Raw genomic sequence first — 144,179 nt, 5'->3', positions numbered from 1 at the left:
ATGTCTGCTCATCTATCGTACCACAAACTGACCATTTCCCTACTGGTTTTGGATGTTCACATTACTTCCAATTTTAATTAATAAAAAATATTAATTTATTAAATTAAATACAATTGTAAATAAATACTCTTTCATATTTTGGATTGTTTCTGTAGGAGTGTGTACCAAGTAGAATTATTGGGTTGGAAGCAGTGTTACATAAACTAAGTTCCCCAGAAATCCCTGGATTTGGCAAAAATTTTAAACCTTTTGCATTATCATTTTTATGACAGTCTAGAAGATAATTTCTGTAAGCATATTTTGGATCATCTGAATGACCACTTTATAACTAAGTACTACCACTGACTACACTGCTGAATTCTGGTGAAGATTTTTTGATCAATCACATTCATACCAAGTAAAGACTAAATTATATTGGAGTGTACAGAATGAACCAAAAAAGCATTGGAGACTAGCACACAGACATTTAGGTATGCCCAACTAAAAAATAATTGCATTAGAGCATTTACATTGCATGGATTCCCAAGTTTATATGTAATAACTTGCAATAGTCCATTAGGAGTAAGCATAATAGTAAAATTAAATGAACACTTTTTCTATTCCCAATTCCATCAAAAATTTTGATTAGATATTCATTTAATACATATTTCACTATTACTGCATGATAATCTTCAAGTGTACAAAAACAGCTTTATAGAGTAACAAAATTCACTGAAATTAGCATTTGAGGGTTAACATCACAAGGAAGTCTTGTGATGATAAAGTTGCAAATCTTGATTGTGGTAGTTACACAAGGCTACACATGTGACAAAACTGCACAGACCTAAACACACACACATGCACAAATGGGTGCACATATCAATGGTGAAATCTGAATAAGCTCTCTGGATTATGCCAATGTCAGTCTCCTAGTTTTAACACTGCACTGTGGTATGAGATACTGGCAGGGGGTGGTTGGGAAAGGAATGCTCAGGACTCGCCTCTTACGTTTGTTTCTCTGTGGCCTCCTGTGAGGCTACTAAACACCTTTTTTCAACAGGTTAATTATGCAGTTTATTTTTTGCTGGCTTATGCTGTATACAACTTTCCTTAGCCTTTATTAATTAGCTTTTATTAATTCAGATATGCCTCTTGGTTAGGCTGCTGAAGGGCTTCACTGGAGACACTATACAAAGATGTTCGAGATTTAAGAGCATGAGCTTTGGAACCACGCAGATTTGGGTCAAAATCTCTGTGCCCTTTGCTATCTACCTTAGAGGAGCTGTGAGGATCAAATGAGCTGTTTCATGTAAAGGGCCCTGTGTTTGAATCATAATGTTCAATATGTAATTAAAAATAACTATCAAATTTAAGTAAAATCCATCAAAATTCTGCTTTTTCCTCTATGATGAACACTGAGACGCTCTTACTCAGAAACATAAAAATCTATTAAAAACAAAAATGCTGGTACTCCTGCTTTATTATCGGGCAATTTGAGACTACTACTGAGTAGTCTGCCTAATGCATAACCCAATACTGGCAACTATTATTACTACTATTTCTCTCAATCCTGCAAACTAAGTAAGGACTTTAGTATCACCATTAAAACCTAGTATGGCATATCTTAAAATATATAGAGTTTTTTGAAAAAGAAACTATAGTTTTCATTCTTACCTTGCGTTAGGGGTAAGGCTTCGTAAGACATGAGTTAGGGAACTAAGTGGTAGTGATCCAGATTGTTTAACCAGAAGAGAATTCTCATAGGAGGTTTCTTCAGTATAATGACTATATGTAGTAGTTTCATACCAGAGCCAGTTATAAAGACTCTGCTTTGCATGATCCCACACTAGAGTACATGATCAAAGAAAACAAGAATTACTAATTATTTTCATATTGTCTTGTTACTAGATTCCGCTCTAGGAAAGAACAAGAAAGCATTAAATAAAAAGTGAATCCTGAAAATTTTCATTTTTGCTATTTCCCCATCCAAATCAGTACCTCATAATCTAATTTCACTGTCAATCAACATCTGAATCTTTATTTGTATATTAAATACAAGTTAAAATATATTAGCACTACCAAGGCATTCTTTTAAAAATTTTAATAATTTAACATTTTGTTTTATAGGATTATCACAAAGTCTGAATTAAATACATAAAATAAATGTTGCAATTCCACAAAGAAGAGTAGAAAGAAACCAAAATAATAGTTGGGTCTCCTCTCCTTCATGAAACTTTAGCTGTAAAACACACCCTTTACTATCTAAATTTTTATTTCCAAGAATTATGTTCTAAATCAGATTGAGGACACCTATATTTTCGGCAACTATGTCTTTAAACACGCAACAAAGGAAAAGCATACTTAAAAACAATAAAAATGCTGTGACAACATTAAGAAAATTAATTTTCAAAGACTGATATCTCAAGAAGGAAAAATAGTAATATTTAACTTACTGAGAGGAGCGTTGAGGTGATCAATAGATGCTATAAGGTATATATTATGTAAAGATGACAACTGTCCAATAATCTGCTGGCTTTTGTCTCCTCTCAACATTTGGCTATCCAAATTGTGGATAAGAAGAAAGAGTTCTAAAGAAGACTCTAAAAGGAAAGAGAATGCAATTATTATTTTCAGTGAGTACTTGTGAAGCCCCCTACCACATGCAAGGACTGTATTAAAGAATATATCAAAGTAGCACAGGACAAAAGAACTATTGCTTAGGGGTATGCAATTTATTTGAGAAGCCATGTCAGTCACTCATAAAACAGGCAAGACATTATTATAGTCTTAAAAAAAAAAAAAAGAAATTCATTGGAAATCAGTAGACACTGGAGCAGTTAGAGACTTAACTGGAATGGTTAACACTTGAATCAGACCATGAAGAAACCAGTTTTAATACGGCATAGGAAATAAGGCAAGATACATATTGGATTGGAGGTGAATCTGTGCATGTTGAATTGCAAGGTGGGATAAAGGAGGGAGTGGTCCCCTCCTCCAAAAAAAAGAGTTCTCATTAAGCATTAAGAGAGAATATAGAAAACTCTGGTTATCACAAAAGCCAAGAGACAAAAGAAGAGAAGGGGAGAGGCTTAGGATATTGCCCAAAGCATGAGGAAGGTCAGAGAAGTAAAATATCATAAAAGCCAGTGAAGGAAGAATTTGGATGATGGAGATGTCAACACCATCAAATACTGGAGAGATCAAGATAAACAAAGGGTGAGGCAAGGTCAGTGTTTTTAGTATGAAAAAAATTACAGGTGATCTTTAAGCATACAATTCAGGTAGCACAGAGGCAAGAAATTAAGAAGGAAACAAGTAAAAAGTAGAAGGCAGGACATGTCTTCAAAAACTCTCAAATCATATTGAAATAGGGAAATAAAATAGAGTGAAAGGGCAGTAGAATCAGGTAAATATTTTTCTTAAGATGGAAGAAGTTCTATACATGTTTAAAAGCCATTGCTAAGTCCCTCAGGAGCTGGTAAGAAATGGGACATTGGCATTTATGACAAAAGATGAGCCTTTTAAAGAGAATAAGTACATTTCTCTTCCACTGGGGATACAGGGACAAGAGAGACAATATAGTGACAAAGATTCTGAGATGACACATTTTTGAAAGTCCAAGGTTCCTTAAATTCTAGAAGTCACCAAAGTCAGTATTTAAATTATATGTAAACAAACATATAATTATTATATTACATATGTAATATACAATTATAATTTATGTAATTCATAATTATAAAACATTTATATTATATCTATGTAAAAACATTTATATGATTTATATAATTATAAATTATTTAATATAAATATAAATTATATTTAGGTAATACAGATTATATAATATATAAATATTTATTATAATATGGATTATATATAAAATAGAGTAACTACATATAAATATATATAAAAAAATGACTCAGGCACCTATTTTAGTGAGTGTACAAACAATATCAAACTCATCCATTAAATCATTAAGCATAACCAATTACTCCATTTAATTGTTAAGCAATGACTAAATGACAATTGTTAGACCCTAAATAATTTTATTTTTAATTTTCTGAAATGCTCATATAACAAAAACATTCACACCAAAAGAATAACAAACATATGTTTTTTTCCCCATTTCTCAGATTTTAGTATATGAAATTATTCAAATGCATTGATATTTACTCAGGATAAAGATAAGAATGCTTTATAAACATATTAAACAATATAAAACTATCGGACATAGAGGTACCAATTAAGTGGAAACACTTTACACTGGCCAAACAAAACTTGAAAATTATCCTGAAATAAAAGGTTTTGGGGGGAAAAAAAAGAGGCTTTGGCTATATAAATTCAAGGTAGCAGGAGTAATTCTTTCCTGTTAGGTAAGTGAAGTTCACAGAAAAAGTTCACAGAAAAAGACAGGACAAATTATTTTAAAGAAATCAAAATCTAAATCAGCATTGAGAGAAGTGTGTGTCATTATTAAAACAATCCTCAATTTTATGTGTACTAGTACACAAATAAGTGTACGCTTAGCTTCACCCTAAAACTACAGAGCATCTCCTTCACGTTACCTTCTTTAAATTTGTTTATTATCCAGTCTAGCTGATCCACCACACTGCGGAAAGTACCCATATGATTAAGGACTTCTTCTGTTATAGAATTCAGGATCTATGTCATAAAAGTGCAAGAAGTACATCAGTTATAACTTATTCTGTCATGTAGGATAAATACAACTAGCAAACCAATCCTTTTTTTTTATAAATTAAAAATAAATTTGGATTTCCCACTAAGTCTGAAAAATCACTTCAAAAATTCTACTGGTACTTAAGTACATCTAATTCATTTCTTTGCATAAGTTATCGCTAAAAGGAAACAGGAAAGAATAGCAAAGGTGTAAAGATAACATAAGCAGGTAGTAAAAACAAAACAAAACAAAAAACTAACAATATGAGAAATATTAGAAAACTATAGATTTATCAAATGAAAGAGGACCCAAACATTAAGGACACTTCTAAAAAGGAATATTACATTGGTTAATATCCAGAACTCAAAAGGTTTAAATTAATTTCCAAATGATGAAGAGATAGGAGCATCTGGAGTAAAAATGATCAAAGAACTATAAACCATTCTTATATTTTTATTATTTTTAGAGCACTAAAGTGACATAAAAGCATAATAAAATTGAAGTCCCCCATAATCCTATCCTTGAGAGAAGTACTGTTGGTATTCAAGGCAGTAAACAAAGCTAACATTTCCCTAAGATTTAATACATCATCAGTTACCAAATAGGAAATTCAAGGATGGGGATTCAAAGCTAGAACCCTCTGAGTCCAAACACATGATCTTACGCACTGTGCAATCTTACTAGTGTGAAAACTATTGCAGTAAAAACAAAAACTGAATGCTCCAGAATATGAAATAGCATCCTCATTAACATGGGGATATGGATTGGCAGGGGATATGATGTTGTTCCTTTTAACATTTTTAAAACTTACTGATTTCACACTGATTCCAGGAAAGAAGCCATTGATGACAACATGAATGCAATCTTGCAGCATGGTGGTTCGAAATCTTTCCAGTAAATCTCTCTTAGAACCCAAACCATAAAGCACAATGTTGAACCCCAGGCTGTAATAAAAACAGCACTCATGAAATTAAAGTTCAGTACTTCTTACTGCCAATTTTATAATCAACCAGTTTCCTTAATTTAAGCTTATAAAGAATACAGGAAGAAATGGCATGGCTAAATAACTATATTGATTCCCAACTTATATAAAGCAAAAGCACAGTTTTATTATCTGTACACCAAGCTTGCAGTTCCAACTTTCTCTCAAGCTCCTACTACCTTTCAAGTAATAAGAGGCAAGGGAGAACATGGCACTAGGTACAAGACACTAAAAAGTCTTATAGGCTGAAGCAGAGTTTTAACTGATAGATTAAACTGGAAAAGTAATCAGGGGCCAGGTCACAAAGGTGTTAAATCAACTAAGACATGAATTGGATTTTATTCCAAGGAACATGAGCATTTAAAAGTAAATAGTCAGGTGTTAAGTGAAAGGTTCTAATAGGAAAGTTAACATGATCTTTTTAGAAGATTACATTGACTGAGTGGGGGAATGGATAGGAAGGAGGGTAAAACCACCAAAGACTATGGACTTGAATTAGGTGTCATGGAGACAAATGTGTCAAGAGCTTTATACGTCAAATCGGTTGGATTTGGAGAGTGATTAGACACGGAAGGTTAAGTGAAAGGGACTACTAAGAATAGCTCAGTTTTTTGGCATAGACTACATGAATGGGGTGCATCCACTATGCGGGGTAGCTGGGGCAGGTGGGATTGAGGGATTTAAGATAAGTTAAATTTTATGTATATTGAATTATTTACAGGACATCCACCTGGACACTTCCAATATACATTCACATCTGCTGCTGAGGAGTGAGATCTGGCTGGGCTGGAGATACAGTTACGGCAGTTATTCACATACAAAAAGCAACTGAAGCCAAGGGAGTAAATGAGACAACCCAGAACACCAAGCACTAGGGGTCAGGCTAAAATTCAACTCCATGATTTTTTAACGGAGGTCAATCAGAAACAGTATTTATGTGATGCTCTGTAGCAACGCAGGATAGCCTGGAAATAGAAAAGAAAAGAGATAACCCCCGAAGGCAGAGATTAGCAAGATAGAAGCAGCAGAAAAAAAGAAGCAAGGGAGTTCAGAGAGCTAGCAATTCTACTAAAGTAGCGGACTATGAGGTCTAGGCTGGGAAGCAAAGCAAATCAAGTTACCAAAGTTGACATATGGGAAGAAAGAAGAATTGGTGGACTGGGGGATGGGATCAGAGTGAAGATCTGCCTTATAAATTCAAAATGAACAGATCCATAAATAGTTATTGAGAGAAGGTGAGGTCCTAACAGGGAAGATAATTATTTTCTTACTAGCATACTCCTTTGATTTATTATTGGCAAAGAAAACCAGGATTAATTGGGGAAAATTGTGGCAATTTTTATGTTCTTACTGCACCATTCACATTTTAGCATAAAATGTGAAGCACTTCTTTATACTAAGCTCCTTCTAAAGCACTTTAAGCACTTCTTTATACTAAGGTCCTCTTAAATACGAATATAAAAGTAATTATAGAAAAAAATTACTATGTTTTAATCTTTATCATTCTTCTAGGTGTTTTAATGGAAATTTAAATTTAACCTGAGGTATTTGAAAAATGATAAAATTAAAAAAATATTCTAAGAAAATTTTAAAATGGTAAAATAATGTTTAGAGAACAGATCTCATGAAATTCTGAAGGTCTACAGTGCATGTAAACAGAATGAGATTGAAAGAAAAATATATATTCTTTCATTTTAGAAACTCTGAATTAAAAAAACTGAATTAAAATCTAACTGATATATTTATCAATCTTGACAAATTATATTTTCAAATATTTTTATAAGTAATAATTCATAATTCTAAGAAAGGCTATTTTACACAATAGCTTTCAAGTCTGATTAAACTTAGAAAAGACAAATTTCTTGAAAATTGTAATTTCTGAGAAGAGTCATATAATAATATGACATTTCTACATCTGGGTCACAAAATTGGGAAAACACCTGTTTTTTCAAATTTTCACATATGAATAAAAATACATATCAAGTTCATTGCAAAAAGAAAATTAAATGTCAAACTGCTTTGATTTTAACATAGATACGTAAATATATATTATTCTTTATTTTACAAAGGTTTACAATGACAATAGTACTTACTGTAACTGCAACATCCATTTATGAAATAACTGTTCATATTGTTGATTTAGTTGTTTAAGTTCATCAGAAAAGGAAGGAGAAACCTTGCTCAATAAGTTATGCAAAGTTTGCTTTAAAAAAAAAAAGGAAGAGGGAGGGAAGAAAATCACTCTCAATCCACATACATCACATCAATCCACACTAAAAATATTTCCTTAGAGGTAGAGGTTAGAAGAGGCCATCAGTGGAAATATTACTTTAATCAGGTTTGGCAATGAGTGCATCTACTGAGAATACACATAATATTTCAATATTTCTTTCTTAAAATGTTTTATACATTCTTTAAGTACAAATATGTAAAACAGTAAAGAATTTGCTACATTTTCTCTAGAACCATTTACATGACTATAAATTCCAAATATCAATATAAGTCTTTAATTTCTAAAAAAATTGTTACCATAAGGAGACGATTAAACCTGCCTCCCAGCTTTGACAACAAATCCAGACTCTTTTAAAAACCTATGGATTTGAAAAAATGTAAAAGCTTAAGGTAACAGTTCAATATTAATTCTCAGAAAACAGTCAAGTTTCTTAATAATTTACCATTATCATTAGTAAAATTCACTGCTCCTCTTTAAAAGCTGTTTCTGACAAATCCTTTATCTTTCGTAAGTATGGCAAAGTTTTTTAAACAATAATGTAAAAATAAACTGAGGAAGATCCATTGCTCTGCACCCAAAACTTGGAAATTCATGCTAGTGACTCAAACACAGCTCACTTCTTGAAATGAAAACTCTAGTAAAAAGCTGTATATGCATTTTTACCCTGGCACTACTGTGTTTTCATGATTCTATCCTTTAAGTAAAATATTTTTTTAATACTGAAGACTAAAGCAGCAACCAAGATTCCAGGCACTCTAGCCTATACAGTTTTTATTCATCCATATACTTAAAGAGAAACAGGACAAATTCTAAGTAAAACTGTAAAGTAGTAGCTTTACAAAATTTCTCTCTCCATCTGATGTTTTTTTTCCTAACGTCTAGGGCCCTGAAAAGCAGATAAAGCACTAGTGTCATTTTCAGTAGTTATTTATACTGGATTATCAGAGCATACTCACACTTAGTGTGAACTCTGAAATGTTATGTCACCTATTCACCTTCATTTCAAACTTTAGTATCTGTGCAGAATTACATTATTAGCCCCAATACTTGCCCCTTCTCCTATCCGCACCCTTTGTCATGTGACTTTGCAATCCCTCCCACTAAACGGGTGGAGTCTAGTCCCGTGTTCTGTGACTTTGTTTTCAGCCACGTGACTTACTGTGGCCACTAGAATGAGGCAGAAGTGACACTGAGAAAGTTTGAGCCCAGGCTTTAGGAGGTCTTTTGTTTTTCTACTTCTTCTGTCTCTGACATTGTTATGAGAAGAACATGCCTCTGCCAGCTTTCCAAGGAGGTCCAACAGGGAAGACAGACATGTGGAGCAAATCCTAGATCAGCCAACTCCCAGGTGACCCGCAGACATGAGAAATAAATGCTTATTGACACATGTTACTATGACTGTATCTGTCAGCTATGTCAATTAATGAAAGATCTCCCTTTCTTCACTATCAGTAACAGGTGTTTCTTTCATCCTCCAACATGTCTTTTTGTCTCTAGGTCCTATGAAGTCCTACTTTGACCCTAGATCCACTTCTCCTTCCCCCATGTTGCTTATATAAAAATACATGCACTAAGGAAGAAGCAAGAGGAACTACAATCCTGCAGCCTGTGGAACAAAAAACACATTCGCAGAAAGATAGACAAGATGAAAAGGCAGAGGGCTATGTACCAGATGAAGGAACAAGATAAAACCCCAGAAAAACAACTAAATGAAGAGGAGATAGGCAATCTTCCAGAAAAAGAATTCAGAATAATGATAGTGAAGATGATCCAGGACCTCGGAAAAAGAATGGAGGCAAAGATCGAGAAGATGCAAGAAATGTTTAACAAAGATCTAGAAGAATTAAAGAACAAACAGAGATGAACAATACAGTAACTGAAATGAAAAATACACCAGAAGGAATTAATAGCAGAATAACTGAGGCAGAAGAACAGACAAGTGACCTGGAAGACAGAACGGTGGAATTCACTGCTGCGGAACAGAATAAAGAAAAAAGAATGAAAAGAAATGAAGACAGCCTAAGAGACCTCTGGGTAAAACGCAACAACATTCGCATTATAGGGGTCCCAGAAGGAGAAGAGAAAGAGAGAAAGGATCCGAGAAAATATTTGAAGAGATTATAGTCGAAAACTTCCCTAACATGGGAAAGGAAATAGCCACCCAAGTCCAGGAAGCGCAGAGAGTCCTATAGAGGATAAACCCAAGGAGAAACACGCTGAGACACACAGTAATCAAACTGGCAAAAATTAAAGACAAAGAAAAATTATTGAAAGCAGCAAGGTAAAAACGACAAATAACATACAAGGGAACTCCCGTAAGGTTAACAGCTGATTTCTCAGCAGAAACTCTACAAGCCAGAAGGGAGTGGCATGATATACTTAAAGTGATGAAAGGGAAGAACCTACAACCAAGATTACTCTACCCGGCAAGGATCTCATTCAGATTCAACGGAGAAATCGAAAGCTTTACAGACAAGCAAAAGCTAAGAGAATTCAGCACCACCAAACCAGCTCTACAACAAATGCTAAAGGAACTTCTCTAAGTGGGAGACACAAGAGAAGAAAAGGACCTAACAAATAAGAAAATGGTAATAGGAACATACATATAATTACCTTAAACGTGAATGGATTAAATGCTCCAACCAAAAGATACAGGCTTGCTGAATGGATACAAAAACAAGACCCATATATATGCTGTCTACAAGAGACCCACTTCAGACCTAGGGACACATTCAGACTGAAAGTGAGGGGATGGAAAAAGATATTCCATGCAAATGGAAATCAAAAGAAAGCTGGAGTAGCAATACTCGTATCTGATAAAATAGACTTTAAAATAAAGACTGTTACAAGAGATAAGGAAGGACACTACCTAATGATCAAAGGATCAATCCAAAAAGAAGATGTGACAATTATAAATGTTTATGCACCCAACATAGGAGCACCTCAATACATAAGGCAAATGCTAACAACCATGAAAGGAGAAATCAACAGTAACACAATAATAGTCGGGGACTTTAACACCCCACTTACACCAATGGACAGATCATCCAAACAGAAAATAAATAAGGAAACACAAGCTTTAAATGACACAATAGACCAGGTAAATTTAATTGATATTTACAGACCATTCCACCTAAAAGTAGCAGAATACACTTTCTTCTCAAGTGCACACGGAACATTCTCCAGGATAGATCACATCTTGGGTCACAAATCAAGCCTCAGTAAATGTAAGAAAACTGAAATCATAGCAAGCATCTTTTCTGACCACAACATTATGAGATTAGAAATCAATTAAGGGGAAAAAAAACATAAAAAACACAAACACATGGAGGCTAAACAATACATTACTAAATAACCAAGAGATCACTGAAGAAACCAAAGAGGAAATCAAAAAGCACCTAGAGACAGGGCTTCCCTGGTGGCACAGTGGTTGAGAATCTGCCTGCCTATGCAGGGGACACGGGTTCGAGCCCTGGTCGGGGAAGATCCCACATGCCGCGGAGCAACTAAGCCCGTGAGCCACAACTACTGAAGCCTACATGCCTGGAGTCCGTGCTCTGCAACAAGAGAAGCCACCGCAATGAGAAGCCAGCACACCACAACGAAGAGTAGCCCCCGCTCGCCACAACCAGAGAAAGCCCGCGCGCAGCAACGAAGATCCAACGCGGCCAAAAATAAATAAATAAAATAAGTAAATTTATTAAAAAAAAAAAAAAAAGAGTACCTAGAGACAAATGGCAAGGAAAACACAAAGATCCAAAACCTATGGGATGCAGCAAAAGCAGTTCTAAGAGGGAAGTTTATAGCTATAGAAGCCTACCTAAAGAAACAAGAAAAATCTCAAATAAACAATCTAACCTTACACCTAAAGGAACTAGAGAAAGAAGAACAAACAAAACCCAAAGTTAGCAGAAGGAAAGAAATCATAAACAGAGTAGAAATAAATGAAATAGAAACAAAGAAAGCTATAGCAAACATCAATAAAACTAAAAGCTGGTTCTTTGAGAAAATAAACAAAATTGATAAACCATTAGCCATACTCATCAAGAAAAACAGGGACTGGACTCAAATCAATAAAATTAGAAACGAAAAAGGAGAAGTTACAACAGACACCGCAGAAATACAAAGCATCCTAAGAGACTACTACCAGCAGCTCTATGCCAATAAAATGGACAACCTGGAAGAAATGGACAAATCCTTAGAAAGGTATAAGCTTCCAAGACTGAACCAGGAAGAAACAGAAAATATGAACAGACCGATCACAAGTAATGAAATTGAAACTGTGATTAAAAATCTTCCAACAAACAAAAGTCCAGGACCAGATGGCTTCACAGGTGAATTCTATCAAACATTTAGAGAAGAGCTAACACCCATCCTTCTCAAACTCCTCCAAAAAATTGCAGAGGAAGGAACACTCCCAAACTCATTCTACCAGGCCACCGTCACCCTGATACCAAAACCAGACAAAGATACTAGAAAAAAAAGAAAATTACAGACCAATATCACTGATGAATATAGACGCAAAAATCCTGAACAAAATACTAGCAAACAGACTCCAACAACACATTAAAAGGATCATACACCATGATCAAGTGGGATTTATCCCAGGGAGGCAAGGATTCTTCAGTATATACAAATCGATCAATGTGATACACCATATTAACAAATTGAAGAATAAAAACCATATGATCATCTCAATAGATGCAGAAAAAGTTTTGACAAAATTCAACACCCATTTATGATAAAAACTCTCCAGAAAGTGGGCAGAGAGGGAACCTACCTCAACATAATAAAGGCCATATGTGACAAACCCACAGCAAACATCATTCTCAACGGTGAAAAACTTAAAGTATTCCTAAGATCAGGAACAAGACAAGGATGTCCACTCTCACCACTATTACTCAACATAGTTTTGGAAGTCTGAGCCATGGCAATCAGAGAAGAAAAAAGAAATAAAAGGAATACAAATTGGAAAAGAAGAAGTAAAACTGTCACTGTTTGCAGATGACACTATACACAGAGAATCCTAAAGATGCCACCAGAAAACTACTAGAGCTGATCAATGAGTTTGGTAAAGTTGCAGGATACTAAATTAATGCACAGAAATCTCGTGCATTCCTATACACTAATGATGAAAAATCTGAAAGAGAAATTAAGGAAACACTCCCATTTACCATTGCAACAAAAAGACTAAAATACCTAGGAATAAACCTACTGAGGGAGACAAGAGACCTGTATGCAGAAAAGTATAAGACACTATTGAAAGAAATTAAAGATGATACCAACAGATGGAGAGATATACCATGTTCTTGGATTGGAAGAATCAATATTGTGAAAATGATTATACTACCCAAAGCAATCTACAGATTCAATGCAATCCCTATCAAATTACCAATGGCATTTTTTACAGAACTAGAGCAAAAAATCTTAAAATTTGTATGGAGACACAAAGGACCCCGAAGAGCCAAAGCAGTCTTGAGGGAAAAAAATGGAGCTGGAGGAATCAGACTCCCTGACTTCAGACTATACTACAAAGCTACAGTAATCAAGACAATACGGTACTGGCACAAAAACAGAAATATAGATCAATGGAACAGGATAGAAAGCCCAGAGATAAACCCACGCACCTATGGTCAACTAATCTATGACAAAGGAGGCAAGGATATACAATGGAGAAAAGACAGTCTCTTCAATAAGTGGTGCTGGGAAAACTGGACAGCTATGTGTAAAAGAATGAAATTAGAACACTCCCTAACACCATACACAAAAGTAAACTCAAAATGGATTAAAGACCTAAAAGTAAGACCGGACACTCTAAAACTCTTAGAGGAAAACATAGGAAGAACCCTCTGACATAAATCACAGCAAGATCTTTTTTGATCCACCTCCTAGAATAATGGAAATAAAAACAAAAATAAACAAATGGGACCTAATGAAACTTAAAAGCTTTTTCAAAGCAAAGGAAACTACAAACAAGACGAAGAGACAACCCTCAGAATGGGAGAAAATATTTGCAAATGAATCAACGGACAAAGGATTAATCTCCAAAATATATAAACAGCTCATGCAGCTCAATATTTAAAAACAAACAACCCAATCCAAAAATGGGCAGAAGACCTAAACAGACATTTCTCCAAAGAGGACATACAGATGGCCAAGAAGCACATGAAAAGATGCTCAACATCACTAATTATTAGAGAAATGTAAATCAAAACTACAATGAGGTATCACCTCACACCAGTTAGAATGGGCATCATCAGAAAATCTACACACAACAAATGCTGGAGAGGGTGTGGAGAAAAGGGAACCCTCTTGCACTGTTGGTGGGAATGTAAATTAATACAACCACTATGGAGAACAGTATGGAGGTTCCTTAAAAAACTAAAAATAGAATTACCATATGATCCAGCAATCCCACTGCTGGGCATATACCCAGAGAAAACCATAATTCAAAAAGACACAAGCACCCCAATATTCACTGCAGCACTATTTACAATAGCCAGGTCATGGAAGCAACCTGAATGCCCATCAACAGACAAATGGATAAAGAAGATGTGGTACATATATACAATGGAATATTACTCAGCCATAAAAAGGAACCAAATTGGGTCATTTGTAGAGACGTGGATGAATCTAGAGACTGTTATACAGAGTGAAGTAAGTCAGAAAGAGAAAAACAAATATCATATATTAACACATATATGTGGAACCTAGAAAAATGGTACAGATGAACCGGCTTGCAGTGCAGAAATAGAGACACAGATGTAGAGAACAAACGTATGGACACTAAGGGGGGAAGCGGTGGCGGGTGGGTGTGGGTGTGCGTGTGGGTGTGGTGGGATGAACTGGGAGATTGGGATTGACATGTATACACTGATGTGTATAAAACTGATGACTAATAAGAACCTGCTGTATATAAAAAAAAAAAATACATGCACTACGCAGATGTTAGTTCCATCTCTTCCTTGAACAGCTTGGTTTCTTGACACATGTTTTCAGCTAGTCTCTGATCTGAGTTGCAATACCTATGAGACAGGTGGAAACAAACAAACAAAACAGAAAAAAACAAAAACCCCCAACCACACAGCACCATGTCATCCAAGCCATAGAGGTTTACCCTATGGTAAACCTCTCTTCTCTCTTTTCTATAGCTAGAAAACTCTGTCAAAAGCCCTGTATACCTTAGGAAATTGCACTGAATTCCTATTTCAGATAAAATCTTGATTCTCTCTGAGTCAATAACAATCTCTTCGTGACTTAAATTATCAAGCCAGTTTCTCTCTTTTCTTTTTTTTTTTGGCTGCATGGCTTGTGGGATCTTAGTTCCCTGACCAGGGATTGAACCCATGCCCCCTGAAGTGGAAGCACGGAGTCCTAACCAAGGATCGCCAGGGAAGTCCCTCAAGCCCAGTTTCTAATGAAAGATTTTCTTATTCAGATGGTTCTTTGTCCTCTCTTAGTGAGGTATCTGTCAAAGCCCTGAGTCTAACTGTATGGTATTTTTTTAATAAAACGAGACACTGGAACCATAGTATACAGCAACCTTGTTACCTTACTGCAATGGGCAGGCTTTCCATAATAGCAAGAAGCAGAATATCCTCTGCTTTTTGCAAGGTTTTTAACTGAGAGTCAGGTCAGTCTTTGTTTTATGACCAGTGTGAGGTTCAATGAATATGTGGGTTAAACTGATAACAGAGATTAATGGTACATGGATATCAAAGAAACTATGACAGTGCACAGGGAACTATATTCAAAATCCTGTGATACATATATATACAATGGAATATTACTCAGCCATAAAAAGGAACGAAACTGAGTCATCTGTAGTGAGGTGGATGGACCTAGAGTCTGTCATACAGAGTGAAGTAAGTCAGAAAGAGAAAAACAAATACCGTATGCTAACACATATACATGGAATCTAAAAAAAAAAAAAAAAAAAGAAGAAGAAAAGAAAATGGTCAGAAGAACGTAGGGGCAAGACGGGAATAAAGATGCAGACCTACTAGAGAATGGACTTGAGGATACGGGGAGGGGGAAGGGTAAGCTGGGACAAAGTGAGAGAGTGGCATGGACATATATACACTACCAAACGTAAAATAGCTAGCTAGTGGAAAGCAGCCGCATAGCACAGGCAGATCAGCTGGGTACTTTGTGACCACCTAGAGGGGTGGGATAGGGAGGGTGGGAGGGAGGGATATGCAAGAGGGAAGAGATATGGGGACATATGTATATGTATAACTGATTCACTTTGTTATAAAACAGAAACTGACACACCATTGTAAAGCAATTATACTCTAATAAAGATGTTAAAAAAAATCCTGTGATAAACCATAATGGAAAAGAATATGAAAAAATATATATACAGGTATAACTGAATCACTTTCCTGTACAGTAGAAATTAATACAACATTGTAAATCAACTATACTTCAATAAATTAAAAAAAAGAAACTATGACCCTGATGATTATTATAGATCCTGAAGAAACAATAAATAAGAGAAAAATATGTAATTATATATGTATAATTAGAGTATGTCAAACAATTCTAATCCAGTGAACCAGTTACCATTTACATAATAAAATATGCAATAGTGATGTCACACCAATTTGTGTTTCATTTGATCAGGATAGTATTCTGCTATGTACACTTACTCTTCAGATTTGCTGCTTATGTACTATATTTTTCAGCTCACAATAAGAACAATTTACAAATAACACTCCTTGCAACATACCTGATCCAGTTTAGCCCTCTTTAGTTTCTGCAGTGTTCTATCAGAGGTTAAAACTTTTGAACTGCTGTGGGCTTCAAAATATTCTTCTACTAAGTCAGTCTGAAAGTGGACAAAGCAAAGTGAGTTCTTAGTTTCAGATATTTGTTTTATATGAGGACTAGACAGTAATATTAGCATAAACAGGATATGTGAAATTCTTTACTTGGCAGTCAGTATTTTCTTTTTGAAGCAACAACACAGACTAAGGACCAAGCAAATTTAATTCCAGTAGTAAAACTGAGTAACTCTTAGGATCATAAAAGTTGAAGAAAATCACTAGATTGAAGTAGTCTGCCCAAAAACGATTCCTAAATTCCAACATATAATTCCCATTTAGACTGGGGAAAAAAAAGGGTTTTACACATCAGGACCTTTGTTTTGCCTCACACACTCCTAGCAAATCGTTTAATTAGTACAGTTGAAGGACTGTGGAAATGAGAAAGACATCAACAGCAAGGTAAAAAAAGACTTGCCTACTATTCCAGTAAAATGACTCACCACGTGTTCTACTGATTTGGGGCAGGACTGAGCTGCGTGGTGGTAAGGAAGGAATGGAAAGTCATTCAAGCAGGAGGCTTCCTAGACTGCTCTGAGTCTTTACAGAGCACGCTGGGATAATTAGCCTTTTCTCAGGCCATAATAGGTGCAGTGTTCTCCAAACGACGCAACATGGGTCCATAGTCACATCATTTATTACTTACACTGACTTTACATCAGCAACGTTACAAAAATGAAACTATATAAAAAGGTATATACTGAGAAGTCTTGCCTCCAATTATCCAATCAATATTTATTTAAAAGCTCTTTTTATTCAACTGAATTGTCACCTTTAGCGTATACTATGGTACTGATACATGAATATGGATACAGAGAGGCCAGGATACGAAGTCCAGAAATAGACACAAATATATGCGGGAATTTATGTGAAAGGCTGAGAAAATGTAGAAAAGTGAAGAAAAAAAATTATGTTCATCCTCCCATTTGGATCTCTTAGGTAGCTTATCTTTGAGATATTACTGATTTTTCTTTAAAGTCTCTCTCTTCACTTACTGTTTTATCTCTTTTCATTTTCTTAGAAGGCGTTTCTTTGCAAACAGGAGCCGAAACTACTCTATTCTGAGCTTGAATCTGTTCACTCAATATGACTTCATTAGTGTCCTCTTCATATTCCTGTGCAACCCCTTCATCGTCCTCCGAGTTGGAAGCAGAATATTCACTTTCACTGTCAGAATGAGACCTTGGAACTGTGTGGGGAGGAAGCAATTGGGAAAATTGGACAGTTTGACAAGAGAGGCATTGTGGGGTATTAAGAAGAGTGTGGGCTTTGAGGTAAGATATTGTGACTTCTGGTTTTGTCATTACTTGCTGATGATTTCACCAGAGCTAGTTATGTAAGTTTTCTGACTTATCAAACGAGGCTACCAGTGTCTAATTTAATAAAGTATTGTGAAGATTACATTGAAATGCATGTAAAGCAACAAACAATGCCTAACACGTAGGAAATGTGGCAGAAATTATCAGTCATACCTAATACCATTCTCTTTCCTTCTTCCTTGCTAATAGAATTCATTGTAAAATGTGGCAATGTGCTCCACCCTAAGGGATAAATAATCACAGTAATTTAATTGTCTTTTCCTTTGCCAGATACGTACTCTCTCAGCCTCCTCTGCAACTAGAGTTGGCTATGTAAACCTTTAACCAATGAAACTCGAGGGGAAATTTGCTGGAAGCTTCTGGGAAAGATTTTCCTCACTTATGGAAGGAAAGCCCCTTACTTATACCCATAGCTTAAAGCTATGGAAGCCATTTTGCAATATAAAATATCAAAACTAAAGACGAAAAATGCCAGCGGCAAAGTGAAAAGATAGGAAGAACCTGTATCCCTCATGACACTGTTGAGTCACTACATCAACCGTGAACTGTGTATCCCTAGACTTATGATGTGAGATACTTCAGTGTCCATGGCTTAAGCCATTGTTATAGAATTTTCCATTGCTGCCTACTGAAAATGCCACCCTAACTGATAGAGCACTCAATAAATGACAGCTACTACTTTAAGTACTACTAATACATACGCACAATCCATCCCATAGTAGATATAAGAATTATATTTTTAAACAAACCATAGCCACCCCCACCACTCTCCAGAAATAATAAAGCTAGTTTTATAATCATAAAGTAAGGATAAAACTTACACTCAACAAAATAAGTATAAAACTATCATAAAAGGTTAACTTCCAAAATATGAATGAAATAATTTTAAGCAAATCACTCTTTATTTTGAAGAGCATATTTCAGAATATCCAGAGTCAGCATATAACAAATATAGATACTGAAAAAGAAAAAAAAAAAAAAAAAAAGGCTTGACTTTGTGGGCATACATAGCTTAGCAGATTCAGATTTGCACTGATTGCTGCCCATGGTAGATGCAAGGGTCAGAAGTGGTAGGAGGTACCAGACAATGTCTTTACCCTATTTACATGAATACATCACACATGTTGATATATTTGTTTGGTGGTGATTGAGAAGGAGAAGGAAGTTCACCTTCTCTCTAAAAAGGATTCTTCTGTGGGGTAAGGAGGAAACTTAAGATGTGGGATGTATTTGACATAAAATAATAATAATCAATTGCATATATCATCTTTTATTGCTTCAGATATACAATAATTTAGTGTTACAATTTTTATGTTGATTAAAAATGTATTATCAACTCTATACCTTGAAAAAAAAAAGGGCTACAGGGCATAGATTTAACAATGTTAGCTAACATTATTGTCAAGGGGTCAACCCCAAGAAAGGAGTTGACGTCTTTCAGAAATATAAAGGTCAAAAAGTCATTTGCCCCAAAGTTAAATATTTAAACCCCAAACCACTGTTCCCTGGCAGTCCAGTGTTTAGGACTCAGCGCTTTCGCTGCCGTGGCCCGGGTTCAACCCCGGGCTGGGGAACTAAGATCCCGCAAGCCACGTGGTGTGGCCAAAAAAACCCCCCCAAAACATAAAAAAACCCAAAACCATTTATAATTTTCCCAAAGGCGGGAACCATGTCTGTTTACTTGGCTTTGTATAGTATTCAGTACAACTGTAAATATTTAAAATTGTTTCAATATATTGATAAAACTTCTAAATAAATCAACAGAACCATTTCTAAAACTGTCTCAGGCAAATAAACTAAAAGGCATGTTATTTTATTGAAGAATTTTAACTAACCTCAATATCCATTGACTATAATGTAAAGACATAGTGCTAAGTGTTATGAGTTAAAATATAAGATATAGTCCTTGCCCTTAAGGAATCTACAGCTTAATTGAAGACATGAACATATCCTTTCTTTCATGAAAAGAAATAGCAATAAGTAGTTATAATAATAAAAGGTAATAATAGCCAACACCTGTTAAGCACATACCAAGGTCAAGCACTACACTAAGCACTTTGACATCCTTTATTTCAATTAATCTCAAAATAACTCTGAGGCTGGTACCATTATTATCCCTATTTCGCAAATGAAAAAAATTGAGGCATAGAGAGGTCCCTGTAAGTGGCAGCCCAAAGATAAAAAGTAAGCATTCTAAGACTAGAACCTGTATATTTAACCATTATTGCCTCTTGTTTAGATGCTTCTTTTTATAAAAACTCAGTGTAAAAAGAAATACACACCTATTAGTCTTTTCCTCAGCCCACGAGGTGCTGTTGACAGAAATTCACTTTTATCATTGTTCTGTTTAAAAATAAAAAAGCAATATAGTTTAAATAGTCAAATAATAATGATGACATGAAAATTAATGATGTCTCTGAGTCAAAGAAAGGCTAGAAAGGAAGAAAAACAGTTTGTTTTCAATAGACATTAGAACCAGATGAGCTCCTTCCTAGACCTGGAAGACAACAATATATGAATTTGTTGCGGGGGGAGAGTATGACAACAAAAATGATACAACGAATTCCGAAGAATTCCTAGAGTGGTTCTAGAAGTTGTATTCCAGACACCTGCGAAGGATGCACTTCTATTATTATGTAAAGAAAAAGCTTATCAGCCTTTGAATCATTCTTCACCCATCAGATTAGAATATTTTTTTCTAAAACAAGGTAATACTGTCCAGGGATGATGAGTAAGCAAGGAAATGGGACTCCTATACTTACTGCAGTGGGCCTTTCCATGTACGAGAAATTTACTGGTGTTAAAGTAGTCTGTGAGAAGGAGAGAAAAAAAGATTTCTACTTTTTACTTCTGTATTTTTAATTTTTTAAACATTTTACAGAGTATAATGCACGTTTTTCTTTTCCTTACAGAATACAACACTTTAACACCATTCAATTTCTAGCACAATAAAATGCCTACTGGTGTGTACATGATAACTTAACAGTACTGATAAAAAGATAAAGTACCCTGTGTTTTTTTGGCAACATGAAAATATGACAAAAAATTTAAGTCTGTTATCTTGTGATAAGTTGTGGGTGCTAGTTACAAATATTATAACTAAATTTTGATTTGGGATATTAAGAATACTATTATAATAGGTGATCTGATCACCTACTGGGTTTATAAAGTATATCACAGTATATTTCAAACTTCTTTGGTCCAGATCCTTACAGGTTTTTTTTACGTTTTGCCACCTTGATCCAGTACACATGTGCATATATAACTTAACCAAATTATAATTAAATAATACTTATAAAATAGAAATTTTCTAATTTATTCTATTTCATTTTTTTAAACTGTAGATCATGCCCTACTAAACTGATTTCAACACTGAGAGTTGAGGCAACCTATATCCATATAGCTTAATTATCAGGTCTGAGAATATTTGTGTCAAAATAACCATTTCAGAAAATTCTTGCTCAAAAAGATAAGGCTATAAACTATTAAATAACTTCACTGTTTGCTACAGAAATTTCTGCAAACTAATTTATCTTGACAGTTTGCTCATTTGGGCAACCTATTTTCCCATCAGGACAACAGACTACTTACCAGGGCAAACAGCTACCTTATCAAACATTGGTTTACTTATCAAAACTCAATTCAAGACCCTCTCCTCACTGTGTCCACTACTCCTAAAATACTATGCCATGAATTCTGTCTATTATACAGATCAGTTCCCCATCTTGATAGATGTGCCTTAAACCCCTCGAGTCCAGATCCCCAAGCCCTATACATATTCTCTCCTGAACTCCCCCTTCTAAGACAGTGCACTAAGACTCGCAGACTGATGTTCTCTTTTATTGTGGTATGTAAATATAATACCACCGACTAACAGGTTTTCTGATCGTCTCTTAGGGAATAAACAAGATCCACTAATGTGCTGTGATCCACAACTTGAAAAAGAATTCCAGAAGACCCAACACAGCCAAAAATAAATAAATTAAATTAAATTAAAAACAAACAAACAAACAAAAAAAACACCCAGGGATAGTTCTGACATAGAAAAGGCACAACAGGTGGGTCCAGAAGACCTAGCTTCATTTTCCAGCTTTTCTCCTTCCTAGTTTGGTGAACTTAGACAAGCCACTTCACCTCTCTGAGCCTCAGATTCTTTATCTGTAAGTTAGGTATTTAATTGGCAAATACCTATAAATGATAAAAGTATTATCTAAATTAAGAGATGAGATGGATATTTTTCATCATGTCTTAACTTTGTAACACTAAGGGTTTTCCTTGTTTTTACTCAATTGCTTACCTTCAACTGAACTTTGTCTGAAGCAGAATGCCCTAAAGAATGAAACAAAAAGCCATTACTTACTACAAATACTTCACTTTCCATAATAGCCTAGTTTCATTAAAAGCAAAGGTGCAGGTTCTACCCAGAAGCCACTACATATTATTGAATTCTCAATTAACTGCATCTCCACTAGAGGCTGAACTGTCACTATTAATTTTATGATTTCTCCCATTAATGACATTTCTGTAGCACTCATGTAACAAGAAAAAATGGAGTCCTTTTCATTGTTCATTATTTTAAAAGTACACTATTTAATCTAGTTAGAATGGGTCATTCAAAAACAACTGCTCCACAATTCTCCAAACTATAAGACTTCCAAATCCCCAGAACCTTATTTCCAAAAGTATTTGCCAAAGCAAATCTTCCACAAACATTTGGCTAACTCAAGCAAATGACAACAGGATTTAAGACTGTTTCTAGTTGGCCCTGTCAATCTGTACAACTTCAACCCACACAGATCTTTTCCCCTTTTACTGATAGCTAAATATGGGTATGCTAAAGCACACAGGTTGGGGTACTAACTGCATTTACTGAATGAATTTTCAGAACAGAAAAGAAGAAAATATATAAAAATGCACTTAGACAAGAATAAAAAGTAACATACTATAACTTTGAAGCAACTATGAAAACTCTCTTTAAAGAAGTGAAGTAAAATCTTACCCTTGCTACACTGAGGAATGTCTATGGTAATTTCAGGATCACTCTTCAAATTGGATGAAACACTTTTTCTTGGTGTTTTTGCTAGTTCTGAAGCTGTAAACAGACAAAAGAAATATATAAAAAAAACTTTTAATGGACAACAGTAGATTAAGAGGGGAAATAGCCTTATTTCACTTACATAAATTTAAAAAAATAAGAAACCTGCTGCTTCTAATATCAGAAAGATAAATAAACCTAGCCATATTAAGAGTACTACTGCTTTCACCTTTACTCACTGTGTTCCAAGCATCTTCCAAGTCTTCCTTCAGTTATCCACAGGTCTCGCAAAAAAATACAAATAAAGAGCTAACTTTAACCTCGCTGGTTTCTCCAATTATCACACACTCTCCCTCTCTCTTCTCCATTGACAGGTTTATACTCCTTCCATTTCTTTACCATATATATTTGAGGCACATCTTTGCTAACAGTTAAGAAAGAATGGCTAGAAAGTGGGATTTAAAATCAACTGAAGGGCTTCCCTGGTGGTGCAGTGGTTGAGAATCCGCCTGTCAATGCAGGGGACACGGGTTCGAGCCCTGGTCTGGGAAGATCCCACATGCCGCGGAGCAACTGGGCCCGTGAGCCACAACTACTGAGCCTGCGTGTCTGGAGCCTGTGCTCCGCAACAAGAGAGGCTGCGATAGTGAGAGGCCCGCGCACAGCGATGAAGAGTGGCCCCCGCTCGCCGCAACTAGAGAAAGCCCTCGCACAGAAACGAAGACCCAACATAGCCAAAAATAAATAAATTAATTAATTAATTAAAATCAACTGAAAACTGTGTATATTTAAAATTATACTTTTAAAGCTCTTGAGTCTCCCATAAAATGTGGTTTATTTTATTACTTGTGCCTAAAACCCTAACACATATTAATAATGTATAAAATATGATATAGCACTGAACAGATAACATTTCATTTTCATTAATATTTATTTATTTATTCATTTATTTGGCTGTGCCGGGTCTCAGTTGTGGCACGGGGGATCTTTAGCTGCGGCATGCAAACTCTTAGTTGCAGCATGCACATGGGATCTAGTTCCCTGACCAGGAATCGAACCCAGGCCCCCTGCACTGGGAGTACGGAGTCTTAGCCACTGGACCACCAGGGAAGTCCCAGACGGCATTTCCTCAACTGAGCATCAGATGAAATAATTGGCTTCTGAATAGAAGGGGCCAGCACTTCCCTGGTGGCGCAGTGGTTAAGAATCTTCCTGCCAGTGCAGGGGACGTGGGTTTGAGCCCTGGTACGGGAAGATCCCACATGCCACAGAGCAACTAAGCCCATGCGCCACAACTGCTGAGCCTGTGCCCTAGAGCCCGTGAGCCACAACTATTGAGGCTGCATGCCATAACTACTGAAGCCCGCGCACCTAGAGCCCGTGCTCAAGAGAAGCACTGCAATGAGAAACCCACGAACTGCAACGAAGAGTAGCCCCCGCTCGCCGCAACTAAAGAAAGCCTGCGCGCAGCAACAAAGACCCAACACAGTCAAAAATAAATAAATAAATAAATTTACTTTTAAAAAAGGGGGCCGTTTAAAATGAAAAATACAATGTTTATCTTTAAAGATGCTCACATTCTCACACTGTGATAGGCCTATGGGAATTGAGTCTAACTGAAGGAAGAGATTTACATTTCCCCAATTAACATACACTAAGAACACTGTTCACTGAGAACACTATTTAAGTTCTCTTCCATCTTTTCTTTTTTTTTTTAAAGACAAAGTATAGTTGAATTTGTGTAAATTAAGCCACTTTACTGACTCAAACTCTTTTTAACCTATTTCACACAGCTTTATCCAATCTTGGAACTGACCCAAGATATTCATGACAGTCCCTACAAATGCACTGGTTTCTTTTTTCTTAACCTCCTTGATCTTCTGTATCATTCATTACAGTTTTTTATATCTTTCTTTGAAATTGTTCCTCCATCTGGGTTCCACGGTATTAGCCTGGTCCCTGGCTACTGTTGGTACTTATTCCATCTCTACTTCACTGCCCTCATCCTCCCAAGCATTCTAACCTGCAGGTACCTAAAGCTCAGGCGCTGGCCTTCTCTTTATACCAGAAAAATATGCCATGTTTGGATTAAAGGCTGTTGATCCACAGGATAGGAAAAAAACCTTCACATCAACAAAAAGCCACAAAAGTACAAAGTAACTTAGCTGACATCATTTTGGTTTTATATTGAAACAAACATTCTCTGCTTTTAAATAACTTTAAACTACAAAAGGAGAAAGGAAGAAAAAGGAAGAATTGAAGAGGAAAGGAAACAAGAGACAGTCATCCATGTATGGATATTAATTTCAATAATAAAAAATTGGGGCAAATATTTTATTTAGTTTTCTAATTCATTGGTATTATGTTTCACACAACAACTGGTCTGCAACATATTAGAAATTTTAAAATAAAACTCCTCTTTGCCTAATAATAACTTCTCATCAGGTTATTATCTGATCCTATCTATCCAATCTAGTTTCAATTTCCTTAAATTCATCTCTTTCTCGAAGCTGGTCAAGCTCCTTACTGTCCTTGCCCTTTCTATGTGGTAATTCTACCTTTGCTCTTTCCTTGCATTTACTTACTCATCCTGGACGTGTTCTCTGTGTTTTACAAAGCCTTCCAATCTAACTCTTGCTCTATTTCTAGCCCTATATCTTGGTTAGTCCGATTATATTTAATCATCTTTTATACTCAGAGTAATATATGATTTTCTGACAGATCATAACTTATTTTAAAATATTAAGGCATTCTATTTTACTGATATATTTAGATGTAAACACAATTAGCAAAAGTACTTAATAAGTCAAAGGGCAACATAACTAAACACAGGTCCTAACTAAACACAGATTTTGGACAGTATGATCGGTCTTAAACTATCCAGAAAACTATCTTTTCATGACTATATTTCTTTCAGATCTGATGACAGAAATGCCCATCATAACAATACTGAAGTTCCTCACAGCACAGATAGATATGAGACATGTATCACTGCAGTTATGTGCATGTTGACTATCCACTCAGGGAACTTCTATTTGATTACTCCAGTGAGGTTCCATTTTTCTTTTCACTATTAGTTCTCCTTCTCCAATGCTTCTCTGTCCTTAGGGTTTCACTTTGGCCTTGGTGTCTATCTGATCTTTCCTCTAGTAATTATATTAGCATTTTCCTCTGGTGTCCCAGAGATCCTATACAGAATTCAGTCATTTTTACAGATCAAAAATTTTTTAATTTTTTTAAAAATTTATTTATTTTTCATAGAAGTATAGTTGATTTAAGGTGTTGTGTTAGTTCCAGGTGTACAGCAAAGTGATTCCATTCTTTTCAGATTCTTTTCCCATATAGGTTATCACAAAATATCAAGTATAGTTCCCTGTGCTATACAGTTAAGTAGATCCTTGCTGTTTATCTATATTCTATATAGTAGTGTGTATCTGTTAATCCCAGACTCCTAATTTAAACCTCCCCCCACTTTTCCCTTTGGTAACCATAAGTGTGTCTTCTAGGTCTGTGAGTCTATTTCTGTTTTGTAAATAAGTTCATTTGTATCAAAAACTTTTTAAATTTCTTTATGTAGATAATAAACTCTAAGAAACACATCAATTAGTGTAAATTATTGTACGTACCATGTTAGGTTCAAAATTAATGATGCATATAATATTATACCTTTCAGAAAAACTGAATTTTGCAAATGCTTAAATTGTATTATGTTCAGAAACACAGGTCTTAGAATTACTTCTTTTATGTCCCTCATCAGTGTCAACACTCAACAAGTGTGACATTCATTTGACTTTGAATGTTTAAAGATCACTGGCTACAATGACTGCATAAAAATACACCACTTAAGACACATATATAGATGTTCTATAATTATAGATTATAAGTCCTCTTGTACAACGACTACATTTTGCCAGGTAGTTAATTATTATTCCCTTGCTCTTAACTTTTTGGTATTCCCAAACTTCCATATACTTATGGACGTCCTTAATTTTAAAGTGCTTTCACATGTTATTTCCTTTCCTCAAAGCTTTCAAAACTGATGACCCCTCATGCCACAGGATCCAAGAATAGTGCCACCTGAATTTTTAAAAAGAATTAAATTGCCAGTTTAATTTTAATGTTATATATAATTTATTTAAGTTTAGTTCTCTGAAAATCAGTAATTCATGTGTAATTAGTATAAGTGGTAACCTGGGTAAGAAAAATTTTAGAACAGCCCATTCCTAACAATTTTACATAAATAATTTTCTATAATACGAACAACTCTTTTCTTCTACATACAGTGTAAAACTCTTATTCAATAAATTCAGAATATCTCTGTGTGACTTAAGTCACTCGTTTACGTAACAAAAATTTGTTAAGAGCCTATGCTAGATGTTGTGGGAAGGAATCTAAGACAGGGTCTCTACTATAACCTTAGAACCTAGCTAAGAACAGAAGATATCTGAGCATGAAAAAAACTAATAACTTTAAGTATGCTTGAAAATAAAATAACATCTCTCATTCATTCTTTTAGTGAATGCAGTGGGGTGATAACAGTGGGAAATGTGGTTAAATACACCTTCTTAGAAAAGGTGAATAGTGATTACAGAAGTCAGAAAAGCAACATACCTAATTTAGCCATCTTTTCAGGGTGTTTTCTATTCTGAAAAGAATAAACTTTATTCCCACCATCTGTAGCAGAGCCATTTTTCAAGGATTCTGAAAGAAAAATGCAACATACATTTAGGAAAAATGGGTGAGGTTAATTAATAGGAAAAAAAAGACAGAATTTTAACAAAAACTTAGGATTTGTACCCCTCACTGTCTTGCATAAATGTTTAACAATACATATTTATAAATAAGATATTTAAAATACACAGTAGACTATGATACTGTTTATATAAATTTTAAAACACAGAAAACATGTTATTCACAGATACACAAAAATATATAAACAAACACAACAACAATAAAAAGCCCACTAAAAACCACTCCAGATTAGAGGGATATGCATTCAATTCATGATAGAAGTTGCCCCTGAGGAGGGAGAACAAAAGGAACTTTATTAGTTATGCTTCTTTCTTTTTTTTTATAAATTTATTTATTTCATTTATTTTATTTTTGGCTGCGTTGGGTCTTCATTGCTGCATGCGGGCTTTCTCTAGTTGTGGCGAGCGGGGGCTACTCTTCGTTGTGGTGCATGGGCTTCTCATTGCAGTGGCTTCTCTTGTTGCAGAACATGCGCTCTAGGAGCGCGGGCTCAGTAGTTGTGGCTCGTGGGCTCCAGTCCACAGGTTCAGTAGTTGTGGCGCATGGACTTAGTTGCTCAGCGGCATGTGGGATCTTCCTGGACTAGGGCTCGAACCCATGTCCCCTGCATTGGCAGGCAGATTCTTAACCACTGCACAACCAGGGAAGCCCTGAGGTTGACATTTAAACAGTTGTTATATGATAGAAGTTCTCTTACTCTCAACTAAGACCCTGACTTAATTTCATTCTTTAATCCTCCCTTTAAATTACAACTGCTACCTACAACATACTGGACACTCATGGCTAGTAGTCTACTTGCTATCACAGTGATTCTCAAAATGTAGTCTGGGGCTTCCCTGGTGGTGCAGTGGTTGAGAATCTGCCTGCCAGTGCAGGGGACACGGGTTCGAGCCCTGGTCTGGGAGGATCCCACATGCCGCGGAGCAACTGGGCCCGTGAGCCACAATTACTGAGCCTGCGTGTCTGGAGCTGGTGCTCCGCAACAGGAGAGGCCATGATAGTGAAAGGCCCACGCACCGCGATGAAGAGTGGCCCCCGCTTGCCGCAACTAGAGAAAGCCCTCGCACAGAAACAAAGACCCAACACAGCCAAAAATAAAATAAATAAATAAAATTAAAAAAAAAAAATGTAGTCTGTTGCAGGGTGGCGGGTAGGGCGTCTCTTGAGGTCCCTGAGGCTGAAACTGTTTCATAGTAACACTAAGACAAGATCTGACTTTCAGACCCTCAATCATGAGTGTATGTTGAGGTAATCCAGAAACTACATGATGTGTGGTGACATCACCATCCTGTCAGCTAACAGAATGCGTGAGCAGATATGAAAATCCAGCTGTTGTCTATTAGGTCAGACATTAAAGAGATTTGCAAAAATGTAAAACTATGCCCTCTTCAATAATTTTTTGAAATAGATGTTTTTCATCAAAATACATGTAATTTATGTTAACATGTAATGGGTTTATTATTGTGCCAAACTTTCTTAAAATTTTTTTGTCTGCGTTGGGTCTTCATTGCTGCCAGTGGGCTTTCTCTACTTGTGGTGAGCGGGTGCTACTCTTTGTGGCGGTGTGCAGTTTTCTCACTGTGGTGGCTTCTCTTTGTTGCAGAGCATGGGCTCTAGGCATGTGGGCTTCAGCAGTTGCAGCACGTGGGCTCAGTAGTTGTGGCACACAGGCCCTAGAGCGTGTGGGCTTCAGTAGTTGTGGCACACAGGCTCAGTAGTTGCGGCCCGTGGGCTCTAGAGCACAGGCTCAGTAGTTGTGACGCACGGGCTTAGTTGACCCGTGGCATGTGGGATCTTCCCGGACGAGGGATTGAACCTGCATCCCCTGCACTGGCAGGCAGATTCTTAACCACTGTGATGCCAGGGAAGTCCCCAAACTTTTAATGAGTTTATTAAAGTGCCAAACTTTTCCAAAGTCAGTGTTTGCTCCCTTTACTGCTTAAGAGTTCCCATTGGTGTGTATATGCACGAACACTTGGTATTATCTAAACTCCTTAATCTTTGCCAATCTAGTGGGTACAAAATGAATTTCACGGGCAAAAGCATTTTAATTTCCTTTCCCTAGTCACTAATGAAGCTTAACACCTTTTTACGGGTTTCTTATTTCCAGAAGAAGAAATATCTTCTCTATCCTGTGTCTTGTCTTTTCACTTCTTGATAATGTCATTTGATGAAGCGAAGTACTGAATTTTTAAAAAACAGACTTAATTTTTTAGAGCAGTTTTAGGTTCACAACCAACTCAAGTGGAAGGTACAGAGATTTCCCATGTATCTCCTGCCCTACATATCCACAGCCTCCCCCCATTATCAATATCTCACACCAGAATGGTACATTTGTAAAACAACAAACAAAATGAATAAATGATTAAAATTAAAACAAACAAACAAAAAACAGAGTGGTACATTTGTTAGAATCGATGAACCTATGTTGACACTTCATTATCATCCAGAGTCCATAGTTTACATTATGGTTTACTCGTGCTGTTGTACATTCTATAGGTTTTGACAAAAGTATGATGACATGTATCCATCATTATAGTATCATACAGAATGGATTCACTGCCTTAAAAATCCTCTGTACTCCGTCTATTCATCCCTTCCTTACCCCTGACCCTTGGCAACCAATGTCTTTTTTTACTGTCTGTATAGTTTTGCCTTTTCCAGAATGTCATAGAGTTGGAATCATACAGTTATGTAGCCTTTTCAGATTGACTTCTTTCATTTAGCAATATGCATTTAAGGCTCCTCCATGTCTTTTCATAGATTGATAACTTATTATTTTTTTTTAGCATTGAATAATATCCCACTGCATGGATGTATCAGTTTATTTATCCTTGGTTGACTTCTTGGTTGCTTCTAAGCCTTGGCAATTATGAACAAAGCTGCTACAAACATCTGTGTGTGCAGGTTTTTGGGTGGACAAAAGATTTCAACTCATTTGAGTAAATACGAAGGAACACAACTGCTAAGTCACATGGTAAGAATATGTTTAGTTTGTAATAAACTGCCAAACTGTCTTCCAAGGAGCTGTACCATTTTGCATTCCCACTAGTAGTAAATGGGTTCCTGTTACTCCACATCTCTGTCAGCATTTGGTGTTCTCAATATTTTGGATTTTGGCCATTCTTTTTTTTTTTTTTTAAGTTTTTTTTTGATGTGGACCATTTTTTTTAGTCTTTATTGTATTTGCTACAATATTGCTTCTGTTTTCTGTTTTGGTTTTCTGGCTGTGAGCCATGTGGGATCTTAGCTCCCCGACCGGGGATCGAACCCGTACCCCCCACATTGGAAGGTGAAGTCTTAACCACTAGACCGCCAGGGAAGTCCTGGATTTTGGCCATTCTAATAGATGTGTAGTGGTATCCCACTGTTGTCTGAATTTGCAATTCCTTAATGACATATAATGTTGAACATCTTTTCATATGCTTATCTGCCATCTGTGTATCTTCTTTGGTGAGATGTCCAGGTCCTTTGCCCATTTTTTAATCAGGTTGTTCGTTTTCTTACTGTTGAGTTTTAAGAGCTCTTTGTATATTTTGGGTAACAGTTCTTTAATAGATATGTCTTTTGCTATATTTTCTCCTAGCTGTGGTTTGTCTTCTTGAGAAGTTCTGAATTTTAATTAGTTTGTCAGTCTTTTCTTTTGATTACACATTTTTAAAGAAATGCTTCTATAATTAAGACCAAAGCCATATTCTCCTATATTTTCTTGTAAAAGCATTTATAATTTGCTTTTCATGTGTAAATCTTTAATTAAGGTAATTAAGTTGTTTATGATGGCAGTTAGGAATCCAATTTCTTTTTTTCATAAGGATACTCAATTGTTCCAACACTATTTATTGACCAGTTCATCCTTAGCCTAGTGATCTGCAATGCTACCTCTATCATATATCTATAATATGCACATATGGATAAGTCTGTTTATGGAGAACTTGTTACTGTAATTATGTAAATTAAATGTTTGGCACACAGACAAAATATGAATAAAAAATATCAAGTAGTTTCTATGTAAACTAAATTAAATGCTTTAGAAAGACTTGATAAAAGTTATTAACTAAAACAACTGATTTCAAATTAGGTATGGATGAGAAACCATAAAAGATGTAAAAAAAAATTAAAAAACATAAAAGCACACTACATTCAGACTGCATGAGAAGTGTCTTTAAATGATCAATCTAATGGAAGGAAATAAAACTTGAAATCCTAGATAATACATTATGGATATGCTATCTAAAAAAACCCAAAACCAGAACAAAAAGGTGCTGCTGTTCTTCAGCCAGCTGACTGGCAAATTTATATTTAAAGAAAAGACAATGATACATAAATATCTACATATATGTTTATATGTAAAACAAAATGTTTACAGTATATAGTTATTTTTATGATTTCCTTGTTCTGATATTTTGATAAACTGACCAATTAACAATGGCTCTAATCACACTGGCCAACAGGGACTTAGTATAATACATAAATAAAACTTTTTAATAGTTTTAAAATTACTCAAAATAGACAATACCAAAATAACTATGAACATACAATTCACAGAAGAAGTTAAAATGGCTAATAAATAAAAGAAAAAATGTTTAATGCTGATGAGGGATCTTAATACTAGTTGATACAATCTTCCTAGAAAGTAATTTAGCAATATGTAAGCCTTATAAAGCTCATATACTTTTTTTTTAAATTAAGTTCATATACTTTCACCAGTAATTCTATTTGAGGAACCTCTGATGAAAAAAATAAGACATCTGAACAAAGATTTATGTTCAAGGGTAATCACTACTACATTAGTTATAATAATAAAAACTTAGAAATAATTCAGAAGTCTAACAGAGGAAACTATGTATTATTTATAGGTTAGAATATATTATTATTCAGTTATTAGAGTTTTTTTTGTCCAGAGAATAATCTCTAAGAATTTAACAGTATGTTAAATTTAGAAAGAAATAACACTACTACTTCACACACATTGGGATGGCTATTATTAAAAAAACAACAACAACAGAAACAACATGTGTTGGTGAGAATGTGGAGAAACTGAAACCCTTGTGCATTGTTGGTGGAAATGCAAAATGATGTAGTTGCTATGGAAAACAGTACGGTGGTTCCTCAAAAAATTAAAAATAGAATTACCATACGATCCAGCAATTCCACTTCTGGGAAATTCCCAAAAGAATTCAAATCAAGATCTCACAGAGATATTTGTACACCCATGTTCCTAGGAGCATTATTACACTGTACAGCAAAGTGAATCAGCTACATATACATATAGCCTCTCTTTTTTGGATTTCCTTCCCAGTTAGGTCACCACAGAGCACTGAGTAGAGTTCCCTGTGCTATACAGTATGTTCTCATTAGTTTCACAATAGCCAAAAGGCTGAAGCAACCCAAATGTCCATCAACAGATAAACAGATAAACAAAATGTGGTATATACATACAATGCAATATTACTCAGCCTTGAAAAGGAAGGAAATGCAAAAAAAAAAAAAGGAAGGTAACTCTGACACTTGCTAAACATGGATGAACCTTGAGGACATTATGCTAAGTGAAATAAGGCAAACACAAAAAGACAAATAGTGTACAATTCCACTTATATGAGGTACCTAGAGTAGTCAAATTCACAGAGTCAAAGGAAGTAGAATGGTGGCTTCCAGGGGCTGGGGGGAGGGGGGACTGGGCAGTTGTTTAATTGAGTACAGAATTTCAGTTCTGTAAGATGAAAATAGTTCTAGAGATCGGTTGTAAAATAATGTGAATATACTTAATACTGAACTATATACTTAAAAATGGTTAAGATGGTAAATTTTATATTAATGTATATCTTACCACAATATTTTCTTACCACAATTTTAAAAAAATAGATTTTTAATTTAACCACAATTAAAAATCTGACATCACCCTTAAGTTCAAAAATGGAACTCTGAATAAGGCTAAATTAAAAATACTATGGATTGGGACTTCCCTGGTGGCACAATGCTTAAGAATCCTCCTGCCAATGCAGGGGACACAGGTTCGAGCACTGGTCTGGGACGATCCCACATGCCGCAGAGCAACTAAGCCTGTGGGCCATAACTACTGAGCCTGCACTCTAGAGCCCGCGAGTCAAAACTACTGAAGCCCGCACGCCTAGAGCTCGTGCTCCGTAAAAAGAGAAGCCACTGCAATGACGAGCCCGTGCACCACAAGGAAGAGTAGCCCCTGCTCGCCGCAACTAGAGAAAGCCCGCACACAGCAATGAAGACCCAACGCAGCCAAAAATAAATAAATAATTTTTTAAAAATACTATGGATAGACCACATATTTGTCTCAGAATTTTCTAACAGCCAACTTACAATCAATTAAAGAATTATTCTGTTCATAAAATTAAAAAACAAATCAATTGTTTAAGAGAAGCATCAATAAGACAAATTGCTCTTGAGGACACCTGTCTGATTGGGGGAGAACTTTCGGAAAACCTTCTGTTTAATGCCTGAGATCACCTAGCACCTCCATGCAATGATTTTTCACCAGAGTGAATGGATTAATAGAATATAAGAGTTATGCCAGGTATGTCAAGATATGTGTTGCTTATTAAGAAGCAGCTTATACTTCAATAGTAAGTAAAGGGATTGATTAATAAAGTATTTAAAGGTCCTTGTTGAAAAGTTTTTTTCCTTTTAAATATTACTTAAGATTCTTTGTGAAATGTCTCCCTGTGTTTTAAAAGTAATGCTTATCGGGACTTCCCTGGTGGTCCAGTGGTTAAGACCCAGTGCTTCCACTGCAGGGGACACAGGTTCGATCCCTGGTTGGAGAACTAAGTAAGATGTGTGGCCAAAAAAAAAAAAAAAAAAAATCCTTATTGTCTTCTGTTTGTAATTAAGGATTAGGCAGAAGCTTATTGTTCAGTATCTCAAAGTTAAAGAAGATGGTAATAGATGTCACCTTTTCTTCCCTAAAGAAAACATTAAAAGAAAACTAAGGGGGCTTCCCTGGTGGCGCAGTGGTTGAGTGTCTGCCTGCCAATGCAGGGGACACGGGTTCGAGCCCTGGTCTGGGAAGATCCCACATGCTGCGGAGCAACTGGGCCCATGAGCCACAATTACTGAGCCTGCGCGTCTGGAGCTTGTGCTCCGCAACAAGAGGGGTCGCGATGGTGAGAGGCCCACGCACCGCAATGAAGAGTGGCCCCCGCTTGCCACAACTGGAGAAAGCCCTCGCACAGAGACGAAGACCCAACACAGCCATAAATAAATAAATAAATAGGGCTTCCCTGGTGGCGCAGTGGTTAAGAATCCACCTGCTAATGCAGGGGACACGGGTTCGAGCCCTGGTCCGGGAAGATCCCACATAAAACAAACAAACAAACAAACAAAAATAAATAAATAAAAACACACATTTAAAAAAAAAAAAAGAAAACTAAGAAAACTCTCCTTCCTACACCTTATCTGAAACACCACTCTCCACCTCATACACATTTTGGCAAATAAGAAAAAACAAAGCAAAACAGGAAAAGTCACGTTTGCAAGACTTAACTGTAAGTTACGGGCTCCTCTGTCGTACATGCCCATAGCCAAATGAACAGCCCCATTTCCTGGACTTGAGACAAACTTATGTGTGTGCATGCATGTGCAGACAGACAGATACACACCAAACTGTCAACAGGTCCATGTTCTTTTTTTTTTTGAAAGTGGTTTCATTCATTCATTCATTCATTCATTCATTTATTTATTTATTTATTTATTTATTTATGGCTGTGTTGGGTCTTCGTTTCTGTGCGAGGGCTTTCTCTAGTTGTGGCAAGTGGGGGCCACTCTTCATTGCGGTGCGCGGGCCTCTCACTATCGCGGCCTCTCTTGTTGTGGAGCACAGGCTCCAGACGCGCAGGCTCAGTAATTGTGGCTCATGGGCTTAGTTGCTCCGCGGCATGTGGGATCTTCCCAGACCAGGGCTCGAACCCGTGTCCCCTGCACTGGCAGGCAGATTCTCAACCACTGCGCCACCAGGGAAGTCCCCATGTTCTTTTTTTAAAAATTAATTAATTTATTTATTTTTGGCTGCGCCAACTCTTCTTCGTTGGCTGCGTCTTCGTTGCTGCGCGTGGGCTTTCCCTAGTTGCAGCGAGTGGGGGCTACTCTTCCTTGCAGTGAGTGGGCTTCTCACTGTAGTGGCTTCTCTTATTGCGGAGCACGGGCTCTAGGCGTGCGGGCTTCAGTAGTTGTGGTGCACGGGCTCAGTAGTTGTGGCTCGCGGGCTCTAGAGCGCAGGCTCAGTAGTTGCGGCGCACAGGCTTAGTTGCTCCGCAGCATGTGGGATCTTCCTGGATCGGGCTCAAACCCGTCTCCCCTGCATTGGCAGGTGGATTCTTTTTTTTTTTTTTCAGTTTACTTTTTTTTTTTTTGATGGAGTATAATTGCTTTACAATGTTGTATTAGTTTCTGCTGTAAAACGAAGTGGATCAGCTCTATGCATACATATATCCCCTCCCTCTTGGACCTCCCTCCCACCCCCACACCCCCCAATCCCACCCATCTAGGTCATCACAGAGCACCGAGCTGAGCTCCCTGTGCTATACAGCAGGTTCCCACCAGCCATCTATTTTATGCATGGTAGTGTATATATGTCACTCTTAATCTCCCAATTCATCCCACCCTCCCCTTCCCCTCTGTGTCTACATGTCCGTTCTCTACATCTGTGTCTCTATTCCTGCCCTGCAAATAGGTTCATCTGTACCATTTTTCTAGATTCCACATATATGCGTTAATATACGATATTTGTTTTTCCCTTTCTGACTTACTTCAGTCTGTATGACAGACTCTATGAACTTTTAAGAGACCACAGGTTAAACAACCACAAAAACAGCCTGGCCTTATCCAGTAAAGTTGAAGACACCCATATCTTATGACCCTGAAATTCCACTACTTGGGATATATTCTAGAAAAACTAGTACGTGTGTATACCAGGATAGATGTATATTCATAGCAACATTGTTATGACTGATAGCTAAATGGCAGGTAGATTCTTAACCACTGCGCCGCCAGGTAAGTCCCAGGTCCATGTTCTTAAAGCATGCATTCTCAACAGGAATAATACTGCTCCTGATGCAACGGAAATGGCTCTTGGTGGGAGGAGGGGGAGTGTGGAAAACATCTTAGATATTGCAATGGTCTGTTGCCCTCCAAAGAATCTTAGTACATAAAGAGACATACAGCATATATGCAGTATTAAAATTTCATGGGTGGGGGGTGATAAGGAGAAAAAGTCTAGAAAGGTTCCTTAGGGGATAATAATTTTAAAAAGATTGAGAAATACAGCTTTAAAGCAAAGTTCCCCAACCAGTGTGCAGAAATTAAAGACATGGGTTACAGGTGTGCTGAGTATTGATCCTCTCAGGCCTCTGAGGATGCAGTCAGGGCCTGCAAAGGGGGTGGGAACAGGGGTCAGAAGCCCAAGGCATTTATCCTCGGTCTGGAGCATTTTCCTCTTTTCTTTTTTCTTTCTTTTTCTTTGGCTGCACCAGGGATTGAACCTGGACCACAGCAGTAAAAACGCCAAGTCCTAACCACTGGACCGCAAGGGAAATCCCAAATTTTCTGCTTTATTTCAGTGTGCCTCCAAATATCATTTGCTGTGGGTGCCGTTACGAGAAAAAGGTTGGAAGCACTGAGTTTCTACTACAGATATGTATTACCATTACAGTAAGAAACTATTTTAAAGAAAACACTTAGAAAAAATATTTTTTTCAATGTCTTCTTAGGTCTAACACAATAGTCAAGAATCCAAAGTTCTATTCAGAATATGCCCTAAGGGCTTCCCTGGTGGCGCCCGTGGTTAAGAATCCGCCTGCTAATGCAGGGGACACGGGTTCAAGCCCTGGTCTGGGAAGATCCCACATGCCGCAGAGCAACTAAGCCCGTGCGCCACAACTACTGAGCCTGCGCCCTAGAGCCTGTGAGCCACAACTACTGAACCCGCGTGCCACAACTACTGAAGCCCGCACGCCTACAGCCCATGCTCCACAACAAGAGAAGCCACCACAATGAGAAGCCCGTGCACGGCAACAAAGAGTAGCCCCCGCTCGCCGCAACTAGAGAAAGCTTGCGTGCAGCAACGAAGACCCAACACAGCCATAAATAAACAAATAAATAAATAAATAAATAAATAAAAAACAAGAATATGCTCTGTCCAGTAAGCCTGCTGAGGGACAATGGTTGTTTTGTATATCATATCATTTAACACTGGGAACAAATCCAGAAGCAGTATCACTCAAGAGGTGACAAAAAGGTTGGGAGTAGTCACAGTGGCCATTTATAAGTCAAATATGAGAGAGTAAAAGACACGTACATGAGGGAGACAGGTGGCATAGAGAGAACAGAATTGATGCACAGAGATGACATGAGGGAGACCACGAAATATGTGAAAGCAAAGTCCCTCATTTCTTAACATGCTCCCAGCTCCAATGCCCCTAGTGCCCAACAATACTGATTTTGTTCCTTGATCTTTATTTTTTTAAGTCAACTGAAGTATGTCTATTCTCCTTACACCCTAATATAAATCTGTGCTCTTTGAGCCCTAAGTAAATTATAATTCAAGACTAAGATTTTTTAAGCACAATCTGGCAGGAATCCGGCTTAGGTGTAAAAAAACATAACACTAGTATGCCTAGGTTGGAACACATTACTTCTTGGAATCTTCCTTCTAACTATTTCTGTAAAGAAGATCAAGGTAATAATAAAGTGACTTGCTTTATGAAATTATTTCAAATTAGTTAAAAGTACAGCTATCTTAAAAAAATAACTTTAGAGTGCTTGGTCTGTAGACTATCTTTCTAAAAATATTTAAGCACCAGACTGGTTTTTTTTTAAAAAAAAAAAAAAAAAAAAGAACTATGTATAGATTAAAAAACCTGCAGTAGAAACTCAGTGCTTCCAACCTTTCCAACTGTAGAGAAAAAATCTGAAACACTGCTCTTCTTTTTTTTTTTTAATTTATTTATTTCATTTATTTATTTTTGGCTGTGTTGGATCTTCGTTGCTGGGCACAGGCTTTCTCCAGTTGCAGTGAGTAGGGGCTACTTTTGGCTGCGGTGCGTGGGCTTCTCATTGTGGTGGTTTCTCTTGTTGTGGAGCACGGGCTCTAGGTGCACGGGCTCAGTAGTTGTGGCTCATGGGCTCTAGAGTGCAGGCTCAGTAGTTGTGGCACACAGGCTTAGTTGTTCCACGGCACGTGGGATCTTCCTGGACCAGGGCTTGAACCCATGTCCCCTGCATTGGCAGGCGGATTCTTAACCACTGCGCCACCAGGGAAGCCCTGAAGCAATGCTCTTCTGATGAGAAATAGAATAATATAGCACACCACACAAAAAGTTTTGGAGCTGGATGATGGTGATGGTAGCACAACATTATGAATGTATTTAATATAACTGGACTGTACACTTAAAAATGGTAAAGATGGTAAATTTTATGTTATGGGTATATTACAATTTAAAAAACTGGGAAAGGGACTTCCCTGGTGGTCCACTGGGTAAGACTGTGTGCTCCCAGTGCAGGGGGCCCGGGTTCGATCCCTCGTCAGGGAACTAGATCCCACATGCCGCAACTTAGAGTCCACGCGCCACAACCAAGAAGTCCACATGCCGCAACTAAGAGCCAACATGCCACAACGAGGATCCTGCATGCCGCAACTAAGACCTGGCACAGCCAAAATAAATATTAAAAAAAAAAAAATTGGGAAAAAAATTGTAGCACAATGTTGCCTAACCTACCAGACTACCTTTATGTATCCTGCAAAGCAATTTTGGCCACCCACAGAAATATGAGCGTACACTCCCAACTCCAACAACCACCACCCCCCTAACCCCACAAATACCTTGAACATGGCGTCCTAAAACTTCCACATAGTTCTGATCTTTTAAAACTTCCTGGTCATCTTCCTCCAAATCATATTCTGGCTTCTTTATTATTTTTTTTGTGTTGACCAAAAGCTGGGCTCGCTCCTTTTTTATTTTAGCTCCTATAAGAACATCCAAAGAATTAGAACATGACAGGTATAAATTCTTTCTAAACACTACATTTAAATAAATAAACTATACTATTACATAGTCATTACTTAAAAGCTGGAAAAAAATTCAGTGTTTTCTCTTTGATTCAAGTACAGATCTCTCTTCCACAGTTTATAAGTTAAAAAAACAAAACCTTGAAATTATAAATTTTGGGGGGTCAAAATAACTACACATTTTAATTACAATGGGTGGTTATCACTTACCACCACTACTAAGCATTTCACATTAGATGAGGCTTTATTATTTTTAATTTTCAAAACATTTTGAATGGAATAAACTAAAAATTAAGGTTTATTTGCAGTCTTACTAGATCAAATATTCTGTGCTGTATTTTCAAAATAGAAGATTAAATTATTTTTAAAGTGAAATAATACATAACCATTATATGAGCATCCCTTCAATTGTATAATCATTCAGTACCTCCTTCTCTATCAAGAATGTGATTAAGAACATCATCATCTCCCACAAACTGAACCTCCAGCATCTTGTCTTCCTTTGATTCCAGCTTGCTCATCATTGCCAACCTAAACAAAAGCAATAAAGCACTCAAAAGTGATGAAAAATTCATATCAACAGCCAAATAAACATTCACATAATGAATGCATAATAGTTTTAAAATCTTTAAGTATGAAAAATACATTATTCATTATTGTATCGATATTGTGTTTTTGATAATAAGTAACTCAATTCTTATCTGAAAAATGGAAGAGAGGAAGAAGAGCCTGAGATTAGGAAAAAGCCAAATCCAATCAAGGCAACTGAAATATAATGACAAGAAAACAATTCTGCCTGTAAAGAAAGCTCTAACCAATATACAGAATAACAACAATATTAGAAAGGGGGAGGTTAATACATGAGAGTTTAGAAAAGGGGCAGCCAAACAAAGAATAATGGTTTGGTGGATTTTCTTATCTGTTCACTAGAAAGGTACAGTCCACTGGGGGAAGTCTGTGTGCTTCACTGGTGTACCAAGCCTGGATCAAATAATCTTCAAGCATCCCCCTTTACTATTAAATTGCATGCTCACCAAACAACTTGACAATCATGAATATGGCTTTCTAGGTATCTCGGTAACTAAAGAGTAAGCATGAATCTTTCCAGTACTTTAGAGTCAGTTCTTCACTGAACAAATTTCAGATTTGGCAAGCAAAAGTTTGATCAACTCTGGCTACGCTGACAAAATTTAGTTTCAGAACTTATAATGCTAATGCCTGAAACAAATAAACGATTCCAACTAGTTGTCAGCTAATCAGTTTACTCAAAAAATGAATTTTTTTCTCTCTTCTCTCTCTCATAAATCCTATTTATGCCTTTTCCCCTGACAAGAGGATCTACTGATTGAGTCCCCCATGAGTCAGTTATCTGCATGCAGATAACTTACTAAATGTTGCCAAGTTTTCTTTTGTAACTAGCACACTTAAATGATTTGTCTCAGTTTTCATTTACCTTTAAAGGTACTACATATTCTGCAGCTGGGAAATTCAAGTAGAGTCACCTGTAATTGGAAAAAGAACTCAGTCAGGCCAGCTAACAGGAAAACAAAAGCAACCAAAGAAGTTCATGAGTTTTAACAAACAAGATGAGTAGATAAAGGCAGATCTTACAAAGCCAAAGTTGTTATGATGGCACAGTAAAGGGCAAAATCACCATTACCATTTTGGCCAGGGAGCCTTAGAGACTGAGAAGATCTAACTTCTGGGGGCAAGGAGGTGGAGGGAGGCCAAAATGTGAGCACTTACTATGTGCTAGACACACTTCTGAATATTCTATATGTATTCTCATTTAATCCTCACAACAATTCCATTAGGTTTATACTTTGTGTACAAAGATTATACTTCATCTATAATTTATATGGCCACTGCCAGTAGAACATATCCATTTGGACCAACCTTCTAGTCATGATACTGCTTCTTATTATGGGGAATTGGGTGTATTAGAGAATAAGTTTAATGCATCTATGTGACATTTATACAAAATTAAGAAACACAATTTCTTTCTATCTGTATAAAATAAAGTTTTTTAAGGGGCTGTTTGTCAGGCACTGTATTAGGCACTTTTACATATACCAGATCAATAAATCCTCAGATTCTCTGAGATGGCTAAAATACATATAATTCCCCCAATTTACAGATGAGTAAACTGAGGTTAAAGATTAAATTACTCACTCAAATTCACACAACTAGAAAGTGCGTTAGGGCTGAAACCCAAGTTTGACTAATTCCAAAGACCCTGATCATTTTATTAAATGACACACTTCTCCTGCCATTAAACACAGACCTGTTATCCTAAATGCTTGTCTTGACCTCTGGAAACTATTCATAATATGTTTAGTCATTCTCCCCCACAGCGGTTCAAATATCCAAGAACTTCTACAGTTCCTCTAGGTTTCTAGTTCATTAGGTTAAACATCACTAGTTCTACCAAGCATACTTTTAAGAGAAGCATAGTCTACATTATTTAAAACTATATACTGCTGTGTTCTACAAAGGATTTGAAGCAATGACAATAAGCAGTGCAATACAACAAATGATAAACTATACACACTAATAGGGAGTCTGGATCAGGGAAAATATAAAGAAAGGCAGAAAATAAAATCATACAAAGAATTTGGGATCTTAGCTTTCTGGCAATCAAAAGGAGTAAAGGTCAGTTATATTACCTCTTATTAGCAAAAGTTTAGTAGTCCCTTCAGGGGGGAAAAAAAAAGATTTTCAAGGAAAATTTAAAAACAAATATTCTAGACAACTTAATATTGTCCTAGGCAATTTCCGTACGGTATTTTATGTAAGAATTGTCTGGACAGAGGCAGCCTAACTTAGTCTTGTTTGTAGCCAAATGCATTTATACGTAATTTCCTTTTCTAGATTTTAAGGCATCTTATTATACAGTACAGAATCAAAAAATTGAAATTTCTACAAAAACCTTGAAAGAAACCTTTCCTTCCTTCTTCTCCAACATTTTCTGAAAACAAAAACAAAAAAACCCCAGTACAATCTCATAATAAAATGAAAATATTTAGTGACCACTTACTCTTCAAGGCACTGTCTTGGTGGTTACTTTTAAGTAGACTCTTTTCAAGGAGTTAACAAGGTAATACAGCAGCACCAAATGAGTATTAACACAATACACTCTCCTTTGAGAGCAAATAAAAGATTTGCTAAAATTAAAAAAAAAATAATCCTTTAAAAAAAGAAGGTGGTATAGTTTAGTGGCTATGCACCAATTTTAATATCAGATAAACCTGGTTTCCGATCTTAACTCCACACTTACAACTGTGTGACTTTGGACAAACTTGTGACGATTAAATGAGACCCTGTGCTTGGCCTATGAAAATGCTAACTAGGTTCCTTACTATGGGTATTTTTACTTTAAATTTCAACTTAACCATGCAGATCTCTTGTACAACTCCATATCCCAACTAATGTCTGACGAAATAAAATTCATATTTTATGGCAAGACGATTTAAACATATTTAAACATAAACATAAAATTTTTCTTTGCCTATTTGGGCCTCCTCCCTCCACTTTAGTGTGTATTGCGCATCTGCATTAACCAGACCTCTTTAGGAGATAACTTCCTTCTTATCTTGTAAGGGGCCACGATGACCCATGACCCACTATCTGCTTTGTATGTGTAGATTTGGATGGTGTAAACTGTCAATAATATGCCATTTAATGTACAGCCCACAGTCTCAAAAACATCTAACAGTGCTTTGACTTCTAACAAACGGAACAGTTCTTAGAGCTTTCTGAGAGGCTGTTCTCGGAGTTATAACCCTGTTTGGCTCAAATAAAATTTTCCACTTCTTCCTTAGATCGACTACTGATCAATTTTCGTCAGCACATCTAACAGAAAAAGTGCTCAATAAATGCTGAATGAATGATGCCCATTTAATGTGCAGTGCCATCACACAAAGGTGTAGGGCCATGCTATTTTTCTTCAGATTGCAATTTAACTAGGGGAAGGTGTAGTGGTTCTATTAGGATTTCAGCTGTAAAGCGAAAAGTAATGCATCAACTTGTTTTAACTTAAAAAGCTCTACCAAAGGAGCCTGGTTTATCAACATTTTACAACCAAGCACTGTCCCAGGGTGACTGTGTTCAGTTAGGAGGATTCATTTGGTGATTCCAGGCTGGAATGACATCAAAGGGTTCTCGCTCCAGTGGTAGTTCTGGGACAAGATCTCTTCCTCCTCAGCCCTCATTGTACCTGCTCCTCTCCCAGGACACCTTACTACTTTCGGTATGGATTTTTACGGTTCTCCCTCTGCACGCAGAAGGCTCATCGCGCCGGGAAACAGATACGTTGGTAACAGACACCCCTTGCACAGAAGGCCCATCACTGCTGGACAGGGAAACGGTCTTTAAAGAGGGAGCCTCTCACCTCAACCAGTATTTACTGACTTCGGTCTGGGCCTCGCGCAACTGACCAGCTGGCCGTGCTCGGCCAGCCGAGGGTCCTCAGGCCGGCGGGGCCGGAGGCAGCCTGGGGAGGGCAGAGAGGGAGGCGCAGCGACCCTGCTCGGAGTGCTGAGGCGAAGGCCGGGGACTGGGTGCACCTGGACTCACCTCACAAGCCCCGAGCTAAGCAGGAGAGGGAGGCAGGCTGCCCCGCCGCCCAACCACGCACCGCCAGGTCTCCGGGTGGCGCGGCGGCGGCCGCCTCGTGCCTGCCGGACGCTACCCCGCTGAATGGTCGCCGCTGGAAAGGCGGCTTCGGCCCCAGCGGGAAAGGCCAAATTCTTTCAGGCAGTGCAGAAGCAGGGTTGCCGGATCGCAGGGTCGAGCAGGGGCGCTCAGGAGGCCGGTGGGGGGGGGGGGGGCGGGGGGATGGGCAGCCTCTCTGCTGCACACCGAATCTCCCGCCCTGCTCAGGAGGCGGAGCCCCAGGGAGCCAATAGGAGGTGGAGTTGGCTGAGAGCGACGGCTCTGCCCGCCAGTCGGCGCCGGTCTGATGACCTCGCCCACAAGAAACCCGAAGAAAACGAATCCCTAAGCGCTGGGTTCTGGGCTTTGCTTTTCCTCTTTCCGTTTCCGGTGAAGGGAGAAGGAAGTGTTGGTTAGATCTGAGGAAACTGGAGGAGTTGGAGTGGGCTTAGTGGGCTCTGTCTGTCTTGACGCAGTCATGAAAGTGTTCATTGGTTTCTTTTTATACCTTCTTTTGAGGAAAAAGATAATGGGAATGAATTTGAGTTTGTTTGTTTGTTTGTTTATTTATTTATTTATTTATAACTTTACCTCATTTGCCGTGAAAGGTAGGATCAAGTGCATCTCAGGGGTTTGGGGTGGGGAGGCGGGGAGCAATGCTCTCTGGTAAGAAGAGAATTACGGCTGGGGCACTGAATGTGGAGATGGGAATCAGACTGCTAATAGGATGAAGAGACAGGGAAAATAGAAGGAATAGACGCGGAGAAAGCTGAGGAAAAAGATAATGAGGAAGAAAAGGAATGAACCTGCTGGGGTAACAGTGTTACCCACTAATAATACGATTTTATTCGGATTCATTCATTCATTCGAAACAAAACCTGCGTACAAGATACTAACGTTACACTTTTGAGCGAGCTGAGCACGGTCTCTGCCCTCACAGTAGATCCTATAGGGGAAGATACTGAATAGACAATATAGAGAAAAATGCTACGATTTGGGAAGTCCAGTGTTTATCGAACCACTGGCAGGAGTATCTAATTACAGTACAGCAGGATTCAGGAACAATTTTCTTGGAGGAAGAGATATTTAAACTGAAACCTGAGGATTGAGTAGCTTTAAGCCAGAAAAAGAGGAGGGGTGAAGTTTTCCAGGTAGAAGGCCCAAATCAATATAGTGGGTGTATAAAGGGCCAAGAGGCAAGTGCCAAAGTTGGATCTGTTGTTATGAAGGGCTAGTTTGGCCCTTAGGGCACTAGTCAGATTTGTATTGAAAAATCATTCTGGATAAAGGAGGTAAAGAGTGGGAGCAGAGGGAAGGAAGAGACAGATGGAGTCACACCATTTTGGAAGCTGTTTAGGACATCAGATTGGGAAATGGAAATGGTTGTAGCCTGGATAGCTCAGTATTCCATTTTGGTTAGCAGGATTTAAGAAAACAAAAGAGAAAGGTAATTTTCTCTACATTGGAGATAAAGAATTTGGGGGGGGTTGAGTAGAGAGAAGATGAAAGAAAACGTAGCCAACAGTTAACAGTGAAGTGCTTGAAAAGTTCTTAAAAATGTGAAGATCTGGGAGTATTTAATATTCAACTAATATGTTCTTTATGTTTCTATGATGTAAACTCTCTTCCATCTCCCCCTCAAATCTTCACTAAAGTCTTCTGCAAACTCAAAGGAGTTGGTGTGATTTTGTTTTTAATGGTATATGTGTGGAAAATAGAGGGAAGGAGCTGAGTTTCCCTTCTAGATTGATACTAGGCTAGATAAAAACAAAGAGCCATACCATTCAGAATGGAGATCCAGAATTCAGAAGTGGTAGGAAGTTGAAGATAGAGGTGATCATAAAATGGCAACTCCCACATGTATTCACACACATTTTGTGTAGAACATTAGATTTTTCCAAGAGAAAGAGAGGACCAAGTCAATTTTGTGTATATCTTAAGGGGGTAGAAATGCCAGCAGTTAATCGGGTTATAGTTTGAAATTTAGGGCCAGGCTTTAAAAGTCTCTAATAGAATCTGATTAAACATGGTGAATTGAACACTGTCTTGAAATGCCACTAAAATAACAGAGTCAAAAAGATTTTTTAAAGTATAAACATACACACAAAAGAACAGGAAAGGAAGTGAGAGAAGTTAATAAAATTTTGGAAGATGTATGGTGATCAGGCAAAGCAGAGTAAGCTGAAACCCAGGCCAGCAAAGGATGACGACAATAAGTCTCTTCCTGTCCCAGAACTCCAGTTAGTCTCAGGAATTAGTGTACAGGAACCTCTGAAGTCAGAAGAGGAGAATGGGACTGAGAACTGGAGGACTGGTCAAAGTCTGAAACAAGGAACAATTAGATCCTAGATCTCTTGTCATACTTAGCATAATAGCAGGTGTTTACAAGGTGAACCAGAGGATTGAGACTCAACAGAGTAGAAATGAGAAGTCATACTGAATTTGGGGGTGGGGGTGGAACTGGAAGATTATGTGGGAGACTGGGAATTTTCTCTTGTTTGGCTCCCAGAGAGCACTGGCAACTAGTCATTTATTTAAACACTTCTTCTTCAGAAGACTAATCAGAAGATGAGGAGACCCCAATGGGAAAAGCCAGTTGATCTGTTGATCCACATTGAAACCTGCTAACTGATAATCCCGGCCCCTGCAGGCAGACTATCCAGTCAATTTTTGCTTCACCAAACTTTTGAATAAAGCCTCAATTCTGAAAGAGACAAAACAAATAGACCAGGAGCAAAAAGACTATGTAGGAACCAGCAGAAAATTTATTCTGAACTGTAATTAAAAATACCTCAGAGATAAAGACTTTACATCTATAAAAGAAGGAATATAAAAAAGAATGTGGGTCATCAAGTTGAGATTTCTAAAGAAAAAATAACTTAAAGTTTTAATTTTTAAACAGCAGACTGAGCATCAAGATATCAGCTGCACATTTTTCTTCACCAATGATCTCATTTGTCAGCACAACAAATCAGAATGTCTTTATGTATTTCTTCCTCAGGAAGATGACTGAGTTAAAAAATGTGAAATCATTTTTTCAAGTTTAATTATTTTTATATTCAAACAAGAGTTTTTACCCAAACCATATTTTAGAAGATCAAATTCAAGAATACCAGTTCCTATGTTGCAAATTGAAATATAACTTAAATAGCTGCATAGATGTCAGTGAAAGATCTAGGTTAATCAACCAGGACCAGGTAGTTCTTGCGGACAAGTTAAGAGATATTTGCATTCGTTCCTAAATTTGAGAAACTCAATTAACTTTTTTTTTATTGCCAGTCTTATGAAAAGCTTTATATTGATACTTTTGCTGTTTGAAAAAATCCATTTTGTCTTTGGGTCTTCTTTTTGGAACTGTTCAGTTTATTCAATGAACTCTGAGCGCCTACCTGTACCAGGAACATAGTGCCCAGGTATGTCCCTTACCCTTAAGATTCTAGTTGGGTAGAAGGAATCAGATAATTTCAATACTAAGATGTTAAGTGCAGAGATAGAATTTACTGAGAACTGCTAGGACAAATACCATTTAGCTCAGCCTGGTGGGTAAGTGAGTAAGAGGGTGGGGTAGCAGAGTAAAGGCCATTCCAACTTTAAACGGTAGAGAACAGGGATGGAGAAGGAATTTCAGGAAGAAAATATGGTAATACAAACTGGGTGTGGTAATACAAAGTTTGGTGTTACTTAAATCTTAAGTGTAAGTAAGAATGATAGGAGAGGGACTTCCCTGGTTGTCCAGTGGTAAAGAATTCGCCTTACAATGCAGGGGGTGCAGGTTCAATCCCTGGTCAAGAAACTAAGATCCCACATGCCATGGGGCAACTAAGCCCTCATGCCACAACTACTAACCTCGCGTGCTGCAAACTACAGAGCCCACGTGCCCCGGAGCCTGCACGCCACAACTAGAGAGAAGCCTGAGCACCATGTCGAAGAGCCTGCGCACTGCAATGAAAGATCCTGCATGCCTCAACGAAGATCCTGCATGCTGCCAAAAATAAATAAAATAAAATAAATAAAATAAATAAATAAATAATAAATAAATCTTTAAAAAAAAGAATGATAGGAGATGGGATGGGAGAAGTAAAGGCCAGGCTAAAGAACATAGAATGTATCCTCTGTGATGGAACCATTGAATAATTGATAGGAGTTTTATATTAATCACTAAAGGAAGATAAATTTGAGAGGAGCACGGGCTCTAGTTAGGAGGCTATCAAAGCAGTGTGGATATGAAATAAGACATGAATTTGAGCTGTAGTAGTAAAAGTTGAGAGGAAATGATGGATTTGCAAAAAAAAAAAGGCAAAGTCAGCAAGATTTGGAGACAGGTTATAGAGGTAAGGGAGAGGAAAGATATAATTCCCAGGTTTCTGGTTTGGTTGCTTGGGTATAAGTTCCCAATTGTGCTATGAAAGAGAGATTACAAATAGAGGGAAGGAGTAGAAGAATTGAGTTTAGCTTGAGGCATCTTGACTTTGAAGTGCCTGAGGGATATTCAAACATCCGGCAAACAGTTGGATATGAGTTTTACCCAGAGATGTTGAGTACAATAAGAAGTTAAGTGAGATACTTCATCTTCTGAGGCAGGCAGCAAGGGGATGAGGATAGTTGCAGATATAGTTGTTCTTTGAAGTGGTAGGTGAGAAGAGGAAATTAAGAGTGTTCTAGCTTGATGACCTCCATTTTATGGAGGAAGCAAGAGTTGAGGCTGCTGAGAAAGTGACACTTAAAGTGATAAAGCTTTGGGACAGAAACTGAAAGGAATAGAACTAGGGCAGGCCAAGAAGTACAAGGACCTCAAAGTGTTGGGGGCTTAAGTTTGGGGCCAATGAAATTGTATTGATGCCCATAGTGTTCAATGGCCTGATTAAGGTAATAGAGAAGGCAAATTGCAACATTGATATGAATGAATATATTTTTTTTATGGAATGGATTACTGCCTTTCTTATATTGTCATTACTGTTTTATATATTTCTTTAGGAAAACATTCTTACTGAGTCAGTGGTTCTGGATGGAAGAAGGAAAGTTTAGGTATGAATGCCAGAAGATTGTCATAGGATTAAAAAGAGTCTTCAATGATGACTACACATGAGAATTACCTGGGGAGCTTTTAAAACTACTGATGCTGGGCTTCCCTGGTGGCTCAGTGGTTAAGAATCCGCCTGCCAATGCAGCGGACACAGGTTCGAACCCTGGTCCGGGAAGATCCCACATGTCGTGGAGCAACTAAGCCAGTGCGCCACAATTACTGAGCCTGCACTCTAGAGCCTGTGCTCCACAACAAGAGAAGCCACCTCAATGAGAAGCCCACGCACTGCAACAAAGAGTAGCGCCCGCTCGCCACAACTAGAGAAAGCCTGCATGCAGCAATGAAGACCCAACGCAGTCAAAAATAAAATAAATTTATTAAAAAAAAAAACAAACTACTGATGCCATATCCCAATTCCAGAGGGCCTGAATGTGGCCCGTTCATCAGAATTTAAAAAAGAAATTCCCAGGGACTTCCCTGGTGGTCCAGTGGGTAAGACTCTGAGCTCCCAATGCAGGGCTCCTGGGTTTGATTCCTGGTCGGGGAACTAGATCCTGCATGCATGCCGCAACTAAGAGTCCCCATGCCGCAACCCCGCAGGCCACAACAAAGATCCCGTGTGCTGCAAGGAAGACCCAGTGCAGCCAAAAAAAAAAAAAAAAAAAAAATTCCCAGATGATTTTAATGTTCAGCTAGGGGTGAAAACCACTGAGCTAGGGAGAATGAAAACTGGCAATAAATTTTTGTCAGATATGAAATGACCTAGATGCTATGCATTAAACACACACTTGATAAGGGTACAGTAGGTCTAGAATGTCAGTGGCAGATGCCTCAGCAAGTAATTTCTACTGAGAGATATTTAAAGATATCAATTGATTTTAATCATGCTCAAGAAACAAAAGTGATTACCTCTTAGCATCTAGGAATAAAAGAATATGGTTACCAGAAGCTATTTTATCTGCAGGATTTTCTTGAACCAGGGATAATGAGGCCTTCATAAATCACACACAAATTAGCAGCGAAAGATTTGGCAGAGTAAGCCCTAAAAAATGTGTATACAGTAATTCAAGTTCTGGGAAACTAGATATAGACTATAATCTTCAATTCAGAAATAATTTTACAGTGTGCATAACACCATTATTTATAGCAGATGATAATAAATTAATGTCTATAGATTTCTTAAAATCCTGTGATTAATCTTTTTGAATGTAATAGTGCTTTTTAGTTAAATTATACAGTGATTCAGAACCTAAGTTTGTACTGGTTAACATAATCTGCCATAAAAAAAAGTTTTCATCATTCAGTGTGTACTAAACATTGTTCCCTAAGACAAAGTGCCAAAAGTGATTGGCCCTTCAAGTTTTAAAAGTCAGTACCATCCCTTTCTGATATAACATCTTGAACAAAACTAGGGCTGTTACTACAGATTATATCCATCCTATTTGGATTATGACCTAGGGCCACAGTTAGACCTTTAGAGGCCCTAAACACAAAAGACTTTTATTTCTACCCTCTCCCATGTAGTTTAAAATAACATTAAATCATAAAATAATTTCAAGTAAGTCTAACAAAATACTGATTTCTTCCTAAGTTACCTGGCCACTTTTTTCCACGGTGGTTGGGAGGAAGGAACTAAAATATTTTCAAGTTCTGTATTTTGGGAGCCTCTTCTACTTTATTATGGTCCAAACCAGCTTTTCACAATTGAGGTTCCTCATATGAGCCACAGAAAGACTATTTTCTCATTTCTCCAGAGAATGGTACATAATTAAGGATAGTACACAATTAGAACCATTGTATATATGTAGGAGAAGAGTTAGTTTATAACTATGGATACCTAGGGTATTAGGACTCAATTCTTTCATGGATTTAATTTGCCTGTTAGTTACCTAGCTCTACTGAGGTCAAATCTCCCCTTCCTTCCCAACTCCACAGGGGCCTTGGCCTTGTGGGGATAGGGCAAGTGTACCAATAGCTGAGAACAATCAACATTGTATGAAGTAGTATCTTGATAGTTAAGTGCACAAGTCTGTGAGCCTGAGTGTCTGGGTTCAATCTCAGCTCTGCCATTTACCAGCTCTGTGACCTTGGACAGATGAACTTTCCTTTTCTTAAATAGGAAGAATAACTACTTATCAGACACTTGTATTAACTGAATATTGAATTGTGGCACTTTCATCAAAGTGTTTAGAATGGTGCCTGGCACATCCTAGCACTGAATAAATGTTGTTTTTATTTAATTCATCTTTGGACCATAAAGTATTGTGACCTGGACCAGACTTGTATGTGTGTGGAGGGATAGTGCCTCCATTATCTTATTAATATTCACTGTTTTATTACAGTACCTTAAAGTGACTTTCCCCTTTGTACTTTCTCTGTATTTTCTAAGGTTTTCAAAATGAGCAAGTAATACTTTTTTTTTGGCCGCACTGCATGGCATGTGGGACCTTACTTCCCCGACCAGGGATCAAACCTGTGCCTCCAGCAGTGGAAGCGTGGAGTCTTAACCACTGGAATGCCAGGGAAGCCCCAAGTAATACATTTTTAATAAAAGGAAAATTGAAACTGTCAACTGGTAAAGCTCATTCTTCCTAACTAATGCAGAACTAGAGTCGAGGAGAAAAAAAAAAACAGGCTTGGTGAGTTGCCTTAAGCCACTCTTCTGGAACTGCTAATCTACACCAGCAATTTTGGATTAAGGCATAACAAGATATAAAAGAGAAAACAAAGTTTTGATCCATCAATAAGGAATAATAGCCATAAGGAAAAGGTATAGAAGAGATTTTTCTAGGGAGTGCATGTAAAGGGAAGGGAAAAGGAGGCCTGGAGCTCAGCCCTTCATTAAACTCACATTCCAAGAGAAGGCTAAAGTATTACCTTTAGAAAAGACAATGTGGGAAAGAGTGAAAAGTTTATTGATTAGAGAACTAACTGCTGGTAAGACTGTCAGGAAAACAGGCACTTTCATACATTGCTGAAGAGTGTAAATGGTACTGTAATAATGATGGCTCCTCTTATAAGGACCCAGGAAAGAAAATTAGTTCTAATGTCTCAGTATTAGAAACAGTCGTGCTTCACCTGAGAAGTTGATTTGTTCTATCTTAAGGATACCTGAAAATCACATGACTAATCTATGCCTCTTTGTATTTGGCTGCTATAAAGTTCAGAGAGAAATTTGTATCTCAACAATAACATAAAAGTGTGGAACACATTTTATGGATTGATTTCTCTCCTGCCTACATGTTATTTCTTACTTTGGGTGCTATATGTAATTTTATATATTGCCTTAATTTTATAAATTTCCTTAATAGGGTATCATATAAATTTAAAAGTTCAGGGAGATAGGTTCAAGATGGTGGAGTAGAAGGACGTGCACTCTCTCCCTCTTGTGAGAGCACCGGAATCACAACTAACTGCTGAACAATCATCGACAGGAAGACACTGGAACTCACCAAAAAAGATATCCCATATCCAAAGACAAAGGAGAAGTTGCAATAAGACGGTAGGAGGGGCACAATCACAATAACATCAAATCCCATAACCGCTTGGTAGGTGACTCACAAACTGGAGAACAATTATATCACAGAAGTCCATCCACTGGAATGAAAGTTCTGAGCCACATGTCAGGCTTCCCAACCTGGGGGTCTGGCAATGGGAGGAGGAATTCCCAGAGAATCAGACTTTGAAGGCTAGTGGGATTTGATTGCAGGACTTCAACAGGACTGGGGGAAACAGAGACTCCACTCTTGGAGGGCACACACAAAGTAGTGTGTGCATCAGGACCCAGGGGAAAGGAGCAGTGACCCCATAGGAGACTGAACCAGAGCTACCTGCTAGTACTGGAGGGTCTCTGCAGAGGTGGGGGACGGCTGTGGCTCACTGTGGGGACAAGGACACTGGCAGCAGAAGTTCTGGGAAGTACTCCTTGGTGTGAGCCATCCCGGAGTCCACCATTAGCCCCATCAAAGAACCTGTATGTAGGCTCCAGTGCTGGGTCACCTCAGGCCAAACAACCAACAGGAAGGAACTCAGCCCCACACATCAGCAGACAAGGGGATTAAAGTTTTACTGAGCTCTGCCCACCAGAGCAACACCCAGCTCTACCCACCACCAGTCCCTCTCACCAGGAAGCTTGTACAAGTCTCTTAGATAGCCTCATCCACCAGAGGGCAGACAGCAGAAGCAAGAAGAACTACAATCCTGCAGCCTGTGGAATGAAAACCACACTCACAGAAAGATATATAAAATGAAAGGCAGAGCACTATGTACCAGATGAAGGAACAAGATAAAACCCCAGAAAAACAACTAAATGAAGTGGAGATAGGCAGCCTTCCAGAAAAAGAATTCAGAATAATGATAGTGAAGATGATGCAGGATCTCGGAAAAAGAATGGAGGCAAAGATCGAGAAGATGCAAGAAATGTTTAACAAAGACCTAGAAGAATTAAAGGACAAAAAAACAGAGATGAACAATACAATAACTGAATGAAAAATACACTAGAAGGAATCAATAACAGAATAACTGAGGCAGAAGAACGGATATAAGCGACCTGGAAAACAGAATGGTGGAAATCACTGCCACAGAACAAAATAAAGAAAAAAGAATGAAAAGAAATTAAGACAGCCTAAGAAGCCTCTGGGACAACATTAAATGCACCAACATTAGCATTATAGGGGTCCCAGAAGAAGAGAGAGAAGAGAGAAAGGATCCGAGAAAATATTTGAAGAGATTATAGTCGAAAACTTCCCTAACATGGTAAAGGAAATAGCCACACAAGTCCAGGAAGCACAAAGAGTCCCAGGCAGGATAAACCCAAGGAGAAACACGCTGAGACACATAGTAATCTAACTGACAAAAATTTAAGACAAAGAAAAATCATTAAAAGCAACAAGGGAAAAACGACAAATACATACAAGGGAACTCCCATAAGGTTAACAGCTGACTTCTCAGCAGAAACTCTACAAGCCAGTAGGGAGTGGCAGGATATATTTAAAGTGATGAAAAGGAAGAAGCTACAACCAAGATTACTCTACCCAGCAAGGATCTCATTCAGATTCAATGGAGAAATCAAAAGCTTTTCAGACAAGCAAAAGCTAAAAGAATTCAGCACCACCAAACCAGCTCTACAACAAATGCTAAAGGAATGTCTCTAAGTGGGAAACAAGAGGAGAAAAGGACCTACAAAAACAAACCCGAAACAATTAAGAAAATGGTAATAGGAACATACATATCGATAATTACCTTAAATGTGAACGGATTAAATGCTTCAACCAAAAGACACAGACTGGCTGAATGGACACAAAAACAAGACCTGTATATATGCCGTCTACAAGAGACTTACTTCAGACCAAGGGACGCACACAGACTGAAAGTGAGGGGATGGAAAAAGATATTCCATGCAAATGGAAATCAAAAGAAAGCAGGAGTAGCAATATTCATATCAGATAAAATAGACTTTAAAATAAAGAATGTTACAAGAGACAACGAAGGATGCTATATAATGATCAAGGGATCAATCCAAGAAGAAGATAAAACAACTGTAAATATATATGCACCCAACATAGAAGCACCTCAATACATATGGCAAATGCTAACAGCTATAAAAGAGGAGATCGACAGTAACACAATGATAGTGGGGGACTTTTACACCTAACTTACACCAATGGACAGATCAACCAGACAGAGAATAAGGAAACACAAGCTGTAAATGACACAATACACCAGAGAGATTTAGTTTATATATATAGGACATTCCATCCCAAAACAGCAGATTACACTTTCTTCTCAAGTGCACACAGAACATTCTCCAGGAGAGATCACATCTTGGGTCACAAACCAAGCCTCGGTAAATTTAAGAAAACTGAACTCATATCAGCATCTTTTCCAACCACAGCGCTATGAGATTACAAATAAATTACAGGGAAGAAAAACGTAAAAAACACAAACACATGGAGGTTAAACAATACGTTACTGGACTTCCCTGTTAGTGCAGTGGTTAAGAATCTGCCTGCCAATGCAGGAGATATGGGTTCGAGCCGTGGTTCAGGAAGATCCCACATGCCATGGAGCAACTAAGCCCGTGCACCACAACTACTGAGCCTGCGCTCTAGAGACTGTGAGCCACAATTACTGAGCCTGTGTGCCACAACTACTGAAGCCTGTGCACCTAGAGCCCATGGTCCACAACAAGAGAAGCCACTACAATGAGAGGCCCACTCACTGCAGCGAAGAGTATCCCCCACTCGCCGCAACTAGAGAAAGCCCGTGTGCAGCAACGAAGACTCAATGCAGCCAAAAATAAATTAATTAAAAAAAAAGAGATCTTGCAGCTTCTGCTTTAAAAAAAAAACAACAACAATACGTTACTAAATAACCAAGAGATCACTGAAGAAATCAAAGAGGAAATCAAAAAATACCAGAGACAAATGACAACGAAAACACAACAATCCAAAACCTTTGCAATGCAGCAAAAGCAGTTCTAAGAGGGAAGTTTTTAGCAATACAATCCTACCTCAAGAAACAAGAAAAATCTCAAATAAACAATCTAACCTTACACCTAAAGGAACTAGAGAAAGAAGAACAAACAAAACCCAAAGTTAGCGAAGGAAAGAAATCATAAAGATCACAGAAGAAATAAATGAAATAGAAACAAAGAAAGCAATAGCAAACATCAATAAAGCTAAAAGCTGGTTCTTTGAGAAGATAAACAAAATTGATAAACCATTAGCCAGACTCATCAAGAAAAAGAGGGAGAGGACTCAAATCAATAAAATTAGAAATGAAAAAGGAGAAGTTACAACGGACACCGCAGAAATACAAAGCATCCTAAGAGACTACTACAAGCAGCTCTATGCCAATCAAATGGACAACCTGGAAGAAATGGACAAATTCTTAGAAAGGTATAACCTTCCAAGACTGAACCAGGAAGAAATAGAAAACATGAACAGACCAATCGCAAGTAATGAAATTGAAACTGTGATTACAAAACTTTCAACAAACAAAAGTTCAGGACCAGATGGCTTCACAGGTGAATTCTATCAAACATGTAGAGAAAAGGTAACACCCATCCTTCTCAAACTCTTCCAAAAATTTGCAGAGGAAGGAAAACTCCCAAACTCATTCTATGAGGCCACCATCACCCTGATACAAAAATCATACAAAGATACTGCAAGAAAAGAAAATTACAGACCAATATCACTGATGAATATAGACGCAAAAATCCTCAACAAAGTACTAGCAAACAGAATCCAACAGCACATAAAAAGGATCATACACCATGATCAAGTGGTGCAAGGATGCAAGGATCCTTCAATATATGCAAATCAATCAATATGATACACCATATTAACAAATTGAAGAATAAAAACCATCTGACCATCTCAATAGATGTAGAAAAAGCTTTGGACAAAATTCAACACCCATTTATGATAAAAACTCTCCAGAAAGTGGGGAGAGTGGGAACCTACTTCAACATAATAAAGTCCATATATGACAAATGCATAGCAAACATAGCCAAAGCAATCTTGAGGGAAAAAAACGAAGCTGAGGAATCAGACTCGCTGACTTCAGACTATACTACAAAGCTCCAGTAATGAAGACAATATGGTACCGGCACAAAAACAGAAATATAGATCAATGGAACAGGATAGGAAGCTCAGAGATAAACCCATGCACCTCTGATCAACTAATCTATGACAAAGTAGGCAAGGATATACAATGGAGAAGACAGTTTCTTCAATAAGTGGTGCTGAGAAAACTGGACAGCTACATGTAAGAGAATGAAATTAGAACAGTCCCTAACACCATACACAAAAATAAACTCAAAATGGATTAAAGACCTAAATGTAAGACCAGACACGCTAAAACTCTTAGAGGAAAACATACGAAGAACACTCTTCGACATAAATCACAGCAAGATCTTTTTTGATCCACCTCCTAGAATAATGGAAATAAAAACAAACAAATGAGACCTAATGAAATTTAAAAGCTTTTGCACAGCAAACTATAAACAAGACAAAAAGACAGCCCAAGAACGGGAGAAAATATTTGCAAATGAATCAACAAAGGATTAATCTCCAAAATATATAAAGAGCTCACGCAGCTCAATATTAAAAAAACAAACAACCCAATCCAAAAATGGGCAGAAGACCTAAATAGACATTTCTCCAAAGAAGACATACAGGTGGCCAAGAGGCAATGAAAAGCTGCTCAGCATCACTAATTATTAGAGAAATGCAAATCAAAACTACAATGAGGCATCACCTCACACCAGTTAGAATGGGTGTGCTGGAGAGGGTGTGGAGAAAAGGGAACACTCTTGCACTGCTGGTGGGAATGTAAATTGATACAGCCACTATGGAGAACAGTATGGATGTTCCTTAAAAAACTAAAAATAGAACTGCCATATGACCAGGCAATCCCACTACTGGGCATATACCCGGAGAAAACCATAATTCAAAAAGACACATGTACCCCAATGTTCACTGCTGCGCTATTTACAATAGCCTGGTCATGGAAGCAACCTAAATGCCCATCAACAGACGAATGGATAAAGAAGATGTGGTACAGATATACAATGGAACATTACTCAGCCATAAAAAGGAACGTAATTGGGTCATTTGCAGAGATGTGGATGGACCTAGAGACTGTCATACAGAGTGAAGTAAATCAGAAAGAAAAAAACAAATATCATGTATTAACGCATATATGTGGAATCTAGAAAAATGGTACAGATGAACCGGTTTGCAAGGCAGAAATAGAGACACAGATGTAGAGAACAAACTTATGGACACCAAGGGGGGAATGCGGGGTGGGGTGGGGTGGCGGTGGGATGAATTGGGAGACTGGTATTGGGAGACACATATACACTAATATGTATAAAATAGATAACTAATAAGAACCTGCTGTATTAGAAAAATAAATTTAAAAAGTAAAAAGTTCAGACATGCATAAATAAAATTGCATGCTTTGAAAAAATGCAATGAAGGACGATTTTAAGCTATGAAACTTAGGTAGATATAAAATTAACTCCGGGAAATCCAGTCAAAAGCCAAATAAAGCTGTATTTTATACTGTACAAAAGAAAATTTACATTCTTAATATATCTAGGTACATCTAGGGAAAAATTACACATCTCTCAAGAAACACAATATTTAACATCTTAGATATGTTTCTGCATTGCAGACTGTTAATGAATTTTATACATCTTTATTTACAATAACTTAAAATATTTTTTCATCTCTGGCAGATATTTACAAGGTCAACAGTGACTACATTTCACATTTCAACAATCAACAGCATTAACCAGTTCAGTAAGACAGTTAAGATAATGGCTTACATGCACCAATAAATATGATCTTAAATGTACGGGTTTTTTTTCTTCAGTTCTGAAAAAAAATGAATGTTTTCACTAGTCCTAGCGTGAAAGGACATCAGTCAATAGAGATCATATTTTCTTCATGCCTAGCCTATTTAAATTTTAACCAGCACTATTCTCTGAATACTGGGGAAGTTTACACCAAGCAATAGGTTGATGCTGGTTAAAAGACAAACAAACAAAAACGCAAGAGCTGACCTATACAATCTATATCCTTTTATGAAGCAAACATGTGAAAGTGGGATATTTCCTGTATACTTGTCCATTGTGACAGAGATCAGACTACCTAATGTTACAGCAGTAAAAACTTTTCAAAAATTGTAGCTCAGGAAAGCCAAATTATTATGAGAAAGTGGGAAAATAATCTGCACCATAAAAACGGTTTCTCTTAACCAATTAAACTGAATGTAAAGCCAGCATAATTTTTAGAATAAGAATCCACTGTAGTTAATGAACTTATTACAAATATTTTAAAACCAACAAAGAACACTGAACATATCTCTCAATTCAGTTTGGATGATAAAACTTTAAAAACCCCACAAAAACCTAAATTAGTAATTGTTAGAAAGCCAACTTTCTTTTGTAAGATAGCTGATCAACACATTCATTACTTTTTAACTACCACCTGATATGAAAAAAAAATAATACATAGAGCCTGTTTGGAACATCAGTTAATATACAGTTTTATATTTTCCAAAAAAATCATTATTTAATAGTTTAAGTAAATCCATTAGTTCTTATTAAGCTATACATTTAAAAACGAATATTTCAGCTTTCTGAACCCAATCCTGTTTTTCTGCAAAGAAAAACAACAATAGAGTGATCATGTATATAAATACGTAAACACACTGTTTTAGCCAATATCATATTTACTAGATATAATTGACATTGCCCATTTAAAAAGATACATTTCCATAATTTACCTGTCAATTTTATTTTTAAAAAGTCACAATATCATACAATATGCCAATTTTAGGAATTCCTCCCTCCCCCTTTTATTTACTACTGATGAGCAGAATCCTCAATCTGAGTTAAGGAGACATGAAAATGTGCCATAAGAAATAATATTTGGACTTAACCTTTAACTGGTACTTTTGCTGGAAGTATAAATGTTGACATTTTACCAACATGATAAGAAAACCTCAAATGGAATCTTGTAAGTACTGTATATCTGTTCCAGATGGAAGAACATTTCCCCCCAGGGCTAGAATCAATCCTTTACGTTAAAGGGGCCTCATTCCTTAACAGGTACTCCAAAATTTATATTTGGTTAATACATTTTCTTTGGTAAATTTTGTAATTTATGAAGATGTGAAGAACTTCCTCTGATATAATTAACATGGCACTTTTGACACTAAAATACAGCAAACCAGATTGATATCAATTCTGTAGTTGGGGATGGATTGTCCAATTAAGTTCATTTTCTTTGAAAACAGAAGACTTTCTTTACTAAACCTACCTCCAGGTATGCAATTATGAAAAAAAGACTCATTTATACTTCAAGCTACACCTAATTCTAATTTTGGGGGTAAAATCTATATTAAACAGAATAGCGTAATAGCAGACATCCGAATGTGACTTAATTTGTAAACAATTTCTTAAAATCCAGAAACAAAACATAGAACTTACATATCTGTACTATGCTGCCAGTTATTTCACATCATTCCCAGCCTTCTGCTAATGTCTATCCTGAACTGTTTGCTCTTGTGTGTATTTCTCATGTGACTAATGGCAAAGACTACAAAAATACTGAAGAGACTGAAGTTAACCAAAATTTTGTGGTTGCGTGGTCAGGTTCAGAAGGAGTGTACCTATATGGGCAGGGGAAGGTTGGATGATATGACTCCTCTAATTCTAATGGGTTGAGATCACCACACAAATTTCTGGCACCGCCAAAAATCTTATATAGTTTAAGTGCACATTGGTTGACTCTATGAACAGCATTTCCTATGTATGTTCAGTGCCAATATGATATACCCATTACGTACACAATGCAGGTAATACTAAAATTTATGTCTTACATTATCAACATGACCACCTTGGCAATGGAAAGTTGTACCAATCTGGTGACTCATGATTTTTTTTTAGCATGCTAACAGTTTTACACTGCATTTCATCTTCTTATAATCTGGCAAATATTCTAATATTTAGAGTTTAAGCTATCAATTATTTCTAATTGGTTTTCAAACAATTTGTTTCTAAAAAGCACTTAAAAAAAATTAAAGTATTACAAATAAGTGTCTCAACCGACTTCGTGGTTTGAAACATCACTAATCATTCAACTTGAAATATAAAAAGTCTCAGGTTCAGACTGTTTAACATAGCCATAGTATAGAAAAGTTGCTCTGAAATTCTTGCAGATTTTCTGACCACTGGCATGGCCTTTAAACATTTTTAAACTGAAAAACAAGTATGTAACTGAATACTGATTTAAAAAAAAACAAAACCATAAATCTCACTTTGTAATCTAAGATGAGAAATGGAGAGATCCTCCTTGCCAGTGTTTGTATAAATAGTGTACTACCCACTAAAGACAGATACTAGTGTTTTTATTTACAAATGAACATGCAGAGAAGTAAATGAGACAACTGATTGTCAACAACTAAAGTACTCAAAAAATGGACCCATACTAACCTATCCAAGTGAGGTAGCAAAAACACCCCACTTCATTAAAATAGTCACAAATACAGTGCAAACAAAACCATTTGAAAGAAGTTATTCTCAGTATTCCAGTGTCTAATAAATAATTATAATTACTTTAAAACTACTAAGTGGAGTTTGAGAATGTAGGTTGGAAATATTGAGCTTATATAGCTGAGACTACTGCAACTAAGATATTTTATACTGTATATACACTTTAAATGACATGGTCACCATTCTGTTATGGAACCATAAGCTTCACACTATATATACCTTTTTCAATCACATAAGGAAATACTGCTGTTATCTATCTGCTCTGGGCACAAATAAGGTTCAATGTCTTTACATTAGAAATTGTGGAATCAAATTTATTTAATCTTTACTTTGCAGTACTCCACTGTGCAATACAATTAACTTGCCACCTAGGTGACTGTGAAAGCTGGCTGATTCAAAAATTACATAAGATAGCTAGAAACACTGATCAAAGTCATTTCATTGGGTTTATTTTTGCATTTAAATAAATCCCCAGAAATATAATCAACTACAAAATGGCAGCATTCAACTGCTATGTGGCAGAAAATAGTAAGGCATAAATCAGAATAAGAAAAATGTATCTATCCTTGTATCTGTGGTATAGATACCTACATTTCTAACACTTCCCCATCTAAGTTTACTACTCTACATTTTTTTCTGGATTTAATACCTTTCTTCACATGCTGTATTCACCAACTACTAGACCAGAACTGTAAAGAAGCTACAGAAGTGGAGAGTGTTACATTTACCATAGGACGAGTAAAAGGAGGCAGTGGGGTGTTAATACGCATTCAACGGGAGACAGGAGTTTAATTCTGGCTCTGCTTCTTAGTTATGCGACTTTGATCACATTACAACCTTTCTGAGCCTCAGTTTCCTGAGGATGGATATGGAGGGGTGGGTGCTGGGAGACTGGCTAGATTATCTCTATGGTCTCTTTAGCACAAAAATTCTGACTCTATAATAAACAGGCACAGGAGAGTCATCAGGAGGGTAAGAGTGGTGGTAGGGGTCAGGATTTCAAATTACAACCATCACCCCCTTCCAGATTCTCAAAATATTTTTATATTTAAAAATCTTACTTCCAAGGTAGCTTTCACTTTACACTTGGTTTGTTCTAGAAGACGTAAATGTTCTAGTAACATGATTTCAAATTAATGTCATAGAGAAGAGTTCCCAAAGCTTTCAGATATTTCTTTGTATTTTTTAATCAAACCTGGCATAGATGGCATCAATCAAATTGTTTTGTTATAGAAAACAAGTATTTTCTCCCTAACTAGCTTGTCCATAAATGGAAGAACTTTTTAAAATGGAAATCAGGAAGTATAGAAACAAAAGGTTGTTAAAGGATAAAGTGTGAATATTGCTGGCATATATTTGTAACAACTGTATATCTGAAAACTATTTTACATTAAATGCCAATAAATAATGCAAATGAATGTCAAAAATCTCTTAGAAAATGTGACTATGGTTTACGACTAACTCATTCATTTTAACTATACCTTGCACAGGAAATCTGTTCTAAGACCCCGAATGCAAAATTTGAATTAAATGAAATGTTTCTTCTTTGGGGCCAAATTACATCACTTAAAATAATGGAACACAAATGTTAGAGGGTCATGAAATATTAACAGGTATGTATATGTACAAAATGTATACAAATACACATAGAAATAAATGAAATTCTCTAAGGTGAAAGTTTTTCAGAACCAACTTTTCAGGTATAACATAAGATTTCTAACAAACCAGAGGGAGGGCTTATTATATTTATTATAGCCTTTGCTGTAATTTGGCATTATCTGGTATTTTTTTGTGCTTTAACTAAAATCATGCTAGATTTAGGTGCCAATAAATGCACAATGTATTGAATTAAAAACAACCCTTCAGTCTCTTAAATCAACCAGACATTTCTGCCATAAAGTGACTGATCTCCAGCCATGGCCAAGATCTCACCCCCTGGTAAGTACAATGCTCTTTTCCCTTTCACACCTGAAACTGTGTGTGTGTTATAGAGCTTTACACCTCATTTATTTGGTTGCTTTTAATTCATTTATCTGACATCCCTTAGTTAAATTAAAAGAGGTAACGGATATCTAAAATATTCTTTGTGATTTATACATATACACACTATACACTCACACACACAAACATATATATATATACACACAAATCAACAAATCTCTGTTTATCAACTTTTAGCTTTCCCCCGGACTTTGGCAATGTTGTAGGTAATAGTTCAGGTTCTAGTTTTCCATTTTCATGTGAGCTGAAAAATATTACACACCACCAAATTCAAACAAGCATCTCACTGTTCTTATAAAGATTCTAACAGAAAAGTCCCTTACAAAAACCTCTTACAATAAAAGGCGGGGTTGGGGGGGATGGGTAGATTTTTAGGTGTGAAAAAAACAAGAGGCATTTTTCTGGTTATTTTATTTATCAAAATCTATTGTAATTTTAATCAGTAGAGATAATATTTTAAACTTTGTTAATTAGGAGAATACTTGCTTTCTATAAATTCAGTATATTTTTCTTTCACAACAATAAAATAAAAATGTCTAAATGTACAAAGCACTAATCACTCTGACATACTGTGTGGAAGAATGTATAGCAGTTCAAGTCACAATACACTGATTCTCAAAAACCAATATATTTTCTTCTATTTCAATCAAGCATTAGAGCCTGAGACCCAGAAGAGGTCATAATGAAACCTTATCCAACCAAATCAGATCTAAAAAAAAAAACTTTTTTAAACCAATAATGCACTTCTGTAGCCTCTTCGCACAGTTACCAAATGCTACTTACATACATTCAACATCTAGCTTACTGGCATGATTTTTTATAAAAATGAGAAACTTTTGCAGATATATGATTAGAAGGTACACAAATTGCATTACATTAAACACAAAGGCAGTGTGGTCCTTGTAGGAGAAATCAAGTCAGTACCCCCTGGTAGAAATGTTCTATAAAAATGTGTCACATTGAAGCGTCAGTGTTTTCAGCCAATTATCTGTCCCTGATGTATTTCCTTGGAGTATATGATCTATCAGGACTTCAGGTTTCTTAATCCAAAATATCTGACTGAATTTAGGTACATCTAGAAAGCAGCTGAAAGGGTTTCTCCAATAGTCTGACATCACAGAAAGTGGGTTGAGAAATCCCTCTCTTTACCTGAAGACGTACCTGTTCTACTTCAGTCATCAACAGCTCACAAAGGAAAAGAAAAAAAACAATCAAAACTTCCCCTCACACACAATCCCACACAAGCTAAACAAAAACTACCCCCTCCCCCCATAAAACCCCAGCACCAAAGTGTCAATCATTCCTGGGAAATAGAACATGCCCCTTGGATTCTCTGATTTATTAGCTGTTCAAACTTGAAGGACAGAAATGACCTTATGTCCTTGTGGGGAGGAGGGAAGACATGTTAATAATGACTATAGAGCCATTGAGAAAGTGCATTATCTATTACACAATCAACTTAGAGCCCTGTCCTCCAATAGAGGCGGCCACAACTTGATTTAAATGCCTCAGTAATTGAACATTGTGTCCTCGAGATAAAGGAGATGGGGGAAAAAAGAGCCACCCTCGTTTTAATGAAAAAGTGCAGCAGTCTACCACCTTTCCCCATGCTTCTCAAGAAAATAATTGCACAGACTCAGAGAAGTCCAAAGTCATAGCAGAATCTCTGAGGCACTCCTGGTTAAGAGAGAAAAAATATGACCCAGTAATCTTCATAGATTATGAGAACAACCCGTTTTTTTTTTTTTTTTTTAAACAAAAGCTGAAGAATCATTCATAGGGATCATATACACCATTTCCTCTAACATAACCTCAGTCTCACAGTGTTGAAATGGGACCGATCAGCCTACGATGGATTGCACTTCACCCAAGGAGAAAGGAAGGTGTGGAAAACACAAACATTTTCTACTGCTTCACAAACACATTTACAAGGAACAGGTGAAGAGAAGATATAGGAAGGAGGGAAAAGAAAACCTTATTGCTGTTTCCATACAAAATACAGTATGAAGATACCTAAACCAAATCAAATCTGTTTATGATGACCAATTTTTCACAAGTGGGATGAAGGGTCTTCTTGCACATGAAATGTTCAGTTTAGAAGGTAAGCAGAAAGATGAGAGAGGATGTCAAGACTACACCTGGGATATTAGCTGCATATTGAAACTTGGGGATCGAGACTGCTTGGTTAAGGGAGCTCCTGGGCTGAGGAGCTCTTTACCTTCTCCAGCTTGACCTAGCCGGTCTTCCTGTAGACTGACAGTTGAATATCGATTACCATTGTTAGCTGCTAAATTAGTAACACCCTCAGTGCCAACCCCAATGCTGGTACTTGCTTGACTGCCATTTACATAGTCAAATGATTTACTTGAGGAAGCACTGGCTGTCCGGATTAGACTTATACTATTAGTTTTTGGCACCACCTGGCCAGCAGGCAGGCTCAGGTGTTTCTTCATCGGCGTCAGCTCAATTGAATCTACACTAAGATCACTTGGTTGCTGTACATACTGCCTGCGAACTACTGAATCTCGAGGGCTCTCACTGGATTTGATAGCAGAAGTTGTTTCTTTATCCTTGGCTGAACGCCCAGTTGCTACTTTCCTTAAGTTTCCCCTCTGAGAAGAGGAGGATGGTTTGGTCCCAACTGGCTGGTTGCTGAGGGAAGCCCCTGATGAAAATCCTTCATCTGCATCATTCAGGTTTACCGACTCCTCTCCTCCATTTACACCCTCAGCACCTAAAAAACAAATCAGACAGACTCAGCAATAGCTAAATTAAATAAGAAGCAGCTGTGAATAACAACTCAACTGACCTTATCTCCTAGGTAATGTTTGCTATAGGTCAGCAATGGCCCTTGCTATCAACACTTCCCCTAAATAATTTAGGGGAAGAAACCTTAATCTATACAGAATTCTAATGTTATTCATTCTATTCATTTAGCTTTAATTAGGCTAGCTTTTGTAAAACTATCCACAAACAAACCTAGCATACTATCAATATTTAGACACACAAAACAACTTAAGGTAAAATACAATATTTTGTTATCATAAATCTTTATGATACACCTTGTCAATTTGAGGTGACCATATCTATTTAAAAAAACAAAAATTTTTCCTCATATCTTCCTTAACCTATCATAAAATAGAACTTACAAATGAGACCCCCTTCTAATTTCAGTCACCCAGAATAATGTCAAAAACTCATCCCCAAACCCTTTTTAACTACAATGAAATTTTATATTTATTCAACAGCTAAGTGCTTCTAAATGGCTTTAAAACCTTTAACATGGAACTAGTACATTTTCTAACTCTAAACTAAAAGCTCTAGATTGCGTCCAGTAACTTCATATTCACATTTTGTCTTATGAAAATCTCTACTCACTGGTTTCCATATTTTCTTGATCGATTAATGTGAAAATATTTGATTATCAGAGAGCAAGGGTAGGGAACCAGCAGGGATACTGAGGAAGAATCTTTACTATTTTATAATATATAAATAATATACAATAATTTTTATATGATGTATTTCTATAATATTTTTAGTACTGAGATATATTATTGTCGGGATCACAAAATACTATAGTGTCTCATTACGTTTCATGCAGAAACTGCAGTTAATGAAAGAATCCTTATCTTGGGATTTTGTAAGAAAGGAAGCATATATAATATATTTAGCTTGGGGTTTCCAGAAAGCCCAATTCTCTTACGGAAAGTATGATCAACATTCTTTTAGAAAGTAGAACATTTGTTTCTTTCAAAAACTGATAGCAGTTTGCTACCTTTTAAATATGTTTACTAGACTGTAAAAAAGTTAAATCTGAATCTATATACAGATATCAATATTATAGTTAAGGTAAAATGTTAGGAAAGAAATCTAAAAAAACATTACTTTGAGATACAAGTTACCTAAGTAAAATATACATGAAATACTTAAACACAATCTTTATTTAACACAGTACCTGAAAAAAATAAAAATGTTTCCTCATATGGATTAGTTATTTCTTTCCTTCAAAAGAAGAATGAACTAGGCTATCCTTAAAGCAAAAGGCATCTTGTTATATCCAGCAGTTTAATAATCTTTATTCATCATGCAGAGCCATATGAAAATGCAGCTGACACCACTTCTCTCAACCCCTTCTTCAAAAGGACTGTATATAATGTACAGCAAAACAAAAACTTTAAATCATATTTATGTGACATCATCTCAGCAATTTATTTACAATTACTCTAAAGAACTCCACAATGCCCAAGAAAAGATAGTTACTGGTTCAGAATTAATATCAGTAATATAAAACTAGGAGTGAACAGAAATGTATCATTGGGTATATATATGGTTAGGAAAGGAGACTGAGAGACTTAGTGCTAGCTTCTGAATCTTGCCACATGCAGATCTGATGCCCAAGCAATATGGCCATAAAGAGATGATGATAACATAAAAACCACCATGCAAGAGAATCTACTGATACTTTATATACTAAGAAATGCTATTTCAGTATAGTGGAACACTGAATATACTTTAATCACAAGCGTTGTCCTCAGTTTAGTAAAAACTTTAAATCCAGCTTTTAAAAGTCACTTAACAATCGGGATAAAGGTAAGGTGATGGGCTCATATTCTCCCTTCAATTTCAACATATAATAAATACAACTTTAACTGTAAAACTATTTAAAACCATTAGAAAACATGTTTTCTTTTTCTTTTTCTTTCTTTCTTTCTTTCTTTTTTTGGCTGCACCACGCGGCTTGTAGGATTTTAGTTCCCTGTCCAGGGATTGAAACTGGGCGCTCGGCAGTGAGAGCACAGAGTCCTAACCACTGGACCACCAGGGAATTCCCTTCTTTTTCTTTTAGAAGACCAATTATTGATGCTAATCCAAAAGCTCCAGAAGACTTCAGAATTACCAAAACTTTTCATAGGTTTTAGCAATTTCCATATTTCTGTTTAAAAAACCTCAAGGAATAAAAAGGCAATTGTATCTAACAACTTTTTTCCTTTCTAATTTTCTCCCTGGGTGATAATACTATTCATGATCCAAAGATGAGACAACCAAAAAGGATTTTTAATGAACTTTTCTACTTATGTCTGCCTTTCCTTATAAATCAGCTTTTACCAATATTGATTTAAAGCTACAATTAAGCTAGATTAAACGGGAAAATAATTTGAGAAATTTCAAACACACCGAAGGGACTCATTCCTCTTTCTTTGTGGCTACATCCCACCCTCACAAAGTGAAATTTTACCAGTAATAGGAGATATTAAAATAGGATGTTTTAACATTTTTTTTAAAAAAATAATTAATTATTTATTTATTTTTGGCTGCGTTGGGTCTTTGTTGCTGCGCGCGGGCTTTCTCTAGTTGCGGCATGCAGGGGCTACTATTCGTTTTGGTGCGCGGGCTTCTCATTGCGGTGGCTTCTCTTGTTACGGAGCACGGGCTCTAGGTGAGCAGGCTCAGTAGTTGTGGCGCACGGGCTTAGTTACTCCGCGGCATGTGGGATCTTCCTGGACTGGGGCTCGAACCCATGTCCCCTGCCTTGGCAGGCAGATTCTTAACCTCTGTGCCACCAGGGAAGTCCCTGTTTTAACATTTAATAGGATATTCTAAAGGAATTCTATTTTGATTTCAAAGTGTATGACTTATGATTAACAGGAAGAAATTTTTCTACCTAATCCCATACTTTTTAGAATTTCATCAAGTGTTAATGTACTTCCGTTTAGCACAAATACTCCAATATTCTAACAATGGTAGTAGATACACTTCAAGTGTCTTAATTTGGCATCAAGAATGTGGAGAAATACACTGTTGTTCAATTTAGGCCAACTCTGAATTCGACATCTATTCATATATTTATTTTTATGCATTATACAAGATAAAACTGACTCCCAGGGATAACATAAAGAGATACAGAAGAACGAAAAGGGAAGACTGCGTCTTTCACACGATTCTCTTCATAGCACCAACTTCTTTGTGTCCCTAGATCATGCACATGCAACACTGTTAAATGAAGTAAGGTCAATCTGGGCAAATGGGCAAGGGAACAGAGGGTAGATTTAGATTCTTACTGAGCATGCTCAAATTTCTAATGCACCAAAAAGCAAGAGATTTCCCTAAGGTAGAAGGTGACTGCTTCATGTATGTTTGGTCTTTAAAATAAGTAAAAATACATAACCTATTTTAAAACTTCTTGCTATATTTCATAAATTAGTGTATAGCGTCCACAGCAGCAATATATTAAATAATGAAAAACTATCTGGCCACAGTTCCTTCTTTCACAAAACCAGCTTCTATGGCATCACATGTAAAACTGCAAATAAATACTTTCCTATCACAGAGAAGTATTCTTTTCCAGATAGTGGTCGTGGGTGTGGTGGCAGGGGAGGGGTAAAAAAAATTCTCATTTGAGATACCCACACTGTAGAAACAAGGATCTGCTAGGATTTATAACCTCTAAATAATACATTTCAATTCTGTTTGGGAGCTTTATAAGGTAATCATTATTTACAATAAATGATAAAATGTAGTGTGCACCAGGACAGCACATTTATAGAGGAAAGATGTCAGTAGTTCACTAGTTAGACCCAGGCAGCCTGACTCAAAGATGATAAAAAGCCAATCAATACTTGTTTATTCTGTCAAAGAGATAAGAAATTCTTGTTAATTGACCACCCTGGGACTACAGACAAATCAGCCAGCTCCACTTTAGTCCAGTTTCTCAAAGATAATGTATTAATGCTTTACAACTCTCCTCACATATTTTCAAAAGAATACATTACTATATAAGTGAAATTGATGCATACTGACTAATAAGGCTCATGTCCATTGGGTGCATTTTTCCTTTCCTGATGTTAGAATAAACATGCTCAGTAATGAAAAAATCCCAAGCATTTGCAGACCTTTTAGAGACAGGCCTCTCCCTTGTTAGTAGCCATGCCAAGCTGTTCTTTAATTACACAGGGATGCAGACTCCAGGCCAGCACAAATGGTAACTAAAGATTGTACCTGACCTGGTGCTAGCCATATGGGGGGGTGCACTTTGCAAGGAGGAGCTAATATACCCTGGGGTAGTGGAAACACACACTAGAATGCAAAGATGTTCTGCTTGGGGACAGAGAGCCAGGATCCTTCTCCAGCAACTGCCTCACTGACTTTTGCCTCCTCATCTCTGTCCTACCCTCTGTTGTGGCTGCTGCTGAGTTGGGCTCCGGTGAGCCGTGCTCAGGAGTCCTGCGCACCAGCACCTCCCCCTCTTGCACACGTTTGATCCCTAGGTCAGTGGAGCCGTGTTGGATCGGGGAGCCAGGAATACTCGAGTCAGCCTCGTTTGAGAAGTCAAAGCCATCTGGGATTCAACATATAAAATTTTAGTGCTTTTGTGCTGCTCTATTCTTTTCTGAGCATTTTGACCCAGGCAGATAAGAGAATGTATATATGGATATGATATAAACGCAAACATTATTTATATAGTTACATGTGTGTGCACAGCATGCACACACATAAGGCAGCAGATGAATAATGTGAGGTTTGCAAATGAATAGGAGAGAAAAATAGAGATCATTAAAACGGCAATTAATATCTCTTAGGCAAGACAGCTTGACTATTCAAGTACCATACGCCTATGAAATACTGCTGGATTCAGCACTTATATGAAAAGAAAAAGAAAGATGAAAATCAATTCTTTTATGGATAGCTGTATTATACCATTAGTTTGGCCAGTTATATAGTTTTCTCCCACAATTCTCATACAGGCACCTTTTTTTCCCAGTATGATAACAGGCTTAAAGAAATTTCTTTCCTATTGCTATTACTAGTTCAAAAAAAGACAAAAATTAACTTGATCTTATTTTCTGTTTTAACATTCATACAGCAGTCTAAATAACATCTTTCTGCTTTATAAAATACATATACATATTTATATTAAAATGAATTCAGGTATTTAAACCATATTTCTAGTGCTATTTTTAACAACTAAACAATTTAACTGTAATTACATAAAGTACTATAATATCATGTGCTAATATAGTCTGTAAGAACTTACTTTAATCCATGAGTGGGCTGTAGGGATTTCGTACTCACCTTCTCTCCTCCACCTATGGCGACGGATTGAAGCTGTTGTAATCGCGGTCCGAGAAATCCTCGGCACTGTTGGAGTGACTTCGACTTTAAGTACTTTCTGGCCTTCTTGTGAAGAATCAGGAGCATCAAATGGTAATGAGTTTTTCATGGCATTGGCAACCTAAAATGATAACATAAGTCTATATATATTTACACCCAATATACAATTTATGCTTATTTTACACTTCATGTTTCCCTACTTTTTAAAATATGTACTTAAAACATCTATTCTAAAATATACAAGTATAATGTGTCAGAAATGTTTGTATCTCCACTGGTCTATATTCTTTTAGGCAGGCTTTAAAATGAGAATTCATTTAAAATAATGTGAGTCACACACCCCATCGACTCCTTGAAGTTGTTGACTTTCAAAGAGAAAAAAACATTCCAAAGAAAGAAAAAGTGTTTTTAACATTTGAATCCTGATATAAGAAAATTTAGAATAAGCTTCTGATTATTCAGATGATAAATAACATGCAAAATTTAATCTATAATAAAAAAATTAGCTTTGTTTCCATGAAGAGAAATTTTCCCTAAACACATCTGGCATTTTGTTCCACCACTTTCTGCCCTCCATGGAGGAGAGTGAGATATGTGCCTGGAGAGTAATCACCATTGGCTGCTCCATGTTTCCTGATTGGGTAGTCCTAATCTAGCAAAGACCTTAAGCTAGAGGACCGTTTTCTCCCTCCCTCTCCACTTGGACAGGACAAGTGAAGTGCAACAACCTGGATACCTGTGCCTGCTCTGCCAACTCAAACCTTCTCTCCAGTGGGCTGTTCCAACATCCAGATGAAAATGTAGGGAGTGAAGTCTTTCAATCTAGCCTTTATCAGCAATAAAGAGGATGCTTGTTTTTCTATCTACCAACTATTTTATCTATTTATCACCGGGCTCTATTTTTGAATAGAGAAAAGGAGTGTTATTCACTGGGTCCCTTGGAGACCCCTAACAATAAAGGATTATTCTAGAACTACAGATTACTAATCTCTCTACCTATATTGCCTTGGGAATGCCACCTCTAGTTAATTTATAAGACTTACAAGGATAAAAGTATGAATTTAAAGAGTCTGACATGCAAGGTCTTATTATCATGATATAATTTTTTATCTTGTTGTCCATTTGTTTTTTGGTTTTCTTTTTGGCTGCACCGTGCAGCTTGTGGGATCTTAGTTCCCCAACCAGGGGTCAAACCTGGGCCCTCGGCAGTGAGAGTGCAGAACCCTAACCACTGGACCACCAGGGCATTCCCTGTCCATTTGTTTTACAGTAACCTTTAGGTAAAATTAGGGATGTTGACATGAGGAAAAAAATTCAAATATGAAAGAATTAATGTAAATGTTACTTCAGTAAATTTATATTTAGCTTAAGATATAAAAAATGATATGAAGAAAATGGCTTTAAAAATTGTACTCGTAAATTGCTGCAAGTAAAAATACATAACTAATATTTTTAAAATACCATTATAAAATACTACAAAAAACTTAGAAAACACAGAATATTGCAAAGAAATAAAAACTATCCACAGTTGAATCACCTAGACAACTATTAGCATTTGTTTTGTTTCCTTTGTCCTGTCTAGATTTAAAACATAGTTGTATACTGCTTTACCACTTAACACAGCTAGCATGTTCCTTTAATATGAATTTTCAAACATATAATTTCATCAAGTAAATAACATAACTTAATCATTCTCTGCTGTAAAATGTTTAGAGTTCTGATTCTTTTGCAATTAAACTAACATTGATCTAGTGTTCACAATACTTTAAAAAAAATTTTTAAGTAGTTTCTTGGGAAATGTTGCTAGACATGGGATAGTAGGTCAAAGAAAATACACACACATTACCAAACTGCTTCTGCAAAGGGATGATCAGAGTTGTGTCATACTGTTACTGGTAACATAGAGAATGCCTTCCTTACTCTGCTACTGGATGTTCACGTTTATTTTTTGAATGATCATTTACCCTTTGGAGACATATTTATTTTGTGGAAGAGTATGAAATTTTTATATAGAACAAAATATTAATTGGCTTTTTTGTCATGCCTGTTGGTAATATTTTTCTCAATTTGTATACCACATATTAATTTTGGTTTTAAAAAACCGATGGTTTAGGGACTATCCGGTGGTCTAGTGGTTAAGACTCCGCACTTCCATTGCAGGGGGCATGGGTTCGATCCCTGGTCAGGGAACTAAAATCCCAGATGCTGCACGGTGCAGCCAACAAAACAAAACAAAACAAACAAACAAACAAAAACTGATGGTTTAGAATTTAGATGTTTACGTAGGAAAAAAAAAAATTCAGCCTTTTTTGGTGATGTGTCACCATCACTAAAGCTTAGAAAGTCCTTCCTTCTCTAGAAATTTGAGGAAATATTTATAACTTTTCTTCTTTCTTTTCTTAAAGGATTTTAAGACATTTAATTCTTTAATTTATCTGAACTTTATTTTGATATGTTGTAAGAGGACAGGATCTAAACCAATTTTGTTTTCTCTCCAATTGTTACTATGGAATAAATCTTTTTCCCTCAATGATTTAAAACGCCTCATATATTACATATTGAATTTTAAACTTACTAGTGCCCTTTTCAGGCACAGGAATGTTTAATAAAAACTAAATATAATAACTTACCAATAGCGGTTGAGAAAAGAGTTCTAGCTGAGCTCTATAAATGATGTCATCAAGGACTTCCTGGCCAAGGTCCCACTGTCCATTATACCTATGGAGAAGCAGATTATTTACTATCTTTAGCAAATATCTCTAATTTTCAACAACCATCTTTTCTATTCTTCCAAGTCCTATTATTTTGGTTCTGTAACAAGATTTTCACGTTAATTTTTGCATCCTTTCATTTCTTGGTTACAAGAACAAAATGAAGATTTCAATACTAACATTTAAAATATTTTACAGGACTTCCCTGGAGGCGCAGTGGTTAAGAATCCACGTGCCAATGCAGGGGACATGGGTTTGACCCTGGTCCGGGAAGATTCCACATGCCGCAGAGCAACTAAGCCCGTGTGCCACAACCACTGAGCCTGCGCTCTAGAGCCCGCAAGCCACAACCACTGAAGCCGTGTCCCACAACTACTGAAGCCCGCGCACCTAGAGCCTGTGCTCCGCAACAAGAGGAGCCACCGCAATGAGAAGCCTGCTCCAACGAAGAGTAGCCCCCACTCGCCACAACTAGAGAAAAGCCCGTGCACAGCAATGAAGACTCAACACAGCCATAAATAAATAAATAAATTAATTAAAAAAAAAAGAAAGTCATGAAACTTTCTAAAAATAAAATATTTTACAGATGTCTCTACATATTAATTGGTTTTCATCATGTGTTGATATTTAGGGTAATCTATTTAATGCATTCATGAAAACCAGGGTTATGAACTACGTAGAAAGACATAGAGTTCCATACAGAAAAACTGACAGTTTCTAGTCTTCAATTTAATGACTAGTTATATTTTGGCTATTTTAGAAGTACTGAAAGGACTATGAACAATTATACATCAACAAATTGGACAACCTAGAAAATGGATAAATTCCTAGAAATATACAACCTACCACGACTGAATCATGAAGAAATGAAAATCTGAACAGACCCATCACTGTACCCAGAGGAGATTGAATCGGTAATCAAAAACCTCCCAATAAGCAAAAGTCTGGGACCAGATGGCTTCATGGGTGAATTCTACCAAACATTTAAAGAAATAATACCAATCTTCAAATTCTTCGAAGAGTGAGCACTTCCATATTCATATCATGAGGCCAGCATCCCCCTTATACAAAAATCAGACAAGGACACTATAAGAAAATTACAAGCCAATATGCCTGATGAACATAGCATAAATGCAAAAATCCTCAACAAAATATTAGCAAACTAAATTCAACAATTCACTAAAAGGATCATACACTATGGTCAAGTGGGATTTATCCCTGGGATGCAAGGATGGTTCAATGTCTACAATTTAATCAATCGTGATACACCACATTAACAAAATGAAGGATAAAAATCACACAATCATGTCAATAGATGCAGAAAAAGCATTTGACAAAATTCGAAATCCATTCATGATTAAAAAAACTCTCAAAAAAGTGGGTACAGAGGGGATGTAGCTCAACATAATGAAGGCCATACATGATAAGCCCACAGTCAACAACAAACTTGACAGTGAAAAATGGAAAGCTTTTCCTCTAAGATCAAGAACAAGACAAGGATGCCCACTCTTGCAACTTTTATCCAACATAGTACTGGAAGTTCTAGCAAATCAGAAAAAAAGAAGTGAAACTCTCTCTATTTGCAGATGACATGATATATATACAGTTGACCCTTGAACAACACGGGCTTGAACTGCACAAGACCACTTATATGTGGATTCTTTTCAATAAATACCAACTACAGTAATACACAATCTGTGGTTGGTTGAAGCGTAGATATGGAAGGCTGACTTTAAAGTTATACTCAGATTTTCAACTGTGCAACTGGCACCCCTCTTTGTTCAAGAGTCAACTGTAGAAAACTCTTAAAACTACACCAAAAAACTGTTAGAATAAACAAATTTGGTAAACTTGTAGGTATAAAAGCAATATACAAAAATCTACTGTATTTCCTTAAACAAAAAAAGAGAATTCCCTGGTGGTCCATTGGTTAAGACTCTACGCTTTCATTACTGAGGGCATGGGTTCAATCCCTGGTCGCAGAACTAAGATCCCACAAGCCACGTGGTGTGGCCAAAAAAAAAAAAATCTACTGCTTTCTATACACTAATAACAAACTATCAGGAAGGGAAATTAAGAAAACAATCCCATTAACAATTTCATTAAAAAATACCTAGTAATAAATTTAACTAAGGAGGTGAAAGACCTGAGCATTGTACACTTATGATTTTCATATAATACCTCAATGAAAGAAACTGAAGAACACACAAATAAATAGAAGAATATTCCATGCTCAAGGACTGAAAGAACTAATATTGTTAAAATGTCCATACCATCCAAAGCAATCTACAAATTCAGTGCAATGCCTATCAAAATTCTAGTGACATTTTTCATAGAAATAGAGCAAACAATCCTAGAATTTATACGGAACCACAAAGGACCCTGAATAGCCAAAGCAATCTTGAGAAACAACAAACCTGGAGGCATGATACTTACTAATTTCAAACTGTATCACAAAGCTTTAGGCCTAAAAACACACAGAGATCAATGGAACAGAATGGAGAGCTGAGAAATAAACATATGCATATATAGTCAATTAATTTAAACAAATATGAGAATATAAAATAGGGAATGGATAGTGTCTTTACTAAATGGTGTTGGGCCACCAAACCAGCTTTACAACAAATGCTAAAGGAACTTCTCTAGGCAGGTAACACAAGAGAAGGAAAAGACCTACAAAAACAAACCCAAAACAATTAAGAAAATGGTAATAGGAACATACATAATGATAATTACCTTAAATGTAAATGGATTAAATGCTCCAACCAAAAGCCACAGACTGGCTGAATGGATACAAAAACAAGACCCATATATATGCTGTCTACAAGAGACGCACTTCAGACCTAGGGACACATACAGACTGAAAGCAAGGGGATGGAAAAAGATATTCCATGCAAATGGAAATCAAAAGAAAGCTGGAGTAGCAATTCTCATACCAGACAAAATAGACTTTAAAATAAAGACTATTACAAGAGACAAGGAAGGACACTACATACGATCAAGGGATCAAACCAAGAAGAAAATATAACAATTGTAAATATTTATGCACCCAACATAGGAGCACCTCAATACATAAGGCAAATGCTAACAGCCATAAAAGGGGAAATTGACAGTAACACAATCATAGTAGGGGACTTTAACACCTCACTTTCACCAATGGACAGATCATCCAAAATGAAACTAAATAAGGAAACACAAGCTTTAAATGAAACATTAAACAAGATGGACTTAATTGATATTTATAGGACATTCCACCCAAAAACAACAGAATACACTTTCTTCTCAAGTGCTCATGGAACATTCTCCAGGATAGATCATATCTTGGGTCACAAATCAAGCCTTGGTAAATTTAAGAAAATTGAAATCGTATCAAGTATCTTTTCCGACCACAATGCTGTAAGACTAGATATCAATTACAGGAAAAAACCTGTAAAAAATACAAACACATGGAGGCTAAACAATATGCCACGAAATAACCAAGAGATCACTGAAGAAATCAAGGAGGAAATAAAAAAATACCTAGAAACAAATGACAATGAAAACACTATGACCCTAAACCAAGAGCAGTTCTAAGAGGGAAGTTTATAGCAATACAATCCTACCTCAAGAAACAAGAAATATCTCAAATAAACAACCTAACCTTACACCTAAAACAATGAGAGAAAGAAGAACAAAAAAACCCAAAGTTAGCAAAAGGAAAGAAATCATAAAGATCAGAACAGAAATGAATGAAAAAGAAATGAAGGAAACAATTGCAAAGATCAATAAAACTAAAAGCTGGTTCTTTGAGAAGATAAACAAAATTGATAAACCATTAGCCAGACTCATCAAGAAAAAAAGGGAGAAGACTCAAATCAACAGAATTAGAAATGAAAAAGGAGAAGTAACAACTGACACTGCAGAAATACAAAGGATCATGAGAGATTACTACAAGCAACTCTATGCCAATAAAATGGACAACCTGGAAGAAACAGACAAATTCTTAGAAAAGCACAAGCTTCCAAGACTGAACCAGGAAGAAATAGAAATTATAAACAGACCAATCACAAGCACTGAAACTGAAACTGTGATTAAAAATCTTCCAACAAACAAAAGCCCAGGACCAGATGGCTTCACAGGCGAATTCTATCAAACATTTAGAGAAGAGCTAGCACCTATCCTTCTCAAACTCTTCCAAAATATAGCAGAGGGAGGAACACTCCCAAACTCATTCTACGAGGCCACCAACACCTTAATGCCAAAACCAGACAAAGATGTCACAAAAAAAGAAAACTACAGGCCAATGTCACTGATGAACATAGATGCAAAAATCCTCAACAAAATACTAGCAAACAGAATCCAGCAAAAGGATCATACACCATGATCAAGTGGGGTTTATCCCAGGAATGCAAGGATTCTTCAATATATGCAAATAAATCAATGTGATACACCACATTAACAAATTGAAGAATAAAAACCATATGATAATCTCAATAGATGCAGAGAAAGCTTTCGACAAAATTCAACACCCATTTATGATAAAAACTCTCCAGAAAGTAGGCATAGAGGGAACCTACCTCAACATAATAAAGGCCGTATATGACAAACCCACAGCCAACATCATTCTCAATGGTGAAAAACTGAAAGCATTTCCTCTAAGATCAGGAAGAAGACAAAGTTGCCCACTCTCACCACTATTATTCAACATAGTTTTGGAAGTTTTAGCCACGGCAATCAGAGAAGAAAAAGAAATAAAAGGAATCCGAATCAGAAAAGAAGTAAAACTATCCCTGTTTGCAGATGACATGATACTATACATACAGAATCCTAAAGGTGCCACCAGAAAACTACTAGAGCTAATCAATGAACTTGGTAAAGTAGCAGGATACAAAATTAACGCACAGAAATCTTGCATTCCTATACACTAATGATGAAAAATCTGAAAGAGAAATTAAGGAAACAACCCCATTTACCACTGCAACAAAAAGAATAAAATACCTAGGAATAAACCTACTTAAGGAGACAAAAGACCTGTATGCAGAAAACTATAAGACACTGATGAAAGAAATTAAGGATGATACAAACAGATGGAGAGGTATACCATGTACTTGGATTGGAAGAATCAACATTGTGAAAATGACTATACTACCCAAAGTAATCTACTGATTCAGTGCAATCCCTACCAAACTACCAATGGCATTTTTCACAGAACTAGAACAAAAAATTTCACAATTTGTATGGAAACACAAAAGACCCCGAATAGTCAAAGCAATCTTGAGAAAGAAAAACAGAGCTGGAGGAATCAGGCTCCCTGACTTCAGACTATACTACAAAGCTACAGTAATCAAGACAGCATGGTACTGGCACAAAAACAGAAATATAGATCAATGGAACAGGATAGAAAGCCCAGAGATAAACCCAAGCACATATGGTCACCTTATCTTTGATAAAGGAGGCAAGAATATACAATGAAGAAAAGACAGCCTCTTCAATAAGTGGTGCTGGGAAAACTGGATAGCTACATGTAAAAGAAGGAAATTAGAACACTCCCTTACACCACACACAAAAATAAACTCAAGATGGATTAAAGACCTAAATGTAAGGCCAGACACTATAAACCTCTTAGAAAACATAGGCAGAACACTCTATGAAATAAATCACAGCAAGATCCTTTTCGACCCACCTCCTAGAGAAATGGAAATAAAACAAAAATACACAAATGGGACCTAATGAAACTGAAAAGCTATTGCACAGCAAAGGAAACCATGAACAAGATGAAAAGACAACCCTCAGAATGGGAGAAAATATCTGCAAACGAAGCAACTGACAAAGCAACTGACAAACTGACAAAGCAACTGACAAATCTCCAAAATATACAAGCAGCTCATGCAGCTCAATATCAAAAAGACAAACAACCCAATCCAAAAATGAGCAGAAGACCTAAACAGACATTTCTCCGAAGAAGATATACAGCTAGCCAACAAACACATGAAAGGATGCTCAACATCACTAATCACTAGAGAAATGCAAATCAAAACTACAATGAGGTATCACCTCACACCGGTCAGAATGGCCATCATCAAAAAATCTACAAACAATAAATGCTGGCCAGGGTGTGGAGAAAAGGGAACCAGCAATTCCACTTGTTATATATCTGAAGGAAACTAAATCACTATCTCAAAAAAATATCTGCACCCCCATGTTCACTGCAGCATATGTACAATAGCCAAGACATGGAGACAATCTAATTGTAAATGGACAGATAGATGGATAAAGAAAATATGGTGTGTGTGTGTATATATGTAATGTATGTGTATATACAGTATGTGTATACATACAATTATACACACATATGTGTAAGTATATGTACGTAAGTGTATACATACACATATATATATACACACGCATATATATACACATACATACACACAATAGGATATTATTCAGTCATTAAAAAAAAAGAAGGAAATCCTGGGCCTTCCCTGGTGGTCCAGTGGTTAAGACTCCATGCTTCCAATGCAGGGGGCCTGGGTTCAATCCCTGGTTGGGGAACTCCCGCATGCCGCGCGCAGCACGGCCAAAAAAAAAAAAAAAAAGAAAAAAGAAAAAATAAAGGAAGGAAATCCTGTCATTTGTGACAACATGGATGGATCTTGCGGGCATTATGCTAAGTGAAATAAGTCAGACAGAGAAAGACAAATGCTGTATAATCTCATACTTGTGGAATCTAAAACAAAACAAAATAAACCAGTAACTGAACTCATAGATACAGAAAGATTGATGGTTGCCAGAGGCAGGGGCTGGGGGGGGTGGGCAAAAATCGTGAAGGTGGTCAAAAGGTACAAGCTTCCAGTTATAAGATAAAATCCTGGGATATGATGTACAGCATGGTAACTATAGTTAACAATCCAGTATTGTATATTTGAAAGTTGTTGAGAGAGCAGATATTGAAAGTTCTCATCAAAAGAAAAATTTGTAACTATGTGTGATGATGGATGTTAACTTGTGGTAATAATTTTGCAATATAACATATATCTAATCATTATGTTGTACACCTTAAACTAATTCAGTCTTACATTTTAATTATATCTCAATAAAACAATTGTCTTTGTTATTATATAGCTTTCAAATAAAATGTGTAATTCATTTTTTAAAAAGTACTAAAAAAGAGAGTTCGACTGGCAGAGGAAGGCGGCTGCCGCGCACCGCATCCACCCCCCCTGCAACCCTGCAAGCCGGTGTGCCCAGCCCGCCTGCCCAACCCGCCGCCTGCGTTCGTTCGCCTGAGGAAGCCAGCCAAGAGTTCACTGATGTACCCATTCCAGTGGGGTAATGGGTGTTTTCTGCGGCCTGGGACTGGTGAGCACCAACAAGTCCTGCTCGATGCCACCCACCAGTTTCCAAGACCTTCCCCTCAACGTCTACATGGTCATCTTTGGCACAGACATCTTTGTCTTCGTGCTCAGCCTCATCTTCTGCTGTTATTTTATCAGCAAACTCTGGAACCAGGCACAGAGCAAACGATACGGATATAAAGGGGTGGTGCTTAAAGGTGATGCCAAGAAGTTACAGTTATATGGGCAGACCTGTGCAGTCTGTCTGGAAGACTTCAAGGGGAAGGATGAGCAGGGTGTGCTCTCATGCCAACACACCTTTCACCGCAAGTGTCTGGTGAAGTGGCCGGAAGTACACTATGTCTGCCCCACGTGTAACAAGCCCATTGCTGGTCCCTCAGAGGCCACCCAGAGCATCGGGACCCTATTGGATGAGCCGGTGTGAGCGCTGCCTCCATACCAAGGCCTGGAGAAGATCTCTAGCCTCATGGGTGCCTGGTCCTTCCGCAAAGCCGCAGTGAACAAGACTGTTGGGTGGTGATAGGCATGCTCACCTGGAGGGGTGGGGGTGCAGGGCTGGTCTTCCAGCATCAGGGTGAGACTAGACTTGCCCACCTCTCTGCTTCCTGAAGCCTTCTTCCCTGCTACTCAGTTTTGATGGACTTGCCCATCAGGACCACTGTATCCTGGTACTGGACTATCTGCCTGCCTTGTCCCTGCTCTGGGAAAAGAAATCCATTCCTATTTGGCCAAGAACTTAGAGCACACTCCCTTGAGGGTTCCGCTGAGGAGGACAAGCTGCCCTGACCTAGAAGAAGGGATGAGATGGGCTCTGCCCCACCTGTGACCTCCCCGCCCTCTCCCCACTCCTTCCAGAGGAAGGTTAGAAGGGAAGGAAGGAAAGATGGAGGAACCAAGTGCCTCCAGTGGAAGCCAGGGAGGCTCTGTAGGAAATCGGGAAGAGCAGGGATGAACAGAAGAAAAGTCAATGTTTACATGGGACCTATGGAAACAAAGGCTGGCTGGCCGGCCTGCTGACTACAGGGGGGTGGAGGGCAGCCCCCTCCCCCTCCTAGATCTGAGGTGCTATCCATTCCCTGTTCTTTGGTTGATCTCAGAGCTTCCTATTACGTGTTGGGGTTTGAGTATCCACTGCCCCAGAGGAAGGGCTTGGTCTACACCCAAATGGATTCCCAGGGTTTTTTCTAAAGGAGCAAAAAGGGGCCTGAGGATGGGGGTGTCTGAATATTAAGGTCGCAGTGGACACCCTCTTCCCCTCTGTAAACAGTATTTTTATACTTCACCCTCACCATCTCGGGCTTTATACATGGAATCCCCCAAATGGAAGGGGCAGGGGTTTTCTCTTCCTCCCCCAAGTGGGTGAGGGTGGGAAAAAGGTATGTATTTGAAGAAAATTAAATTTAATACCAAGTTTCTCTAAAAAAAAAAAAAAAAAAGTACTAAAAGAAATTCATATTAGAAAAACAAGATAATGGGTCCACCATGGGACAAAACATTCAGTGTTGTGTAACTAACAAGGACAAAAGAGAAACATTAAGTTTCCAAACACTAGAAAGAATTCACCCAATTTCACAGTACACCTACTTACATGGCATAATAAACTCCTGTGAGAAGCTGCACCATAAATTCAGGATCCAATACTATTCGACCACAGAGTTCTTTCCAGTGCTTTTCATGTTGCCGTGGAAATCCACTCACACAGACCCTAGGAAAATACATTATTTATCACATGTGATTTCCTGGTACATTAAATAAAACATTTTTGTTTCCTTAAATTCACTTACTCAATTACTCATTTCTCAAATATGTTTTGAGTACTTGCTATGTGTCAGTCGCTATCCTGGGCCCATGCATACAGTTGCAAACAGGCAAAAAGATAAAAATAAAATCTGTGCCCTCATAAAACATACATTCTAGCGGACTATATCAATAAAAGTAATAACTTTTTTCAAATAGGCATCTCTTTCACAATCATCCTTCTCCCTCTTCACAAAAGAAATGCATAACTTTCACACATCCCAAACTGAATCAGGATGGAATTAGTGGAAGATACAGAAATCTCAAAACAAATAACCAAAGTATCATAAACAATTCTGTTTTCCATCTCATTAAGAGATGCTTCCAGAAAAGTTACGCTTAATAATTATCAAAAACTGTTATGTACTTCTATTATTTTAAGAAATTAATTTATTAGAATAATTGTAATGGTGAGTCCAGAAGAAACTTTTTAGTGTTTCGTGCATTATGGTCTCAGGAAGTATTTTTAAATTTTTAATTTACGCATTTTTTTGGTAGCAGAGATGTATAATTAGGTGATCAATAAAAGATCTGTAAGTATAATATGGCATGATATTAGGATAAAATTATGTGGCTAAAGTGGAACAGAAATTCAATTTTAAGGAGAAAAAGAATGTTAGACTATTAAAGGAAAGCTTGTTCATTTATTCCATACATGGGATGATGGTGGTTATCAATCAGATCACTGTGTATTTACATTATATACATTTAAAATAGTGATCAACAATTATTTGTTTTATTATGTCAATATTTACATACTGGAAATCATATAATTTACAACTATTTAAAACAGAATAAAAAATTTAAATGTTAACTTAAAAGTGTACAAAGGCTACACAGTTTTTCGAAATTCTTTAGGGGATATGTGAGTAAAAGTCTGAGGACTACTATACTCTATCATCACTTTTGTTATTAAGAAACTCTATTTCATGCCACAGTAATGTTACCAATTAGAGATATGGCAGATTTGTTTTAATGAGCCAAAAAATAGTCATTTATAAATAAATTTATCTGTAGATAGGCAGCAAGTGCTTAAACAAAACAGTATACTCTCTTGATAACAGTATCTAGGTTAGAGACAAGAATTTTGTTAGTCATTAATCATGTTATTATAGGCAAGTGAACTTTAAGATAATCTATAAATCAATCTCACAGCTAATTTAGATCGGCCTTCCTCCATTTAGCAAAACTGAGTTTTGGTCTCTTCCCAATAATACAACAGCATGAACTTGTGCAAAGCATTTGCAGTGGGCAGACTCTTTGGGGGTGAGGTCAGGGGCCCTGATCCCTATGATCCCTCCTTCCTGGTATTCACACCCTTGTGTCATCCTCTCCTCTTGAGTGTGGGTAGAACCTGTGATTTGCTTGTAACAAGACAAAGGTGATAGGATTCTCATGCGTACACGTACACATTATATATTATGTAAGAGGAACTGACCACTGTCCTTCAGCAGACAGTCAACAAGAAATTGAAGCCCGTCCTACAACTATAGGAACTGAATTTTGCCAAGAGAAGTGTATAACTCCTCAAATGAACCTCAGATAAGACTGCAACTCCAGCCAACATCTTAACTGCAGCTTGTAATACCCTAAGCAGAGGGCCCACCTAAATGATACCTAGACTCCTAACCCCAAGAAACTGAAATAATAAATGCATGCTATTTTAAGGTACTAAATCCATGGTGTAATTTGTTATGAGGCGATAGAAAAACTAATATAGCATTTAACTTTTGTGGGGGCTTAGTTTCCTCAAATGAAAATCAACTGGGCAGGATAAACTGAGTGTTCCTTCTATAATTAAAATTCTGCTCCTCTGTCTCCAAACTCATTTATATTACTTAATTTTTTTTCAACAGTTGAAATTTAGCAAAGAATATACAAATCAATTTTCACTGCAAAGTAAAGGAGCTGTTACAGTGGAAAAAAAAAAAAAAACAGTTGAAATTTAAAATTTCAGCTCAGGTCTGTCCAAATTATTAGAAATTCTGATTTAGTAAAGATTAGAATATACAAATACAAATGAGACATACACATAATTGATGTCACTGCTAATCTTATCCAAAGCAGTTATTTGTGAGATATATAAAGGAAAAAGTTCATGTTTCTTACAACTTTCTCTACATAGAGGACTATTTATTCAAATCACTTAAAGTGATTTATAAAAATTGGCATCCAGGCAGTGACTAGGTTTATCACTAAACCACCCTAAACCTAAAACATCTTGGCTTAGCTCAATGTTGAGCTAGAAAATGCTTCTTTAATAACTGAAATATTTTCAAGAAATCATGATGCACGAGGGATGATAAGGATTCCTATAGGAATGTAAGTTCCCTGAGTTTTGTTTACTGCTATATCACCAGAAGTTAGAACAGGGCCTACCAGAGAGAATGTGCTCAATAAATATGTGTGAAGGTTAATGATAATTATTCTTCTTACCTGGAGCCCATTCGGCAAAGAGACTGGTAAGATGAAGCAGGCATATATACAATAGCAGAATTATAACATAACATGAGGAAACTCAGGACTTCAAACCTAGAAAAAACAAAAACAAGGAAAAAGGATTACAATTATTTCTACTTAGAGACTGTAGTAAATGATTTCTTTCTTTGATGGTTATAACAGCAATGCCTTAATATTGACCTTCATAATTTCTCAATCAGATTACTGTAATATCCTCCTCAATAATTTCCCTATTTCCATTTGCCTTATTAAAGGTCACAGCTCTTGTTGCCATCTATATTTTCTTCCTCAGAAAAACCCCCATCATGCTTGAACAGATGACTCCTCTATGCTACATTAATCCACTATTCCTGTTGACTGCATGATAAAGCCCAAACTCATCATGGCATACAAAGTCCTTTAAAATCCACCCTCAACCTACCTCTCCAACCCTACTTCCCTCTACTGCCTACCACATATACCACACTACATCAGTCTTATACCATTCCATGAATATGCCATAACCTTTCATAGTTCCTTGCTTTTATGGATGCACCCTTTTTTATTAGAACATACTTTTCACTTGGGAAACTCCTGCTAAGGTTTCAAAACCTGGCTCAAACTTTAATCTCAGACATAAAGCCATTCTTTTTTTTTTTTTTTCCATAAAGCCATTCTTAATTCTTCTAACTAAAACAAACAAACACTGTTCCCTTTATCTGTGTAGCTCTAATACAGCATTTATCCCGCTAAATCAACTCTGTCTTTACCTCTGTTTTATCTATTTAGTAATAAGCAACTTTAGGACACAGACCCTGATTTATTCATCTTTAACTCTAGTGTCCAGCATAGTGTTTAATACATTATTACTGCTCAATTAATTTTTATTGCATGAATAAATGAATGTTTTCCTAATCTTTATGATCACTAAGAAAGTGGCTCCTAAGCCTGGATGCACATTACAGTTATTTAAGGACATTTTGGAATAATATATTCCTGTGTCTCAACCCAGATTGACCCAATTAGAATCTCTGAGGGCAGGACCCAGGAACGTTGTATGTCTAAAAAGCTTCCCATAGGTGGTGAAGAGTATATGGAAACTCACTGTACTATTTTTGAAACATTTTTTTGTAAGTCAGAAATTATTTCAAAATGAAAAGGTAGAAAGTGAGTTGAAAGTCTGACGTGGAAGCAGGCACATCTTCAGATCCTTTCTCCTTCTCTATGCTGCTAGGTTTATTGAAGATTTATTTTCTGAAATTGAAGATTTATTTTCTGAAAGGATAAAAGACAAATTTCTACCTGGGAACCACCAGGCACAATTATGATTTGGGGTCAGGGCGGGCGGTGGGGGAGGAAGGGAAGATACTGAAAATAGAAAACTTAAGTGAAATAGGTCTTATTGGATATTGAGACCTCAAGTTCTCCTTCCCCATGTGGTCATCAGAATGCTAGCAGCAAGCCCTCTGGTTAAGAGACTGGAAGAGTTTTCTTTGGGGAATTTGACCACCCTAAGAGAAAAGACTTAAAGATATGGACTTGGGAAGTTCCCCAGCTGGATGGCCCAGTGAGAAGTTGTGAAGTTCACCGTCAATTAGCCCTACCAACATGGCCATAGCTTCTCATTTGTTTTATTCCCCTACTTTTAAACATAAGCGGGAAAAAAGGATTACCAGACACCTGAGGAACTTCACTAACATGAAAATGAGATCAAAATAAAGAAATGGGGGGTGGCGGGGGCACAATTTGGAGGACACAGAGAACATAAAAGAGGAAAATATAAAGCAAATTATCATTAATATTCTAAAAGATGAGATGTTGTTTAAAAAAATAAAAAAACCAAAAACACCAAACAGGATCTATTTTAAAAGACCATTCTGAAAACAAGAACACCTTTTAGATATACAAAATATGATGACAGAAATTAAAAACTCAAGAAAAGGATTGGTGGATGAAGTTGAGGAAATACCACAGAAAGTGAAGCAAAAGGAAAAAGATATGGCAAATGGGAGAGGAAAGAGGACCAAAATAGGAGTTCCCACATTCAAATAATAAAAGCTCCAGAAGAAAGATAATAAAAGACAAGATAGATAAAAGATAAATAGTAAAAGACCAGATAAAATGGGGAGCCTAAACTAATTAACAAAAATAATTCAAGAAAATTCCCAGTCTGAAGGACATGAGTTTCCAAATAGAAAAGGTCCACATAGTGCTCAGCACAAAGGAGGAAATAAACCCACACCAAGAAATACAACCATGGAATTTCAGAGTACTAGGAACAAAGAATGAGGATATAGGGTGCAGGAAACAGTGGATCCATCCACACAGGAAAAAGACAAAGAGAATTCCCAGGATAAGAGTGAGGGGAGATCCCAAGACAATGTGTACACCAGGCAAAGAGGGCAACACAGTCCAGATTGGAGTAAGTCAAAAGGTTCTGGGAAGATAAAACTGAGAAAATAACTGGTGTAAATGAAGTCTTGGAAGGCTACGTAGAAAACTGATAGAAAATTTGCAGGGTTGAATTACAAAGCACATAGTAAACAAAGAAAACAAAAGGCCAACGATGAACTTCAAGGAAAACAAAAAGATATGCAGGAAAGGAAAAGTAATAAACTACTCACAAAGCTCAGCCTGAATGGCTCTGATGAACAATGATCATTCATAATAATGAGAAATCTAAATAATGAGTTCCCCAGAATTACAACATAAGATAGGACAATGAGAGAGGTAACAACCTAAATTTTTATCTTTCCTAGAGATAAGTTATTAGATAATGCCCCAAAGTGAAAAATTAAAAAGCAGTAAATTACTCAAAGAAGTGGAGGTAAATATTAAAAGCAAGATTTCTCAACCTCAGCACTATCGGCATTTCGGGCTAGATAAGTGTTTGCTGTGGGGGGCTGGCCCAGGCATGGTAGGAGGTTGAGCAGCATCCCTGACCTTTACACTTGAGATCCCTGTAGCAGTCCTCCCTCCCACTCAGTTGTAACAACCAAACAAGTCTCCAGACATTGCCAAATGTTCCCTGGGGGGCAGAAGTGCACTGGCTGAAAACCACTGGTTAAAAGTTGTTACATCTGGGAAGGGAGAAGTGGAAGGGAGAGGGAGCTGGAGATTGCAGTTCTTCTTAATAAGCTCTGTAGGACTAATGCATATTTAACCGAAAAAAAAGGGTGTGTGTGTGTGTGTGTATTACTGATACAGTCGGCTATACAAAAAAGTAAAATATACAGCAAAGACAAAACAATAGCACAATAATGAGATACCAGTTGTCATACCCAATAGGATGGATATAATCAAAAAGATGGAAAATAAGTATTGGTGAGGATGTTGAGAAACTGGAACTATCATACACTGCTGGTGGGAATGCAAAATGGTACACCACTCTGGAAAACAATATGACAGTTCCTCAGAAAGTTAAGTATTAAGTTAAATACCATATAGGGACTTCCCTGGTGGTCCAGTGGTTAAGACACCGCACTTCCACTGAAGGGGGCACGGGTTCGATCCCTGGTCAGGGAAGTTCCTCATGCCGTGTGGTGCAGCCAAAAAATAAAAATCAAATAAAAATCAAATAAAGTAAAATAAAATGAAATAAATACCATATAACCCAGCAATTCTACTAGGTATATGCTCAAAAGAACTGAAAATGTTTACACAAAAACTTGTAAACAAACAAATGTTGATAGCAGTATTATTCATAAATATTCCAAAACTGGAAATAACCCAAATATCCATCAATTGATGGATGGATAAACAAAATGTATATTGTCATAATGGAATATTATTCAGTCATACAAAGGAACTACACACTACCACATAAACGAACCTTGAAAACATGTTAAGTAAAAGAAACCAGACACAACAAAAGGCCACATACTGTATAATTCCACTTATATGAAATGTCTAAAATAGACAAAACCTTAGAGATAAAAAGTGAGATACATGGTGGCCAGGGGCTGGGGAGAAAGGAAAGGGGAGTTTCTTTTTAGTGTGATGAAAACATCCTGGAATTAGCTAGTGGTAGTGGATGCACAAGCTTGTGAATACACTAAATATCACTGAATTGTATACTTTAAAGGGGTGAATTTTATGGTATGTGAATTATATCTTAATTTAAAATAAATTTAAAAGTCAGTAATTAACTTAAAATGTGCAAGTATAAAACACAGTGCAGTTTCCTCAATATTTAAAAAACTCTCGGGGAATTCCCTGGCGGTCCAGTGGTTAAGATTCTGTGCTTCCACTACAGAGAGCACAGGTTCAATCCCTGGTTGGGGAACTAAGATCCCACAAGCCTCTCGGTGCAAACAAACAAACAAAATAAATAAATAAATAAATAAATCCCTTGCCAATCACTAGAAAAAAAATACACAGTTCAATAAGAAATATGGACATAGGACATGAATATGCAGTTCACAGGTCAAGAAAAATACTTAATGAATTAACATATTAAAAGCATTCAAGCCTAGTCATAATTAAAGGAATGCTAAGTAAAATAATGTGACATCAATTTTTAATGTTCAGATTGGCAAAGATTAAAAAATTTGAAAATATCCAGTACTGGGGGTTAGTATGAGGAAAGAGGCACTCTCAAACTACTCGTAGGAGATTCAATTAGTCCATCGGTTTTGGGGAGGGTAATTTGGCAATACTGACTCAAACTGAAAAAGCAGACATTCTTTAGCACAGCAATTTCACTGTTAGGAATTTATTTTACAGATACTTCAGTGCTCCCATGCAAATATTATACAAAAAATACTGTGTTCCTTATAAGATTGTTTAAAAAAACTGGAAAAAATCTAAATTTTAGTCAGAATGAGACTGGTTAAAAAACTGATAGTATGGGCACTTCCCTGGTGGCCCAGTGGTTAAGACTCCGCGCTTCCACTGAAGGGGGTGCGGGCTCAATCCCTGGTGGGGAAACTAAAATCCCACATGCCATGTGGCATGGCCAAAAAAAAAAAAAAAGCAAGTTGTACAACAACATGTACTAATGAATCCAGTGTGTATGGGTCTGCAAGTGTTTAAGGTTGAATATATGCTTTTGCATGCATGAAAATTTTCTGGAAGGACACATAAAAAACTGCTAATAATTTAACTACTGAGAGTAGAAATGGGTGGTTAGAGGGAAGAGGACATATACTTTTCTCTTTGTACTCTTGTCTATTTTTACTTTATACCCTTCTATTCTAAATGTACCATAAGTATATATTGTTATACTTTAAAAAATTAAAATGAGAAAACAAAAAAGGAATCAGGTAACCAGATGATTTTTATGCAAACTAGTCTGCAAACAGTACTTATGAACCACTATTCTAATATACATTTTCTATTATTAAATGATTTGAGTACCCCAACATAACTGTATAGAAAAAAATTAAGTTGTTACTTTAAGTTGGGATAAGGCCTTCTCCAGGTGTTATACAGCACCCTGATGGCTAATAAAGAACAATCACTAAAGCTGAATTCCAATGTGTTAGGAAACAAGGAAAGCCACTGTGTTTTCTATCATATGTGTAATATTGGAAAGACCCTTAAGAAGAACTGGAATTCTAGACTGAAGCACTTGATCAAACGTCAATAATTTAGAAATCTGCTTGATCCTATAGTCCTTCCATAACTCTAATATTATAACCAATAAGATAAGAGTACTACTTTACTATGAACATAAAATATTATATAACAAATAACAGTATCGGGACTTCCTCGGTGGTCCAGTGGCTAAGACTCCACACTCCCAATGCAGGGGGCCTGGGGTTTGATCCCTAGTCAGGGAACTAATCCCACATGCCACAACTAAGAGTTCACATGCCGCAACTAAAGATCCCCGCGTGCCGTGACGAAGATCCCGAAGATCCCGCAGGCCTCAACTAAGACCCGGTACAGCCAAATAAATAAATAAATAAACATTTTGTAAAAAAGAATAATAATAATACTATCACTAACATATATTATGTTCCAGGCACTGTGCTAAGCATGTTTTAAGCATCATCTCATTTATTTCTCACAAAAACCATGCAGGGCAATGTATGGTAAAAAATTTGGCCTTGCCCAAAGAAAGTTTTAGCCTTTGCCCTCAGCTTCTAGGAAGTAACCTATGTCATACCTGATAAGTTGTTTAGAGTGGGGGCTGGTGACATAGGCTCTCTTTGTTGGTAATGGCTAGATTGAAAGGCTATAAGACTGCGATGATTGATAGGATTAAGGTGAAAGTTTGGGTGAACTTTATGTGAAATGACTGTGTCTCATTTACCTGAATGCATTATGGGAACAGATACTGTGTCTGTGTCTGAGGAACACTTCCCCTATCTAGTATTGTAAAACAGAAGGCCTGTAAATCCATCCATCCTTCCTCTAATATTAATTGAACATGCTAAACTGGGATCAATAAGATTGCCCAAGCCTACAAGGTCATTAATTTGCTGAACAATAGCCCTGTGTGGAATACAGACTTGAGCTTATGGCAGAAGCCAGTAAGTGCCACCTAGCAACAACTTCTGGGATTTGGGACCAGAAAATTTCCATCTGAGAGACAACCTGCTTACCAATGGGTACGAAGTGAGACTGCCCCCATGACTGAAACATAAAATAATCCTAAAATCTGAAATACCCATAATATCTTGGGTGATGTCAGAAAAACACCAGAAGATTTCCAAAATAAGTGCCAGAAGAGTCCCATTATAAGTGCCAGAAGAGTTCCATAATAAGGTGCAAATGGTTTGTGCAGAAACATGTTACCAAGGGAATGGAAAGAAGTACTTATAGTACTCATAAGCAGGGAGGCAGGAAACCTCTTTTTCCCTAGGGCCAACTTTGGCACCACCTGACAATCTGCCAGATTCTATCTATCACCTAGATGGGCCCCTGTGAACAACTCTCTACTGATCAACAAAGAGCTGCTAGGTTTATGGATGAGTATTTCACTGCAATGATGTATTTCACTAGTATGACATATTTAACTTTTGCCTTTTCTCACACCAAACCTGAACCAAAGTAATTGTAGATAACTATTAAGCATAAATTAACAATTTTTACTGTCTACAGTTTTGACCATTACCGGTTTTGTGCAGTGAATGTTTCCCTCTGCGGATGAAGATCACTGTAAACAACCCTGATGAGATCATGCTGACACAATGCCCCTTCTGTCAAAGCCATGGATCCAATTGTTGAGGGCTACAAAAATAAGGTAAAGTATGAGACTGTGTCTCTAAAATGAAGTAAAAATCTATATCATGTGAGGATATTTAATTCTGTCTCAACAAAAGACAGTTTCAGACCATTTCTTCCGTTTCAAAACCTCTTCCATTTTTCTATTATATACATTCTACAGCTCCTTTTAAAAAATATTTATACATTATATAAAACTAGAAATACACTGCTTTGTTTTTTGAAATATTATGGAATGAATCTATATTTAGGACAGAATAAGAAAAGTTGCTGAAAAGAATAAAGGCTACAAATGCATCAACTTTAATTTGTTTGTTTCCAGAACTCAGAGCACTCTTGGGGACTATGCATTCAAACCTGGAGGTCTTTCTAACTTCAGGAAGGTTGGTGCTCTCATTAATCTCATTCCACACTGAAGAAAGCAAGGTGCAGAGAGTTATAATTATGGAACACAAACAAGAATACTATGATCAAGTGTCTCTTTAATAGTGATATAATTGATTTCATGTTTCTAAAGTTAGAAGAACCATCCATTTGTAAACTTTTCACTACCCTCCATTTTATTTTATAACTTGATACATGGAACACAGTTAAAATCTATTACTCAGAAATGTTCTATGCTAAAATCAGCCCTGGTTAAATAGGAGGCATTCTATTTTCAACACAAAACAAAGTCCCAGGGGAATTAATTAAGAAAATAAATAGCTGCATAGAGCTATGAGGCAACTGGATACTGTTTGTTGGTAAGAAAATGGATTTAAATTTTTATACTGGTAAAGTTTCTTTAAGCACTTTCCTCACAAGTTTATGCACTGAAGGCCACTACAGACAAGAAGCTTGATTCAAAGCCTATATCCTTAAAGAGAGCAGGCAGAAGGAGTTCAGCTCAACAGGAGTCATCTACCTATATAATTATCAGTGTTCTCACAATCTTCAACCAAATAAATATAAGCAAAAATCAGAAGTGTAATTATTTTCCTAAAAAATAATAAAAATAAATCAATCTAACATAGATGATTTCTAATTAATACAGAAGACAAAAAAATTAAAAGAATATTTTTGAAAAAAAAGACCAAAAATGATACTGGTAGAAGAATGAAAAAGAAAGAAACCAGAACTAGAGGAAAATTTTCCATTAATTACATTCTGTCTCCCTTGACAACAGCTCAGCTTTATATCACTAATAACAAACATCTCCATTAAGAAACAAATCAGTAAAAATGTGTTAGGAATATTTATCTCTAGTAAGAAATTGACTTTTACTCAACATTAATTTTTAAAAATTCTACCTTTGCAGTCTTACTTACCTCATGGTATATTGAAGGCTTGGATAAGGAAGGGATAGTAAAAGACAGAACTTTATTGTTCCCATCTTTATCAGCAATTTCCTATGGTTAAAAAAAAACGCAGAGATAATAAAATAATCACAGGACTATATTAAAAGAAATAATAACTACTTTCTTTTTTTTTTTTTTTTTTTTTAAGAAATTCACGTTCTTTTATTTATTTATTTATTTATTTATTTTTATGACTGTGTTGAGTCTTCGTTTCTGTGCGGGGGCTTTCTCTAGTTGCGGCAAATGGGGACCACTCTTCATTGCGGTGCGCAGGCCTCTCACCATCGCGGCCTCTCTTGTTGCGGAGCACAGGCTCCAGACGCGCAGGCTCAGTAATTGTGGCTCACGGGCCCAGTTGCTCCGTGGCATGTGGGATCTTCCCAGACCAGGGCTCGAACCCGTGTCCCCTGCATTGGCAGGCAGATTCTCAACCACTGCGCCACCAGGGAAGCCCAATAACTACTTTCTTAACAAATATATCACTGGCAACTGAGGAGAATGTTTAGATATAGTAATACATAAAAATATTATTACCCTAGTGTATCTTTTCTAACCTAGTAGCAGATTTGTACACTTTGGTAGTTGAGTTATCCTTTGAGAGACACTGAAAGATATAATACTACAATCAATCAAATACACCATGACAACAAAAACATGAAGTAGGCACACAAATTTCATGATAAGTTTACATACAGGCTAGGGAGATTACAAGTGATCAGATCTTTTAGTTGAAACATGACTGAGTTTAAAAGATTAAAATCACTGCTCGCTTCGGCAGCACATATACTAAAATTGTAATGATACAGAGAAGATTAGCATGGCCCCTGCACAAGGATGACACGCAAATTCGTGAAGTGTTCCATATTTTTGGAATGGGAGAAAATATTTGCAAATGATGCGACAGACAAGGGCTTAATCTCCAAAATATACAAACAGCTCATACAACTCAAAACAAAAAAAACAATCAACCCAATCGAAAAACGTGTAGAAGACCTTAATAGACACTTCTCCAAAGAAGACATACAGATGGCCAGTAGGCACATGAAAAGATGCTCAACATCATTAATTAGTAGAGAAATGCAAATCAAAACTACGAGATACCACCTCAGACTGGTCGGAATGGCCATCATTAAAAAGTCTATAAATAACAAATGCTGGAGAGGGTATGGAGAAAAGGGAACCCTCCTACACTGTTGGTGGGAATGTAAGTTGGTATAGCCACCATGGAAAACAGTATGGAGGTTCCTCAGAAAGCTAAAGGTAGAATCACCACATAAAAAATTAAAATTAAAGGTTTTAGCCAAGAAACCCACACTTATTAAAATATGAAAAACAGGGCTTCCCTGGTGGCACAGTGGTGGTTAAGAATCTGCCTGCCAATGCAGGGGACACAGGTTCGAGCCCTGGTCAGGGAAGATCCCACATGCCACAGAGCAATTAAGCCCGTGAGCCACAACTACTGAAGCCTGTGCACCTACAGCCTGTGCTCCGCAACAGAAGCCACCACAATGTGAAGCCTGCACACCTCAACGAAGAGTAGCCCCTGCTCACCGCAACTAGAGAAAGCCCGCACGCAGCAAAAATAAAATAAATAAATTCATAAAAAAAAAAAAATGAAAAACACTGTTGTAACACAGGATGAATCTTAACTAAAAGAAAATCTTACAATTATTCAGCAATAAATTAATGACCTGAAATAAGCGACATATTAACATAATTAATAGTAGTCCAAGTGATTAATCATAAGTTCATACTTAAGTGGTTTTTACTGACTACAAAAACATTCCTGTGATTTTTAAAAGCACTTTATCTTTCACTGGAAAGGTCAACAGCATCTATTTCTACAGTCTCTGGCACGCCAATCTTCTACAGGTATCAATAAAAATCTGCCTACAGACTTCCCTGGTGGTGCAGTGGTTGGGAATCCACCTGCCAATGCAGGGGACACGGGTTCGAGCCCTGGTCCGGGAAGATCCCACGTGCCATGGAGCAACTAAGCTGGTGCGCCACAACTACTGAGCCTGCGCTCTAGAGCCCACGAGCCACAACTACTGAGTCCACGCACCGCAAATACTGACGCCCACATGCCTAGAGCCCGTGCTCCACAGCAAGAGAAGCCATCGTAATGAGAAGTCCGTGCACCACCAACGAAGAGTAGCCCCCGCTCGCCGCAACTAGAGAAAGTCTGCGGGCAGCAAGGAAGACCCAGTGCAGCACCACCCCCCCAAAAAATAGATATGAGATCCTATTAAATAAAATAATAAAAGATCTAATAAGGTTTAAAAAAAAAAAACTGCCTACAGACGCCAGCAATTAGAGAGGGGAAATGCTCCTCCTGCATCACTCCTTTTCTCTACTGTCTTTAGTCTGTGTCTTTTAAAACTCATATTAGTATACATAACTGGCATAAAATCCAGACAGAGAAGACTGCCCTAGAAGGAAGGTAGTCAGAGAGAGACTGAGTAGTTGCACAGCATAAGAGGAAGAAACAACAGGAAAAAAAAACAACCATCATCACCAAGACACAAACCCAAAAGAACTTCCCTATAGGGCTAGTTTTGGGGTTTCATATGTCATAGGAGAGTACCAATTACATGTGAACAATGGCCATACCTCTAATTTTGGCAGGAAAATGGTTTAAAAATCCCTAGAAAGATCATTTAACTACTCTGTAGGCAAAATAGTTACCACCACATCTGGGCCACTGTGCCTCAGAGAACATCTATCCTAAGATGAATGGGCCTGATTTAAGTTAGGCAATAAAATTTTAATTTTTATTCCTAAATTTCAAATTAAGCCAAATACTTTTTATTTATATCTGTGTATATATCTGTGGAGAAGAATGTTATGAAATTTTTTTAAGTTGAGGGCAATATAAAACTCTCTCTTGGGCTACTGAAGCAAGGGAGAAGTGCTGGAGTGAGAAAAGAAGAAAAAAGAGAAATGAATATATAAAAGAAATCCAGTGTGGTAAGAAAAATCGAGAACCACAGAGAAGAGAGAACACAGGTATCAAGGGAATTAAAAGAAGACAGAAACCTGACGTTACATTTCTGATATATAATTGAGCATTTTTAAGACACCAAAAGATAATTAAACCATAGCACCAACAAGTACTGTCAAGAACTTGTCAGGCATCCCACTATACAAAATTTTTTGCTTCATTTGTCCCGCTACTGAATTTTATTACACGAAACAAGACAAATGATAGCTTAATGTCAAACATAATCTAAAACACTAAACTCAATTATTAAATCAACATTTACTAAGTGCCTTGCTAAGCACTAGAAACACAGTGATATGTGAAACAAATTTCCTACTTTAAAAGAAAAAAATCAGACAAGGTAGCAAAATAAAGAATTTTATACCTACACCAGCTTTCCATTAAAAAAACTCATCTTTAATTGTGATACAACTATTACTACTACTATTTATAATAATAGTGGTAAACATTCGATAAACACCTCAGGAAACATGTTGGGTTCTTCTAATCGCTTTTAATCCTACTAACAATGTTTTATTTCTGTTTTACAGGATGAGGCAACTGAAGTCAAGATATTAAGTAACTTGCTTAAATTTAAAACAGCCAGTAAGTGACAGGACCTGATTTTAAACAAAATACAAGTGATTCCACAGGCCAGGCTCCGTCCTTCAGATTCTAGTGATGGAAATGTTTTTTAATGATTTTTTTAAGGGATAATACTTAAGAGGAATGAGCACTGGTGCAGAAGAATATTTATTTTTTGTGAGATTCAACGTTTTGTGAGGTACTTTGGTTGAGGTACCTCTCAACTACAAACTTAACTTTAATATGTGGAGTGTCTGTTTAGAGTGAATACACAGAATATAAGAATTCAAAGGGAAGGAATTTCAATACCAATGTTCTAAACTGGGCACCATGAGGAAAAAAAAAAAAAACAGAATAATAATGTTTAAGGTACTTAAGAATTCCTTAGAAGAAAAAAGTTTCATAAATAATGTAGTATCAAATACATAATGTTTTATCAAATGATTAAAAATAAATTAAAAAAATTAAATGCAAGGCATTTATAAATATTAGTCAAACAAAATAATTAGAAAAATAAGCCATAAAATATTAATAATGCTATCAATTATAATAGTTTCACCTACTTTATAAAATGCATTACCATCAATTACTTACTAAACACCTCTGTACTCAATTTAATTAACTCAAATAAGTTATTCAAGAGACATTTAAATTTATTTTCCTCTAAATATTCTTCAAGTATTATTTCAGAGGACTTTAAAAAATACTTAAAGTTTCCCAAACTACCATTTTCCACTTACCAAATTGTAAATTCCTAAAAGAAGTGCTTCAATGCAACCATTACTCTGTCTGTCTCGGCTAACTGTAAGCCGTAAATAAACCCACATCAATTCTGGCAAGAACTGCAGTGTGAACCTCTTAAGTCGAACTTCAGAGCTACGGTAGAGCTCAAACAGCTGGTGGCAGACAGGCTCCAGGAGCTAAGAAGAAAATAAAGTGCATCAGTTATTTCCATTCCTTTGGCTGTAACTGTAATTTTTTTTTTTAGGCACATATACTTGTATAATATTTTTAAAATAAATTCTCAACATTAATTTTTGCTTATTCTGAACCAATGCAACCAAAACCTCAATCTCTATTTATACTCAGAGACTACACATAAACTGACCAATCCAGTAACTGCAAGAAGTACTTTGTGCCCAGATAATATCAACATATCTTTCAATACACTGTACTATTAAACTTATTAGATAATTAGTTCTTTAACCAATGTACTACTTTATATTTAGTGAGTTTCCTTTTCTGTTATTACCAACCCTTACTATCCTCCATTTTTAAAAGTTTCTATTGGAAGAAAATAATTTCAAATAATCTTGTTGGAAATAAACTTTAAATCTCAACTTAAGACTATGATTTAAACAAATTATTTGGCAATACATAATATTTGGACATCCAAAATGCTAGTTAATATTTTAAATACATACAAGTAAAACAGATTACTTCTATGTTTTAAGACTGACAAATTCTACTAATTATATTTATTGGAAAGATTTTGAAAAGGAGGAAGTATAAGTATACAGAAATAGCTTTTCCAATTTTTAACTGGATAATTTTTCATATGATATCACACAATATGACTTATAAGGAACTTCATAATCTTAGAAACTGAAGAAAATGAGCAGTTTAAACAAACCTCCCCTTTTCCCCTAAACTTGTACTGCTAATTTAGACTGGTTTTGTTAGAATAACTGCAGACTACACAAAACTGGCTATGATTTTAAAATGCAGATAAAACACTGAGAGGAAATTATAAAAAAATTTAACACTAGCTATTTTTGTTTTGTTTTAAAAAAATTTTTATTGAAGTATAGTTGATTTACAATGTTGTGTTAGTTTCAGGTGTACAACACAGTGAATCAGCTATACATATATATATATATATATCCACTCTTTTCAGATTCTTTTCCATATAGGTCCTCACAGAGTATTGAGTAGAGTTCCCTGTGCTATTCAGTAGGTCTTTATTAGTTATCTACTTTATATATAATAGTGTAACACTACCTTTTAAAAAAAAGGAACGATTCAGTAATTTATATGCTTACTTCTATTCTGAATGATTATAATAATATATATATACACTTGTATATCTGCTTGAATGTAGTTATATATGTCTGTAATAATCTAACACTCCAGAATAAAGTCATTACTTTCAAAATTGTAAATTAAAAGTCAACAAATCCTATGTTGATTGTACAGTTAATATACTTAGATGACTTAAGCTTAGCTCTTAACAACTCTAAAGCTAAAAAAATTTACATACCTAGTCTAGTTAACTACTAAGCTCTTTATATGAAATCACTCTCATAGGATTTAAAATATTAAAAAACGTTCCAACTCTCCCTTACACTGAAGTCTAGACCAGTCAGACAATTTGCCCAAGGTTACAGAAATTAGTAGCGGAGAAAGACACCAGAATTCAGATCTTCTGACACCAAGTTGATGGTCTCACTATACCGCATTTCTTACACCAGGATGGAAGTGGAGGAGGAGGTGAGCGTTGTTTAATTACAAATAGTGTAGTCCATGTAGTGCCAATAATGAAGTAATAAACTTTTGAAAATGGTCAACTGCTGGCAACTTTTTAAAGTACTGACAACAATATTCAGCTCCTTAGGACAATTAAACATTGTTGCTCTCATAAATTTATGTATTAAAAATATATGTCCATGTTTCAAATCTACTTTCCTCTTTAGTAAAAGACTCTAAAATTGCCTTCTCTAAATTTCATTGGCCATGGTACAATTACAATTTGTCTATGTTATAAAGACCTTATTTTCCTTCCTCAGCAGCAAGTACATTGGCATGTAGAGACTATATTTTAGTAAGCACTGCAAAGAAATACAGTTACCAAAATTATTACTCTGCTTTTTTTTAAAAGGAGGGAGGAGGAGTGGCTGGCAATCCAGTAAATTTTCATCAGCTCCACTGCAAAATAAGACTGTTAAAAACTTGCCAATGTGCTCTGTTAAAATCTTTAATTCTAAGCATATGTTATCATGCCATCATGTTCTCAATTTCTCAGTATCAGAAATGACCTCCCCTAAATGGCGCTATCACCCACAGCAAAAGGTGTTAAAAATCATTATCTCCTTAAAAAAAAGCTTAAGAATAATTTACACCTTCCCCAAACTTAGCAAATAGTTTTGACATGATAATTACTAAGAGGCATGCCATATGATGAATGCATTGAGAGCAGTTTGGGTGGAATAATGGAAACTGAACCCAAATATGAGTGGGTTAAAGAAAAAATATGAGGTGAGGAAACGGGCACAAGTAGACAGAGACTATGAATAAGCAATACTTTATAAAGTTCATTGGGAAGAAGGACAGAAAAATGGGGTAGATAATAAAATAGGAGGCAAATCAAAAAAGGTTTTTAAAAAAATGGAATATTGTTGTTTATCATATTCCTTTCATCAGAAAGGGAAAAAAAAAAATCAGTGACAGGGACTTCCCTGGTGGCACAGTGGTTAAGAATCTGCCTGCCAATGCAGGGTACATGGGTTCGAGCCCTGGTCCGAGAAGATCCCACATGCCACAGAGCAGCTAAGCCTGTGCGCCACAACTACTGAGCCTGCACTCTAGAGCCTGCGAGCCACAACTACTGAGCCTGCGTGCCACAACTACTGAAGTCCGCACGCCTAGAGCCCATGCTCCGCAACAAGAGAAGCCACCGCAATGAGAAGCCTGTGCACCACAATGAAGAGTAGCCCCTGCTCGCCACAACTAGAGAAAGCCCTCACACAGCAATGAAGACCCAACGTAGCCAAAAATAAACAAATAAAATAAATTAATTAAAAAAAAAACACTGCTGTTTTAAGAAAAAAAAAATCAGTGACAGAGGAAAGGGAGGGGATAACTGCAGTAGCAATCTTTGAGGTAGTTAGAGAAGATGGGATCCAGGCCTAAGTGGAAGAGATGGCCTTTGATACAACCTGAGACACTTCATCCACCGAACAGCAGAAATGGCAGGAGAGTGTGGGTAGAGATGCTGGTAGAGTGGTAGATTTGAATGGGAAAATAGAGTTTCCAACTATGTTCTTCTTCTATAATGACACAGAAGGCAAACTGAAAATGAGGAGGAAGGGCAGTAAGTGTGAGGAAAGAGAAGGTATAAAATGAACACTGGGACAGTGTACCAATGACATATTATGTGCTCATTTATGATTTTTAGTCCTGCATTTAAATGGAAAAAGTCAACAAAATTGTGTTTTTTCCAGGTACGTTCAACCACTCAGGTACAGGCATGAAGTGGATGGCTGGGTTTTATCCAGTGTTGAGATTTTGCCCAAAGAATATGAACTAAGGGAATGAAAGGCAAAGGAGCTCAGAATGTTTGCAAGGGAATGACTGTAATGATGGATCAAGAAAATTTAGCTAAGAAAAGAGGCAAGTGAGACATCTGAAGGAAGTGAGACATTTGAAGGGAGGCAGAAGGACAATCAAATCATAAAAAAGCAATAGGGTTAATGGTCTCCTTGAAGTGGAAGAACTGCTAGAGTGACTAAGGGATCTGGAAGGAGGGAAAGGAGAAAAATAAAGCAACATGTTGGTCTAGAGATTAAAACTTGAGCTGTAGTACAGGTTGGCCATGATATGTAATATTAAACTTCTTTGGGAATTCCCTGGTGGTCCAGTGGTTAGGACTCAGCGCTTTCACTGCCGTGGCCCGGGTTCGATCCCGGGTTGGGGAACTAAGATCTCCCAAGCTGTGCAATGTGGCACGGCCAAAAAACAAAACAAAACACAAAAAAAGAACTTCTAGGAAATATACTTTCTTAAGAACTTTTATGGCATTTAAGGCAAAATTGTTTCTTATTAAGTAAATAATACATTTATGTTTCAGAATATAACAAAATCAGAACTAAAAGGGTTCTCCTTCTAGAACTGAAGTCCAGAATTGCTTTGAGATTCTACGGAACTTAACACTCTGTTCTTCTGAAGTATGAACGCATGGTTAGAATCTTATGACCTGACAGGAGAAAGGATGGAAAGACAGACCTGCTCTAGTAACTGGCTGATTATAATGACTGCTGGGTCTTGAGCTTGAGTCTCTCAAGTTGTAATTTTTCTATTTCTAGCCTTGACAAAGTCTCACACATTAGTATTATGAAGTATGACAATATAAAGTGAGTTAATTCTTGTAATATCACAGCTTCCAAAGCATAAAAGAAAAAAAGGAAGCCAATACATTTTACATACTTGTGAGTCCTAATGAAAATGATAGCATTTTAGAATCTCATTTTGTATTTTACTATTCTTTTTTTTTCCCCGGTGATTTTTTTTTTTTTTTTTTTTTGGCCGCGTGGCTTGCGGGATCTCACTTCCCCAACCAGAGACTGAATCCGTGCCCTTGGCAGTGAAATCGTGGAGTCTCAACCACTGGACCGCCAGAGAATTCCATGTATTTCACTATTCTTCTAATCAATATTTATTAAGTGTTCATTACGCACATGATGAAATACTGGATTCTAGGGAATTAACAAATATATATGTTAACAGATATAGAATATACGACCACTGCCCATGAAGAGCTTACAATTTAAAGAGAAAGCATAAAACAAATGCATTTTAATAAGCAAAGCTTAATGTTAAGACAGTGCAAAACAAGGGATACATACATTCAATATTCACATAGAATTTTGAAAACTCCTGACCAAGAAGGATATGCATATATGTCCATTACCATACCTAAAGTTATAAAACATTCAAAAATACATAGCAAGAGAAAAAGAAGCAAATGAATCCTGCGGTTGCTGCTACAAATAGCAACAGATGCAAGCCCAACTGAGAGCCAATCCAAGTTTAGAAGATAGGAAAGAAAGAGGTCAATAAGCAAGCTTTTAGTGATAGTACAAAAATGAAGATGCACTTTAAGTTAAGCTGCTGGTTAGGAGATGATTACCTGAACTTCTTCAAACTCACTCCAGTACACAGCAGAGGCACTCTTGGAGGCTGTATCTGGGAAGATAAGAAGCTACTTTCCTGTGTGTTCCTTTCATTTCATTTTAAAGCATACATGACTCCAGTGGTGATAAAACTGTATGTCATACTGTTGTGTTAATGGAAAGATAATGTGTGTATTTTGCGTAAGTTAACACATAGAGCCAATAGCTGCACTTTTTTTCCCTTCTAGTACAGGCTAAATAATAGGAAACTGTTATTTTAAGTTTACTGATCCTGACTATTTAGGCTTTCGCTGATCATTTTCTTTTTTTTTTTTTTTTTTCGCTGATCATTTTCAAGCTAAACTTACAGCAGCATCATTTCATGTTACCAGTTTGACTGAATTCACTGATTAGAGTGATTACACATAGTTCTTTACTGTCAATAAAAGGACTGCAAACAATACTTAAAATTAATAAATCTCAATCAGTATATGGTTAAAATTTGGACTCCAGGAAAGGAAACATTCCAGAACAGGAAACAGAGAAAAGTTTCAAATTAAATAAATCTACTGAGATGGTGGTCACTCAAATCAAGAATCAAAACATACTGTCCTCAACAGGAACAAATTTAATCAAAACATTTAAAAATATGGAGAGGGAGGTCATGGGGAAAGCCAAAGCAACTATCAGAATGAAAAATAGCAGAAAGAAAGTTTTCCAGTCCCACTGGAAGGATTTTAAAAAAAGAAGGAAAACTGCAAAACTTACATGTATGTGTTTTAATGCACATATTTCATTATGTACTACATTAAAATTACTTTTCTTATAAACCTTCCTACCTCATTATTCGAATCTTGAATAACTTTATACAGGGCTGGTACCAGTGTTTTTTTCCGGTGTAAAGTTGCTGCATAATTGGTGATCTGAGTGTCAGGTAATGCCTAAAAGAAAACATCAAAGGAAACCAAAAGTGAACTTAATATTTGAGAAGTTAGAAACTTTATTTTGTATGAGTTTCTCTTGAAAAGATTTATAATTGAATCAACTAAGAAAAGTAAAAATAATTAATTTAAGAAATAACCATGAGAGCTAATAAATTAGTTAGGATGTTATACAATTCTTCTAACTACTCAACAATGAGAAATGATTAGAAATCACACATTACACCAAGATTTGCTGAAATGAGTCACCTTATAATCTGGTCTAAAAAATTAGTGTGCAATATATTCTTTTGTTTTTAATGAGGTGTGCATTTTTTTAAAGTCTTTTTATTGAATTTGGTACAATATTGCTTCAATTTTGCATTTTGGTTTTTTGGCCGCAAGGCATGTGGGATCTTAGCTCCCCGACCAGAGATCGAACCCACACCCCCTGCATTGGAAGGCGAAGCCGTAACCACTGGACCGCCAGGGATGTCCCTGAGTGTGGGATATATTTTAATTCTTGTATTTCATGTTCACAAAACACTTATTTCCGTAGTGTTTATAAATTATATAGTTTTCAATCAAATTAATGAGTGATTTTTTAATCACAGGAAATAAAAATATAAGGCACAAATCTCATTTCTGTGCCTTATTAAAGCTTGGAGGCTTCCCCTCTTTTATTGAATATATCTTAAAATTTATATATCACCTTATCAATCCATTGATATCAATCCATATCAATTATACTCCAAAGTAGCAAAAACAAGTTTACTAGCTTCATTTTCAAGTTACCTTCTAGCCATTATTCACATTAGTGCCTTTTTAAAGAGGTGCAGCTATAGAAACATGTTATTTCATATTTTGCCATTCCTACTTCATAACTTTTGTTTCAGTTTTTCCATGAACATGTATAACTGAATTACTGATATATAGAATCATATGACACATTCTTATCCTCAATCCAGTTTACCTTGAATTCTGATAACCATTCTTCCACAACGCCACGTTCAGATCCCAGCATCTTCTTCTACCTTCTATTCCTCTTTTCTCTCTGAAAGAAAAAGGCACTGAACTTGAGGACAGTGTTACTTACAGAAACTATCAAAGGTAAATGATGTGTGCCTTTCACTAAAGGAGAAACTCATCTAGTGTATATTTTAGATAAGGAGGTTTACTTTTAGACTAGTGTTCAATTAAAACAAAACTGTTTATAAGAAATAAGTTCTATTTTTAATGATACGTTTGAAATCTATTTTCCAATTATACTCCAAAGTAGCAAAAACAAGTTTACTAAGTAAAATCAAACTGCACATTACCCAAGACAAATGCACAGTCTATGCCTAGAGCTTTTACCAAGTATACAACTGGCACATACAACTGGAAAAAGTTATACATAATAGAACACTGTGACAGATCTTTACAAAGGTAAAAAAGTTAGAAATCAAGGGTCATATGTACAGCAAACTGATTTTAAACGTATATATATATAATATGAAATAAGGCCTTTGAAGGAGGTAGATTTATGTTTTCTAAAATGGAAAAATGGCCAGATAGAAAAAGCAAGTTGTACAACAGTATATAAGCTATAATAATTCCACTAAAAATTACATAAATGTGAAAAAGCTGGGAGGAAAAATATATATACTAAACTATTAAGTGTTGGCCTCTGAGGGAAGGATTACTGAGGATATTCTAATTATGTAACTTTGAAATGTAAAAAAAGAAAATTGGTATGTATTATTTTTTAAGTGAGACAAACAACAGAAGGTTTTTGGTTTTAAATTTAAGGTTCAAAAGGTAACCAAAAGAAAGAAGGAATTTCTTGGGCAGGGAGGGAAATGTCTCCAAAGCAACTGAAATGAAAGTTCCTTTATTAAAAAGACAATATGTGTCATATTCCATAATAAATTTCTATCTAAAAAAAAGAAATCAGATTTTCTAACCCCCCCCCATTCCCTACATATCCATATATAATGCACTATACCAAGTATTATGTAAGCGAGGAGTACAAAAAGGAGTAAGAAATGCCCCTTATTCTCAAGTAGCAAATGCTCTTAAGATGGACTGGTGGATTTATTCAAATAAATCGCAAGAGGAAAAAAGAGACAGCAGATTAAAAGATATGTTAAAAAAAGTCAAGAACCAAAGTATGAATCTTATTTGGACTCTGATTCAAACAATAAAAAAGAGCATAACACAATTGGAAAAGGTTAAACATGACTTATTACTTAATACTGGATGATACTAAATCAAGGAATTATGATAGGTTACTTTTATATTTGATAATGGTATTATAGTTAGGCTTTTTACTTATTTAGTTTTTAAATACAATTTATTTATTATTTTGGCCACACCATGTGGCACGTGGGATCTTAGTGCCCCAACCAGGGATCGAACTCGTCCCCCACGCCCCCCCACCCCACCCCGCCCCGGCAGTGGAAGCGTAGAATCTTAGCAACTGGACAGCCAGAGAAGTCCCTATAGTTAGGTTTTTTAAAATACTGTTTATCTCTTACAAGATTCACACTGAAATATTTACTGGTGAAATGATATCTGGGATTTGCTCTTTTTTTTTTAATATGTATATTTTAAAATTTATTCATTTTTGGCTGCATTGGGTCTTCGTTGCTGTACGCGGGCTTTCTCTAGTTGCGGAGAGCGTGGGCTACTCTTTGTTGTGGTGCTCGGGTTTCTCATTGCAGTGCTTTCTTCTGTTGCGAAGCACGGGCTCTAGAGCGCAGGCTCAGTAGTTGTGGCGCAGGGGCTTAGTTGCTCTGCAGCACGTGGGATCTTCCCGGACGAGGGCTCGAACCCGTGTCCCCTGCATTGGCAGGTGGATTCCTAACCACTGCACCACCAGGGAAGCCCTGGGACTTGCTTCAAAATAATCGGGATGAGGGTAGCCAAAGGAGGAGAGTGCACTGGGTATAGATAAAATATGACTGGTCGTAAGTTGATAACCACTGAAGCTAACTGGTATACAAGTTTCATTACACTATTCTCTCTACTTTGTTATAGGTTTGAAGTGTTCCATAATGAACTTCAAGGGGGAAAAAAAAGGATCGATGAACTAACTCTACATACAAATTATAATATACATGATATAAAACAACGTTCTTAACCTTTTTGCAGGGGGGCAAAAGCACAAAGTCACAGACCCCCTTTGATAGCTGAGCAAAACTATGTACTGATCCCTACTTCAGAAAAAGATAAATATGATGCCTGCATGTACATGATTTTACAAATAATTTCAGGAAGTTCACTGATTCACTAAAGCCCATTAATAGATATGGACTCCCAAGTTATAAACTCGTGAAGAAATGAGACTCTTAAAAATAACTTTATGAAATAGAGCACAACTACACTTCCTAATGATAATGTCCTTCAAAGAAGTCATTTTGTAAGGTTCCTCTATTTACTACAATGATTGTTCAAATCACTGTCAGAATTTTCTTTTTTTCTTTCAAGTACCAATTAGTTAAGTGGTACTAAATACTCTGTATAACCTAGTACTTCACCTAAAAATGGACTCCATGACATAATTATGATTACTGTGTATCTTACTCTATGCAAATTACACCTCTTTAAAAAAAATATAACTATAAAAAATAACACGCCTAGATCCATCGTACATTATAACTTTCAGTTATAAATAATGGGCTAAATATCCTAAGGCAGTTGCCCCTGGAAGCTTCTCAGAAAGAACCCAACGAGGCAACTGACCAAAAAGCAAAGGAAGGATTCAGTCAGAAATTCATCAATCCATTCCATAAATATTTCTTTCTCTCTTTCATTTATTATTATTTTTGGCTGTGTTGGATCTTAGTTGTGGCACGCGGGCTCTCTAGTTGTCCCGCAGCATGTGGGATCTTAGTTCCCTGACCAAGGATCGAACCCACATCCCCTGCATTGGAAGGCAGATTCTTAACCACTGGACCACCAGGGAAGTCCCCCATAAGTATTTCTTAAGCGAAAACTATATACCTGCCATTATGCTAGGAGCTGGAAATACAATGGTAAACAGAATCAGATGTAGACTCACTCTAATGGGGCACTTATCTAGTAGAGGAGTCTAAACACATTTTTGCAAAGAGATAAGGAGTAAGAAGGAAAGGTACATGAAAGCGTAAAACAAAGGAACCTAGTACTGACGAAGGTTTCTCTGAGGTAGCACTTAAACTGAGATATCAAAGATCAGTAGGAGTCAAGGGGAGTAGTGAAGGAACATTCTTGAAAGAGGGAACAGCATATAAAAAGGTTCTGTGGCAAGAAAATAACATAGGAAGATGTAGAATCTGAAAGAATATCCAAGTGGTTAGGAGCACAGACAGCAAGGGGCGAAGTTGAGGGCAGAGAGAGAGAGGCATGGGCTGATGTTATAATAAACAAGACCTTCTAGTCTACATTAAGTATGGAAAGTGACTGAGGATAAGATTAAAGGTTCGAAAGGCTTACCTGGCTATGATGTAGAGAACACTCTTTCAAAGCTAGCTACAAAATTCCCATTAGCAAGAAGACTAGGGGCTTCCCTGGTGGTGCAGTGGTTGGGAGTCTGCCTGCCAACGCAGGGGACACGCATTCGCGCCCTGGTCCGGGAGGATCCCACATGCCGCAGAGCAGCTAAGCCTGTGCACCACAACTACTGAGCCTGTGCTCTAGAGCCCGCGAGCCACAACTACTGAGTCCACGTATCACAACTACTGAAGCCCATACACCTACAGCCCATGCTCCGCAACAAGAGAAGCCACCGCAAGAAGTCCACGCACCGCAACCAAGAGTAGCCCCCGCTTGCCACAACTAGAGAAAGCCCGCACACAGCAACAAAGACCCAACGCAACCAAAAATAAATTAAAAAAAAAAAAAAAGAATTAGGTGAAGAATACAAACAGGAAATTCAAAAAAGAAAAAGAAAAAAAGAAGACTAAAAATATTCCAGGCTTGCTATATAGCACTTGCTCTGAGAGTTCCTACTAAGTCAAGTCAAGTCTCTGGAAGTTAAAAAAAAAAGAAACCTACATAGCTACTGATAATAAAAATGGTTTTTATTTACAAAGTACCTGAAAAATAAAGTAGGTTCCATTTTTATTAAGCTTCAAATAAAGTATAAAAAGTTAAAGCAATGCCCACATTATTTTCTCCGGAAATAATTTTTTTAGGGATAAATTTTAACATTTGAATCTCCCTTTAATAGTTCCCTTTTATCCCAAGTCTCTTATGAAAGTATAAACAAAAGGGGCTGTTTTGTTGATATTACTTACAACATCTCCTTCTACCACCTCATTATCGCTAATGAGTTCAGCAGGCCACAAGATTGAGGAAAAATAGACTGAATTTTACGTCCTCTTTGAGAAGTACTCCAGAAAAGGAGGTAAATACTTTCAATAAATATACTACCATGTAAAGACGAAAACCACAATTTCATTCTAGTGGTGACAGAAAGGACTTATCTTCCAAAATAAACAAAATAGGAACTTAAAAAAAAAACACAAAACTCCTTTATTTCCACTGCTGAATTTTAATAATGATTGATTTTTGGTTTTTATTTACTGGAAACTTAAAAAGCTATTCTTCCTCTGTACCCCAACTATTACCTCTAATTTTACAAATATCCTTAGCTATAAATATGAATAGTTGATATTCAATTATTAAATAATTTTAAAAGTTATTATAAATAGTATATATCTACTAAAAAAAGGAACTTAACCTAACTACCTCCCCCACCCACAAAGATAAACAGAGTTAACCATTTGGTATGTATTTTTCTTCACATATATGTTTGCGTATATGCATGTATATGTGTGTGTATACAGTTTAAATATAGTTGTGTTCATTGTACATAGTATTCTATAATTGCTTTTTCAATTGTCAAAAATATATGAAAGACCTATAGTTCAAGCTCATTCTTTTTTTTTTAAACATCTTTATTGGAGTATAATTGCTTTACAATGGTGTGTTAGTTTCTGCTCTATAACAAAGTGAATCAGTCATACATATACATATATTCCCGCATCTCCTCCCTCCTGCATCTCCCTCCCTCCCACCCTCCCCAGCCCACCCCCCCAGGCGGTCACAAAGCACAGAGCTGATCTCCCTGCGCTATGCGGTTGCTCCCCACTAGCTATCTATTTTACGTTTGGTAGTGTATATATGTCCATGCCACTCTCTCACTTTGTCACATCTTACCCTTCCCCCTCCCCATATCCTCAAGTCCATTCTCTAGTAGGTCTGTGTCTTTATTCCCATCCTGCCACTAGGTTCTTCATGACCCTTTTTTTTTTTTTATCCCTTAGATTCCATATGTATGTGTTAGCATACTGTATTTGTTTTTCTCTTTCTGACTTACTTCACTCTGTATGACAGACTCTAACTCCATCCACCTCACTACAAATACCTCCATTTCATTTCTTTTTATGGCTGAGTAATATTCCATTGTATATATGTGTCACATCTTCTTTATCCATTCATCCGATGATGGACACTTAGGTTGCTTCCATGTCCTGGCTACTGTAAAGAGCTGCAATGAACATTTTGGTACATGACTCTTTTTGAGTTATGGTTTTCTCAGGGTATATGCCCAGTAGTGGGATTGCTGGGTCATATGGTAGTTCTATTTTTAGTTTTTTAAGGAACCTCCATACTGTTCTCCATAGTGGCTGTATCAATTTACATTCCCACCAATAGTGCAAGAGTGTTCCCTTTTCTCCACACCCTCTCCAGCATTTCTTGTTTCTAGATTTTTTGATGATGGCCATTCTGACTGGTGTGAGATGATATCTCATTGTAGTTTTGATTTGCATTTCTCTAATGATTAATGATGTTGAGCATTCTTTCATGTATTTGTTGGCAATCTGTATATCTTCTTTGGAGAAATGTCTATTTAGGTCTTCTGCCCATTTTTGGATTGGGTTGTTTATTTTTTTGTTATTGAGCTGCATGCAAGCTCATTCTTTTTAACGGGTGTAATTAATTATAAGTCTAATCCCATGACTTATTTAATTATTTACTAATAAACAAATCTGTTTTCAACTTCTTTATATTACAAAAACATGCTGCAATACACATCCCTGTACATACTTATGTATTTGTATTGTTATCTTCTGTAGTATAAATTCTAAAACTTGAATTTGAATTTTTAAGGTCACAGGATATAAATATTATTAATAGCATATCCAAATACAAATAAATTCTCAAAACCATAATCCATGATATAATTTTAAAGAGCATATGCTTGTTACATATACAAAATAATTTCTTCCTGCTCTATTTATAAAGTTAATACCTTAGCACTGAAATCTAAAAAATTCTAAATATAAATACCTCAATTTTTCTACATTTGTTAATATCATGTATATGACTTTTAAAACTAGGACAACAAAAATCGGTATCAGAACATTTGAGTGAGTACTAGTTACCAAAACATTAAAAATTTAATACACAGAATGCTGTAATGTATTTGAAAGAGACATGGCAAAAAAGATACCACAATATATTTTACTGTATTTTAAAAATCACTCTGCTTGTTTAGTAAAGGCTTGAATCTTCTAAAGTTAAAAACCACATTTATAGTTTACTCTTTAAACAACCTGAAAGTTATTTTAGAATGCAATATGAGATCAAGATCTAACAATGTTTTCTCCCAATAAAAACTGTTTTCTCAGTTGTTCTAATACCTTGTTTGCGTGTCCATTTTTTTCTGACTTGAAACGCTATTTTTATCATATACTAAAAGTCCCACGTATATTTGGAACTATTTCTGAGCTACTTTACCCATTAATTTTGTACCGGGGCTATAATATTTTAATTACTGTGGCTTTATAATGCACTTTATAATAGTACAAGTCCCATACTAATTATTTTTCCTAAAAATGTATTTTATTATTATTGCCTGCTTATTCTTCCAGGTGAATATTAGACTTCTAACGATAAGTTTCTTTCCCATACTCCATCCTTATTGGAATTAAATTTACAAATTAATTTCAAGTGACATCTTCACATAATTGAGTTATCCAATACAGAAGCATGGCACTGCTCTTTATTAAAAATCTTCTTTTAGGAACTCCCTGGTGGTCCAGTGGTTAAGACTCCACGCTCCCAATGCAGGGGGCCCGGGTTTGATTCCTGGTCAGGGAACTAGATCCCACGTGCTGCAACTAAAAGATCCTGCGTGTCGCAATGAAGACCTGGCGCAGCCAAATAAATAAATTTTTTTTTAATAAAAATCTTTTATATGTCTGTATAAATTTTGTGTTTTCTTCATATAGATCAACACATTCAAATTAAGTTGATTCCTAAGTATAATCTTCTGTGGACAACTGTTTCCAGACCCATTGCAGATACCAAAATCCAACAATACTCAAGTCCCAGAGCTGGCCCTCCCTATCAGTAGATTCAACCAACTATGCAGTGTGTAGCACTGCATGTATTGATATTTATTGAAAAGAAATCTGAGTATAAATGGACATGCACAGTTCAAACCAGTGTTGTTCAAGGGTTAAAAGTTTATATTTTCCTGCTGCGACTGTGATTCTTTTTCATTATTTCAAACTAGCTGTTGTTACACACATAAAAATAAACACTTTTTAAAAAAATCAAAACGAACAAGTTTTTAGATAAATATTTAAAATACTGAAAATGGCTTAAATTAAGATTTCTATGTTTTAGGAAAAATTTATAAACTAATAAGTTATCTTTTTACTAACTAAAATGGATTAGAAGATGTTTTAAATGTTGACTACATTATAGAAAGGGATAAGAAAAAGCAAGTACAATTAATCAAAAAAGTTTTTCAAATTCTTTACAAAAAACATCAGCACAGCTCTTAAAATAAAAAAGAAAACCAAACATTATTTTTTGAAAGAAACACAAAATTTTTAAATGTGATATATACTGCATCAGAATCCCTATCTGATATAGGGCCTGGAATATGTGTTTTGAAAAAGTTTCCCAAGTAATCCTGATGACCACCCTTCAGTTGAAAAAAAAAAAAGTATCACATCCAGGTTAAATTTCTTATTTTAAATTCCTGTATGATCTCTCCTATAACCACAAATTTGGCACATCAAATCACTTTAGTTTCTACCAATACCATTTTTTAAATGACTGCAAGTTAATTAACTTTAGATAGAAGAACATAGTGGTGTTAATAATAATTATAACCAAAACACTAACATATTTCCCCAATTTTATGATACTAATTTTTTTTTTAATCTTTTTTTTTTAAATTTTAATTAATTTATTTTTTTGGCTGTATTGGGTCTTTGTTTCTGTGCAAGGGCTTTCTCTAGTTGTGGCAAGCGGGGGCCACTCTTCATCGCGATGCGCGGGCCTCTCACTATCGCGGCCTCTCTTGTTGCGGAGCACAGGCTCCAGACGTGCAGGCTCAGTAGTTGTGGCTCACGGGCCTCGTTGCTCCGCGGCATGTGGGATCTTCCCAGACCAGGGCTCGAACCCGTGTCCCCTGCATTGGCAGACAGATTCTCAACCACTGCGCCACCAGGGAAGCCCATGATACTAATTTTAAGACAGTAATTTATTAACAAATTTAAGTAGGAAGTAAGACACAATCCTTTATTAAAATGAAACAAAATGTTTAAAGGGTAAGAGCATAAGCATATCCATATAATCACATATGACTTAAAAATTATCCTTGGGCTTCCCTGGTGTCACAGTGGTTAAGAATCCGCCTGCCAATGCAGGGGACACGGGTTCGAGCCCTGGTCGGGGAAGATCCCCCATGCTGCGGAGCAACTAAGCCCGTGCACCACAACTACTGAGCCTGCATGCCACAACTACTGAGCCCACGTGCCACAACTACTATAGCCTGCGCGCCTAGAGCCCGTGCTCCGCAACAAGAGAAGCCACTGCAATGAGAAGTCCGAGCATGGCAACGGAGAGTAGCCCCAGCTCCCCGTAACTAGAGAAAGCCCGTGCGCAGCAACGAAGACCCAAGGCAGCCAAAAATAAATAAATAAATAAATAAAATAAATTTTTTAAAAACCCCTTACTTAAAAAAATAAAATAAAATAAAATCTATGGTTGAAAAATGTAACGTGGTCCCTTTCTTATAGCTCATACTTCTCCCCCACCACAGCTTCCTATGTTCTGGCCATATTCTCATTTCAGTTTCTCTAGAGCTTCATGCACACCTTCACCCCAGGGATTCTGTGTGGACTGTTCCAGCCTAGAATGCTGTCCTACAATCGCTATTTAAATAAATGGCTCCTTCCAATCCTGTTAATCTCAGCAGGCCTTTCTTGACCACTTTATCTAAAAAGGAGCCCTTTCTCCCTTCTCCAGTATTTTCCATTCCAACAAATATGGTTCATTTCCTTCCCAGGGTTTTGGATTTTATACCTTGTATATTAAACCTTATTACTTATTGTCTATCTTTCCCATCAGGTCACAAATTCCATGAGAACAGGGTCCTTTTCTGTTCTGCTAGCATTTGAGGGCTCACTATGGACTCAATGCTAACAAGTATATTATGGCATCTAGACATATGACAGGTACTTAATGTATATTCGTTGAATCAATGAACCACATAGCTTGTATGACCTTGGACAAATCGCTTAAACCCTTTGGGCTTAAGCGGTCACTACAGGTCACTACAGGTCACTACAATGATAAATTACTTTCTAAATCTAAAACCATATAAATATATTTTAGTACCTTCATTTGGAAAACAGAACAGTACTAGTTACAGAGAAATTTTTTAAATATATGTTTTTTAACTAGAATCAGCATCTTTTAGTATTTAGAGGTAGCTATGAACACAGTTATAAACATACAGCAAGCCCTCTTTTTATTTAAACAGACAATATGGAATTCTGAAAATCATTTCTTCTACTGTTACACCCATCCCATCATCTGATGTATAAAAGCTGTATTTATTTATTTGTTTATTTATTTTATTTATTTATTTATTTTAACATCTTTATTGGAGTATAATTGTTTTACAATGGTGTGTTAGTTTCTGCTTTACAACAAAGTGAATCAGCTATACATATACATATATCCCCATATCTCCTCCCTCTTGCGTCTCCCTCCCACCCTCCCTATCCCACCCCTCTAGGGTGTCATAAAGCACCGAGCTGATCTCACTGATCTCCCTGTGCTATGCGGCTGCTTCCCACTAGCTATCTATTTTACATTTGGTAGTATATGTAAGTCCATGCCACTCTCTCACTTCGTCCCAGCTTACCCTTCCCCCTCCCTATGTCCTCAAGTCCATTCTCTACATCTGCGTCTTTATTCCTGTCCTGCCCCTAGGTTCTTCAGAACCTTTTTTTTTTTTTTTAGATTCCATATATATGTGTTAGTATACAGTATTTGTTTTTCTTTCTGACTTACTTCACTCTGTATGACAGACTCTAACTCCATCCACCTCACTACAAATACCTCCATTTCGTTTCTTTTTATGGCTGAGTAATAGTCCATTGTATATATGTGCCACATCTTTATCCATTCATCTGTTGATGGACACTTAGGTTGCTTCCATGTCCTGGCTATTGTAAACAGAGCTGCAATGAACATTGTGGTACATGACTCTTTTTGAATTACTGTTTTCTCAGGGTATATGCCCAGCAGTGGGATTGCTAGGTCGTATGGTAGTTCTATTTTTAGTTTAAAAGCTATATTTAAAGGCAAAAGTCAAGCTGATATTCTAGCATGCAGATCAATTCAGGCCCATATTGCCTCACTTCCAGAGTATGAAACAAAATAAAGAGGATATCACAGAAAATGATTATCTTTTGGGTGACCATGGTAATGGCAACCTTTATTAGCAAGCCCTGAATAAAACATAATGAAAAAAATAATAAAGTGCCGGAACATGATCTGAAAGAGGTCAATAACTACTTGCCAGGAAGCAAACTCACAGTACTTGCACAAGTACAGTAAGTTCTCCATTAACAACACTGGTAAAAATTGTGTCTTAACTGATAGTCAGCATATATATTCTTTTTTAGGAATTGTCAATTTAGAGAGAAACAGTATATAACAGGCAGTATGGCCTAATGGTTAATGAAACTTAAAAGCTTTTGCACAGCAAAGGAAGCCATAAACAAGACCAAAAGACAACCCTCAGAATGGGAGAAAATATTTGCAAATGAAGCAACTGACAAAGGATTAATCTCCAAGATTTACAAGCAGCTCATGCAACTCAATAACAAAAAAACAAACAACCCAATCCAAAAATGGGCAGAAGACCTAAATAGACATTTCTCCAAAGAAGATATACAGATTGCCAACAGATACATGAAAGAATGCTCAACATCATTAATCATTAGAGAAATGCAAATCAAAACTACAATGAGATATCATCTCACACCGGTCAGAATGGCCACCATCAAAAAATCTAGAAACAAGAAATGCTGGAGAGGGTGTGGAGAAAAGGGAACACTCTTGCACTGTTGGTGGGGATGCAAATTGATACAGCCACTATGTATGGAGTTTCCTTAAAAAACTAAAAATAGAACTACCATACAACCCAGCAATCCCACTACTGGGCATATACCCTGAGAAAACCATAATTCAAAAAGAGTCATGTACCAAAATGTTCATTGCAGCTCTATTTACAATAGCCAGGACATGGAAGCAACCTAAGTGTCCATCATCGGATGAATGGATAAAGAAGATGTGGCACATATATACAATGGAATATTACTCAGCCATAAAAAGAAACGAAATGGAGGTATTTGCAGTGAGGTGGATGGAGTTAGAGTCTGTCACACAGAGTGAAGTAAGTCAGAAAGAGAAAAACAAATACAGTATGCTAACACATATATATGGAATCTAAGGGAAAAAAAAAAAAGGTCATGAAGAACCTAGTGGCAAGACGGGAATAAAGACACAGACCTACTAGAGAATGGACTTGAGGATATGGGGAGAGGGAGGGGTAAGATGTGACAGTGTGAGAGAGCGGCATGGACATATATACACTACCAAATGTAAAATAGATAGCTAGTGGGAAGCAGCCGCAGAGCACAGGGAGATCAGCTGGGTGCTTTGTGACCACCTAGAGGGGTGGGATAGGGAGGGTGGGAGGGAGGGAGACGCAAGAGGGAAGAGATATGGGAACATATGTATATGTATAACTGATTCACTTTGTTATAAAGCAGAAAGTAACACACCATTGTAAAGCAATTATACTCCAATAAAGATGTTAAAAAAAAAAAAGAAAAAGAGTACAGGCTCTTGCTCTAGACTGCCTGAGTTCGAATTCCACCTCCATGACCTACAAGTTGTGTTTCCTTGGGAAAGTTACTTACCTAACCTGTGGCCTCAAATCCCTCATTTATAAAATGGGGATAATATAAGTACCTATGTCAAAGTTTTTTTTTTTAAAGATTAAATAAATTAACACATCAGTGAGCAAAATTATGATAACTGCTCTCAAGGGTTTCTAATGGACCAAAATTATTGTATAAACAAACCTATACAATTATCAGGGCAACATATGACAGTAAAAAAATGGCTATGCTACTGCAAATTTTCAAACTAGGTCAACAACTATCTAGATATTTCAAGGTATCAGTCAGAAACAAAGCACTTAACATGTGCTATTACTGTATTGTAAATACCAAATTCCCTAAGGAAAAAACTAGAGCTACACTGTCCAGTTAGTTTTAATTAATTAAAAAAAAATAAAATTTAAAAATCAATTCCTGGGAATTCCCTGGTGGGCCAGTGGTTAAGACTGCGTTTCCACTGCAGGGGGCCTGGGTTCAATCCCTGATTGGGGAACTAAGATCCCATAAGCCACGTGGCACAGCCAAAAAATTGGAAAAAAAAAAACCTAACATTGTATTAAAAAGAAAAAAAATCGGGCTTCCCTGGTGGCGCAGTGGTTGAGAATCTGCCTGCCAATGCAGGGGACACGGGTTCGAGCCCTGGTCTGGGAAGATCCCACATGCCGCGGAGCAACTGGGCCTGTGAGCCACAATTACTGAGCCTGCGCGTCTGGAGCCTGTGCTCCGCAACAAGAGAGGCCGCGACAGTGAGAGGCCCGCGCACCGCGATGAAGAGCGGCCCCCGCTTGCCGCAACTAGAGAAAGCCCTCGCACAGAAACGAAGACCCAACACAGCCATAAATAAATAAATTAATTAATTTAAAAAAAAAAAAAAGCAGGATTAACCTTTCAAAAAAAAAAAAAGAAAAAAAATCAATTCCTTAGTTTCACTAGCCACATTTCAAGCACTTAGTAGCTACATGTGGCTAGTGTCTCCCATATTGGACAGCACAGAGGTAGAACACAGACATTATCAAAGAAATTCTATGATCAGCTCTAATCTAGATGTAGCTAGATAATACAATTATGCTGAGTAAACTCAGTAATTCAAGAGCTGTAAAATTTAGGTAACAAAAAAGTTAAAAGACACAACTATTAAAAAGGAAACACTTCCAAAAGTAAAATTCAAAGGCAATAATTAAGATGTGACTATTCTCCTAGGTAAAACTGCTTAATATATAGAAGCTACCCACCAAAAATTACCAAAAATTCTAACATGTCTAACTATGGGAACTTCATTCTTTATCCTTTAAAAAGTTAAATTCTATAATTTTACCTCTGTTCTAAGATCAGTGTTCCAATGGAGGAGGTGGCACAGGAATGCGGCAGAGTTCAAGTGTGGGATTCATTTGTTGAGACTTAAATGTTTTCCAACTCTATAAAAAATGAAAACGAAAAACTGTGAACAGTGAGAGAGAATATCCTCAAGAATGCAATATAAAGGAGAAAGAACAATTTTGAAAAGGCATTTATAATATAGTTTATCTAATTTTAAAAATAATTGGGATTATTTTTAAGTTTTCTATAATAACTAGGCTATACTTATGTACCATTATCAAACCTATTTTAGAAAACATTAGATTTGGAAAAAAGAAGTCTGAGTTTTAGTTTCAAATTTACCATTAAATATCTGTAAAGACTTCGAGTAAGTTAAATTTTCTGGAGCCTCACCTGAAAAATCTACAAAAATAAGTACTTTCCAGCCAAAAATTCTATGAATCCAACTTTTGAAACATATTACAGTGATCTCACACACACATACACACACACACACATGCAACGATCATTAAAATTTTAATATGCACTATAAAACCAAGCTTAAATAAGTATCAATGGCTACATTATAATTTCGGATGAGTTTCACAGACTGAAAATTTTATCATTTTGAGAAAGAACATAGAAAATGCTGTTACTTGAACTTTTGGCACAAAAAATATTAAAAATCATTTTCAAATTGATAAAAGTATACTTTTCTCATAAAGTAATAACTATTATCATGTAGTTGCTGACCACATTATACTCTACTTCTTTGATTCAAAACTTATCACAACTTTAAAAGCTAAAACACCAGAAGAAAATTAGCATTTTAAAATATGTTCATTAACAAAACATTTTTTAATACAAAGAATACTGCAATAATATTCTCTCGGAGTTAAACGACATTATCATTGTAAAGTCTCCAATGTTTTCCAAACTGAAGATGTGTCAGGACCTCCTACTCCAACCATCTCGTATATACTGGGCTATCCCATGGGATTTTTATTTCATGAGAAGTTCTGCAGTGGGGAAAAAACTTGAAAAGGACTAGCAAGTTTTCTCTATTAGTCTCTAGAAAGATACACAAGAAATTGGTGACACTCTGGGAAGGGGCAGCTGGTGTCAAGGAGACTGTCTTTTTGTACCTTGGGAATTTGGAACCACCAAGACAATCACCAGATTTTGAAGCAGTGCAGGCAGGCAGACTTGAGAGCTATGCTGGGAAGACTGTCTCTGACAGTCTTTCAAGGCTAAGGATACAGATACTAGGCTCTCAATTAAGGAAGAAGCCAAAACAAAACAAGAAAACCCAACAGTGCAAATGACAGGAAAACCGAGCCATTCAGAGTATGTTCTTTAACCACAACCAAAGTAACCTAGAGATCATTAACAACAATTAATAAATAAAAACCTTAAAAAACCCCAACTACCTGGAAATTTTAAGTTATACTTCTAAATAATCTATGGGTCAAAGAAGGTATTAAAACCAAAATTAGGGACTTCCCTGGCAGTCTAGTGGTTAAGACTCCACACTCCCAATGCAGGAGGCACAGATTTGATCCCTGGTCGGGAAACTAAGATCCCACATGCTGCACAGCGCAGCCAAAAAAACCCAAAAAACAACCAAAATTAGTAAAAATGCCGAACTCAATGCTAAGAAAGATATATTAAAGCTTGTGGGATGTAGCTGTAGCCTTATTTCATATGTAGAAAGTTCTTACTTTGCATGTATTAAGCAAAGACATAGTTCCTATATGCATTTAGGAGTTTCAGTTAACCTGGTACCTTGCAAAGCTAAGATTGCCTATATTAGCAGAGAGGCTGAAAAAAAAAATCAGTGGTTTTATCTATTGACAGATATCTATCTCTAGAGGTCAGAGAAGATAGCAAATGAGTGAAACAGAAAACAAGCACACAATAGAGGGAAAAAATCAACAAAGTCAAAAGTTGGTTCTTTGGGACTTCCCTGGTGGTCCAATGGTTAAGAATCCGCCTTCCAATGCAGTGGATGTGGGTTCGATCCCTGGTCAAGGAACTAAGATCCCACAGGCCACGGGGCAACTAAGCCTGTGCGCTCTAGAGCCTGAGCACCGCAACCAGAGAGAAGCCCGCGCGCACCGCAACAGAAGATCCTGCATGCCGCAACAAAGACCCCGCGTGCCACAACTAAGACCTGACGCAGCCAAATAAATTATAAAATATTAAAAAAAAAAGTTGGTTCTTTGAAAAGATTAATAAAATTGACAAACCCCTAGTAATACTCATTAGAGAAAACACAAATTACTATGAAATTTTTAGACATCAAAAAGACAAGAAGTTATGATAAACTTTATGCCAATAAATGTGACACTTAGCATGAAATGAACACATTTCTTGAAAAATACAAATAACCAACACTGAAAGACACAGAATATCCATACAGCGTCATGGATATTAAAGAAATGTAATCTATTATTAAAAATCTTTCCATAAAGAAAATCTCAAGTGCAGATGGTTTCACCAGTGGATTTTCCCAAAAAGTTAAGGAGGAAACACCACCAAGGTTGTACAAGTGTCACAGTCAATGATAAAACATTGAAAACTTACTTTCTGAGGTTGAAAACAAGAAAGAGGGACTTCACTAGAGGTCCAGTGGTTAAGACTCCACGCTTCCACTGCAGGGGGCGCGGGTTTGATCCCTGGTCAGGGAACTAAGATCCCACATTTCACCGATTGCCGCCAAAAAAAAAGAAGAAGAAAGAGATAACCATTATCACCACTTCTATTCAACACTGTGCTGGAGGACCTGGCTACTATAGCAAGTCAAGAAAAAGATATAAGAATAATAACCAGAAAAGAAAAAAGGTCATTATTTAGAGATGATATTATTATTAATAGACAATATGAATATGTACCAAGAAAATTCAGAAGATTCTGCAGACTAATTATTAGAATTAATAAGTGAATTTATCTAGGTTTCTGGATAAAAGGCTAATATATAAAAATCAATTATATTTCTGTAAACTAGTGTTTTTTAAAAACACAACTTCAGGCTTCCCTGGTGGCACAGTGGTTAACAATTCGCCTGCCAATGCAGGGGACACGGGTTCAAGCCCTGGTCTGGGAAGATCCCATATGCCGTGAAGCAACTGAGCCCATGCACCACAACTACTGAGTCTGTGCTCTACAGCCCACGAGCCACAACTACTGAGCCCATGTGCCACAACTACTGGAGCCCACGCGCCTAGAGCCTGTGCTCTGCAACAAGAGAAGCCACCACAATGAGAAGCCCACGCACCACAACGAAGAGTGGCAGCCGCTCGCCGCAACCAGAGAAAAGACCGTGCACAGCAGCGAAGACCCAACACAGCCAAAAACAATAAGTAAATAAAATAAAATAATCAAATAAATAAATTAAAGAAAATAAAAACACAACTTTCAACAGCATTTTTTTAAAAAAGAAAGAAATCTAACAAAAGATGTGCAAGACCACTACACTGAAAACAAGAAAACATTTTTGAGAGAATTTAAGGGTCTAAATAAATTGAAGGACATACCATGTTCACAGGTTGGAGACTCATAGTAAAAATGTCAATTCTCCCCCAATTGATTTCTACTTTCAAAGCTATCATAATCAAAATCCCCCTCTTCTCCTTTTAAAGAGAAATTGACAAGCTGATTCTGAAATCTCTAGGGAACTACAAGGAGCCAAGAATAGTCAAAGCAACCTTGAAAAACAACAAAAATTGGAGGACTATACTGTAAAATATTAAGACCTGTTATAAAGCCATAGTAATTAACTGTACAAGTATAGTAACTAAAACTTACCAATGAAAAAATAGAGCCTAGAAAGTCACACACAAATAAGACTATTTATGACAAAGGCAAATTGCAGTGCAGTTGGGAAAAGACATTCTTTTAAATAAAAGACGCTGGGTCAACTGGATATCCCTATAGAAAATAATGAGTGTATCATGATCTCTAACTTTACATAACTCAACAAAAGTAAATTCCAAATAGAATGCAGGTCTAAATGTGAAAGTAAACAAACAAAAAACCATAGCAAAACATCTTTGTGTCCTTGAAGCAGGCAAATATTTTTTAAGCAAACACAAAAAGCACTAACCATAACCATAACAACAACGATAAATTGGACTGTACCAAACCTGTCATCAAAAGAAACTGAGAGAGTGAAAAGGCAAGCCAAAGACCAGAAGAAATCAACAATACCTACCACCGATACCTAGAGAGAGATGTGACTGCCTGGTGGGGGGGGGGGGGGGGTTGGGCAGGAAAACTGTAAGATCCATAACTTCTCCAGGACTGGGAGGACGTCTCAGATGTATCTGTATTCCCAGTTCCTGGGACAGGGCTTAGCACAGTTAGCACTTAGTTCATGACTACTGAGTGAAGGGCCTAACAGCAACAAGCAGTCAGTCAGCGGCAGACTCAGCAGAGGAGACAGGCAGCAAGTATGGCAAAGACTACTAGTTCCCATCCGATAGAGATCCACACCTCCACCCCCAATGATCTAGTCTATACAATCAGCTAAAGCCATTTCTGACCCTGACTTATAGCTAAGTATGGCCAAATGACTAAGTTCTGGTCAATGAGATCAGACAAAATACTGTGTAGGGAATTCTAGAAAGGCTTCTTTCCTTCTTTTTTTTTGGTCATCCACATGTGGCTTGCAGGATCTTAATTCCCCAACCAGGGATTGAACTCGGGCCCACGGCAGTGAAAGCATGGAGTCCTAACCACTGGACTTCCAGGGAAGTCCCTAGAAAGTTTTCTTAAAAGATGGAAGGTATGCCCCTTTTGTCCTCTGCCTTTCTTCCTCCTTCCTTCTGCCTAGATCATGGATGTGATAGTTGGATATCCAGCAACCATTCTGTGATCTTCAGAATAGAAACCACATGCTAAGGTTGGCAAAGGCAAGAGAGAAGGAGACTGGGTCCTTGACAAGTCTATGGGGTTGCCGTACCAGTCTTAAGACTATTTCTGAATTTGTTTTTACAAGACAAAGAAATGAACTACTATCTTATTTAAGCAACGGTTATTTCTTATGTCTGTTTCTAGCAGCCAAACACAATTCCTACCTGATAAGGTAAGAAAGAGACTGCAGGAACAAATTTATGGTCTAAGATGCCAACAAGCCATCTCAGTTATGCTTCAATTTAATGCTAATAATAAAGTGTTTAGGATATTCCACTGAAATTGGGGTGGTGGGGATGTAGGAAGCAAGACTGACCAAAGAATCTACTCTGTGAAGGTGCACCACCATTACAGTTCAGACAGAGGGGTGTTTATAATAGTTCAGTACACTGACAAGATTTCATAATGCAGTACTATAATTTCTTGCCAACACTTGGGAGTTATGTTCTAGAAAAGTAATGTGGCTTACTGTGACTGGCCAAAACCAAATTATATGAAAATGAGAGGTTAGGAAAAATAAACAGTTTAAAGGAAGATGTTAAATCAGCTGTTTAAAACCTGCTCAAATAAAAACCCAGTGAACTTTCTACAGATTAACCTCCTTCAAGTTTTCAGGAAACACTACTGTAGCACAACAGTTAGATAAGGTTGATTCTCCCACATATTATGTACATTATTCTACTTCATGAAGATTTTGAACCTGTCCTTCTTGGCTTGCTATTTAATGTCTTTGGTACTTGTGTTTTTACTTTTATTTGTTAGATCTCAGCAAAAATTTTCAAATTCTTATAGTGACTGTGTCATTTTTTGGACTGTTGTTCATCCTTACATTAAGAAAATAGAAAATAATCTGATCTCTCTGTGGACTATTGTTATAGACTGAATTTTTGTGTCTCCCCAAAATTCATATACTGAAATGCTAACCCCCAGTGTGATGGTATTAGGAGGTGGGGCCTTTGGGAGGTGATTAGGTCATGAGGGTAGTGCTCTCATGAATGGGATTAGTGACCTTATAAAAGAGATCCCCAGAGAGCTCTCTCACATGTTATAACACAATGAGAATGTAGCCATCTCGGAAATAGGAAGTGGGTCCCTAGTTGACACAAAATTTTCTGGCACCTTGATCTTGGACTTCCCAAGTTCAAGAACTGTGAGAAATAGAAGTTTGTTGTTTAAACCACCCAGTCTATGGTACTTTATTATAGCAGCCTGAATTGTCTGCGACAAAGGTCCTTTTCCATTTCTCCACTCCCTTGAATTTGGGCTAGCTTGGTGAGTTGCTTTGATCATCAGAATATGGTGGAAGGGCTGTTATATAGTTTCAAAGACTAATCCTCAAAGAGGCCTTGCAGCCTTACAGCTTCCACCTTCACCTTTTTAGAATGCTACCCTGAGAATGCCATGTAAGTAAGGATGCCAGACTAGCCTACCAGAGGATGAGAAGCCACACTGAGAAGAACTGAAGCACCTTAATGGACAGCCAGCACCATGTGCAAACATGTGAGTGCAGGTATCTTGGACCTTCTAACTCAGTCAACCCTCCAGGTGGATTCAGCTACATGAGACAGCCAAGTGAAACCAATAAAGGAACAATTTAGCCAACCTACAGAACCATGAAAAATAACAATAAATCTTTTTGTCCTGAGTCATTTAATTTTGCGGTAGTGTTTCAGGCAGCACTATCAAATAAACTTTAAGATAACACTTAAAATAACAGCTTCTTGAAGGTGAGAACAATCGCTTGAGATTTTTCTGTTTTTAACTTTAATTCATATGTTATAGCACCCTGGAAGCCATGTCGACTCCAATGCTTCTTTCCACTACGATTGAAAAAAAAGAAATTAATGTATGAAAATACAATGGGGAGCCATTAAAAAATTTTGTATGAAGTGAATAATATGTAATAGGCACTTTAGAAAGAGAACTCTGGTTACACTGTAGAGTGGACCACAGGGAGGAAAGACCTATGAGGGCAGAGTGACCAATATGAATACTGCTGGAATAGTCCTAGTGAGAGGCCTAGTAAGAGGTTAGAAGGCCAGACTATCATTACTACTGCTGCTGCTGCTACTATTATTTGCATTATATATTTATTTTATTTGTTTTAATAGAATGTCACCTTGGTGACTTTTTTTTTAATTTTTATTTTTATTGAAGTATAGTTGATTTACAAAGTTGTGTTAGTTTCAGGTATACAGCAAAGTTATTCAGTTTATATATGTGTGTGTATATATACATATATATTCTTTTTCAGATATTTTTGCATTATATGTTATTACGATATTGAGTATAGTTCCCTATGCTATACAGTAGGTCCTTGTTGGTTATCTATTTTATATATAGTAGAGGTATTATGTATTTATGATGAACAAAGCAAGTACTATAACTAGAAACTCATATGTATTTGCTCATTTAATCCTTAATACAACCCTTTTAAAAAACTTTTTATTTTGAAATAATTACAGACTCATAAGAAGTTCCCAAACTACATGCCAGGAGGTCCCATGTATCCTTTGCCCAGTTTCCCCCAATCGTAACATCTAGCATAACTATAGTAAAATATCAAGATCAGGAAACTGACATTGGTATAGTCCACAGAGGGTTACTCAGATATCACCAGTTTTACAAGCACTCATTTGTCTGTGCATGTGTGTGTAGTTCTATACAATTTTATAACAGATGTAGATATGTGTAACTACCATCACAATCAAGATACAGAACTATTCTATCACCGAGAGGCTCCCTTTTAACCACCCACTCCCTTCTCCCTGATCCTTAACTCCTGGCCAAACATTACTCTGCTCTTCATCTCTATAATTTTGATATTTCAAGAGCGCTATATAAAGGAAATCATACAGTATGTAACCTTTTGAGTGTGGCTTTTTTCACTTCAGACCCATCCTAGTTGCTGCATGTATCAATAGCTCATTCTTTTTATTGCTGCATAGTATAAACGTGCCAGTTTGTTTAACCATTCACCTGTTGAAGAACATTTGGGTTGTTTCCAGTTTTTGACTAATAGGAATAAAACTGCTATGAACAATCAGGTATAGGTTTTTGTGTGAATGTAAGTTTCAATTTCTCTGGAATAAATGCTCAACAGTGCAACTGCTGGACTGTACACTCTGTTTTTAAAGAAACTGAAGCTATAAATGGTGGAGCTGGGATTCTAATCTAGATAATCTGCCTCTAGGTCCTAACTCTTCACACTATTTCCAGTGGTAGTAGAAATTGAGAGAAGTAAATGGAATTAAAGAAAGAGTAAAAAGGTAGAGTCAACAGAATACAGCATCACTCACATGAGGGGTATATGAATAAAGTGTCAAAGGTAACACCAGGTTCCAGCTTCAGCACATTAGATAGATGACAAAATACGAATTCACCTTCATATATACTGTATTTGAGGTATCTGCAGGTCATCCTCAACTAGTAGGCAATTAGATTTATAGACTAGGAACCAGAGATTAAGAAAAAGCTCTGGATTAGAGATAGATTTGAGTAAATAACATCAGAGGGACAGGGTACAGAATGACAAAGAGATTTGACAACAGAACCCTGAAGAACAGAAACATTCATTTCCTCTAGTTTTTTCCCACAAACAATAGAACAGTAGGTACTGTGACAGACTGCAAATTCATATTAACTTTAGATATTACAGCATATCATGTCTTCCATATAAGTTTTACAATCATATTATAAAGTATAAAGTATAAAGGGAGTAATATATGCTCCCCTCCCCACTCCCTTTTTCATTTAAAAAGAAAGAACTACAAAAGGAATACCTGCTGATTAAAAAGCCTTAATACTACTCCATATGATACTATAATGATTATACATCATTATACATTTGTCCAAACCCATACAATGTACAACACCAAAACTGAACCCTAATGTAGACTATGAACTTCGGGTGATAATGTGTCAACATAGGCTCATCAATTGTGACAAATGTACTACTCTGTGGGAGATACTGATAATGGGGGGGGGGTGGTCTATGCATATGTGAGAGGGTTTATGGGAAATCTCTGTCCTTTCTACTCAATTTTGCTGTGACCCTAAAACCGCTCTAAAACGTCCAGTAAACAAACAAACAAACAAACAAAAATAATTAAGCCTCAGTACAAAAGAATATGTAAAAAGCATAAGTTTCACTCCTCGCTCAGCATCCAACTCCCTCCACCCATTTTTCAAAAAAATATATGGGGAAAGGAATTTAAGGAGGTAAACTGACAAACCTTAGTAGCTAAATAAGAAGCAAGCAATATCAAGAGTCAAGGAATAGGGACATCCCTAGTGGCACAGTGGTTAAGAATCTGCCTGCCAATTCAGGGGACACGGGTTCAAGCCCTGGTCCGGGAAGATCCCACATGCCACAGAGCAACTAAGTTCGTGCACCACAACTACTGAGCCTGCGCTCTAGAGCCTGCAAGCCACAAGTACTGAGCCCACGAGCCACAACTACTGAGCCGGTGTGCCACAACTACTGATGCCGGTACGCCTAGAGCCCGTGCTCCACAACAAGAGAAGCCACTGCAATGAGAAGCCCGCACACCGCAACGAAGAGTAACCCCCACTCACCACAACTAGAGAAAACCCATGCAAATAAATAAATAAAAATTGAAGAAAAAAAAAAAGTCAACGGATAATGTCAATTATACCTCAATGAAAAAAAGCCAAGGATTCATAATGACAAAAGTGATATATAAGTTTGATTCTAACCTTTTTTGAAGTTCAGTTTTTGGAATAGAACAAAATAACTATTATGTAATCCATGCTTTGCCATTTAACAATTTAAGTGCCACTTACCATATTTTATGACCACATTTTTGGCAGTTGTATTTCAAACTTAGAAAGAACTATAATCCCATAAGTAATCAAAGTCACACCCTTAATATATTACATAATTGAGTTTTTTACTCCTTTCTCCAAAATTAAAGTCTACTCATTTACTTTTTCTCGTAATTGTCTCCATGGCAGACAAATACCCAAACAGAAAGTCTAGGATTCATAAGAATGAACCATGAATTTCTAAACAGGACCTGTATCAAAGTCAACACATTCACAATTTCAAGCTTTAATATATATTATTTGTTTACAAAAAGATAAATGTATACCTTCATCATATCATAGCAATATTGCAAAAAAAAACCTTTTATCAAGAAAACTTCCAATTCTTATTTTCCAATTCTAGTTTAATTTAGTACTAGATAGCTTTCAGAGACATTGAGAGAACAGGTACAAGTAAATATCTGTGCAAAGCACAGGTCTGAATTATAAAAGAAATTAGCTTGGTTTATGTAAAGCAGCTAAGTGCCAAGTAAAAAGTAATCCCAACCAAAACATTCAGCACAATTTTTATTTCTGGCAACTTTAGCTCCTGGTTAGACAATCCATCATCCCAGCTATGACATTAAATGGTGAAAATTTATTGAGCTATAATATATTGATAGATTTAGGAGCCCTTTTTCTCAAGCTAAAACTACTGTGCTGGTTCACACCACAGCGTGAGAGCCTTGAATTAGATCAATGATTCTCAAGTAGAAGCCCGTCATAAACCATATCATCCAGGGGATTTTTTTTTCCTTCAAAATATATCTGCCTCCCTTCATATTCCCCCTACCACTAAGATTCTGCAGGGAAGTGGAGATGATATAACGGATATGCATGTGTGCTTTTTGTTTTTTAACTCCTAGATTATTCTGATATACATGTAACTCTCTTGGAGTTACTCACTTTTATGGAGAATGCCTGAATTAGGTCCAACTCTATTTTTTAACATTGTATCAACAGCAGGCAAAAGGAGCAGAGCTACAAAGTGATAAGAGCACAGCAGAAAGCTCTGCAGGTAAGGGGCTGTACTAATGGCAGCAGTAATCTTTCTGTGCCAGCTCCTTCCAGAATCCATTATATATTTTAGACAATGACAAATGTTCAGTTCATCATTCTGAGAAAAGCACACTGTCTACCAGTCAGATAAATATGTAAAAAGAAGCTATTTGGGACATCAAAAAAACTAAGCCACAGAAAAAGAAAAGACAAAAATTCCTCTATTCTTTAAAAGAACATAACAAAGCATTAAAAGAACAATAACAAAGTATTATTTTGTGCAGTTGTTAATTTGTTTGGAGACTTTCTGCCCATGTTTTACCATTTTAGTTTTTCGTTATGTAGTATTGATTTTTCTATGACAAAATTCAGTCAAGCTGAAAATCTTAACCATTCTAGAACCTAATAAACTACAATAAGATGACAAAACTGTATTAAAAAACAATCAAACAATCCTAAATCCATATCGCATGTCAAGATAGCTTAAGAGTTGGATTAAAAAACAAGCTTTCAAGGTCCATTTTAGGGCAAACAATCATACTTCTTTACAGCCATTGTTTCAAATTCCTTATAAACAGTACTGAAATGTATCAGAAAACAGAATTTCTAATGATGTATAAATAATCAGCCAATTATTATTATATTCTAATTTGGACTAGCATTCCTTAAATCACTTGGTAATTTCCTACTGAATGTTCAACTTTATTGCATTCTACAAGGACACCTACTGGCCATTCAAAATCAGCCATTAGTTCTCTAAGACAACTCTAGTAGGCTGGTTACATAATAAGAAGAAACACATACATACACACACAGAGACACATATACCCTGCATGAAAGCACGAGGTTTGTTCACAGGTACTCACACTACAGAACTGCACCTAAAACAGAAGCAGAACTGTTCTTTGGACTGAGAGTACTATTCTTGCCAAAAGATAAAACGACCAAGAATGAAACACCAAGTATCAAAATTTTTATCTGAAACACTGATAAATATCTCAGTATGCTAAACATTTCAGAACAAACTCTAATGATCCAGCTCTCTTTACCAAATGACATGTGGAAAAAACATTTTTTTCAATTTAGTTTCTGGGATACACTAATATAAATTATCAATATTGGAAAAAAAAATCACATTTTAGGAAGTTTTTTTGACATGCAGTATTAAAATAAGCTCAGGAAAATGATACACTTGCTAATAAATACTACATGAGTCTTTATCTTCTAAGCTAAAGGCAACATTTCAATCAGCTCACATTTTAGAAGTTTATAACACTTCCTTTAAAACTGCTTTCCAGTGAGCTATAAAATCAAGTTTTTAATGTAGTCTGTCATTCCATAATACACACTGAATGGAATTCCTATTTTAATTCTGTATTTCATTGTACAAATAATGAATTATAAAAACTTAGAAAAAACATGATAATCTACAATTAATTATGTCTTTAAATACATTTTACCTCTACCGGAGAGGTTCAGAGAACATACTTTTTAAACCTAAGAAATAAATAATTCAAACTGGTTTCTCAGACTCATAGAGCAAATTACCTAAAAAGACGACTCTCCCCCCACCAAAATCAGACCACCACCTAATTTTCACAGTCTCTAACATCCACAATATTTAGGGGGTAAAATCTACCAACTAATTTTCTAGTCATTTTCCAACTTGCACTTACCTCCTACTATAGATTTTTGAGGGTCTCCACTTTCCTGAAGATTAAAAGAAAAAAAAAAAAGATTTGTAGTCAGCCTTGACCCTCAAAACAAATAAATTCACGAACTACAAAACGTGAACCTGGCCACGCTCATCTCAGACTAACACATCTCTCAACCCAAGTCCATATTTGGGATAAGCTCTTCGTGACTACTCTATCCTTCATGCTTCTTCGCCCACAGAGCCTGCCGGGGTACAAAACAGTCAAACCAACGAAAAAACTATCCTCACACATCAAGGGGTTGCAAGACCTCCTCTTCCAGGAGGGGCAACCTGGTTGTTTGGGTAAATAACGGCCAAGGATTACATAATATACAGCTACGAAGAGTGTCAAGGATCTGGCCGCCAATAAATATCTTTCTTCTCCGCTTCCTCCGTTCCCACCCTGAGAAACGGCCCTAAGAAGAAGCAAGCCCTAGGATTTCTCTCAGGTGCCTGCAATGCCGCGCGTCCTCTTCTCTCTCGGAGCTCCGTGCAAGGAATTCTTCCAGCCCTCACGACGCCGTCTTGCTCCGGCCTCTCTCCCGTCTCCGCCGGCGCCACCGCAGCCCCCGACGCCTGAGGCCCCTACGTCGCCCCGCAGGGCTCAGCCTCCACCCGCCTCGGCTGCCTTCTCCTCACGACCCTCCCAAGCTGCTAGCTGGTCTCCTAGAGGTTCCGAAACCACCAACACCCAACACTCCGGCTACCGCCTTCCCAGACCACCCTCGGCAGATCCCCTCTATAGTTCTTGTAGCCGGAGAAGAAGAAAATCCCTCCTATCTGGCACTCCGCGTCCCGCAGAGACAGCGCCGCCGCCTACCTGTCACCCCTCTGCCTCCGGCTTCTTACCGCCACCGCCTCCCGCAGCAGCCTGCCAACTGCAGCGAAACAACCGGCCCTCCCATTGGGTGAGTCCACGGTCCAACAACAGTACCGCTGATTGGCAGCAGTATGCCCGCGGCCCTCCCCCTGTGCAGAGTCTAAAGATTCCGGTCTCCGAGCAAGGACCACGTCGCCTCTACCCCGCCCTCTGTCCTCCACAGTTTCTCTTACCTCGGTCAGACTCCGGATGCACAGATGTGCGGGGAAAATGTCCACTTCCAGCCTCCTTCATGTCACCTCCACCTGGTCCAGGAATCTGTGACCCAGGACCAGAATGTTAAATTTCTCCTCTGCTTTCCTGCCGTAAGGTACTCGAGGTGACAACTTCCGTTTCCGGTTGCCTCCGGCTGGCGGGTTGAATCTTGAGTGTCCTGAGAGGTCAGATTGTTGTCAGGTAAATAGGGGAGCTGGTGGTAGATCTCTTGATCGGGAATGAGAATGAGACTCTACTCCGGGGATTGTCGAAAAGGAGAGACTAAATAGAGAAGGATGATGAGAATGAGTAGCTCAAGAGGGAAGGAGATCGAAGAACTAGCAGGAGAGAACTATGAAGTCCTGGGGTAGTGAGGGGTGGTTGTAGAAGGATGCTGTGAGGATCACTGTGGTTGTTAAGTCCAGATGCTTTTTTTCCTCCTGTGTCACCCGCAGCACCCCCCGCCCCGTGTTTTTTGGTTTACCTTTGAGTCGAATGAAGGCACAACCGCACTCAAATCGAAAATTTGTAAAATAGGAATACTTGTAATGCCTGCCTCACGAGCATGTATAGTACAGTTTTAAATAAGATTTTTCTGGTATTAAAGTTTATGACACAATGTTAAAAGGGTACAAAATCACATCAATTTTTAGTGTGATTACTATTAAATTGCATATACGCGGATACAGGGACTGGAAGGGACACTAAAGGGGAAAACAGTTAATTTGTCTTTTATTTTGTAATGTTCTTATGGAACAATTTTTTAAATGAGGAGAAATTGGAATATATACTTCAAAGTCTTCGGTAAACTGTGAAATTACATATAGTGTAAGCGGCATTACCCTTTTATTTCCTTCTCAGGGAAAGTACGCCAACACTGTTCCTGTACTAGAGCCAGCTCTCGTTAGTGGAGGTTAATATCCACCAAACTTGAACTTGTAGGTTCACTCCAAACATAGGTAGATAGAAGGAGGTGAAAAAAAATTCATGATTACATGCTCTTTCCTTGTTGAACTTATTTCCTTGCTGTTCTTGTCTGAAAAGCTCTGAAAGGGAAATAATCACCTCTTGTTGTCCTTGGCACGATTTAAGTCACTTTATCTAATTTTAGTTTTTATTGTGAAGTATACATAACAGAAGGCTGTATAAAACGTAAGTACATTTTTAAGAATTATAATTAAGCAAACACTTGATCACCACCCCTCAGGTTAGGAAATAAAGCATTGCCAAAAACTTAAATATGCGTTCTCAACAGAGGTGATTGCCTTTTAAGGAGGTAAAAACTGGTTCTTGTTGGGTGGGGGTGAGAGGGCAAAAAAACCCTTAGATAATACAATAATTTGTGGCCCTCCAAAGAGCCATAGTACATAAACTGTGGTATTAAATTTTCATGTGGAGGGGTAGGGTGAGAACATGATTAGGGGGAAAAAAAGATCTTAAGAAGAGCTTTTGGGGTACAGTAATTACAATACGTTGAAAAACACTGCCTTAGAAGCTCCCTGAATGAGTTTGTGTGATTCCATCTCCTCCAGCAAGAGGTAACCAGCATCCTAACTTGTAATAATCGTTTACTTGTTTCACTTAAATTTTTTTCCTAGAAAATGAATTGTTAGGTTTTTCCATTTATATAAATGGGATTCAAAGTGTGTATTTTTTTCTGACTCACCCGTTGCTCATTCTTATGTTTGTGAAATTCATTCATACTTTTGCATGTTGTTTTTATCGTGTAATATTCCATAATTAATCCATTCCATAGTTGGACATTTGAGTTGTTTACAGTTTGGGGCTAGCATAAATAATATGGCTACAGAGATTCTTTTTTTTTCATCGTGTGTTTGGCACTTTTGTTGAATTTTTATTTTAACAGTTTTTCCACCTGATTCTCTTGCATTCTTTTTTTTTTTTTTTTGGCTGCGTTGTGTCCTCGTTGCTGCACGCGGGCTTTCTCCAGTTGTGGCGAGCCGGGGCTACTCTTTGTTGCGGTGTGTGGGCTTCTCATCGTGGTGGCTTCTCTTATTGTGGAGCGCGGGCTCTAGGTGCGTGGGCTTCAGTAGTTGCAGCACGCAGGCTTCAGTAGTCGTGGCTTGCGGACTCTAAAGCGCAGGCTCATTAGTTGCGGTGCACGGGCGTGGTTGTGCGGCATGTGGGATCCTCCTGGACCAGGGCTCGAACCCGTGTCCGCTGCACTGGCAGGCAGATTCTTAACCACTGCGCCACCAGGGAAGTCCTTATCCATTTGCCTGTTGATTATAAAATATATCTGTTATACAGATGCAAGAGTTTCTCTAGAGCAGTGCTGTCTAGTGCAAATGTAATACAAACCACATATGTTATTTAAAAATTTCTAGTAGCCATATTAAAAAGGTAAAAAGAAACATAAAATTAATTTTAATAATGTATTTTATCTAACCGAGTGTATATATTCAAAATATTATCATTTTAAGGTGTAATCAGTATTAAAAGTTAGTAATGAAATATTTTACATTTTCTTCATGCTGTCTTCAAAAGTGATGTGTTTTACAGAATACGCTGTTTTCATAAATGCAAACACTTGATCTGCATTTATATTTCATAAAATTTACAGTTGATAAAGCAGCTTTGCATGCCCAGTTTGTACCAAACACACTTAAAAATTTTCCAATAACTGGTTTGAAAATCCGTTTTGAAATTTAAATTAATTAAAATTAAATAAAAATCTTTAGTTCCCCAGTTGCATAGGCCACATTTAGGGAGCTAGTGGCTACTGTATTGGACAGTGCAGATCTAGAGTATATATACAGTACCTATGACTAGAATTGCTAGGCCGTAAGATATTCAAACGTTTAACTTTTCTAGGTCATACCAAGCAGTTTTTTACAGTGGTTTTGTTAAATCACATTCTTACCACCTGGGTGTGACAGTGGAAGGCACATCATCACAATGTGTTTTCCCCAATTTTCACAATCTTGCAAGGTAGGTTTTAACCTCATGTTATATGAAGAAACTGAAGTTGAGCAAGATTTAAATGATTTGCACAGGATTTTATAGCTATTAATGGTGCATTCAGGGTTTGATGCCAGATCTGTACAGCACCAAAGTGCACTTCAGTAGGATTCCAAACTCTTCCTTCAAGTGATCAGGATATCATTGTTTGATTTATGGCTATTCTGAAGTAGAAATAATTTTTAAGAGAAAATGAAGCTTCCCTAAAAATAGTGTTGTTCAACTTTTTGTTCTTCTTGAAAAGTCATTAAAATATTTAGTAAATGCCTATGAAGGGACTCTTACTGAAATATTTTAATTAGATAGAAGAGAAAATACATTGAATTTATTAACGGAAATTTGTTTAGGAGAAATGAGTATAGGTATACTTTCATGGTTTTTTTTTTTTCAAAGATATATCTTCCAAATTACTTAATATTTTGAGCATAGTAGTATTGTAACTTTGAGATAGCCTTCATACCATGGTAATATTTCAATTTTCATTTTCAAAATCAAGCTATTTAGTCAAAAATTTTTGACCTTTGTTTTGTATTCTCTTCCAAGTACATTGATACTCAAGTACGTTTAATGTTCTAGAATTGACATTTGCCAAAATAAGGGTTTTCTTGTAATCTAAAGATTTTTGGAATGAAACATTATTTAAAAAATATTTTTTGGAAAACGTAGTTAGAAGAAGCCAACACTTTATCATTATAATTAAATGCTTCTAGAAGTCTTTCTTTTGTGATAAGGTATTGAATCTCAAAAGTCAGACTGAAATCTGAAACCATAATTTGTTTCCTTTATATTATTGAATCCACCAAATAATAATGAAATAATGGATTAAATGTTTCATTCAAAGTTGTGAATGTTGTAGTTTTAACTTGTGTTTGGTAGGTATTCATTTTTATTCTCTTCTAAATGTGAAAATCATCAACATAATGTTTTTTGATATCTTAACATGTCTATAAATAAAAATATTAAGTGTTGGCTAATTTGTCAAAATTACTATGTACAGTTTTGTCCCCCATATTCTGGGAACTATTGTTTAATGAAATGAGCACTTCACATAATGTGTCTTTAGTATACACTATCTAATAATTACCTCTGTCTTCTAAAATTCAGTGTAAGAATCCTGCCTTATTATTGGACTTGTTTATAGTTATAAATGCAGACAAAATGGTAATAATCATTTGGTTTGGTTTTATTTCTGGAAAGCAGTGATTATAGAATTGCTACTGCTAACCTTATACAAATTACAGTATAGCATTATTAATTCATACCCTGTTAATTCGAAATCCATAACAATATACCTGGGGACTGAGCTCAAGTTTATTTTTGTATTATCTATAAAAGTAACACTAGAAAACTGAAATATTTATATACCCATTGGGGACATATTTTATTAAAGCAAATTTATCGATTAAAAAGGGGTCCTAAGGACTCTGTTAACGGAAGAGAATGTTAGAAAAAAAAGAATACTTATACTTAATATATGTATTATCTGAATCAGTTTGCTGGACACATGAAACTAACACAACATTGTAGATCAACTATATTTCAATAAAAATTAAAAAAAAAAAGTCTCTGTTGATCTACATCAAGAGTTAGCAAACTAGGGACTTCCCTGGTGACGCAGTGGTTAAGAATCCGCCTGCTAATGCAGGGAACATGGGTTCGAGCCCTGGTCCAGGAAGATCCCACATGCTGCGGAGCAGTTAAGCCTGTGAGCCACAACTACTGAGCCTGCGCTCTAGAGCCCGCGAGCCACAGCTGCTGAAGCCCATGCACCTAGAGCCTGTGCTCTGCAAAAAGAGAAGCCACTGCAGTGAGAAGCCCACGCACTGCGACGAAGAGTAGCCCTCGCTCCCCGCAAGTAGAGAAAGCCCATGCACAACAATGAAGACCCAATGCAGCCAAAAATAAATAAATAAATACATTTATTTATTTAAAAAAAAAAAGAGTTAGCAAACTACAGCCTGCTGGCCAAATTCAACCCATTGCCTGTTTTTATGTGGCCAATGAGTTAAGAAGGGTTTTTACAGATGAACATTTACAATCAATTTGATACTAAGGAACACTAAACTTTGAGCCCCAGTTAAGCAAAATGTTTTCCCCCCAAAAAGGAATTGCATTTTTTCATCAGAAGACTTGTATTATAAAAAATTATACTCAGTTGTTATATTTTGAATTTTATCAATAAATATTTATGGAACTTTGCTTTCTCTCCTGTTATATAAAGTACCTACATAATAACCTTGATTTTACCTCTTGGCCAACAAAGCCTAAAATATTTACTATGTGGCTTTTTACAGAAAAAGTTCATGTGATCCATATGTATTAACCACAGTAATACTGCATTTTTAAAGAATCATCTGAAGAAAGCACGTAACAAAACAGTATGTGCAACATTTTTGTTATAGATATTCATGAATTACGAAAGACTGAAAAGAAGGAAACAGTATTGCTTAAAAGTTAGGAGCAAGGGCTCTGAAATGAAACTGCAATGTTCAAAACCCAATTGTACCATTAACTATTTTTGTTACCTTCAGAAAGTTGCTTACTTTCTTGGAGCCTCATTGTCTTCATCTATAAAATGGGGATAATAATAGTAATTTAAGTTCAAAGAGTTGTTTTAGGAATAATGTGGAGTCAAGACAGTTAAAGCACTTTATCATAGTGCACCTGGCACATAGGGCGTGATAAATATTTGCTATTATTATAATGAAGAAAGAAACCAAACAGCAAATGGTTATCTCTTAGTGATGGGATTACCGATTATTTTTCTTTTTTATATTTTGCATATGTATATTTCCAAACTGTGAACATGTACTAGTTATGTAAAGAGACACTGTTTTATAAAATTTCTTGGCTTAGAATTTTCAAGTATTTATATTGCCTTTCTTTTTAAAACGTTAGCTTTAAATGTTTTACCTTAAAACATAAATAGTAAACTTGGGTATTTGATATCTACAATATATGTATTTCTCCCTTAAATTAATCTTTTCCTGTAGACATGGCCCATGGACATGGACATGAACATGGTCATAGTAAAATGGAACTTCCAGATTATAAACAATGGAATATAGAAGGGACACCATTAGAAACTGTCCAGGAGAAGCTGGCTGCACGAGGGCTAAGGGATCCATGGGGCCGGTAAGAATAATTAAATAATTTAAATAGAACTTATCCTAGAGAAGCAGTGTCTATGTTCCTTTTCAATGTATTCTCTTTTTTAAAAAATCATTGAAAGTGGCCTTTTACATTTAAGTTTTAAAATCAGCTTTATTAAAATACCACTTACATACAGTAAAATTCATCCCACTTTAAGTGTATCATTCCATGAATTTTGACAGATATGTGCAGTTAACGTGTGCAGTTATGTGACTACCACCACAATCATGGTGCAGAATATTTCTAGAATACCAAAAAGTTCCCTGATGATCCTTTGCACTCAGTGCTATCCTACCCCTGGTTCCTGGCAACCCTTGATCTGCTTTTTCAATTAGAATCATACAGTCTGTAGTCTTTTGTTCTGGCCACTTTCACTTATCATAGTGCTTTTGAGACTTATGTTCATTGTTAACTTATATCCATAGTTCCTTCCTTTTTTATTGCTGAGTACTACTCCATTGTATGCATATACCTCATTTTGTTTACTGTTCACCAGTTGATGGCCATCTGGCTTGTTTCCAGTTTTTGGCTATTATGAGCAAAGTTGCTTTAAACATTCAAGTACAAGTCTGTGTGAACATATGCTTGCATTTCTCTTGGGTAAATACCTAACAGTGGGATTTCTGAATCATTTGAAAAGTGTATTTTTTTAAATAAAAAACTGCCAAACTGTTATACAAAGTGGCTGTACCATTTTGCATTCCCACCAACAATGCATGAGAATTTCAGTTGCTCAATGTCCTCATCAATACTTGGTATTATCAGCCTTTTAATTTTAGCCATTCTAGTGAATGTAATAGTAATATCTCTTTGGGTTTTAATTTGCATTTCCATGAAGAATGAAGATCACGAGAATCTTTTCATATGCTTATTTGTCATTTGTATATTTTCTTTGGTGCGATGTTTATTCAGATCTTTTGCCCATTCTATTTATCAGAGTGTTTGTCTTTTATTGAATTATAAGAGTTGTCTATATATTTTTAATATAAGTCCTTTATCAGATAAAAGTTTTGCAGATGTTTTTCATTTTCTTTTTTAAAATAAATTTATTTATTTGTTTGTTTGTTTGTTTATTTTTGGCTGCGTTGGGCCTTTGTTGCTGCGCGCAGTCTTTCTCTAATTGCGGCGAGCAGGGGCTACTCTTCATTGCGGTGCACAGGCTTCTCATTTCGGTGGCTTCTCTTGTTGCACAGCACAGGCTCTAGGTGCGCAGGCTTCAGTAGTTGTGGCACACAGGCTCAACAGTTGTGGCTTGCAGGCTCTAGAGCACAGGCTCAGTAGTTGTGGTGCACAGGCTTAGTTGCTCTGCGGCCTGTGGGATCTTCCTGGACCAGGGATTGAACCCATGTCCCCTGCATTGGCAGGCAGATTCTTAACCGCTGTGCCACCAGGGAAATCCCTCTTCTCATTTTCTTAATGATGTGTTTCAAAGAGTTTTAAATTTTGCTGAAGTCCCAATTTAGCATTTTTTTCTTTTATGGTTTGTGCTTTTTGCATCCTAAGATTTTCTCCTAATCTTCTTCTGGAAGCTTTTATAGTGTTCTTTCTTACATTGAGGTATATAATCCATTTGAGTTAATTTTTATGTCATATGAGGTAAGGATGAAGGTTAATGTTTTTGCATATGGACCTCCAGTTGTTCTAGCACCATATATTAAAAGACTGTCTTTCCCCATTAATTGACTTTGACACCATTGTCAAAAGTCAGTTGACAATATCTGTACAGTCTATTTCTGGATTCTTTTCTGTTACCCTGATCAGTATATCTATTTTATGTCAATACCACACTGTCTTCAAATCAGGTAGTATAAAATAAGATGTCCAACTTTTAAAAAAAATTGTTTTAGCTATTCCAAGTTCTTGTATTTATATTTAAATTTTAGAATGAGCTTTTCAGTTTCTATAAAAAGCCTGCTTGGAATTTAATTGGGATCACCTTGAATCTTTAGCTCAATTGAGGATAACTGCTGTCTTAACAATATTGTCTTCCAGTCCATGGACAGTTTAGATCCTCTTTAATTTTCTCAGCAGTGTTCATACAGTCTTGTACATATTTTGTTCAATTTATCCTGACTTATTCCATATTTTTTATGCTATTGTAAACAGTATTTTTAAACTTCTATTTCCAATTGTTCATTGCTAATATATAAAAATATAATTGCTTTTTATATATTGAATTTGTATCTTGTTACCTTGCTAAATTCACTTTTTAGTTCTAGCAGACGTTTCTTACAGATTCCTTAGAATTTACTTCATAGAAGATCATTTCGTCTACAAAGACAACGTTATTTTTTTTCGATCCATAACCTTTTAATTTCTTTTTCTTGCATTATTGCATGGGCTAACACTACTAGTATAATGTTGAATAAAAGTGGTGTATTTGAACATCCTAGCTTTATTACTAATGGGGAAAGCATTCAGTCTTTCATCATTAAGTGTAATGTTAGTTGTGGGATGTTCAGAGATGCCTTTCATCAAGTTGAGGAATTTCTCTTCTATTCCTGGGTTACTATGAGTTACTATTATTATTGTTATTGTTACTAATAGGTGTTGAATTTTGTTAAATTCTTTCTCTACATCTATTAAGATGCTCACCTCTTTTTATTCTGTTAATATGGTGAGTTAATTTTATTGATTTTCAGATGTTATACCAATCTTGCATTCTTTTGAGGTAAACTCTACTTCATCGTGATATGTTATCCTTTTAAATATTGCTGGATTCAATTTTCTAAAATTTTGTTAAGAATATTTACATCTATGTTCATGAGGAATATTAATCTGTAGTTTTCTTCTAATGTCTTTGTCTGGTTTTGGTGTCTTAAATTAGATTTGATTAGCTTTCATAAGTCAGATTTTTAGAGTTAAGTGGGTTTTGTTCTTTAAAACATGATTTTTTCCACTCATTTATCCTTACCTGCGAGAGAAGACTTTTTTTTCACTAGAGCACTCTGATTTGTTTCCTTCTCTGTTCAGGATACTCAAAAGAATGATTGCCAGAGCACGAAATTAGTCTACTAAAGTTCCGGCTTCTATGACAGGGAAAATCAATGATCCTCTTGAATAGTAATAGTATTATCGAGTGTTACATACTCTTTGTGCCAAAATACATCATACATTACTCTGTTTAATCTTTATAATAATGCTATAAGGTAAATAGTAATCATTATTGAGTAGAAGAAACAGACCCCAACAGGTTAAGTAACTTGCCGAGCCTAAGTTGTGTATCTAGTATGGCAGAGCAAAGATTAATACCCTGGTCTCTTAACTTCCTCCTTCCATGAAGCTGTAATGACTAGTATGAGCAAAGCTACACAACTGACCTGTGATGGATAGGCCAAGGTGAGCCTTGCATTTGAGAATTCTGTAAAATCCTGAGTACTATGACTGTGAAATATGAAATCATAAAGTATTTTTTCTTGTATTTCATGTACGAAATGTGGGCATATAGATCTAATTATCTTATGCCAAAGAAAGATTCCTATTGTGATCCACTTAGGTTATCTTATATAAGGTTGCATTTAAGTCTGTTAGATGAAATCAAATATATTTTACTCAATGAATGTATGTAAGTCATATGTGAATATAATTTTCCCCTTTTTTTTCCTCTAGCAATGAAGCTTGGAGATACATGGGTGGCTTTGCAAATAATGTTTCCTTTGTTGGTGCATTATTAAAAGGATTCAAATGGGGATTTGCTGCATTTGTGGTAGCTGTAGGGGCTGAATATTACCTGGAGTCCCAGAAAAAAGATAAGAAGCATCACTGAAGATAATACCTGGAATTATCTTTTAATGTCTTCTTAACTCTCTTATAAAAAGAAGATTTCTTCACTGTAGCCTACTCATCTGTGTGTTTGTTCCTTAAAGAATACTAGTAAGATTTAATAAAGTAAGAGAACATGTACCAGTCTGCTTTGTCATTCTCTAAAAAAAAAAAAGTGTCTCCAGCCATATCAGATTTGGTTTGGAATACTTGGGGAGTTGAGGACTGGCAGCAGTACATTCTGCAAATAGCAGGCAGCCAGCATATATTTGAACAAATGGGTATGTTCTAATAGTTTTGTTTTTGTTTTAATTTTGAAAATTGTGATAAAATTTGCCATCTTGTTTTTAAGTGAACAGTCAGTGACATTAAATATATTAATAATGTTGTGCTACCATCACCACCATCCGTCTCCATAACTCTTTTCATCTTTTAAAACTGAAAGTCTATGCCCATTAATTAATAACCCCTCATTCTGCCTTCCCCTTAGCCTCTGGCAACCATCATTCTACTTTCTGTCTCTGTGATTTTTGACTACTCTAAGTACCTCATATAAGTAGAATCATTCAGAATCTGTCTTTTTGTGACTGGCTTATTTCATTTCGCATAATGTCCTCAAGGTTCATCTGTGTTGCATGGGTCAGAATTTCCTTTTTAAGGCTGAATAATATTCCATTTTATGTACATACCACATTTTGCTTATCCATTCATTCATTGATGGACACTTGGGTTGCTTCCACATTTTAGCTGTTGTGAATAATACTGCTATGAACATAGGTGTACTGTTACAGATTTTTTTTTTTTTGGCTGCACCTTGTGGCATGTGGGATCTTAGTTTCCCGATCAGGGATTGAACCCGTGCCCCCTGCCGTGGAAGCACGGAGTCTTAACAACTGGACCACCAGAGAAGTCCCCAGATTTTTATTTTTAATTTTTAAGATATTTTTAACAATATTTACTTATGTATGTATTTATTTGGCTGCGTCAGGTCTTAGTTGCAGCACGTAGGATCTTCATTGCAGCACGCGGAATCTTTCCTTGCGGTGCGTGGGCTTCTCTCTAGTTGTGGTGTTCGGACTCCAGAGCGTGCGGGCTCAGTAGTTGCGGCACACAGGCTCTCTAGTTGTGGTGCACAGGCTCTAGAGCACACAGGCTCAGTAGTTGTGGCACACGGACTTAGTTGCCCCGTGGCATGTGGGATCTTTAGTTCCCTGACCAGGGATCGAACCTGCATCCCCTGCATTGGAAGGCTGGACCACCAAGGAAGTCCCCAGAATTTTTTTTTTTTAATAAATTTATTTATTTTTGGCTGCATTGGGTCTTCGTTGCTGTGCGTGGGCTTTCTCTAGTTGCAGAGAGTGGGGG

The 144,179-nt window shown here is 36.7% G+C and overlaps 3 protein-coding genes, 1 non-coding gene and 1 pseudogene across 8 annotated transcripts in view; 3 read left to right on the top strand and 2 right to left on the bottom strand.

Moving 5' to 3' along the window:
* Positions 1 to 44,643, bottom strand: part of ORC2 (origin recognition complex subunit 2) — a 50,445-nt gene extending 5,802 nt beyond the window's left edge. The window contains exons 1-15 of the mRNA XM_068544681.1: positions 44,410 to 44,643; positions 41,288 to 41,336; positions 40,262 to 40,365; positions 39,649 to 39,792; positions 27,660 to 27,749; positions 23,013 to 23,105; positions 22,311 to 22,342; positions 20,296 to 20,356; positions 17,690 to 17,883; positions 16,601 to 16,699; positions 7,730 to 7,839; positions 5,466 to 5,598; positions 4,542 to 4,638; positions 2,433 to 2,579; positions 1,654 to 1,825 (exon numbers count right to left, since the gene is read on the bottom strand). Of these exons, the coding sequence (XP_068400782.1) occupies positions 1,654 to 1,825; positions 2,433 to 2,579; positions 4,542 to 4,638; positions 5,466 to 5,598; positions 7,730 to 7,839; positions 16,601 to 16,699; positions 17,690 to 17,883; positions 20,296 to 20,356; positions 22,311 to 22,342; positions 23,013 to 23,105; positions 27,660 to 27,749; positions 39,649 to 39,792; positions 40,262 to 40,358 (1,469 nt within the window). The 5' untranslated portion in view covers positions 40,359 to 40,365; positions 41,288 to 41,336; positions 44,410 to 44,643. The remainder of the gene's footprint in view (positions 1 to 1,653; positions 1,826 to 2,432; positions 2,580 to 4,541; positions 4,639 to 5,465; positions 5,599 to 7,729; positions 7,840 to 16,600; positions 16,700 to 17,689; positions 17,884 to 20,295; positions 20,357 to 22,310; positions 22,343 to 23,012; positions 23,106 to 27,659; positions 27,750 to 39,648; positions 39,793 to 40,261; positions 40,366 to 41,287; positions 41,337 to 44,409) is intronic.
* Positions 44,644 to 59,639: 14,996 nt separating this feature from the next.
* On the bottom strand, positions 59,640 to 132,725 carry HYCC2 (hyccin PI4KA lipid kinase complex subunit 2). Of its 5 annotated transcripts, XM_068544678.1 has the most exons (15): positions 132,663 to 132,725; positions 131,823 to 131,856; positions 121,993 to 122,096; positions 119,426 to 119,525; positions 105,831 to 105,911; positions 104,777 to 104,878; positions 98,790 to 98,969; positions 94,452 to 94,532; positions 93,035 to 93,150; positions 85,969 to 86,064; positions 83,324 to 83,440; positions 74,321 to 74,408; positions 71,652 to 71,811; positions 70,750 to 70,917; positions 59,640 to 66,315 (listed from the first exon to the last, which is right to left on the bottom strand). In XM_068544678.1, the coding sequence occupies exons 5-15, from the start codon at positions 105,879 to 105,881 to the stop codon at positions 65,714 to 65,716; spliced, it is 1,761 nt and encodes a 586-aa protein (XP_068400779.1). In that variant the 5' UTR covers positions 105,882 to 105,911; positions 119,426 to 119,525; positions 121,993 to 122,096; positions 131,823 to 131,856; positions 132,663 to 132,725; the 3' UTR covers positions 59,640 to 65,713. The 5 variants fall into 5 exon arrangements, with proteins under 5 accessions (XP_068400779.1, XP_068400776.1, XP_068400778.1 ...); XM_068544675.1 differs by lacking the exon at positions 121,993 to 122,096; XM_068544677.1 differs by lacking the exons at positions 121,993 to 122,096; positions 132,663 to 132,725 and adding an exon at positions 132,092 to 132,230.
* Positions 81,691 to 82,159, top strand: LOC137764800 (RING finger protein 122 pseudogene; annotated as a pseudogene).
* On the top strand, positions 95,244 to 95,350 carry LOC137765562 (U6 spliceosomal RNA). The gene has a single exon (XR_011074209.1). It is a non-coding gene; the product is annotated as a U6 spliceosomal RNA (small nuclear RNA).
* Positions 132,726 to 132,862: 137 nt separating the features above from the next.
* Positions 132,863 to 142,955, top strand: NDUFB3 (NADH:ubiquinone oxidoreductase subunit B3). Its single transcript, XM_068543833.1, has 3 exons — positions 132,863 to 133,118; positions 138,893 to 139,034; positions 142,662 to 142,955. Exons 2-3 carry the CDS (start codon positions 138,895 to 138,897, stop codon positions 142,816 to 142,818), a joined length of 297 nt encoding a protein of 98 aa, XP_068399934.1. The 5' UTR covers positions 132,863 to 133,118; positions 138,893 to 138,894; the 3' UTR covers positions 142,819 to 142,955.
* Positions 142,956 to 144,179: the final 1,224 nt, after the last annotated feature.

Source organism: Eschrichtius robustus, chromosome 5, assembly GCF_028021215.1.
Source record: "Eschrichtius robustus isolate mEscRob2 chromosome 5, mEscRob2.pri, whole genome shotgun sequence".
Classification (NCBI taxonomy): Eukaryota; Metazoa; Chordata; class Mammalia; order Artiodactyla; family Eschrichtiidae; genus Eschrichtius; species Eschrichtius robustus.
This window is presented reverse-complemented; position numbering and strand designations above follow the sequence as displayed.

Excerpts from the sequence above, each read along its gene's own strand:
- HYCC2 (XM_068544678.1), bottom strand. The coding sequence starts at position 105,881 with ATGCTGGGATCTGAACGTGGCGTTGTGGAAGAATGGTTATCAGAATTC. Across the intron at positions 74,409-83,323 it reads ACAGGAGTTTATTATGCCAT|GTATAATGGACAGTGGGACC; the intron begins GTAAGTAGGTGT and ends GCTTCTCCATAG. Across the intron at positions 70,918-71,651 it reads CCATAGGTGGAGGAGAGAAG|ATGGCTTTGACTTCTCAAAC; the intron begins GTGAGTACGAAA and ends GTTGAATCCCAG.
- NDUFB3 (XM_068543833.1), top strand. The coding sequence starts at position 138,895 with ATGGCCCATGGACATGGACATGAACATGGTCATAGTAAAATGGAACTT. Across the intron at positions 139,035-142,661 it reads CTAAGGGATCCATGGGGCCG|CAATGAAGCTTGGAGATACA; the intron begins GTAAGAATAATT and ends TTTTTCCTCTAG.